The sequence below is a fragment of the Typopeltis vanoorti genome, chromosome 4 (genome assembly GCF_054136105.1).
Source record: "Typopeltis vanoorti isolate ZY-2024b chromosome 4, IOZ_Tvanoo_1.0, whole genome shotgun sequence".
Classification (NCBI taxonomy): Eukaryota; Metazoa; Arthropoda; class Arachnida; order Uropygi; family Thelyphonidae; genus Typopeltis; species Typopeltis vanoorti.
In genome coordinates this window covers 102,413,191-102,557,369 of record NC_143552.1, presented here as the reverse complement: position 1 = coordinate 102,557,369, position 144,179 = coordinate 102,413,191, and the positions used below count along the sequence as shown (strand labels likewise).

At 34.1% G+C, this 144,179-nt stretch overlaps 2 protein-coding genes across 2 annotated transcripts in view; both read right to left on the bottom strand.

The window, feature by feature from the left end:
• LOC150107559 (QRFP-like peptide receptor) overlaps window positions 1-8,013 on the bottom strand; it is a 22,411-nt gene extending 14,398 nt beyond the window's left edge. The window contains exon 1 of the mRNA XM_090392128.1: window positions 7,683-8,013. Within this exon, the coding sequence (XP_090248254.1) occupies window positions 7,683-8,013 (331 nt within the window). The remainder of the gene's footprint in view (window positions 1-7,682) is intronic.
• A 49,333-nt stretch (window positions 8,014-57,346) lies between these two features.
• Window positions 57,347-93,107, bottom strand: LOC150107558 (growth hormone secretagogue receptor type 1-like). Its single transcript, XM_090391384.1, has 2 exons — window positions 92,290-93,107; window positions 57,347-59,294 (listed from the first exon to the last, which is right to left on the bottom strand). The coding sequence occupies exons 1-2, from the start codon at window positions 92,612-92,614 to the stop codon at window positions 58,378-58,380; spliced, it is 1,242 nt and encodes a 413-aa protein (XP_090247510.1). The 5' UTR covers window positions 92,615-93,107; the 3' UTR covers window positions 57,347-58,377.
• Window positions 93,108-144,179: the final 51,072 nt, after the last annotated feature.

Here is a 144,179-nt window from a genome sequence, read left to right as displayed (position 1 = left end):
TTTACCATAGTGGAGGTATTTAATGTGCTGTTTGTGTTCGTCTTTTCTGATTGGGACAGTGCGTCCTATTTCCCCTATGTAAGATAGGTTGCAGTAGTACATTGGATTTTGTAAACCCCCGTGTGGGCCAGGTATGGAAGAGGATCTTTGGGAGAGCTAAGTAAATTTTTTAATTTTGTAGGGAGTTTGAAAGCAGTCTCAATGTTGTATTTATGTAGTGTTCTGTCTATTTTTTCTGAAATGCCCCTAATTACAAGAATGTATGGCATTCTTGTAATCCTTTTTGCTTTTAGTGATATTTTTATGGAGGATCTTGTGAATCTTTTTTTATTGTAGAAAATTGTTTGAAATTGTAGAAAATGTTTGATTACGAGAACTCGTAATCAAACATTTTTTACAAATGTTTGATTACGAGTTCTCGTAATGATTTCGAATTATTGGTTCAGAGATTGTTCATTAGAGAAAATTGTTAGGGCTTTGTGTTTGAGGGTGCTGATGACGCCTAGTTTTTGTGTTGGATGGTATTATGAATTTTTATGTATATATTGGCCCTTGTATGTAGGTTTGCGGTAGACTGTGAAGGAGAGACAGCCTGAGGGAAGAAGTGTGACGCGTGTGTCTACAAAAGGAGAAGAGCTGTTGTTTTCGATTTCTATGGTGAGTTGAATACGTTTATGTTGTTGGTTCAGGTGGCTTAGGAATGTATTTAATGTTTCGCGGCCGTGGGGCCAAATGGCGAAAATATTATCAACATATCTGAGCCAGACTTTGGGCTTTAGGCTGGCCGAATCTAGAGCTCGTTGCTCGAAGTTTTCCATATAAAAGTTAGCTATTGGGGTGAGGGAGGGAAGTGGTGAACCCATGGCCATACCTTCTTTTTGTAGGTAAAAATTATTAAATATATTAAATAAAATAATTAAGGCTGTCGATCCCTTTACCATCGAAATCGGCTACAATAAAAAAAAACGGTTCACAAGATCCTCCATAAAATACCACTAATAAAAAAATATTACAAGAATGCCATAGCCATATCCTATATTAAAGGCATTTAGAAAAAAAATAGACAGAACACTACTTAATATAACATTATGACTACCTTCAAACCCCCGACAAAATTAAGAAAGTTACTTAGCTCTTCCAAAGATCCTCTTCCATACCTGGCCCACACAGGGGTTTACAAAATCCAATGTACTACCGCAACCTATCTTACATAGGGGAAATAGGACGCACTGTCCCAATCAGAAAAGACGAACACAAACAGCACATTAAATACTTCCACTATAGTAAAACAGGCTTATCAGACGACGCACTCTAAACATGCCATAGAATCGACTGGAAAGGCACCAAGTTCCTACACCGCAGCAAAACCTGGTTAGAAAAAATTCAAAGAAGCTTGTGAAATGCTAAAACACTATCCAAACCTGAACAAAAATGACGGATTAATCATTCCAAGAATGTGGAGGAACCCATCTGCAACCCTTATAACAACCAGAACAAGCCCCAGAAGGAAATTTCAATACGAGAGAACTTTAGAAATGTTTAATGTAGTTCCGTTCTTAATTTATTTATTTAATTAATTTATTTTTTATTTTATTTGATTTATTTAGAAATCCCCCCCACAAGAGATCACGCTAGATTAAAAGATTAACAAGCACCTAGATTCATTTTTCCTCTGTATAGTGCAGTGTCATGTAGCCTGTATCTTATACATGTGAATCTTTCCTGATGATGACTTCAATACAGAGCTCGAAACGTCCAATGTTACTTTCCTAATGTTAAGTAAAGTAATTACCCTAACACGTGTGTTGTGTCTACATAAATTCTTCACTATGAATGCTGACCACCGTATAACCTTAAAAGAAAGAATAAATCTTCACCGGATCGCGACGGATATTGAAACAAAACCACTAAAACACCGCCGTCTATTATCTTCCTCCTCAGATAAACTCGCAAAAGCTTCGAGGAAAAAAGCAGAAATGCCAAACAAATTATTATTACTGTTACTATATTGTATATAAAATTATTCCATAACCAATATCGTTAAAATGAAAGAGATCATTCTTAACATATTAAATGACCCATTATAAGTATGCATCTGAAAAAATGTAAAATATATTATTGTTATTAATATATATATATATATATTAATAACAATAATATATCACAACATATAATCCTACAATAATAACAACAATAATCCTACAGGTAGTACGGTAACTTTAACATATATATATATATATATATGTAGAAAGTATTTTACCTTGGGTATGATAAATGTTCAAGTTACCAAGCTATTTTAAACCTGGTTTTACTCCATTTCCCAAGTAAGCAAACAGACAAACAAGTCAAGTTTGCGCCTGCATGTGTTGCAAGTCTAGCTGATCCTACAGGTAGTACGGTAACTACAGGTAGTACGGTAACATGTATATATATGTATATATATATATATATATATATATATATACATGTAATACAGCCGTATGATATAGTAATCACTGTACTCATGACAAGTGACAAAGTTCAATTAGATTGGTTGACACAATAAGCAATCCCAGCCGCTAGTTGCAGGGTGGGCTCAAAATGTTAGCTCATCCAGTCTCGCCTTCTTAGCGGTTTAAAAATACCAAAACGCTAAGAATTTGACCCGCTGCGCCCTCTTTACATCTTTTCGAAGGGTTCAAAGGTGTATGCATTTTGAAAGCACACCCGAGCTATTAACGCGAATGTGACGCAATGTTTAGCGTCGAAAAGTGTCCTTTTCATGAAGCGCTAATGCTTTATTATCCTCCTGAAGAGGACAACGAAGCATTAGTATAGTATATTGTGTTCAATTTTAGGAATCGCGCGAAGTCTGCAAACAATTAGGGGAGTCTTTAACGGGAATAAATGCAAAAATATTATATTGGTGATACTGATATTTCGTGGATGAGCACCGCACACTTAGCACACTCGGAATATTCCCCTCTGATATATATATATATATATATATATATATATATATATATATATATATATATATATATATATATATATTATTTACTTAACCTTCTGGACTGAATAATTGTACTGAACAGATTATTCAGTCCAGAAGAAAATGTGATAGCACCTTCAATTGTATATTTGTAAATATTATGTATATGTAATGAGGACAATAAATTTGCTCTCATTACATATACAAATTATCTGATACCTCCAGGGAGTCAACGACTCATTGAGGGAGGCTATAAATCACCCGAATCAGCTGTCATACCTTTTCTTAAATTCATTCGCACTAGACGCGCTCACTACCCCTAAAGGCAAACTATTCCACTTACTCACTGCTCTGTGAGAGAAAAACCTAGCTCTTACTAAAAACCTTACTAAAAAATCTTACTAAAAACCTTACTTAGCTCTTACTAAAATCTAGTTTTTGACTGCGAACAAACTTAACTTCCATGGATGCCTCCATGTTCTCCTACCTTCCATACAACAAAAAATTTCATCAGTTGAAATGCTTTAACACCAACTCAAAAGTTTACAGACTTCTATCATATCACCCTCTTTCTCCTGTTAATGAGGGTCTGCAATCCACATGCTTGCAATCTGACCTCCATAATCTAAAGCCTATAATCCGGATGTAATCTTTGTAACTATTCTTTGCACCCTTTCCACAGCTTCTTTATCCCCTTGGAACGCGGGAGACCAAATCTGAGCACAGGTGTGGTATTATCAAAGTCTTTTAAAGAGACAAAGTGACTTCCTTATCCTTACATATCAAGGTTCGCTTGAACATCTCAATTATCCTCTGAGTTTGAACTTCAAATGTCTGTCCATTAACACACCAAGATCTCTTGCCTTCTTAGTTTCTTGTAACATAGCCCTGCTAATATAATAAATATGCCACTGTAACTCTAATCACACTAGTGTGCATAATCTTACACTTGCTAACATTAAACTGATAGCCATTTTCGTTTGCTCAAATTTCCAGCCTATTGAAATCATTTTGAAAGTGCTGAATATCAGTAGCATCCCTGATTGCAATGCCTATCTTTGCATCATCGGCAAACAATTGAACATCTGATGTTAGACCCTTCCTGATGTCATTAATATACAGGTTGAACAATAATTCACAGCCAGATTCACACCCAATGTATACCACTTTTTTGATATCTGTCTCTCAACCATCCCTGATCCGAATCAAGAGTTTATATGCCAATCCCATATTCTCCAGTTTATGCAACAGCCTTTTTGTGGTGTCCTATAAAATGCATTAGCAAAATCCAACATTATCTTAGTATATCCATTCCCTTTATCCAACTCAGCCGTAACATTGTTAAAAAATATGAGAAAAGTGCTATAACATGACCTTCCTTTAGTAAACCCATGCTGCTTCTTGCAGAGTATAGCCTGTTTGTCTACCCATTTATGTATGCGAGTTCTTACCAACTTCTCTAAAATCTTCACTACCAGAGATACTGATAGGCCAGTAGTTAGACACGTCATTTTTTGCACCACCCCTGTACAATGGAACTATCATACATTCCTTCAATTCCTGTGGTATCATTCCTGAGCTTAGACTCAAGTTACACAAATATGTGAAAGGCCTAGCCAATACGGGTGACCATACCTTTAGCAAACGTGCTGATATTCCATCTGTCTCTATTGCCAAATTCTGATCCAGGTTATGCAACAGCTCTTCAAACTCATTTTCATGAACCTCTAACTGTTTATCCAATTTATCAGTAGCACTGTGCACCATATTACATACAACTGGTTCATATATCTTAGGAAAGTGAGCACTCATTAACTGAACAATCTCATTAGCTTCCGACAACCGAATATCATCTGCATTCAATAAAGTTATTCTTTGACATCCAATCTTTCTTTTGCTTGCGGCATAACGATAAAATGCTTTTGGATTTCCTTTATCTTGCATGGCCAATTTCGTTTCATTCTCCAAACTAGTTACTTTTCTGGCATGACTTTTTTTTATATTTCGTAACTCTTCTCACTCTTATTCTCACGATATTCTTTCCACATAATCTTCTTGTTGTGGATCTCTTGCTTAATAAGGTTGCACATCCATTTCGCTCCCAACCTATTTATTCTTCAAACACTAGGAATACATTCAGTTACTGCCTCATTTAAGCACTTTTTCGAAGATTCCAATGCATTGCTGGTAATTTTCCTGGTAACTGATTGCTGGTAACTGATTCCATGGGATAAAGATAGTATTCTCCTAAGTTAATCATAATCTCCAGCTTTGTAGTTCAGCATGTAATCTGTTTTAATCGGAGAATCAATACAATTACTATTATTTTATTATTGTATTAATAAAAATTATATTATTTATAAACAAATAATATAAAAGTAACTAATATTTTATTATTATATCTTTAAAAGAGCAATCCAAGCAAAACTTTACAATGCTGTTAGGCAGAGGACTTTCGGGTACGAAAAAAGAAGTCAAAATACATCGAAATAGATTAAAGAATTAAGATAATTACGGCAGTAGACGACTTTCTCAGATAAAAGAAAAACGATAGGATAACTTTCACGTTTATTAATATTTATACATTTACAGGCCTAACTGAGAGTTTGGACAGTACTCCTCTTTTCAGTCTGTGAGTTCGCATCCCACTGGTGTGGCATAGATGATTTATATTTTCAACAACATTATTAGAAGCATGAATATCTTGGAATAAAAAAAAAAACGACCTACCATGTCTAGTCTCCACAACAAGGGTCCTGCGAATATTTCACACACACACACACACACACACACACACACACACACACACACACGAGGAATCTATCATCATCCAGAAAAGTGAGAAAAATTTTCCAACATCAAAAAAAGGTCCAATTTAATCGGAAGCGAACGGTCAAAATAAAAGATATTAATGTTAACTTAATATAAAAGAAATCATACAATAATTTAAACGAACAAGAATGATCAAGGCAACTATGAAATAAATGTTGAAAGTTTATTTTTCACTAGGTTAGACTATAATAAATTTAGTTTAATCTTTTATTCCAGTGAGAGCAAACAAAGTTTGCGCCTGAAAATATCTTGAGCACTGAATATAGTGTTGCACTATCTTACCTGGGTAAGTAGTACAACACCAAAGCGACTCGTAGCAAAGGTGGAGCAAGCTACCCAACACTCCTATCCCAGTATCTCCCATAATGCAAAACACATCTCCTTGTAGATATGTATATATATACTGTTATGCATTAAGGGATTGGCCACTACCCAGACTAGTTTCGACCTTTATTGAGGTCTCTTTAGTGGGAGCCAGGCCAAGAGTTGGAGATACCAGGCAGAAGCAGTAGCAAGGTCATCTTTGCCTATAGGAGTTGCCAAAAGGTTTGCCACCTTTTTTTTTTTTTATTAAATTACTCTGGATTTAGAGAAAGATGTTGAAAGTTTATTTTTCACTAGGTTAGAATATAATAAATTTAGTTTAATCCTTTATCCCAGTGAGAGCAAACAAAGTTTGCGCCTGAAAAGATCTTCAGGACTGAATATAGTGTTGTGTACTATCTTACCTGGGTAAGTAGTACAACACCTTTCAACATCTTCAAACTTTCAACATCTTTCTCTAAATCCAGAGTAATTTAATAAAAAAAAGGTAGCAAACCTTTTGGCAACTCCTATAGGCAAAGATGACCTTGCTACTGCTTCTGCCAGGTATCTCCAACTCTGGGCCTGGCTCCCACTGAAGAGATCTCAATAAAGGTCGAAATTAGTCTGGGTAGTGGCCAATCCCTTAACGCATAACAGTATATATATCCACAGGGAGATGTATTTTGCATTATGGGAGATACTGAGATAGGGATGTTGGTAGCTTGCCCCACCTTTGCTACGAGTCGCCTTAGTGTTGTACTACTTACCCAGGTAAGATAGTAGAACACTATATTCAGTCCTGAAGATCTTTTCAGGCGCAAACTTTGTTTTCTCTCACTGGGATAAAGGATTAAACTAAATTTATTATGAAATAAATGTTTCAATATTTAATGTTCTTTTAAAGTAAATGTCTTATATCAAAACGACTGATGTTAGAACAGAAACAAATAAAAAATACATACATTCTTTTGTTTTTCTATGTTTAAGGTTTTATTTCATAATCCTAAGTAGAAAAAATACAAAATTATTATTATTATTATTATTATTATTATTATTATTATTATTATTATTATTATTATTATTATTATTATTATTATTATTATTATTCTGCATCTTCATGGAGTAGAGGACTCATTGCAGGGGACCACTCCAAACTACGCTTATTTATTTGGCAAATGAATTTTCTGTATGTTAATTATTGCGTTCTCTAAAATATTTAAAAAATTTTATTGCTGAAAGCATTGTAAATAATATACACAAAAAGACAAAAGACTTTTAATGGGCGGTGGATGGCGTTATGAGTAGATGATAAATAGTGGCGTTGTGTGTTAATGGAAGGGATTTAATGAAAATTATGGATTTAATTTAAATTAATGGATTTAATTTAAAGAAAGTAATGCAGACGGTGGGTTATGTAGAGTGGTATGTCCTCTCCTGATGAGTCCTTGGACTCCTTGGAGGTGTCGCATAATAATTTGTAACAACAATTTTGTTTTCAAAATAAAATTATTGTTTTCATAAGCTTTTTTATAACAGGAAAATGATTTATTGTTGTACAGCAAACAATACTTACACATAACTTGTCCCAATGTCCATATTTCTGGATTGGTGTGCAACTCAATAAGAACTGTTGGCATGCATACTAACAAGACCAGCATATCTGCCACACTTAGATTTATGAGGAACACGTTGGTAGAATTCCACAGATCTTTTGTACAACATACTACAATAGGCACTAGACTATTACCCAACGTTCCAAATACCAGAATTATCACGCAGAACACTGTGGTAACTGTCCGAATATAAAGCGGTAATTTATGGGAACATTCCACACCCAGTTCTAGAAAAGAAGAGGACGACAGATTATCTGAAGTGGTATTACAAGACGAGATATGACTTTGCATTGCTGTAGAAGATATGTCATCGATATTCAATAGCAGTGTGAATCAAAGAGTAGCCTTTTCAAAGGTCGTTCTTTACATCTGCTTTTCCAAAGAATAACAAAATTTGTCATTAGAATTTTGAGCATTTTTATTGAAAATTTCATGATTCTCTACCTTTAGTGAAAAATAGAATTCCAATCTTCGTCTGGGTTTTTACCTCTGGAAGCAATGATCGCAGTTAATTTATATGTCTTCTTTTTCTTTGCTGAGATTTGAGTTGTTTATATGGAAAACCACACCTATTCGATACATGTTGAACTATAAAGAAAATATTTAAAGAGAAGCACTTTTGTAATTGGTATTTATATTTTAGATTAACAAATGAATTAAAGTATTATGTACGAGGGATGATTCACAAAAAAGTGAAACCGAATGTAAGCACTGGTGAGTTAAAATGTTAGGGAATGACGAGAAAATTTTGTACTTCGTTAAGTGCAGTGTGGAGACATCTAACTATGCTGCATTTCTGGTGCAGAAACCATTTGCAAGGCTAATTCTTACGAACTGCATTTCGAAAGAAGCGTTGGAAAATCGTTCTACAGAAAGTTTGTTTCTTGGTCTACTCTGGAAGCAGCCAATCTTTGACATTAATATGACAATTTATGTGACAATTTTAAAACTGGAATAACGATAGTATGTCTTCCCTGAACAATGTTGTTATTATGAATGCTTGTTGCAACATTTTTTACGTTTCTGTGACCTTATGCCAAAACAGATGTATACAAAATGCTTGTACTTTAGATCCGTCCCACAACTTTAGATCTGACCCACAACTTTATTTCTGAGAGGCGGAGCCTAGATGTTTCAAAATATCTCTATAATACCGTAGTAACTACAATTTATATAGGTTGACCCATAAGTCATGGAACATACCGTAGAAAGGGCCATCTTTGTGAAGCAACTGCATAAGTTTTTTAACATCATCAGATTTTTTTTTTAATAATTATGAAAACCCACTTCACGTAAAAACCTCTCATTTTCAGCTTCGCAAAGATGGGGCCCTTTCTATGGAATTTCCATGACTTTCCAACTTCCCTGTGACTTATGGGCAACCCTTAATTTTGTTTAAGTACAAAATTATTCTCTCCCGTTTATTGTTGATCATCCTTCGTATTATATTATTCATTCTGAATTTATAAGATTGTATTTTAAAGATAATTCAGAAGATAATTGTTTGTATGATTATATTTTGAAAAATAATTTAGAAATAGTAGTAGTGATTATCCTTTAGAAAATAATTGCTAATAACACCAATTTTAGAAGATAATTTGAAATTCAGTTGTCTACACTATCAACAATAACTTTAAGAGAATCATACAATATGCAAGATTATATTTGAAGATTAGAAACGAGTTGAACATTACAGTTTTAGATATATGTGGTGATCTATCAACATTTCTATCATGCATTCTGGAGTTTTTGTGACGAAGGTATGGAGGTTCTTAAATCTCTTTCCTAAATTCAAAATCTTTTGAAACTGAAGACAGCTGTCATGCGAACTAGTTTCAAGGACATCTTGGTATTTTTCACACTGCAGTGCGAGCGAGCAAACTTTGAAAATTATGAAATGGAATTTTCGAGAATCCTTTTGTTGACAACACTCTTTCACTGCTACTTATTAACCTGCCTTGAAGAACTGCCTTCCTCAGCACACTCGCATGACTGCTTGGATGTATTTAAGAGCTACAGCGTGTTCATGATATACTGCAAGCTGTTTGGTAGATATTTGTATATGAAACCCTGTAAAAATTCATAAACTGAAATTATTTATTTATTTCGTAGAGCCTGAACAACGACGTCTTAAAATTTCGCCTATTTCGCAACGTCATTTATTGTCGATATACATAAATACTGTACTCCCAACTGAAATACGCAAATAGAAGCTATTGTTTCTATGGAAACAGTGGCATCATATTCTAAGTACTGTTGCCATGGTAATAAACACTCTAGTAGTAAGAATAGAAGAGAATCATTGTCACATCAGTGTTAAATCAATAACACTGTCTTATTATATAGAAAGGTTTATTTTTCTTATATATATCTTTTACATCTAAATTACTGATTTGGTGAGTGCAAAAAAAAAATCCCTCTAGCTGGATAAAAGAGAGGATGTCGAAATTACGTTAGAGGTTTTTTAAAAACTCTTAATGGTACTAATAGCATCTACCTTGACTTTTATTCATAAAACTCTGTAGATTTAAAGTTATGGACCGATTTCAAAAGAAGTAACAAAGATATCGTGAGAACCGATGATATTACATTACAAAGATGCAACAGCATTTTTTTTTCCTTCTTTATTTTCTTTTAAGTACGCAGATACAAAGAATATGCGGATAATTAGCAGGGGAAAATGGTGCCGCAGTTTTATCGCAGGTGTCACTAGAATAGTCTGTCTTTTGATTTCACCCCCTCCATATTTGACGTTATATTAATCATCGGTAATAGTGCATTATAAGCTTACGTTTTAATATCGACAATAAGAGTTTCAATACATCAATTCATAATTTTAGTGAATAAAGATTACATTTATAATGTCTAATAATGTTTGCCATTCTCGATAACTGCGCATGCAGTGACGTGTTACACAGAAATATAAATATTGTTTTAACGCCTTACAGTACTAACCATTAATAAATGCATTTTCGTCTTCTTTTCTTGTGGTCAATCTGTAGAAAACCCCTGCCATCTAATGCCAATTCTTGAAACCGTTTTATGATTCATACAGTTCGTGCAATAATCGTAAAGCTACAAATAACACTGAAATGCGTGCAGGTGTGTGTGTGTGTGTGTGTGTGTGTGTGTGTGTGTGTGTGTGTGTGTGTGTGTGTGTGTGCATTCATAAATTCCAAGAGTAGCTTCAAATATTTTCGTTTATTGAGTTTCATACTCCGTCTCGGAGATCCCCTAGATTATTAATATTAATAATAATAATAATATTATTATTATTATAGGTCTGAAGTAGATTGTAAAAAACGTTTTATGTTTATTCTCAAGAGCAGAGTTTTCGAATCAAATTACTGACTTATTCACTATGTACTGTAAGTTTACAACGTTTCATGGGTAGGATTCACATAAAAAAAGCAGTTACCAGACTACATTTTGATGACATTTTTAAGTTGTTCGTGTGAGGTATATAAACTGTTAGAAATCCTATTCACTTAGTAATTTAAACAAATCTCTGTCATTTTCAGCAGGACACAAAACCTGTAAAGTGAAATAATTAAGAAATGCATTTAAATTAAAAAAAAAAAATCTTAAATTCTGCTTTCGTTTCAACTAAGTAGTTCTCAGTTACTGTTCTATGGATGTCGTCGGTGATTTCCACAAGAAGTTTAATTGAGAACTAGATCAAGGTTATAAGGCAGAGCAGCCAGGAACACGTATCCACACTTGAAGTAGAAAAAGTCATCAAAAGCCTGAAATGTGGAAAGGTAGCAGGAGTAGATGAAATTCGACCAGAAATGCTCAGATATGGAGGTATAAAAGTTTTATAGTGGCTGCACTGCATAATTCAGAAGACTTGGTCAGAGGGACGAATTCCCGATGATTGGAGTAGAGCTCTCATAGTACCCATATATAAAAAGAGAAATAAAACTATGTAATAATTACAAAGGTATTTCCCTACTGAGTGTTCCTGGTAAGATTTATGCCAGTGTACTTGAGAAACGGCTAAGAAAAATTGTGCAAGAGAAATCTGGAGAAGAACAAGCTGGGTTCAGGCCAAACAGGGATTGTCAGGATATCAGATTTTCACTTTACGAAAAATAGTCGAGAAATCTTGGGAATATAGAAAGGATTTGTATTTAAGCTTTGTTGATCTGGAAAAAGGCATATGACAAGGTGTCAAGCTCCTCAAAACGCTGCAGGTATATAATGTAAATAGGACATTATTTCAAGCAATACAGAGTCTCTATTTAAGCTATATGCAGTTAGACACCTGAAAGAGGCACAGGAAGATGGTTTGAGATAAAATCAGGTGTGCAACAAGGGTGCACATTATCTCCACGGTTATTCATTATCTATATAGATCACATTATGAAGGAAAGTGATATTAAACCTGATATCAAAATTGGTGATGTTAATCTTAGTTCTTTCCTTTATGCAGATGACGTTATACTTATCAATAAATCCAATAAGTCTGCCAGATTCACTGATTAAATTGAATAACCGTTGTAATAAACTTTGTATGAAAATCAGCAATAAAAAGACAGAGACAATGAAAACAGCAGAAGCATCGAAAATATCAACTGCATTGTGAATAGAAAATCTATAGAAAAAGTAAAGCATTTCAGCTGCCTAGGGACAATTTTAGTGAAGATGGTAAATTAAATATGGAAATAGACAACGGAATTAGTAAAGCTGGTATGGTAGGAAGTCAACTGAATAAATTTATATGAAATGAGAGAGAAATTAGTCAAAACACAAATTAAAGTATACAGTATAGGACGGTGTTCAAACCAGTTTTAACTTACGGATCTGAGAGCTGGGTTAGAAATAAAACTTGATCAAAGACTGGAGACCTCTGTTATGAGAGTTTTGAGAAAGATTAAGGACGTGAACAGATGGCATCAGTGGCAATATCATATTAAAACAGGGATATTAGGAAAGAATTTGACATTGTTAGCATCCAGGAATGTGTTAGCAGAACTAATCTCAGGTGGTATGGTCACTTAAACAGAATGGGAGAGGAAAGATTTGCAAAACAAGTGTTCTCTGCCAGGTTGGCAGGGAAAAGACCCAGAGGAAGACTAAGATGTAAATGGATTGATGCAGTAAAAAGTGCCTTAAAAGATAGAAATATAAACTCTGATAATATTGGAATCTTAACAGATTAATTTAGAGGAAAATTGTTGATTGGAGGTTATTAATGGTGTAAAGTTTTTATGTAATACTATCATAATTATACTGTAACATCCACTGAGAGTACATGTCAGGAATTTGATGATGATAGATCAAGGTTCAGCATTGATGTATATGGCGATTCTTTCAGGCATTAAAAATTACCGCCTGGCTGTGGTTTTATTTTGTAATAAATTAGCCATCAAAAAAAGCGAAAAAAAGCAGAAAGATGACTTTACTTTCTTTACATTAATTCGCAAAAGATTAATAAGTAAAATGTAAAACTCCCACCTACGAAAAATTATGGGATGCAAATCTATACAGTACTTGTAGCACGAGTGCAATAATATATTTTTTTTTGTAATTTTGTTCATTTATTAGAGAATCCCTAAACCGCGCTTAGAGACTAAACAAGGGACTTTTTTTCAAACCGCTTTAGGTCACCTATAAGTAGTGGTAATCTCACACAGGATAATGAAATTCATCTTCCATCCAAAGACATTCACAACTATCGATGCCCACTAGGGGATTCGAATTCGAAGCTTATTGGTTGGAAAGCAAGTACACTAACCTTACTAAGGCAACCAGGACGGCGAATTATCCACCGTTTGTCTGGCTGTCCACACATCTATAAAATATTCATTCAGTTCATTTTCTTAAAAACTATTACATAATCAACAATTTTGATTTTCTGGAAAAAAAATGCTATGAGAAATGAAAGAAGTGTAAGGGTATGTTTCTGTTATTTTTTGAGTTAATATGAATTCATCGGCGCCTTATGTTGCGAACATATGAATAGCCAAATTGTGCAAAATTGCACACGAAATTGTTCAGTATTGCCTGCTACACATGATCGAATTTGCTTTGGTTGACTGATTTTAAAAATCAAATTTTAATGATTTTTGATTCAACTGAAGAGCAAAATATTAATACACTTTCCTAGAAGTTTATAAAATTTACAATGTACTTCCTTCTCACTTAAAATAAATGGAGATTTTTATTCCTGTTAGTAAACAAATATTAGTCAAAATTGAATACTCTTGCATTTTAGCATGAAATCACTGAAAATAAATATTTAGATATTCAGAAAAATTAAACTATCTCCCTCTCTCTGGATATTGTTGACCTGGTTGGCTGAATGGCTAGTCTCTCCACCCAACAATTTGTTAGTTCGAATCCCACCGTGGCAAGGAATATTTGTGAATGCCATTAGGTAGGAGATAAATTTTGTCATCTGGCCTGACACCATTACCCCGATTACCAGAAGCATGAAATAGAGGTGGCTTGAAAAAGGTTCATATTTCGTTGGTAAATATGAAATATACATTTTATGTAGAGAATACACTTAATCACATTCACTTCAAGTTATTTAAATAAGGTCTATGTGTTTAGCACAGACTTGCTTGTCGCAGTTTTTGTTCAGTCTTTTAAGTCAATCGTATAGAAAGTGTTATGAAATTTTAATGATACCAAATGCATAATAAAAGCAGATAATATTTGATTTCTGAATTATTAAACAGTCGATGGTTGAAAGGAGAGGCAGAAGTTATTATTTGAAACTGTGACCATAGCTATCTTTTGTATTTGCTCGTGCTATATAGTACATCAAAGTTCTCAGATTTTCAAAACGTAATTTGAAATGAACATTATAAAAATGTCCAAATAATTATCACAATGAATACAGATATTTATTACAGTATGAAACAAGTTAAACGTTTTTCAATAAATGTCATTCTTAATGCATTTCAAGATCAATAAGTCTGTTATGAGTTTATTTTAAACATCCTGCAATTTATCTCATAATAAACAGAAGAGTGAACTTACGGAAAATGTTTCATATGTATACCGTACCTTATTAGCTGTAATGATTTAATTGAAAGTGACGAATTTAGGTAATATGCATGATTAGAAATTCATATTTTTCTTTATATTGATTTAAATTAGCGTTCAAACTATTTGAAGAACTATAAAAACCTGTTCTCAGATAAATGTTGGAAACTGTGAGCGGAGAAGTCAACACAGTTCTCTCTCTCTCTCCTTATATAAACAAAGAAAACCTACTATCACGAAGCATATCATTGTAAAAGCAACATTAGACAATTTTTTACCTATTAAACATCGGATTTTCTCTTTAGTATTGCCCAATAAATTCAAGAAGTACCTAAATATAGCAGTTTGCTGAAGAAAATTATAACTCTATAATTGGAGAAATGTGGATGAAGAAAAGAAATTGCAACTTATCTATTTAATTAAGAAACAGTAGATGATTTAGTTGTAGTCAGTATATATGATTATTTTATAGAAGATTTATAACTCTTACCTTGATCTTAGAAAAAGGACAACTGTTGCCATAACAACACTTGAAGGACAAATGTTGCGATGAAGGCATTTAAGGCTAAGTGCATTAAAAGGATCGCTTCACTTAAAGAGATAAATAAGTCTATTAATTCACTTCAATTTTATAGTGACTTATCACATGACAAGGATTCCCTTTTAGGTATCACGTGGCACAGATGCTACCCACCCTTAGCTGTCAATCCTTTTCCCTATTAGGTTTGGCATTGATGTAAGTGAAAGGGGGTGATGTCAAATTAGATAGCGCAACCAATGCAGCACTCCAATGACAATGTCAAGTCAAGGTTGAGGAGATGCTACGATCTGCCAAAAATGTCCTGTAGTAAAAATAAAATAAACATTAAATAGACACACCACTAGTATTGAGATAAATATCTTTCATTAAATTCTATACTTCAATAACTAAGGTAATCATGCAATACACTAAAGGGGATCTAAACCCATCTAATCTCCCTCTTCCTATGAGAAGAGAGAGGAGATCCTCCTCTTCTGTTATCCCTAATCCGTTTTCTTCAATTAAAATTATATAATAAACCACGCACGCAATTGTCACTTACTTCTTACCTTTACTAGATGATTATATAGAAACTACCTCAACAAGTAATTCCTTACACACACTAGGTGTCGTGGATTCGCTGCACAGGAAATCTCTGGTTTCACCTGCATCCGCCTTTTATACTACTGATGAAGAGCTGCCTCGGGAGAGAAAGGGTTGTCATGGTAACCAGCTGAAAGGGTACTGGAGTAAGCTACCAAGCGTATCAGTTTTTTTGGTGAATTTTATGTGCCGGGCGGATATAATTTTAAATGTATCGCTGCAAGGTTGTTTAATATGAAACAGCTGCTAAGTGAGGAGCGAATATCAGACATTCTCGGAGGAATTTTAAAACTAAAAGTTCTGAGATGTTATTTTCTACCTGTAGAGAGTTTCGATAAACATTAACTCGAAGACATATCAGCTTCTTTTTCAAAATGTTTTCTTCGATCTTTGAAGAAATACTTTTAGAATGACGCGTTTAAAAGGAACTTTTATTTATTTATTTGTTTAGTATATTTAAAATGATAGTTTAATCTCATAGCGACGTATTTTATATAACTAAAACGAATCTATACTCTGTGATGATTTTAAAACGAAATAAAAGCATTTTATTCTTAAATAATAATACAACATACGAGTACTAATTACATATTTCTTATATAATAAATACGTCTTATATAATATCAGTTTTCAGGAATAAATGAAATTTTTAAAAATGAATTGTATTTACTTTAATTCACATTATTTCTGTTTAATTTTAATTTATTATTATCGAATAATTAAACCTATTGTTAATATTTAATTTTACTAACAGTTTTAATACCGCTTTTTAAATAATAAAAATTTCCTGTGTAAATTTATAACTTTTCCAAAAAAAAAACAAAAAAAAAACCGGTTTCTTTTTCCCAGAATTTTTTCAGTCGTTATTTTCCCGAAAACAAAAAAATAATAAAGAAACATTAGTAGAATCGTAGCTGGTTAGATCAGTGGCGAGGGTGATAAAGCTACGATACATAGACTATTAAGCGTCTGATAGCTGTGTGTTGGGTTTCTAGGATTGCTTTGACTGCTTGCAAAAGCAAAAATCATTATACATGGTAATACCTCAAGTTAAATCAGTAATGCCTTCCCCCAGTTAAGTTGAAAAACCTTGAAATTCACTTAACTTTGAAATATTATAGTTATACGATCTTCAATGGGAATTCGTCAGGATAACTGTTTCCAAAATAACCCCGTTTCATTATGTTAAACTTGTTTGGGTTCATAAATTTGCTGATCAATTACGGTCCTGAATATGCTCGGTAAATTTGCAGAGGTTTCTATGACGTCAGCAATTTTCCATCAATTTTAAATTACTGATGTTCCCGTCTGAATTCTGGTGTTGTCCAGCACTATACGGATTCATACGGAATCGACAATCGAATAGGGGAATCGAAAACTTGAAAACGATATGATTTAAAAATAGTAACTTCGAATGTAAGACCATTAAATCAAAAAGATGAACTAATTAACTAATTAAAGAAATATTACAAATAGAATCAATGTGTGAGACTGAGAAAAAAAGAACGAATAAAACTCAGAACTATGTAATAACATACACTGGAGTAGCAAGGGAGGAAGGGCAGACGCGAGAATAGCAACAACATTACATAAGCAATAATGATCCATCCCATCCAGTCAATACACTTTCATCTAAGGAGGGTGAGTTCCTTAATTTAGGATTTAATGCAGATGGTTTGCCGTTCCTCTATTGCACCCCTTAAGGGATCGTCTGTAGATCTGTATCTTTCATGGGCCAGTTTGTCTATTTTGAGGTAAGAAAAAACACGATTTGATTGAAAACACCTGATAAACGTTTCTTACTTCATAGACATGCTTTAAACCAGGTCTTCCATCCAAAAGGCGCGTTCATATCATCCGAGCTACTGAGGCTCCTGAGCAATGTTAGTTAAATATAAAAGAATGTAACCATGTTTAGAAAGAGTCATTCATATGCGATTAAGAATAAAAGAGCACATAATGCATTTCATATGTGCTTATAGTCCTGAAGAAGAAGAAAATCACGAAACCAAAATAATTACATCTTAAGAGAAAACTCTAGTTAAAAGAAAACCAACAGAAATTATCATTACGGCCTGAGATTTAAATGCACTAATCGAATACCAGATAATGTATGGAATATGCCAAAGAATTAACGAAGTAGTGCAAAATAAAAATGGAATTAAATTATTGCACTTCTGTAGTGACAATGAATTGAGAATAAATAACATATTCCATCAACATAAAGAAAATAATAAAATAACATGAGAAATACTTTAGGAAGCTTATCCACAATAGACTATATAATAACAAGTAGGAACATAAGACCTGAAGAAATTATTGATATCCGAGTTCTAACAACAACAACTACCATGCATTACTTATTGGACAATTAAGGTTCCAGGGAAAAAAAATCAAAAAAAGTAAAATACAAATTAATAAGATTAAAGACAAAAAGTTCAAGATGGAACTGTTACATAAAGAAAATATTAGAACGTAATGCCAATGGAGAATGACAGAGTGGTTTAAATGAAAACACAGAAAACAATTAAACTGAAAAATCTTTAAGAATAATATTAAACAAGCAGCAAATGAAACCTTGAGGGAGAGAAAGATAACAGTTGATAATAAAAGAAAGAAGAGAGGTGGACTGCTTTGTACTCAAAGGAAATTAAACTATTGACACAAAAGAAAACATTTATCTATAACATAAATATCATGTGGAAAAGTATAACTCGTACATATGCTTAAGAAATTAAGCTAATAACAAGTTTGGGATGGGGGATTCAAAACAGCCTGAATACGACTTTTATTTCACACAGAAGCAAATATGGAGACTAATTAGAATCTAAAAAACTGAATTCTATGAGTACATAAATTTATTTATTTATTCGTATGATGATACAACGGCCGTGAGGCGCCTTTTACTAGGAAGTACGGCACCATCTCAATCCTCCTAATTTTATTCGGGCTCGGACCGACACAGATGACGAATCAGGTCTATGGCTGAGTTTTAAGTATTCCTGACTGTAATCCATGTGTGTGTGTGTGTGTGTGTGTTCAAGGGGCCAGTTTGCCTGTTCTGGGGGACGAAACACCGGAGATTCCGGGTGAAAAAAAAACCCTACCTCCGTATGAGAGCGAGTAATTTATCTTTTTTTGTCGACAAGAGACCAGAGAAGGTTCCTCACGTCACTGACGGGAATCGAACCCAGGTCTTTCCAACCAAAGGGATTCGTCTATACCGACTGAGCTACGGAGGCTCAGTATGTAAATACAACCTTAATTGAACAAAAATGAAGAACACTTTCCTAAATTGTATGATGGAGAATTAAAAATAACTTTACCTGAAAAATGAAAAGATGATGAAAAATTAAAAGTTACACAACAACAAATAAAAAAGCATTTTCAGAAAAATCATAAATAGAAAAAAAGTTGGAATGGAAAAAACAGAGAACGAGTTCTTAAAATATGGAGGAAGAGAAATAACATTTTAGTCAACTAAACTATTGAAAAAAGTAAAAGGAGATAAAAGGATCCAAATAATTACAGAGGGATTTACCAACCATCTTGAAAATCGGAACAAAAATTGTTCAAAAAATTTTATTACATGACACTTCCAAAAAATCCAAAGACTCAACGTGAGGGGACATTCCGTTACACAGAACTTACTCTTACTACTTAATTCTTCTACTAAACACAACTACCATCAACAGCCCATCATTCCCCAAAACAGTACCTGTTTGTCAGTAAATTGCGTGTGTTCTGATTTCCTTTACGCGGGATGAAACACCCGCGTTTCCCGAAGGAAAAAACTCTGCTATCTCCCACATAAAGATTCCTCTCGTCATGATGAGAATCGAACTCAGATCTTTTCCAATGGAAGGGTGCAACTTACTATCGTTCTTTCAATTGTACTGCTGAGCCATACAGGTGAATTTCTAATTATAAATGAATTTCTCATATTAGATGATAAACAACAAGTTTTTAGATCTATAAGATCCTGAACAGATGCAATATTTGCAGTGAAGAACTAATAGAAATCAGTAGAATATAACACATCAGTTTTATGTATTCTATACATCTACATGCTGCATCTTGTCGCTAAGAATAATTAGAGCCGCGTTCAGGGATTAGGCCACGGGTCCTTTTCGAGAAGTATATTACAGTGAATGAGGAATACTGAAGGTATAGGATTAACCCTAGAAGTGAACTGTACATAGGCACATGTAATGTACGGGGTCTACTAATGGGTACTTTTGATATTGTCTGTTAAGAGATGGAGAGGCATAAAATTGACATCCTCGGAATAACAAAGACCATATGGGATAGAGAAGGTCACTTCAAATGACAAAATGACAAATTAATTGTTTATTCAGAAGGTAACTCAAAGCATCATTGGGTATCTCTGGTACTGAAGACAGTTCAGGCAAGAGCTCGTCTTGGTTATAATCCTATTAATAGCAAGATACTTTGTACTGGACTTAAGGCACATCTTACCAAGAGAGTGAAGAATTCTATGAAATCTATAGACTGTTTTGGACCAAGGAGAAAAGTACTTTGCATTTTAGGGGACATTAGTGCAAAAGTGGTAAATGTATGAGAGTTAGGCCTGAATGTGGTATTTTTGGTATGAGTGAACGTAACACTTGGGGATTAGATATTTCCAAGACCTGCTTGGAAATATCTAATCAAGACAACACCTCCTTTAAATCCTTCGAGATTTTTAATGTAAATCTTTATTAATTTACATTAAAAATTCAAAAAATTTTATTAAAAATTTAATTCCTAATTTACGAAGAGAAATGATGTACTTCTTAGTGATTTCACGGTCCAACAGAAAGATCTTTAGAATGTATCTGATGACTAGTTTAATAACTCTCACGTCCACGAAGTTGAGTTGGCTTGAGTTACAAATAAGGCACTTAAGACTATGTGGGCCATTATATTATATCTGTTAATTAACTACATGTTGTTTGGTCTGTTTGCTTGAACTAAAAACCTTCTTGTCTACTTATGAGACCTTCTAACTCAATTACACTTGAAAAGTCTCTATAAAAATTCCTTGCTCCCTGGAGAGTATTCGAACCCAGCCTTTCCAAAAACATCAGAATTACAAGTTCAGAATTGCATAGAAAATAATGTTTTTAACGAAATATTTCTGTTTTCTGGGCATGGATTGACATAATTTGACAGCAAGACTTCTAAATTAAGAGAGGATCTTCTTTCCATCTAATACAAAAAGGTATTTGAAACATCAAATTTTCAACACTGATGTACAAAAAGCAACAAAAAGTAAATATTTATAATTAAAGCTGAGTATTCGTTCTACACCCAGGATGTTTTAGATTTATCAATGTAGATGTACCTTGAAATAATGGCAATGTCAGCACATTTTCTTGCTTCATAAAGGAAAAAAAAACTCCATGAAATCCAGAAGCCATCCCAAGAAAAGAGAGAGAGAGAGAGAGAGAGATAAAACATGTAACGTTTTCAAGCCACTTCAGGCCTCCAATAAGCGGGGAAGTGGATTCTCCTCCTCTTGCGATGAAATTTATCTCCCACATAAAGACATTATCAAAACATCTGTGTCTTCTGCAAGATTCCAGTACCTCAGGTTGTTGGTTAGAGAACGAATATGCAATCCACTTGGTCACTAGACCAGCAAAATTGCATTGAAATGAATTGAATTGAGTTTCATATTATTATATTTGAATACTTTTTCTTTATTATTTTTTTATGAGATCTATTTATTTCGAATGAATTTATAATAGAGTCATAAATGATTTCTCTCTCTTTACATGTGTGTGTGTGCGCTCGCACTTGTTTAAACATAGACATTTGTAGATCTCTAGACCATAATTTCTAGATATTTCTATCATATTTACTAAACATTCTCATAAAAATACAAAGGAAACAAACGAAATCCACAAATATTAAAGTACTAAGCATATTGTTAGCCATTAAATTTTATCGATGTTCGATACTAACATAAGAGAAATAGGACATTGTTATTCACTACAGATGCTCTTTTCTTGTCTCAAGAGATACGCAATGCCCCAAACTCTTCCCAGTAAATACAGCTTTTATATATTCCGTCTTTTGCAATTCTCATACGACATGTGATTCGCTATTGCTATCTTAAAATTGAGAAGAGAAATATATTCAGCTTCAAGAATCCTCTATCTGTCCGTTATACTTCTTTATCGGTTTCTCTTTCTGCATTTCTGAGTCTGATCCGTCTTTTATTCAGAAGATAAATTCTACAGTAGAACTAGGGGCTATGGAATTTAGCCATAGACCTACTTGAATTCCGTCCATGAATCAATTTGTTTCTTTAGCTGACAAGTGGGTTCCTTCTGCGATTTGCTCAGCTCAAAAGATTCTACACGCCATTTAAGTAGAAAGATTTAAATTCGCCTTACAGTGTCACTTCTAAACATTTTCCTTCCTCACAGATAAAGAGCGAATAGCACTTACTTTAATATACTACAAACGCAGCAGTATCTCCAACACTTTTATTTCAGAGTACTTAAGATCATCTAAATGTACACAGAACATTAGGATGATAACGTTTTAGTCCGAGAATTGAACAATTTTAGTTAATCAACAAGCATATGGTTGTAATTTACTAGAAAGCTTTTAAGTTTAAAAATTCTGTTAAAGGAATTATAAGTTAAAAAGTGGTTTTCACTATAAAAATCTTGAATGGCCTTCATCATTTAGTTCACTAGATGGGAACGGCTTCCAGAGGACAATTTAGCTTATTGCCTATCCGTTATTGCATTTTTTCTACTAAATTGTGCATCTGTGTTCATAATTTTTATTATAACCTTTACTGGAGAATTGAAGTTAATGCAAATTGTAATCAGTGAAAAGAGTTCTGTTGTTCTGTTAACAGACATTCATTTTTGATTGAAATTTGGGAATTTGTGCAATGAAAGAGTTTATAATGCCGTCACGAAACATCATCGAGTTAGCGACGATATGCAAATCTGAGGTTGAGTGTAAAGTTGACATCAGCACAGTAGTGTCGTTAGAATATGCTAATTATTTATTGAAAGATTTTGATAAACTCATACATTATCTAACTAAACGTCTTCTGTGCAACGTTAAGTTTTCCAAGTATTTGAAGAATTAGAGTAAACACATCAATTTATTTCGCATTAATTAATTACAGTCCTGTATTAAATGAATGAATACTAGTCTGTAAAGCGAATAATTGGAACGTAACCTATTCTAATCTTAACTTAATTAAGCTTTGGAATAAGCAGTTATTGATAATAATGGTTAATTCCTTAATAATTACCTATAGAAGATTATAGATTATAGACTTCTGTTTACAGAAACTGTCACCATCTTCAGATAATTAGAGGATTGCATATGGATTGTAGAAGATACAACCACCTAAGACTATTTGAATGATATTAAACCCACATGAATTTAATTTCAGACTCCCAAATATATCTTCATTACGGAATGAGAAGATTAAGTTGATCCACAATATCGACAGATTGAAGTAAGAATCAAGAATGATAAAGATCAAAGCGCAATCAGCATCACTGATCGTTAACTTTTCTCGGAAACATTTCTCTTTGCTTAATAAAACTGCTTTTTTTTTAAACAAAAAACTGGTTTTGTTATTCAATGTTTCTTTCTTGGACACGTTTGTATATTATTGTTACTTATTACTATTTAACCTTTGATTATTTTGCTTGTACAAAAAAAAGCTAATTTGATTTGACCTGCGATTCTATTCTTTTTTATACAGAAAATGGCAAATTCCATTAGTTTTAATCCATTTTTCTGCAAAGAAATACTAGATTCATTGATTTTCCATCATTTATTAAACAAAGAGGCTAGTAAACTTTCAATTCTCTCTCTCTCTCTCTCTCTCTCTCTCTCTCTCTCTCTCTCTCTGTGTGTGTGTGTGTGTGTGTGTGTGTGTGTGTGTGTGTGTGTGTGTGTGTGTGTGTGTGTGTGTGTGTGTTAATCAGCAAAGATCAAATACTAATTACCTTTGATGCCAATCAACAAATATCAGATGTCAGTTACTTCATTGATCTTCAGACCCTCTTAAAGTTCAAGGAGAGCGAAGGATGCTCAAATATGATTTTAACAGTCAATTTGCGTTATTTCTTCTTTATTGCAAAATCGTTGAGCATACCAGCCTCTCATGAACAACCAAAAACGTTTTGTGCCACATATGAATGACGAGATTAAAATTAATTTAAGATGTCATTCATTGTTTTCATTGTGAAGAGAGTTGAATGCAAATATTTAATTCCCTCGAGTGTTATTGCTGTCTGCTTATTAAATCTCATAGCTTGGCTGCATCATTTCTAACGGACAAGCAGCTTTTCTATTTTCTCAGTGTGGCATTTCTTTAGTGTGTGACAACAGCATGGAAAAATAAATGGAGGTCAAAACAGGCACTTATAGCTCGCGTTACTGAAGATTTTACTTCAATTATTATGTCGTAATTGCACCGAACAAAATGTAATGCGATCTGAAGAGTCCGACGAATTCTGTGATATATTGTGAGGGGAAAAATATCTAGTTAGAGGTCGCCACCTATTCATCTTTGTCGATGGCGTTGCCTTAGCAACACCATTTACGATTATCTTTTGTTACAATTCGTGGTTAAAAACATAGTTTGAAAAATTTCATTGCACATCTACTTAGAGGTCAGTATTTATTATTATTATTATTATTATTATTATTATTATTATTATTATTATTATTATTATTATTATTATTATTATTTGAGTGGCAACATCGCACAGCATTGTTTGTTGATAAGGTAAATATCGGTAGTGGGAAAGATAATTTGATGCCGTTATGACATGATACTATGACGTGATACATTATGGTACTATAATGACACCGAACATCAGCTTCTTAAGTCAGTTTTCAATACTTAATTAAAGGCAGTTTTCGAGTCTTGAAGGATCATTTTTTTCTTTGTCACTTTATTTTCGAATTCCAGACATCTAAACCAAATGTTTCTCTTAAAACCTTCACAGCGTTTTATCTACAAATTATTTTTTTTCAAGGAAAGTTTCAAATTAAAAAAAATATTAAATACAATTTTAAGAATGTTTTGAAAATGACAAAAAAGTCATAATGAAAGCGTATTTTTCTGTCAAGGGGGGGGATGAAAAACCCAAGTTTCTGGGATACAAAAACCGTTCAATCCCCTTCTGAGACAGGTTAACGCACCTTCAATTGAAAACCCCTGACAATGGTTCTTTGCATCCTATACGTGACTCCACCCCAGATCTCTCTAACTAAAGGGCATTATCGAAACCAGCGGAACTACAGAGGCTCACCTTGGTGATAGTTTGCTTCTTATAAATGTATAGATTTAAGCAGTCTTCTTTTGAACTTTTGAACCAAAAAAGATTTAAATTTAAAAGAACAAGTAGACTATGAGAGTTAAATTTTCTTTGTGTTTGGTGACTATTCATACTTTACCATTAAAGAATAACGGATACTTTAATTTAAAGAACAAAGAAAGATCTTCTAATTAACGAAAAAGTGAGGCTAAATTTAAAAATAATATCAATAAATGATATTTTAAATTTCAATTCAGAAGTGGATATTTTATCACTGACGAAAGCATTGTGGAAGTCCTTTTGAACTCAGCAAATAAGTAATTTCTTTAAATCAAAGTGATGTTATTAAAGTTTTTCCAATTCATTGATGAGATTGAAAAAGAAAGTGACCATGGGAAAAAGAATAGCATGCCACGACCAATCTCCAGTATACCACTTCTTATTTTTGAAGAATTTTTTCCTTACACTTTGAAGGACATTTCAATAAAAATCTTAGTTAATTACTTGACCTTCGGAAATGAATTCATAATGCCTATATCTTAAATGAAAAGAAAATTAAAAGCAGAATGTGCTGTTACGAAAGTATAATTAACTTTTGAACTTTGAAAACCAATGATATTTGAATTCTGCTCATTATTTTCTCTGTCTCGAGTTTGGCCATCTCGAAATTTGCTATGAAGGTTTCTTGAATGTTTAAACATTTCGTAGGTTCTTTGAATTAGAACTTAATGCGCATGAGTTGTTCTTTTAAACTCAGCCATTTTTGATGACGCAGAAATCCCTAAAAGAAAAAAAAATACACAAACAAATTTCAAAAGTATTATATTTTGTTGTGCAAGCTATACTTTGAAGGAAAAAGGAGACAAAACAATTAATATCTACGTCTAACGGAAGTACTTTACAGTTCATCAGAATTTTATTTTTCTTTATGCGTTTTACATTTCCATTACAATAGTATATTCGATAATATAAAATATTTAGAAATCTAATGGCTTTTTGAATTATACTGCAGTGTACTGCTTTACAGATTAATTTTATTTTTATTTAATGAGTTCAGATTAGTCCGTTCAAAGAAACTTTTAATTACTTAAACCAACATTTTAATAATAGAATAGTTGAAAACACACTTTATGTAAAAACGTATAAAAACTAAAGAATTCTCATCAATTATACTTATTTTTTAATTAATTTGAAAGATAATTAAAAGTATATTTATGCAAATTTTGAAACCCATCTAGAGATTAATTTATCAACTAATTACTTTAATACTTTTGTTGTCTTAAAAGAAATTATTTTTTTTAGATAACGTATTCCACAGAAATCAATAAACGCTACCCATTTAAAATAATAAGCAAACTTTCGAGAGTTTAACTCCACACATATTATGAGCTTTCAGTAATATTATTCAGCATATTTCATTGAAAAAATGTAACTAACCTGAATAATAAAGATTCATCCATTAACTTAGATCCACTTTGCATAATTACTTCCCAGAAAAAAGTGGTTTGGTGGTTGAAGTAAATTAAAAAAAAAATCGTTGCTATCCAACAATCAACAACTATTTTTTTTTAATTTTTTACTGTTATACCTGTTTTGTAAGACTAATTACGATACAGAAAATGGAAAAAAATTGCAACAATCATATTTGATAATGACAAATGATTATTTATCAAATGATACGTTTGCTGAAATCTTACATGTTTTGGTGATAGTAAACACTAAATTGGGATTGCAATTCAGCAGCTATTTCACAGGTGAAAATGTAAAGAAAGATTTTCTGATCCACATTTTTTATAGACGAATACTATTAGAGAACTCAATAATATTTCTCTTTTTTTTTTCTCTCTCTCTCTCTCTCTCTTTTCACTTCTTTGCGACCGAATTTCGCAATAGTTTGAAACCAAGTTATTAATAAATTCAAAAGTTATTTCCAAAAATCACCAACAATAGAAAGTAACGAGGTAACCATGGTAACCGATGTAAAGTCACGATTGCTTAATTCAATAGCGAAGCTGCAGAAGATGGTTAGGCAATGTTGTCATGGCAAAAATGATTCCTCATTGTATGTCTGCAGTCTTATCTCCTTCAGCTGCAAGGTTTTTTTTTATATTTTCTTTTCCATATAAGTACCGTCATTTTGAATATTAAATTCTTTCAGTGATTTGAATGGCTTGCGGCTGCTTATGACAAAACAAGTAAAGAAGTTTTCATGCAACTAACTATATATCGATTTTTTTTATTTATTTTTCAATTTTCTTTAAAAAAACACAGTTAGATTGACGTTATCGGTAATGTCACGTCACTCTATTGTCTAACACCTTCATGACACACACACACACACACGGATATTGATTTAGTACGCATGTATTTTGAGATTTCTCAACTTTTAATGATGGTGGCATTTCATTTTCACAGACTAATCACAGTTACTCCTTGAACAAAGGTGATGACAATTTCTTTTCCATTTCTAATTGAAATTACTTGGACTTCGAAATACCTAGAGACGATATTGCTTCTTACTTTTGGAATGACAAGCAGAAGACCAGTTAATCTCATAAGGGACTCAGGGAATGGGTTTGCAAATTAAAAAATTAATCACCATTATTTCAGTTTGAATTGCTTTATCATTTGCTCAGTACCACTAAGTGGAATAGTTCTTTTATCGGCAATGCCATAGGATCAACATACTTTATAGATTTTATTTTCTTGTATTGGTTATCGAGAGACTTTAGTAATTTGAGTTTTAAACGGAGGTCATTAACAAAAACAAAAAAGTTAAAGCATAGTATAAGTGACTGCGCCAAGTTCATTCAGGGAAACCTTAAAAAATAAACTGCAGAGTTCTACAGTTTAGATAAATGTAAACATACCACATGATTACTTTAATATTATTAATAAGGAGAATTACGATTTCTATTGGAATCCATCTATTTTTTCATAATTTTAATAACGTATAGCATAACTTCTAAAAAAAAACTTAATATTACCAACAAAGTATGATAAATCCATCACATTTCATCATTGCATCATTGATTCAAAAATAATGACATTATTTTATTTAATTTAAAATCATTTTTCAGTCATCTCGTTTAGATTCTTCTTGTTTTTCGTTTCTTATTATTATTAATTTGTAGTTATAAAATCACTGCCATTGAAACTATAAAACATAGTTTTGCCTGCAAGAACAAATCTCTGAAACAGCAAATTTTAACCACTACAGTACATGCTATTCATTACTAACGCCATGAACAGAATATGTTGTTCTCAATGATAACAAGAAAGAGTTCTTTTTTTTTAATTCTCCAATTTAATCAGTAGCGGACCAGAAATGGATTGTATTAGACCCATAGATATCAAACACACAATTAATCCAGCTCCGATTATTTTAAAACTCTTAAATATTGGTTTCCATAAATTACGAAACAAACAGAAAAATCTCGACAACTCGGAAGAAAAAAAAAACATGAAAGGTATATTATGTAAAACGTGGCGCTGTCAGTGGCAAATGAGCCACAGTGTTAAAAGCGGGCGTTTTGGGTTTTGAAGTGCTTTTCTATTTCGTGTCTGGAATGAGGACAAGACATTCTGTGACAGCAAAAATTCTAGGATATGGCTGCAAGACATCATTTAATCGATGAATTCAGGTATCGAACGAATCGTAAGCCTACAGGCTAGTCAAAGTCAGACGAAGGTAGCCAGATGGTTGCATGTGAGTCGTTCCGTGATTTACAGATTTTTTTGGAACGAATTCCAACAGTCATAAACATCATCTTGGCGATACAGTGAAAGCAGGCTACAGGCTACAACGCAGTAGGGAATCAGTATCTCCTATTATTTGATTCGGGACAGTATTGCTCCCGAATCAGCTGAGACCTGACCTCGCGTCGGCTACAGGAACATTGGTATCTGATTCCACTCTGCTCCGAAGGCTCCAAGAAAGTAGTCTGTATGCCCCTATTCTCATGCCACAGGAGAGAACGTCTGAAAATGGACCAGGCTCCTCGTCAACTGGGACCAAGAACCAATGGAGTTACGGACGATACCCGATTTGCTAGGCATCCTCTGGTCTGAAGAGAAACAGAGTCACATTATCATCCCTCTATTAACCGCGAAAGAGACAATTATTGTGAAGGTAGTGTGATGGTTTGGGGAAGCTTCTTTTTAGGTGAATGATAATAATGTTTGCCCTCATCAAGCAAAGATCGTGGACCAATATCTTAAAAAAGAGACTATCGTACGTACAAACTGGCCATCCAGGTCTCCTGAGTTTAATCCTATTGAGCACGTCTGGGAGGCTCTAGGTAGATGTGTTGCTGCTCTCAATCCCTTCCCCAAAATCTCGAAAGAAGTAAAGTTTTGCAGAAGCAATAGTGTTTTTAGCAACTGAGCCTCTAGAGATAATTATGAACAATATGAAACATCGAGAGTATATTTATTTGGCCACTAACTTAATTAATCTTTATCTTTTGTATGCTCTGAAGAATCCAAACAGTCCAGTTGGTGAAACTTGTTGGCATAATTTATCATTAAATTTATTGGTCAAAAAACCCCCCAGTGTAATTTTATATTAATATGAAACATCGTTGTGAGCGCTGTATTGCTGTGAGAGACGACCACATTCCTTATAGACGCTTTGATACTATCACTTTGACCATTGTCTTCATGTACCCACAGTTACTGAATTAAGCTATTTATTTTCAATTTTTGTGGGTATTTCACCGAATTGCATCAGAGTTTTTGAGTTATCGTAATTTTTCTAATGTTTCTTTATTTATGGAAACATTAATAAAGATTGATTGATAATAAACATTGATAAAATCAATACATATATTCGTATATACCTCAGTTTTGTGGATGACAATGCCACACCTCATTGGGCCAGTTTGCCTCAAGAACTCCTGAATCACTTACTTCTAAGCATGGTACGACGTTGTGAGAGCTTCATCGCAGTTCGGGGTGGACATATTCCATACTGAAATGTCTCTCCGCATAGTTTTCTGAGCACTATACATTAATTTGCTAACTACATCCTTAGGAAATGTGTAACTTTTGCAAAAAACTTATTGCAAATTTTCGTTTGCTTCAAGATAGCATTACAAGATGAACCTATAACCAAAGAATATAAATAAAAAATAAATTTGTAATATATGTACATTTATATTAAATATAATTCCTACATTTCTATAGAAAGTTCAGATATTTTAAACTATATTTTACATTTTGCATTTAAATTTAAATTTAATTAAGATATATTTATTTATTTATTTATTTATTGTAAACATGACAATCTTATGTACAGAATAAACCGGTTTTTGGTTCTCTGGAGTCAGGCAGAGAGGTTACATGCTCGTACTCTTGTTCAGGTATGTTACATCGAAATATCAGTTATAGGGTGAATTACTTTTTTTTTTAATTAAAGCCATTAACAGTTATTTGACATGATTACTGTATAAGAACATAAAATCTGACATGCATGTGGAAGAACATAACCGTTACTATAAGACAATATTATCTATTTACATGAAAGTGACAGCAGATTAATATTCGCACTGTTAAGCACAAAAAACATTTATTCCCCCGCTGGAAAGTGGACTATGATGCAATCGCCCTGCTCAACCAGGAGTTGATTCCGTGGATTCCAGTCTTGGTGGAAAAGATCTCGGGTGTTGTTTGGCCTGTGGTGATGATGCTCGTGTAGGATCCGAATTCTCATCTTTTTGTTTGAAGGCTGCAAGGAGTTGGTCAGCTGCCTCTCTCTGTGAAGTTGCTGAGCTGTCTGGTCTTGTATGTCTGAGGTAGAAGCTGTATATTACCGCTTTCGAAGTGATGAAGAGGTAGTTGCGAATGAATAATTATTTGACTCTGCATGGACGAGATTGAAATACTCCTCTTCTGTATGAAGACTACCATAGGTGAGAGCTGCTTTTTCCCGAGATAAACTGATTAATTGGGCATTGACTGGGCATTCCAAGTAGATATGCCGGACTGTTCCTGATCGGTAGCAGAACAGGCAGTTATCTGAGACATCTGAGTTAAATTTTCGTAATATAGTTGGAGTGAGTAATACATTGTGCCACATTCTCCACTGAATATCTGCATCGGGTTTGATGGGTCTTGTGCGATATGGTAGGTCCCATTGAAATGGTGGTTTGTGGGATGATGCAGGATTTTCCAATAAAGTGCTTTGGTTCGACTGTTGTGTTAGAGTGCTGTAGATTTTGTAAATGTTGCTGGGTGTAAGTTTCTTCCATGAATTATTAGTTTTTATCAGAAAGATGGGCACCGGATCTTCTCAGTTAGGAGGGCTAAGTCCCTCTTCCGTTATGCTATCAGGCATACTGGCTTGAAAAGCGACCTTTACAGTGTGTATCTGCTCATCCTGATTATCGTATTCTAGGTTTTCGAGCGATTTTGGGAAGCGCCAGGTGAGGCTCAGAGAAAGAATGTCACGTAAGATCCTCACGCCTCTCCAGCTCCATGGAGGAAAGAAAATTTCTTTCTGAATGATCGGGTTTCTTACCATCATTTTGTGCAAGATGGGTTCCATGAGGATTTCAGGAAGGGATGCTGTCTTCACTCTGTGCTGGAGGTTTAGCTTCTTCCATCTTCGAAGGGCATCTTTGTAGAAGTTTGTTAAATGCACTGGCACGTGAGCTGTTGTCATTCTTAAGGATGGGGCGAGAGAGAGAGAGAGAGAGAGAGAGAGAGAGAGAGAGACCTCTAGTTGCAGAGGTGAAAATATATTTAGTGGTGCATTTGTGTGATAATTTCCTGTTGTAGAACATTAAGGAGAAATTGAGTGCGGAACGTTGTTATCCTGTTGTCAATGGAGGTCAAGGTCTGTCCTCCATCTTTGAGAGAAGTGCATAGCTTGGAGTAGGAAAGCCAGTTTTTTTTGTTCCATATGAATCGATAGATGGTTGACTTTATTTGTTTGATGAATTTCGCTGGTGGCGTGAGAATCTTTAGTGTATGCCAAAGGACACTGGTGGCTATTTGGTTGACGATTATTGTTCTCCCTGTTGTGGAGGCAGAGGCTCGTATTGCTGCCCACTTTCCTAGTACCTGCTTGAACCATTTATTTAGTGTTTCCCAGTTCTTATCCACATAAGAGGGCGTGTTTCCTAGCTAAATCCCCAGGTATTTAATAAATTTAGTTTAATCCTTTATCGAAGTGTGAGCAAACAAAGTTTGCGCCTGAAAGTATTTTCAGGACTGGGGTAAGGTGGTACAACACCGGGAAACTCGTTGCAAAGGTGGAGCAAGCTAACATCACTCCTATCTCAGTATCTCTCATAATGCAAAACACATCTCCTTGTGGATATGTATAATGTCATGCATTAAGGGAAGGGCCACTACCCAGACAAGTTTCGACCTTTATTGAGGTCTCTTCAGTGGGGGCCAGGCCCAAGCGGAGATATCAAGCAGAAGCATTAGCAAGGTCATCTCTACCTATAGGAGTTGCAAAACGTGTGCCACCTTTTTATTAAATTACTCTGGATTTAGAGAAAGATGTTGAAAGTTTATTTTTCTCTTTGTTAGACTATAATAAATTTAGTTTAATCCTTTATTCAAGTGTGAGCAAACAAAGTTTGCGCCTGAAAATATCTTCAGGACTGGGGTAAGGTAGTACAAGGTGTTGTACCACCTTACTCAAGTCCTGAAGATACTTTCAGGCGCAAACTTTGTTTGCTCACACTTGAATAAAGGATTAAACTAAATTTATTATAGTCTAACCAGGAGAAAAATAAACTTTCAACCCCAGGTATTTGTTTCCCTCTGCGGACCAGTGACCAGACATGGGGGATCGGTTCGGTTTTTCCATTTGCCACACCACAGTCCTATGGTTTTATGTGCGTTTAGTTTGGCTCCTGAATCTGCTTGGTATTGTTTCATATGAATTGTTGGTGTGCTGTTTGTATGTTATGGAAATCCTCTTCTTTGCGGGCTATAATTGTAACATCATCAGCATATGCTGTCAGGGTTATGGTTTGGTAGGAAAGTTTAGGACGGGATTCCCTAAGCATGATTAATCTACACAAAAAGGGCTCAATGGCAATTGTGTAAAGAGGACCGGAAAGTGGACAGCTTTGTTTAATATCTCTGCTGTATTTACCAGTTATGGTAAATCTGTTGTTTATTTTCATGCAAAAGTGTGCTTTGGCATGCAACATCTTAATAGGATGAATGATGCCTGAGCCAAAGCCAAAGGCTTTCAAGCAGCTGAATAGGTAAAGGTGTTCAGTGCGGTCGAAAGCTTTTTCTGGGTCTAGTGTTACAAGACCCATTGTTTCACTGTTGTTGTTGGCTATGCTTATGAGATCCCTTATGAGATGTACGTTTTCGTGGATAGATCGTCCAGGGATGGAATAGCTCTGATGCGTATTTATGATTTCGTTCAGAGCGGGTTTAAGTTTGTTGGCAATGGCTTTTGATATAATTTTACAGTCAGTGTTTATGATGGTGATGGGTCTCCAGTTTCCTAATTTCGTCGCGTCTCCTTTCTTTGGAATGAGTTTAATAACAGACCCTGTCATATTGAGTGGGAAGCCATTGGTATTCGCGTCGACATATATACTCTGTATAGGATAGGTCCAAGCTGTTTCCAGAAGGACTGGTAATATTCAGTGGTGAGCCCGTCTATGCCAGGAGATTTAGGTAAGGAGGTGCAGGCAGTTGTCAAATCGTGTAGCGTGATGGGGAGTCGCTGGTGAGAGTGTTTTCACATCGGAGAGAATTATATTCGTGGCATCCATAGATGTTCAGTTTGCTTGGTATAAATTTTTGTAGTACTGCAAGGTATATAATAGGATTTCGTCATGAATTTCCGTGATGTTTCCACTATCTGTTGTTATAGCAGATATAGTGGTGAACTCTTGTTGGCATTTTTCTAGTGAGAAGAAATACTTTATGGGTGCATCTGCGAAGTTATTGTGTTTGTTTGTGTCGTGCTCTTATCAGTGCTCCTCTTGCAGAGTGTTTTAGGTGTGAGCGTATGGTGACTTCTAAGGACTGGTATTCCTCAGATTCCGGATGACGTAATTGCTGTTGTTGTTGTTGTTGCAGATTTTTAAGGACTGAATGCTTATACAAATTCCTCTGGTGACTATAATTTTGGATAAATACCTTAACTTTGGATTTAAAGAGTGACCACCACTCGGAAATTGATTGGGAATATATACTCTGTATACTCCAAAAACTATATCGAATCTCTCTGATGAGAGATTCGATAGTTTTTGGAGGTTCTGACATATTCTGTATCCTGCAGTAGGCTTTTATTAAATATTCAGCATGCTCCTCCTTTGTGTCCGGTGTGTCCAGGAATGAAAATGCGCAGAAGGATGGAATCATGGTCTGATGCATGAGATGGATGGTATGTGACTCTCCTAACGTAAGGTATTGTGTGCATAGATGTGTAGTATCTATCGAGCCGTGCCTGGTATAGGACACTGGTAGGATCACCTTTGACCCTCCAGGAGAACACTTTCTCATGTGGGTGCAAGGTATCAGTCAGCTCGTAGTTATTTATTACATCCTGGAGAAGCTGAGGTAGTGAGTGTCGATGTTCTTGGCATTGTTGTCTGTCCATTGCAGGATCCAGAGTGCAGTTGAAGTCCCCTGCCAATATGAGGTGGTCATTGACCTTGTTGAGGTACTTTCGGACGAACGCTAGTACCTGCACTGCAAGCTGTTCGCTTTGTGGCATGTATATATTAATAATATGTATTTTCTTTCCTGTCTGGGTTGTAATGAGTGCATATATTGCACACCCAGGAAAGATATCGATTATTCCTAATTTTAGGGCGCTGTTATGGTGAATTCCAATGTTGACTCCTGATCCATGAAGTTATATGGCAGGACAGTGATGCATTGTATATGGCGAGTTCCTCCAGTGTTGATCTGAAGCTTTGTAATGGAAGTTAGTTTCCTGCAGCATAACAATTTCTGGCCAGTGGGCAAGGATATACTGCAGGACCAGCCTGTTTCGCAGTGGTATGGCATATCCCTCTAGCGTTTAGTGAGAGAAGGTTTACTGAGGTGCTCATTATTTTATGGTTTAGTTTTCTTTTTTTTTTTTTTTGGTGCGGTAATCCTCATTTCATTTACGGATAGTTACGCTGTCGCTGGGATTCAAGCCCGTTGATCAGGTAGTATATTCTTTTCCTGAGATTGGTGGTTTTTCTTCCTCTTTTTCCTGCCAGAACGGTTCTTAATTCTTCCAGCTGGTGATAAGACCACTGATGTCGGCGGTGAAGTCATATGCTGTCAGCAGTTTTTGTGAAGAGCCTCGAACTTTTATAAGAAAGCACTGAAGCTGCTCATTTGTAAGTGGGCCTTCAGTGTGAGGAAGAATTAAGATAGTTACATATATAGATATCTCTTTAGATACACCATGTAACTTATTTTATAACATTAAATGACAAGTCTAAAGAGATGCATATACGCTCGATTTTCGTTCTTATCTATGCTTTGAATATTTTTATTAATATCATTGCAATTTAGATTTATATTCGTATAATACAGTATCATTTTGACGTAATATAATATAATGTAATATAGTAATACTAAGCGATTGAAAAATCTGTATCTATATTTGGAAAAGAACAATCTGATAATTAGATCTTTTCTATTAACAAGGCAAGGATAGCTCAAGGTGTCTCAAGCTTCATGCACTTGATTTCCTTCCAGTAATCACTTTTAACTTATAGAAACAGATAATACTATTTTCGCTTTTCTGACTTTTCGTTAACATCGAATTGTAGAAGTTTGTCAGCTTAATATCTTATACGAAGCCCTGTCACGGCTAGCTAACTTAGTTTTGGAACGTGGCGAAGGATTTGTAGCTTTCGTTGTCCCATGCGCGTGTGTTTATGTGTAAAAAAGTATTTTTTTACTGTGGAACGTGGTCACATAGGTTTGAAAAACAGTGTTCTACGTTACCTATTTATTATTATTATTATTACAAAAACCTCCATGGAGTCAAAGACTCATTTATAAAGTTTAGACATTATCTTTATGTCTTATCATTTTAACAGTGAATGAATTAATCAAAATCGATTGGTTCACTAAATAAACCGACAGTTTCACTAAGAATTATAAGTGAAAACAGAAATCGATATTTGTTTTATAGAGTAATAACCCGCCTTTTCTACGACATATCGAAATGTGCCTATAAAACAGAGTAAACTGTACATAAAATGTCAAATAGACCATAAATCTACCTACAGAAATATACAACTAGCTAGTTAGTTTTACCAACAAAGAAAAGTTTTGGAAGGGCTATTATTGAATAATATTATGTTTTAGATTATTACATAATTGTATTACTTTCTCATATGGAACTGATTGTTTATTTTCTTATATTAAGATAATATCTTACTTTATAGCTACTTAATTGCTTTTAAATTATAAAGAATACCCCCCCCCCCAATCTCTCTCTCTCTCTCTCTCTCTCTCTCTCTCTCTCTCTCTCTCTCTCTCTCTCTCTCTTCTTCGCTGTGTCTCTGCCAACTAAACAAAATATAGTCATTTTGGCATTTTCAACATGCTAAACGATTTTTTACTTTATTTCTTAGCATGTGGCCGTTTGCATCTCGAAGAGTGGTGGAGTATGAAAATTCGTAGAATGGTAAATTATATCTGTTCAGTTTTCTATCCTTTGCCATTTTTTCTTTCACTGCATTTTTTTAATGTTTATGAAACCATTGAACCGGCCTTGACGGTATATCCACATCAAGAATTAGATGGATGCGAAGCGTCCATTGGCAATAATATAATATTTGAATACTATCGAGGTAACATGGATACGAAGCACTCATTTTTGATATCTTTTATAGGGACAGTCAACTGGGCGACGGAATAAAAGATCAAATTTGCAATTCTATTGTGTTGATCTATTACCAGGTAAAAGTGAGTTAAAAGAACGGTATAAACATAAAATTGGAAAAATCTCGCTTATAATTAAGTTTATTTTTATTGTGTAGAATTAAGAATTATATACAAGTTATATTGAAATTTTCCATAGAATTACAAATTATATAGAAGTTTTATTGAAATTTCCCATACAAAAAATGAGTCAGCTAGTTAAATATTTATATTATATATTTTCGTTTATATCATATATCAAAATTTGTAGGATCATTTAAGAAAGAGATGGTTAAAAAGAGTGGTCCGAAAATTATTTAAAAATGAAAAGGTATAATTGCACAATATTAAAATAAAGAAAAAAAATACAGTTTTTAATTAATTTATTAATATTATTTTATAAAGAAGTATTTCTGAGCTTCAGTGTGGAAGGTCTCTGCTTTGGCAATTTATCATTTGTGCGTTTTGTGTGCGGTTATTTAGTTCAATATGCATTCGCAAGATATTTTGACTTCTATTAAACAGTAAGACTAGTTGTTTGTTTATTACATCGATTCTAATATTTGTGTCAACGTTACAGTTACAACGTGCAAAGAACAACTTTAAGTAAATAAAAGGTATGTATTCAAAATTTATTATTATTATTATCAGGTCTTTTTTTCAGCCTAAACTTTTCCGGGACCGTTCCGGCTGAAAAAAGCCCTTATTATTATTATTATTATTATTATTATTATTATTATTATTATTATTATTATTATTATTATTATTATATGGGTATTTCCATGGAGTCAGAAGACGCATCGCGGAGACCCAAACTGTCAAAACAATATCTATCATACTTCTTCTTGAACTCATTTACAGACGAAGCACTCACAACTGAGTCAAGCAATGCATTCCATTCATTCGCCACTGTCTAAGCGAAAAATCTAGTCCTTACATTCTTGCTAAACCACACTCTTACTTAATTTCCAGGGATGACCTCTTGTTCTTCCATCACTATCACACGGCCGAAATATTTCCCTTTGCCCATTTTGCCAGCTTATTTAAATCATCTTGCAAACTCTCAACATCGGCTTGATTTCTTATTGCGTTTCCCAACTTTGCATCTTCAGCAAACAACTGAACATCTCCCTTCAAGTCATTTCCTATATCATTTATGTACAAATTAAACAATAACGGCCCAAGCACAGAGCCCTGAGGCACACCACTGGTCACCTGCTTCATTCTGGACTCTGCTCCTCGATACACTTATTCTGGTATCTCTCCATAAGCCATTCTCTTATCCATAACACCAGTTTAGTATCCATCCCCATTTTTTCTAATTTGCGCAACAGTATTCCATGGGGTATCCTGTGAAAAGCCTTTGCAAAATCCAGAAGTATCACTGTGTAGCTTTTCCCCTTGTCCAACTCACTCTATTATAAAAAGTTAATAAATTGCTAAGGCAGGACCGACCTTTAAAAAAAAGAACCATGCTGGCCCTTATAGAGTATCATACTCAGATCCACCCAATCATGAATTCTGACCTTAACCAGCTTTTCCAGTACTTTTACCACCACTCCCAAGATGGTAATTGGCCTGTAATTTACAACCGCAGTCTTGGAGCCTCCTTTATGCAAAGGAACTATTTTGCCTTCTTTCCACTCCCAGTTCAAACTCAAGTAAAATAACCAGGTAAGAGGGGTTGAAAATTCTCTTGCACATTCGCGTAACACCCGAGCTGATATTCCATCTAAACCAAGAGCAGTGTTTGCGTTTAAATTCTGAAATATTCTAAGAACCTCTGTTTTATTAACTTGAATTCTCGCATCAGTTATTGCTACAGGTAAAGAGATGTCCTCACTTGGGTGATAGACTTTTGAAAAGTGCTCACTAAGTAACTCTACTAAATTCATTTAAATAAATTTCAACTTTTGATTATCTCTCAAATGAAACAAATTGCTAAGTACAATTATTATGATGAATCTTTTATTTGTGTCCCAACAAGTGAAAAATAGTACTGAAAAATTTCTTAATTATATCAATAGCGAAAACGTTTTCAAATTTTATTTTATATTTATATTTCTTGTTTCTATTCTTCAGAAATGGATAATTCAAGAATATTAAGTCAAAGAGACAAGGAAAAATATGCTTGGAATGGGTATCTTTATGTTAAAGACAAGATTGATAAGGAAGGTTCAATTCAATTTTGGAGATGGGAAAATAAAAACAAAGGATGCAAAGGTAGAATCTGGACAAGTGTCAGTGATGGATCACTAATTTCTGAAAAACAGGAACACCCATGTAGCAGTTCTGGAAATGAGGCCAGAGTAATAACGCAAGAAGTTAGTACAACAGCCAAAAAACTAGCGGATACGATAATGAGCAACCCATCACAAATCAGAACACAAGTTCTACAAATGTTTCTTCTGCGGTAGAATGCTTCCAAATCATAGAAGTCTGTGCAGAAATATTCAAAGAAGAAGATTAAAAAATTTAAAAGCCCCAATTAATCCTGATTCTTCTAGGAAACAATAATTATTACTGAAGAATACTTAAATTATGAATTCAGTCCATCACAATGTGAACGTTTTTTATTGGCTGATTCTTGATCAGAACAGGTCAACCCAATGAGAATATTAATGGTCGTGAAAGCCATGCAGTGTGGAGCCAAAGCATGAATGAATTATTTATGGATGGCTAGATTTATGGATTTTGGCTAGAAAAGATGGAGGACCTGTTTTCCCTGTTTTATATTGTTTACTACCTAATAAGACTCTTGAAACATACACAAAATTATTTTATATGATAAATGAAATATGGCCATTACTAGATCCCGAAAATATAAATGTTGATTTTGAAATTTGCCATTCATCAAGCGTTACGTATAGTATTTCCACAAGCTAACATAAATGGTTGCTTTTTTCATCTCGTACAAAATCTTCGTAAGCATTTAGCTTCATGCAGTCTTTTAACCAGATATAATTCTGATGCGCAATTCGCTTTAAATTCAAAAATGATCACTTCACTTGCTTTCGTTCCAGAACAAGATATAATTTACACTATTTCTGAACTTGAGAATCATTTATCCAATGAATTTGAACCAATTTTAGAATGGTTTACGAACACATACATAGGTCGTCTAAGGAATAATAGAACCAGGGCCCCACCGATTTTTCCCTCAAACGTTTGGTCTGTATACCAAAGAACAATAAATGGAAGAGATAGGACAGATAATTTTGCCGAAGCCTGTCATCGAAAACTGCAATTGAGCTTTGGCAGCAGTGCAAGTCATCCAAATTTATGGATTTTTATAAATCAACTACAAAAAATTCAATAAATGGACTACAAAAAACATATGATGTTGATGATGAAAGAGCAGTAGCAGGTTTTCAACATCAGCACAAACGTAGACGTTACGATGAAGCTGACCAAAGAATTTTGAAAAAAAATATTAATTACGATAGGGAAAATATAATAGAATACTTATGTGGTATTGCATATAATTATAATATGAATTAATAAATTTTAAAAAATTGTTTTGAATTTCATATACTTTTTAGTTTTAATGTATATATGTAACATGTGTAAATATGTTTGTTAATTACAAAATAATATTAATAAATGAATTAAAAAACTGCATTTTTTTCTTTATTTTAATATTGTGCAATTATACCTTTTCATTTTTAAATCATTTTCGGACCACTCTTTTTTAACCATCTATTTCTTAAACGATCCTACAAATTTTGATATATGATATAAACGAAAATATATAATATAAATATTTATTAACTAGCTGACTCATTTTTTGTATGGGAAATTTCAATATAACTTCTATACAATTTGTAATTCTATGGAAAATTTCAATATAAATTGTATATAATTCGTAATTCCACACAATAAAAATAAACTTAACTATTATCGAGATTTTTCCAATTTTATGTTTATACCCTTCTTTTAATTCATTTCTCAAAAAATATTATTTAAATTTACATGGTAATTGATCAACAGAATAGAACTGCATATTTGATCTTTTATTCCGTCGCCCAGTTGACCGTCGCCCATTTGGTCATCGCCCAGTTGTCATGTACCCCTTTTATACCTGAGACCGTTTAGATGGTTAAATGAAGGAGTGTTATGAAAGAGAAATGGAAAAGATAAATAGTGTTGGAAAGCAGCACAATGGAAAATAAAAACACAGGATAAGATCTGCAAGTTTACTGCTAGTTTGACAAACAGTTGGATTGATTTTAATGTTGTTAGCTAGTTGTATCAAGTTGTAAAACTAATTTTTACTTTTTTTAAGGATTTGTTTATAATGCCCATAAATATTTAAAAAAAATTATAATGTGTAGATCCAACATGTCAGCGATAAAGTGCTTAAACACGGTTTAGAAACGTGGTTAGCGTGTCCAGCCAAGAGGCAGTGGGTTCGAATCTCGCCATAAGCATGGATGTTTGTGATTGTCCTAAAAACTTTGTCTGGAAAGGAAATCTGCGATCCTACCACTTATTCTAGCAGAAGACATCATTGCTAAAACCATGTTAGGTACGGCAGTGACCATATGGCGTCTACGGACCATGTATGGTCCGGCACATTATGTTCTAAAAAAAATTTTTTTTTTTTTTTTAGAACATAAAACTGAGATAAGCGAGTTTGTGACCTTCCAATTCTTCAGCACGTATATATTGTTTTTAAGGGTCTCGGCTCATTAGGAGGGGGGGGGAGAACAGACCTCCATTAGGGAAATATAGAAAAACTCGTCCAAATGCTGTAGTTCCTCCTTTCCAAACCAGTTGCTATGTTGCTTGTTCTCCACAACAGAAATGCCCAAAATAGTGAAAAGAGAATATTAAAAACAATAATTCTTTTCGCACATTATGATCGTGTTGTCTTCTAACCAGTGAAATAATAACTTATATTGAATGTTGTAAAGTCATAAAGTTATCCATTGTTATTCTGGTTGTTAATTGGTCTATTGCTTCGCTTTTTGTTTAGAGCCGTTCTTCGAATTATTGATAATGCTACTCTTAACTACAAGTATTTTCTTTCTTTTATTTAATGAAAATGTTCATTTAAATTTCTAGGATGTATATTAATTTACATTATGTAAGCATGCTACGAAGAAGAAGAAGAAGAAGAAGAAGAAATGTACAAATTTTAAACTAGTTCTTCTTCCTAACTTAACTCAAATAAACATCTCGAACTTCTATAAATATTAGGAACATTTCAAATAGATTTAAAGGAAGATGTGCAAAATAATGCAATTCAAATGCAACTGAGTTCGGCCTTTGAATTAAATGATGAGAAAACTTTTGATTTACTTTTAGGCGATTTGTAAAACGGAGACTGAAATGGAAACACATTTATATTATCATATGATGGTTAACCACAGTACATATCAATTATTTCAATGTCGACAAAGCATTTGTGTCGATGTGTACAGTTTGAGACGCGATCACGTGATATCATTGGAAATAAACACGCTTCTACTCATTCAGCGAATGAAATACAAAATAGTTTTTGTGTTTTATTCGCATTTGCGCCTAGCTTTGCGGCCTGTTATATAGAAAATGTTGTTATTATTCTGATAAATCCGTAGAACAAAACAAAACACCAATTTTCAGTTCATTATTACTTTATTTTATCTAATAACAATATTTACCACGCTATTATTCGAACGGTATGATCAGATTTCTTTGTTCACTAGCCTTACTATTGCAGCAGTTCTCTCGTATCGAGTTCTCTCTTTCTCTTGCGATCTATTGACTTTCTGTCAGTGGCTCTCAATGGAATTCCTCTCTCTCTCTCTCTCTCTCTCTCTCTCTCTCTCTAAGAGACATGAGAAAGAGGGAGAGAGAGTCTTATTAAAGATAAGTCTCTTCGCATGCTGGATAATATCTTAAAATTCCGTTTTACATGGAAAGGATATTAGAAAATATTATCACAGACTAGTGGAAGCGAATAAAAGTAACATTACAAAGTATAAAAATAGCAGCACTGTTGGATTTGTGAGAAGTTATGAAAAGAAATGAGTATAATGAAAATACTTATATCTCGAATCTTGAAGTGCCATTTGGTAATTATAAAAATTTCCACTAGGTGACGCCACGTGTGAGGAAAGCCGTAACTGGTGTGTTAATACCACGATCAATATTCACTACCTTCCCAGAAATAACGGTAAAAATTGGATTCTATTATACTAATAAAAGATTTTGAAGTGTTTTTATTTTATTTTATTTATTTAAAGAGATTTGTTTATTTAGTTATTTAGTCAAACAAATTAAAAGATAATTTGTATGTTTGACTTTTCAATACTGAGCATTGATCAGTTATCCCGTGAATACAAGAACATGCAATCTGTTCGTATGACTCAGAAAAAGAGAAAAAAAAAAGAAAGCAATTATTGAAACATATGTAAGAATTTTTTTCATGGGTATAAAAAACAAGCAAAAAGACAAGTTAACTGACGTCAATACATTCCTCATATGCCATGAACCAGTAACAGATTCCATTATAAAGAAAGAATGTGAAACAAGCAAACATCCACTGAAAGAATTTTGAGTAGTTCTAATCTGTCTTGATAAAATTTATATTTGTTTAGATTAAAGGGCATGTAAAGCTAAAAAGCTAAAAATTTCTATTAGCGGAGCACAAAATTCATGGAAAAAGTAGTCGCAATATGAATATAAGAACTTAAAATTTTTTATTAATGTTAAGAATTTGTATAATCTAGCAAATGCATAAGAAGACACCCTAAGTCGTCCTTTTTCAGAAACCGTAGATTTTTATGACGTTTTTATTATAAATATTCAGTTTCGAGTATTATCCCGACATTTTACTGTTTATCCAACTAAAACGTAGCAATGTTTATCTGAAAATTCAACAGCGTGTAGGCAACCATTCAGTGTGCTTCGTCTGATTTATCCTATAAATTTTTCATACTTATTCTTCATTATACGCATGAAATATTTCCTGTTTGATTATTACTCGAAATAATATCTTCTAAGTCATTTATAAATTCGCTATCTTTCAATTGTAGTTTTAAATATCTTAAAATTGAAAGTCCTTAAAAGAAACTGCTTCAATAATAATAATAATAACACTCATAATTTTTCAACCACCTCTTTCATTGTGAAGTCAAAGAATCGCAAACGCTCTTCTCGGTAACATTTGAGATAATTTTTTATTGTTATCATTGTAATTGAACCTGAAGACTTTACTGAGGATGCCAAGTGTTGCTTAAAATGTAAAAACCGCAGTGAATTTTTTTTTTTTCAATATTTCGCTTGCTACTAATTACAGTATTTTCATACCGTGAAATCTTCCAGCCTACTCCCACACTGATAACTGAAGTACCAGAGACAATATTGCTCTGCAGTGAGTAAATAAATGCTAATTATGAAAGCAATTTGGAGCTTAGGAAAATTGTAGGCGGTTCATTAAGTTATGACTTAGTACTTAAAATGGGAAAAAATAAACATCAAGCAATCCAAAGCATGGTTTAAAAATAGAAACAATACCTCCTTTGCATAAGAAAAATCAATTAAAATGTACATGTGAAAAATATACAGAGGCCAACTGTTTGAAGCCTTTATACTGATGAAGCTTAATTGTTATTACTAAAGTGCTACTTCAAAAGAAATATTTAAATAACCTTAAGAAAAGTCGTTGATAATTAATCTTTGTGATCGTAGAGTTCTGTACAATCGATGGCAAGACATCAAGAGTGAAAACCTCTTGGTTGTTTCTGTTGAATTTGTTCAAATTTTCTAAATTTAGTACTGTGCGCTTTTCAAATTCATGAAACATTGTGATCTACAGCTCCCTCTACCGGAAATCTCATTTTTTTCAATAATGCTTTCGATGATTTTTAATTATTGTAACAGCAACAATGCACTCACTAAGGCTACAACAATAAAATATTGATGGTAAGGTGGTTGCAGTGAATTTAATGGATTAGTTTATTTATAATAATAATAATAATAAAACAACGAAAATAATTTCATTGTTTAAAACTTTAATATAGCGAAACAAGTCGCAACTATCTAGGGATTCAATACATCAAATATTTCTTTTTTATGTGTTTTCTGATCGATATCAATAAATTAGCCTCTCCAGGTAGTCAAATAACGAGGATTAAAAAAAAAGGGCATTAGCTAGTGCTGGCATTTTTCTAAGTAAATTTAATAAGAAATATCCAAGAGGAAGATTCTTCTATAATGTAACTTCGTATTCAGCTAATAAATAGTGAAGATGTTTACAAATTTATCCAAGCATCTTTTAAGTGGCCGCTGATGACAATTCCATTTTTGTTAAAAGCATAAAGAATTTTGAATATTTCACCGCAAAAGTTATTTATTCTCTTATGCAGGGAAATATGTGTATTTCAATATTCACTAATCACCTTATGACCTTTATACTAGGAGATAGATTAAACATTGGAATAGAATATAGAATGGAATAGGATTAAAACATTGGAAAAAATAAATTCCATTTATAAATATAAATGGCATTTATTTAAAATAACGCAAAGACGTAGCAAACGAAAGAGGTTCCTTTTAGGTGTGTTTTTGCAAAAGGCACAAAAATTTATTAAATTGGATTTGTCCGTCTCTCAGTGAGCCTGCATGTTAATTCTCAGATAGATGGATTTTAGATGGACATATTTTATTGACACTTCGTATTTGGAAGATTTTACTAATTGTTAACTTACATGAATTTTGATTTAAATCGGATTTTAGTACGTTTAGTGGAAAATTAAAATTTTCACTATTCCATTTCCAATTATATTTGAATTTTATAAGCACTAATGAACTTTTTTTGGATTATTGGAACGTTGATCTCTTACCGAGAGTATTTTAATAACAAAATGAGATTATTACACTATTTTTATTTAATACAAACTTAAAAATACAGTAAATAAACTATCCGAAGCACACAATTCCTAAAATATTTCTAAGGTCGATTATCGAGATAATGCTTGGTGTCATTATACAGAATCTGATTAAGACATTCATCTTTAATGATTATCATTTCTATTAGTTATTTCATCACTCGTTATTTGTACATATGGAATCTGAACACAGACTAGAACTGTTGTGTACTCACAGCAATTAAAATTATCTACCACCTAAAAACGTTCACAAATAGCCCTGCTGGCAACAGGTGATAGGTTTCGAACTGAAACCTATCACCTGTTGGTTCTAAACAGAGAACATTATATACTTCATATAGTTTGAGTAGTTTTCTCAATAAAATCCCTCAAATCCCTTCAATTATTTACTAGAGTGGTTAACGTAGTCTAGATGAAGTTCATTACTAGGTTAACGAGATTCCAACATATTAATGAACACGTGATAATCTAATTGAGCTCGCAAACTAATGTCACATAGAATGGAACTAAAATCAATTAATGAAAATTGATTAAAAAATGAATGCTAGACTAACCGGATATCGTGTAAATAGAATAGCTGAATTACATTAAACCAAAATAAGTGTAATTTCTTAGAAACTGATCATGTGATCCGTCTAAATTGCAGTCATTAAGCATGTTTTGCTTTCATTTTCCATCAAGATGAAAGTGAAATCTCCAAAATGAGCACAAGGCAGAATATTACCAAAGAGGTGCACTTCTTACTTTTTGTACCTCCTATTCGAAATATATATATATATATATATATATATATATTGCTATTTTATTTTTGCTAATATTTTGTTATTTTTTTAGTCCATATTTTCCCGTGTTTATCAGTATATACAGATAGGGCAATGTATACGACACTTGTAATATATACACGCATTCTTTTCTGCTTTACACTCCCTTTCACTTATCCAGCTATTTACTGCATACAAATCCTAAACCGCCCAATCTTAGCGCAGTTACAGATCATGGAAATACTATGGAAGAGTATTTCCATGATCACTGCACCACTAAACCGACGACCTTCATTTCCCCAGTTTTTGTTGCATCTATTAAACAAGTGCAGCAAACACACCGAATTTGCTTCTCCTCGTCCTCTTTTATCCCATGTACCTTCGCCATCTGGAACAGCGTTCCTCATGAAGTATTCTAAAACAACTAAGCACATAGTATTAGTGTTCTTATAAGTTATTTTACCTTTCGTCTATAAGATTAATATTAAAAAGGGGGGGAAAAACCCCGCGGTGATAGTATATCATTCGTTTATTTTAATCATTTTTCTCTGTAATTTTTCTCTCTCCTCCAATAATCTCCTCCACATCAAAACAAAAATGCTGTGATTTTATAGAGTTGATTTTCTTTCGGATACTCTGGTTTTAAATTCATAATACAGATTTTTCAATAACATATTTTGTTGTTCATTAAAACTGAGTATCTCATGGTGTTGTGAATCCCAGAAAGATGTCAGCTAGACTTTTAATACGTGAAGGCGCAAACTCGACTTGTTTGTCTGTTTGCTTACTTGGGAAATGGAGTAAAACCAGGTTTAATTTAAAATAGCTTGGTATTTTTAACATATATATATATATATATATATATATATATATATATATATATATATATATATATATATATATATATATATATATATATATATATATATTATAAAAATAGTTAAAGAATGTAAAGGAAATTCGGATTTAATATAAACTCCTTTCATTTCGCCCGTTGTCATGAACATCATTCAGGGAAAATGCAAAATACTGGTTACAACATTCGAACTAGAAATCACAAAAATAAGTCATAAAGGGGGAGTACACTTCCTAATTTTCGGTCACAGTTGAGTGAACAGAAGAAAGCACAATTAAAGTTCAGGAAACAAAGCATAGTTCTGTAATACAAGGTTAGCTAATTTTTTTTAAATATATTTATTCTCCTTCCGATAAATTACATGTACACAAAAGTATATAAATAAAATTAACGCTGTAATACAAACGTTTTTACAATAGGCATAACTGATATATGTAAAATAATAATAATATTTTTAATAACAATATCAATAATAATCGTATTGATCTTCCAAAATAGGTTCACTTCTTTTAACACCATGATACAAAAGTTTCATTGTTGAACACTTTTTTTGTTATAGTAAGTAAAATTAATACATGTAATTAGTAGATAATAATATTTTTACATTGACAAGGTATCTTATAGAGTATTTGAATATGTGCAATGAAACGTATATTTTCTGTAGAGTACAAACATTCAGCACAAAATGCAGAAGACATTAATTTTTCATAATATATAAATATGCATTTTTTAACTAGCTAAAGATTTATACATTTTATACACTATTACAATACAGTAATACAGTACACTATACAGTTCAATAATATTTATAATAATAATGGAATACTTTTATATAAATATTAATATTTTTTGGATATTGTCATTTTATTTATATTTCAATAGTGTTTTTTTATATATTATGTATTTAGTACAGGTATTTTACAACATATAATTTAGTATACAGTTTTTAGTATTCAGCGTATCTACATATATACTATTAAAACATTTTTGTTACATCTTTTATCAGAACAAAAATTCAGTTTACAAATTGCTGAGTATGTCCGTTTATGATAAACTTGTTTGTTTGTTCAGAGCTTATTTCAGGATGATAATAGATGGCGGTGGTGTTTTATTTCAGTAACCATCGCGAACCAGGTATAGATTTGAAACATATTTATGAGGATACACATGCGTACAGGCAGGCGCACCCACGCACATTTTTACTAAATACCGGGTGGCCATAAAATAACTTTTCCTCTTTGGAGGCATCTGTAGCTAAAACCAATAAACGGAACGAGACTAAATTTTACACTGAGACTTTTGAAGGCATGGGGAGAGAGATGATTTCCACGAAAAAAAGATTTAGTAGAAAAAGTCGCCGATAGGAGAAATTTTGGCGCTGGCGGAGCCGAAAGCAGTCAAATATTTGCAGTAACCCAGGTAAAAAGGATTATGCAAATTTTACTGTGTGTACGTGATAGCAGCGCCACCAATTCCACTTAAAAAGGGATTGGGAGCGTTCAGTTATTCGAATGACTGACGAATTGTGCTCAATATGCGTCCTACCTTGCCTTAGCATGCTTTACTTGTTAAGTTGTTTTACTTTAAACAGTGCAATGCCGTAGCGGACCTTTAGGAATTTAGAAGGCTTTTGGCTGTGTGTGTGTGTGGGGGGGGGGGTATTTGAAATCTATTGTGTATGTTTGTGGTGTTCCCAACTTGCATATCTTGAAAGAGAACATAAAATTGGCTGTTATGAACATTCAATCCGACTCCTTACACTCAGCTGTAGAGCATATCGCACACCGGATGCAATTTGTTGTACACAAGAAAGATCAGCACATTGAAAATCGTGTATATGGTTCAGGGGACCCTGATTCTGATGAATAAAACATTATTTCCTGTGAGTTCAATCACTAGATTAATTTCTGTGTCTCTCGCAAGTTGTTATTTTAGTTTAATTATTATTATTATTATCATTGTAACGCGCCACATATTCAGCTGGAATGAGTGACGCAGCTGTCGCTTACACCGTCGAAATGTTATTATTCCATTTAATCTGCCTTTAATGTAATTATCCGCTTGTTTTCGGCTCCGCCAGCGTCAAAATTTCGGCGACCTTTGGTACTAAATCTTTTTTTCTCGGAAATCATCTCCTCGTGCCTTCAAAAGTTTCAATATAAAATTTGGTCTCATTCCGTTTATTGGTTTTAGCTGCAGATGCCTCCAAAGAGGGAAAGTTATTTTATGGCCAGCCGTTATATACATTTTTTTTTCCAGTTAAAGTGTAAAAGTGAGTACACGCTCCAATGGTTAAACTATTGGAGCGTGTGAATGCGTGCGCGCGGTTTAACCTTTTCTAAGGGGAAGGGTTGGATTTGGATATGGCATGTTTGAGTCCTTGTATTGGTACTTAAGGTCTGAGAAGAATTCATTATAGTTTTTTTTTTGTGTGTGGGTGGGTGGGTGTGGGTGACTTCCCCTCTAATTTTCAGTCTTACTACAATATTTATATAGTGCCTCTTTCAGCTCTATGTAGGTCCCTAGGTTTCTGTCGTCGAATGGCACTTTTGTTGATCATGTCAGGTATAGAAGCTTCGGATGGCTTTTCCGTAGTGGTTATAATATTTATATGTCATATAGTTTGTTGAATGCGGTTTTGTTATCTGATATGTTGTTCTGGTTACTCTGTAGGTTGGACTGAAGTAATGTTTTAGCATTACTGTGTAGTGACATAAGTGTTTAACCTTAAACATTTTGTGTTCTGTCCTTGCTTACCGTAATCGTGAGGGCTGTTCTCTTTGTTCCCAGAATATCAGTTTTACCATTTTGTTTTGCAACAACTGCAATCTCTTGTAGTCTGCGCAGAATGCGTATGATGCAATTGCATGTCTTAAAATGTTTCCACATAATGCTTTATTATTACATGACACCTACAGGGAGTCCAAGGACTCATCGGGGGAGGACACCTACTCTTCAACTCTCTGTCTAAACCACTCAATCCACCAACTGCATTCATCATCTACACCAACGCCATCTACCGCCGACCACCACCACCACTGGTATTTTCACAGAAAATCACAAACACCCATGCCCAGTGCGGGATTCGAGTCCGCAACCTTTTGGCTGGACAGCGGATACGCTAACCACTCATCCAACCAGGCCGGCAATATAGTTTACTTAATATCGATATACTATAGTTTACTTTTTATTGTCTTGAGTTTGTTGTGTAGGCAGTTTATATGGCTATTCCAACTTTGATCAGCATTGAAGTCCGAGATAACGTGTGTTTTTTACCTGTGTGATGGTTGTGGGTTAAGGAACGGTGCTTTGTGTATAGGAGGATGAATGTCAGATAGTGAGATATTTAGTTTCTATGGGTGGGGTCTGGAGGTTTTCGAATATCATTAGCTTTATTTTTCTAGGATTTATATATATATATATATATATTTTTTTTTTTTTTAGAAGAAGATGGCTAATATCGTATTTGTATATGCTAATCAGAATAGAGCTTTCGTATATCAGTCGGTATTGACGAAGCCGTTTCGTCGGAAAGACCTGGGTTCGATTCCTGCTCAAGACGCGAGGAATCTTTATCTGGTCTCTTTCATCTAAGGGTGGTCTAATACTGAAGTAGTTTTTGTTCATCTTGAAGCTTGGATTTTTCGTCCCCCCCCCCTAAAAATAGGCAAACCGCCCCGTGAATACAGGCATCTAAGCTCATAAAAAAATGCCCCCCCACCTCCGACCGTCATACTCTGCGACAACCCTGTTTGGATATTGCACAGTTGCATAATCATAGCGGACCCTGAGCCAAGCGGATATGATAAACAGAATGGAGAAAGAACGGCTCCTTGTGGTATTCAACATGTTACCTGTAGCTCTTTGTTGTGTGCTGAACTTCTTCGTGTGATGCACTTTCTGTTTTCCATGTATGATTTGAACTACTGTAGTTGACGACCTCCGATTCCGATATGTGTTAGTTTGTTTAACAAAGTTTTGTGCATTAGTGTGTCAGAAGCTTTTGCTAGGTTAATAAAAACAACTAATACTATTCCGTTTTTATCTAACGTCTAACGCAGCAGTGTTTATAAAGTCTGTGAAATCTTTCAGTAGTGTTGCTGTGATCTTATTTTTTTGAAAATATTGTGTTTTTGTAACGATTTGGAATTTTTCTATGTATGTGGAGAGTTTGCAATATACAATACGGTCCATGATTTGGTTTATTACAGGCAATGTGGCAATGGGACTGTAATTACTTATAATGCTTCTTTTTCCATGTTTATGTATGGGAGGGATTGATGCAAGCTTTAATGTTTCAAGTATGTGCCCCATTTAGAAGATTTTATTTATCACTTTTAATATAGATGGACATAAGTTAGTTGAATGTTTTTGATTATTTGGTCTTCTGATTCCGTCAATTCCTGTTCCTTTGTTAGGGTTAATTTGTTGAATTGCAAGTGACAGTTCTTCGTTTGCTATTGTGGGGAACCACATCGACTGGGTTGCTCGTGGTCCCAGTCAAAAAGTGATGATTAAAATTGTTTGTCAAGTGCTTGAGGGATTTGAACTCGCAAGTATAGCTGTGTTTTAATGTTTCTTAGGTATTGATTTTTGTGTTTATTGTCCAGCATTTCATTGATCAAGTGCCAGGATTACTTTATGTCGTTCTGAGCTGTTGTTAATTTGTTTCTGTAATAGATTATTTTTTTCATTTTTAATCTGTGCTGTTAAGTAATTCCGTTTTCTTTGTATTCAACTTGTAAAACTGCATTTTAGTAAAATTGTATATGTAATTAACAATAACAACAATAATAATTATCGTTGTTGTTATACATTCGTTTAATCTTTCCAATGCCATATACAAGAAATTCTTCAATGCTGTTCTTCTTATTATTATTCTCCCATATTTTTTCCTCCATCAAGTGTATCGTAAAGGCACACTTTTTGTGCTCTGCTACTTCAGTGCCTTTCGGCAGCTGCATATGATCACAGAGGCATCAATTATAACCGATAAACGTGGGGGGGGGATGAAACTACAGAAGTAACATAAAATAGTTTAGCTAATACACATGCGAGAATGTTCTGAAACGTAAGTTACGAAAATAATGAACGGATTTACTGTAATAAAATTTAGGAATACTTTATTTCTTGTGGAATTTTCGAACAGAGATAATAAGAAACTATTATTATCACCGACACTAGAATATGTTTTTATAGCGACTCTGTTTCAAATCATTCGTTAGACTGACTTAGATTACATCACATTCAAAAAGATTAATATTTTCTTCATTTAAAACTTCCGACAGTTCTCTATAAAAGCCATTTTTATCTTTATTTTTTAAATTCGACACTTGAAATATTTTCTTCCGATTTACGTGTTTATAAAGTAATAATTTTGTCAGAAGATAGCCACAAGAATTGGACGAAACGTTTTTACTTAGAATTTAATGAAATAAGCCAGTTGCAAGCTAAAAACAAAAAATAATGAATGCGTTGACAGTTATTGATAGCGATTGGCACTACCTCCACACACACACACACACACACACACACACACACACACACAATTTTTCCTCCTTAAAAGTATTTTAAAGATGCATTTGTTAAATAAAGGTTTCACTTTGTCGAATATATTTAGTCGTAAGAAAAAAGAAATGATTGTCATCCGGAGTACTTATAAGAATAAGAAAGTGTTTCATAATCCGAAGATGGCAAAAATGGTACCGCCACAGTATCGATTGCTTCAGGGCACATCAATCAATGTCCAAATAGTTAAACCTGCTACTGACGATTCCTTCGTTTTCTGCTTGTTTCTTAGCAGAAGAGTGTTTCTTTTAATCGCTAAAAGCATCCCCGCCTCGTGGAGAAGTTTCCATTCTTTGAGATATTTCCAAAGTATTAGTTTCTTTTCGGAACATTTATAATCATTGTATCGCTATTAATAATGCTGGAGAAATAGCAGGTTCTTTAGTACATCAATGAAACTACCAATTTATGTTAGTGAATCATTAATTATTTTGAAGTTTGATGATCTACGAAGGCCACATTTTGCTATCGAAAGATTCATTCTCTTAAACTTTTTGATAAAATAAGAATGTATGGTGGTGCCATCTAGTGGTTATTAACGAAAAACCTGCTACATTTCGGAAACCCTGTACCATATTTCCAGGTTTCGAAAAATATATCATGAATTCATAATTAAACACTTAAACTCTTATAAAGTGGGTGTACCGCGTTTTCCCTCAAAATATATACTTCTATTTTGAGGGTTCATAGCCAGAGGGTTCATATATATATATATATATATATATATATATATAAATATATATATATATATGAATTTATATTCATCTTATTATCTCAAGCAGTTCGGGTGTTTTCCATTGGTATTCTGTTTAAAAATATTAACATTTCTTTGATAGATAAAATTGTCTAAATCAAAAGAAAAAAAATCAATAAATGCATAAGTTTCAGAACTTGATATGTTTTAATTATGTAATGCTTTTTGGCATGAAGGGAAGCAACATATACAGGGGCTCGTTGATTAAATATGTTTTACTTTATAAATACTTATATATAAGACTTTTTAGATATCACCAATATTTTTAAATATCACCAAAACTAAATTCATAGAGATAAGCAAGAAACCAATTCTTAATTAATCACTTTCTTTAAATGGGAAACAAACAGAAAGAGTCACAAAGTTTAAACATCTCGGATGCTGGTTAAATGAAGAATGCAATCTAGAAATGGAAATAAAAGTTAGAACTGAAATGACAAGAAAAATTTTTCTCCTGATGAAATCAACACTGTGTAACCGCAATTTAAATTTAAAGCTTAGAGTACGCATGATTACATGCTATGTGTGGTCTGCACTGCTATACGGTGCAGAAACTTGGACCTGGAAGACAACAACAATAAAAACACTTGAATCCTTTGAGATGTGGTTATACAGACGAATGTTAAAAATCCCATGGACAGCAAAAACGTGAAATCACCTGAACTTTTAGATACTATAAAAAGAAGGCAAATTACGAAGTAGGTGACCTTGGTCACCTACTTCGTAATTTAAAATATAAAATTGATTATAAAAGGGAAGATAAATGGAAGAAGAGGACAAGGAAGATGAAGAAAATCTTGGTTGGCAGACATCAGACAGTGGACTGGCATGAACTCTGAGGGACTGTTCAGAGTGGCTGAGGATCGCTCAAAAATTTGCCAAGGTCGTCGCTCGCCGACTTCCGATAAGAGATGGCATTCAAAGACTTTTCAGTGCTCACTTTCCATTTTTTTAATTTTTTTTGTAATTTTGCCATCTTTTTAAAAGAGAAATTTCTTTTAAATTTCTTCTAAAAGTTGGAATAACTTTTAAAAAGTTATAACTTTTAAAAAGTTATCTTTTAAAAAGATAACTTTTCAAAAGATAACTTTTAAAAAGTTATCATATATACGAATGCCCAACTGGTTTCGTTGGGCATTCGTATATATATGATACATACCTGCTTATCACCGTATTTAAATTATTGTTTAAACAATAAGAAATCTTATTTGACTTAAGTGAGCTTACTTCATTATATGTTATGCGTTCTGAATTAAAGGAAATACTTAAATATTTAAAATTAATCCCTTGTATAATTTTTCTATTTATTTTTAATTTGTGCGGCTATGAATCGCGAATGTTTTGGAGTTTTTCTATTGATATTTCCATACTACAGTTTGATAAATCTGTTGGAAATAAAATATTTCTATTTGTAACATATAACGGGGGGAGGAGAATGGATCATTATTGATAAGAATTTGATGCTGTTGGCGATGAAGCGAAGCAACAGAATCGATTTTTGGACACGTAATTTGAATTTATTTATGACGAGCAACTTTGAAGAAGAACGAGGGGACTGCTTTTATCTGCTCTACTTTGGCCTACCATAAAGTAAAGAGTAGCCAAACAGAAGAACGGAATGTGATGCATTTTATGTTCTGTAGTTTCGATGACACTTATCAGCCTTGTCACACTTCTATAAGAACCGCCGGTTCTTATAGAAGTGTGAAAAAGAAAGTAAGGAAGATGCGGATATTAGTCAGGAAAGTAGCAAGCGGTGCAAAACATTTCTTGAGGATTTATGCCTGAAGGGACAGAAAAAAAGGACTGTTTGCCTTCGTTCGTGCAAGTAAACAAGAACCTCATATATCGTTCTATGACATATACGAAGAGATGAAAGAAAAGCTTCTAAAATAGTCGTACGCATTCTTTCAAACTTTTTTTCTAAATGTTGTTATGATTTGATAATATAAAATACGATATGATTTTATATATGCTATTGATTCAGAATAATCAGAGAGATTGTGTGTGTGTGTGTGTGTGTGTGTGTGTGTGTGTGTGTGTGTGTGTGTGTGTGTGTGTGTGTGTGTGTGTGTGTGTGTGTGTGTGTGTGTGTGTGTGTGTGTGTGTGTGTGTGTGTGTGTGTGTGTGTGTGTCCGAAAATAATGCATAGGGTCGTTTATATGATTTAAATAATGAAAACGATTTTTGAGAAGGGATTATTTCATAATACAGTGTCTATCTTGTTCCATGACGTAATCATAAAGCATCTCTGTCTATAAGAATTTTAGAAGAAATTTTGAAATTTTATTGTTACCTTTTACTGAATTCCCCAGTTCACTCAGGATTTTAATTAAACGATATATTGAACAATTGTGAAATTCCTTCATAGGAATACTACGAATTATTGCTAATATTAGAAAAAATAAAATTCTCCGTTGTTCTGAACTGAAGGATATGTACATTCAATGACAGATGATATGCAATTCTAAATGTTTCTTTCAATTACACCGGATTTTCATTGGAGGGGGGGGGGGAATTACTCGCTTTACGATGTTTCTCCGGAGTATTTAGTTTCCTCGTAGAAAAACAGCTCCTCTTCTCTCTCTCTCTCTCTCTCTCTCTCTCACGCCAAAAGTCTCTAAAATAGTTACCTACTTTTAACACTGAATTCTTGATTTTGTATTTACAAGAAAGCATTGACGGAAATGAGTAAAAATATAATTTTCTACTATAAACTACAGCCGTAGTAATATCATATCAAAGAACAAAACAGTCTTACGTGATATGTATTATTCTTAATTCATAAATCTCTCGCTCACCACATCTCCCTATCATCTTCCTATAAATTCAAGATCCGAACCGTATTTTTGTTCAGAAAAGTTATTTCAAAAATGGGATGAATGATCACCATTTAGGTTTTAGGTTTGTTTTCTTTTCCTAAGCCTTCAAAGAAAAAAAACTCTATTTCTCCCTAATTCATATCAATCGGAAGAATTTCACGGCTTTAATCCTTTCTTGTGAAGTTACTGCATCTTCGCCATCCATTACAATATTGACATCTTACATTGTTTATGAATCTTTTGTAGCCACCAGGAGGTTCTAGCTGTCAAATAAATATGTGAAATAGCTTTCATGTTGGTTTATGTTGTCTATACGGAGTTCAGCGCTGAAATATTTTTATTATATCTGCACTCTGTTTCCATCTACAATAAAATTAATTATATATTTCTTTCTTCTAAACTCATAGATCTTTGTAAGTTTACAACAGGCAATTCCAATGAAAATGTATCATTGTGACGTAATAATACTGATGTTTTGTATTAAATGAGAAAGATATGAATTGAATTAGTCAACAATGAAACCTCGTGATATAAACATAGGAATGGTGTTCATATTTAGACTGAAACAATTAATAAACGTAAAAAAAGACTCAAAAGAAAACACTCCAAAACGAGAGTTATGGAACTGTCATTTTTATTAATAAATTTTGTTATACATTGAAGTACTGCGTATTTAGTTTTAACAATCATCGCTTACATAAATACATACGTATATGAACACATGGAATTTTTTACAGTCATTTATCATATATAAAATTATTTGATGACCACTCGAAAACTGATGTTTCTATTTCTAAACATATTATAACTGAATCACTCCACGGCTTTTTCTACGAAGCGTTAACAACATTACATTAATTCTTATTGTTGATTTATATTTATAATCTTTAATTAATTTATTATTTAAATAACTTCTTAAATAGAAGAAGCCATCTTCTTCCTTCTTCCGACAAGGAAAGGACTTCTCATGATAAAAGCTCTATTGTTTTAGAGATCAGGATCAAATAGCTGTTATCATGATTCAACAATAAGCTTTGTTGATGTTGAATGTTAAATCAGCAAATATATGAGCTGAGACACTTAAATGTTCACTAGTCGGAAGATTGTTTTCAGCAAGACAAGAAATAAATACATTAACTGACTAGATTAAATTAATTCTTATAAAGGACTTAAAGAATGGATCGATTATGAACTGTATAGAAAGCGGTAACCTTTTTCAGTAAAAAAAACAATAAATTCAGCGAATTTATTGTACATCTTATGAAACCACTTTTTCATGGAATAGATAACTTTGATCTGTTAACAAAATTGCACATATATTGGAGTAGAATACAAATTCTGCTTTCAGAATAATCTTTATTGTGACACCATAATATTAATGCATTTTTTTTTCATTCTGATTTCAAATGAATTTTTATTACTCCAGTTGGTTCTACAATATTGTTGCGAAAGTTTTATTTTGAAAGACAACAATGAAGCCACGTGATTTTAAAAATGAAAACATTTGTGCGCATTTGGACTGTTAAAATTATAAAAGATAACGTACTTACGAAATTCTTAAAACGATCATATACAGTTATATGTATTTCAACAGCAACTTAACACATTCTCGAATTGAATAATAATAATAATAAAAAGTATCAGACGAATTCAAAATCAGCCAGCTGATTTTGTAAATCATTGTTAGATTGGCAGTAGCATGTAACGAGATCAGTCACAGATAGCTTTCTGCAAAGTCTGCAGTTTCCACTAGTTTCTTACAACCGTCTTGGCAACTGGGACCCGTAGAATCCCTGCGTTGGTGTTCTTGGTCTACAATAATCACCGATGAGATGACTGAATTGGTGTGTCTAAAGGGAGTTTTCACACTACTTTGTAGTGTCCCCACTGTAGAAGCAGCCGTAAGTGAAGTATAGGTTGTACTGGAGGTACCTTGACGTATTAATCGGTGTTGTCTGTTACAACAAATGACACGTGCGAATGCTTCCCTAAATTTAGAAGATATTAGATTGTACAATATTGGATTGATCGCGGAATTAATGTAAAGCATTACCCTGCAGAAGTACAAGATGTTGTAGTAAGTCTCTAGTCCCAGACATCTGACACGTTCCTCGGACACCATGATGAGCCAAACAGTGAAGATGCGAAATGGCATCAGACACAAAAAGAAGCACACCATAATGCATGCCAACATCACCACCACCTGCTTTCTTGACCTCATCCTGCATCTCTCAGTTGCATTGTTCAACAAGCGTCGATCTATCATCAGATGTTTGGCAATTACGCTGTACAATCCTATTAACACCACAAATGGTATCCAGAAAAATCCTACTGTAACCAGAAGGAAATAAATCTTTTTCCATAAAGTGGACGCTTTGGTGAGACAGACCGGAACGGTGCTGCCATCTATGTATTTAACAAAATTATGTTCGACAATTGCAAATACAGGAGTGGTAATCAAGAGAGCAAGCATCCAGACAGCTATAATAATAGCAAGAGCCCGCATCTTCGTACAGGTGTATCCAGCTTTCAGAGGATGACATATGGCATAGTAGCGTTCGAAACTAATTGCTAGGATTGTGAGAATAGATCCATGGGCTACCGTTAATTCTACAAATGGCACGATTTTACCTAGAAAAAAGTAGTGGAAAATAAATTAGTTCAAATAATGTTTATTTATTAGGAAATGTGTAACTAAATTATGTTAATAAATCGCATAATTCATTTCATCTATTTTAATTATCATGAATAAATATTACATAAAATATTTTTATCAAATTTTGCATCAATTTTAATTCTGTTATGTCTTCGGTAATACATCATCGAAATTTATTACATCAATATAATCAATTTGATTTATTTTTAATGATTCACTTGTTAAATGAGAATAACTTCATTAAACAATGAATGTCAAAAATCAAAATAAATATTTCATTGTTATTATTAAATCAAAAATATATAATTTATCAACAATATCTAATGTAGGAATGCTAGATTTTTTTTTACATACTCATGCGAAATACTTTTAATAACACCGATTTAAGACAATTTTTATTGAAATTATTTCTTCTGTTGTTTTTGCATGATGGAATTGCTAGGGCATATCAGAAATTCTAAGTAATTTAGGCCAAAATCATTTCGGCTCCGAAACAGTAACAAAGCAGTTGTATGCTGTTTAGTGACAGTGATGGAGTGGATAGCAATGTGGAATGACGCCGATCTAACTTGAAGTACTTCCGAAAAGTAGACTAACATAGTAGTGGAAAATGTCTATTCTTAAATATTCAGCTACTTGAAGGAAATGCATGAGAAATTTCATAGTTGAAGAAAGGTTTTGTGGTGATTTTTTTAAACAAACGTTTCAAAAGAAAAAAAAACTTGAAAGAAAAATAAACAACAGCAAGCGGAGTGAATCTTTCCGAAATAGCTTAGGAAATGTGCATCATATAATTCTCAAAATGGACCAAAGCGCATTAGGACGAATTCTCAAACAAATAGGCACGACATTACGAGAGAGAGAGAGAGAGAGAGAGAGAGAGAGAGAGAGAGATGTTTTATGATTTCATCTAAGCAAAAATAAAGTCTGAAATATATCTGAGGGCGATTTGGCAGTAACAGTAATGATAGCATAAACTTACATCATTCAATAAAGTAGCATTGCTTGACTGAGTTAAGTGACTCATTATTTTTATGCCGTAGTATACATTTATACGGATAAGCTGTATAAATGTAGTAACCCTTAGATCTAAATTGTACATTGTGTCATAAGTCTGAATAAAAATATTACTCTCTTTACATCGGGCTGAATGTGTCCTTGACGCTTGATATTTGTTAAGCTAATATTACCGAAGTATGGTAAACGTCAATAAAACGATGTTAAATGCACCAAATTAACATTACTAGCACGCTAATTTCAACGCAATGTTGTCATTTCCTGTTTCAATTTCTATTGGCGATCTACCAGTCTAAACAATACAAACGGATCATATTTCGTATGTGAATCTCATACTGAAAGTTTGCAAGATATAGCATATTAGTATTATGACAGGGAGTTAAAAAAAATTCGGAAACATTAACATAGTATGTAATATCTATATAGCACATTAACATAATATGTGATACCGATAAGTTCTATTTATTTAAAATATTTAAATTTAGTTTATCGTGATTTAATTTTAATTACTATAATGCGTATTTTATTTTAGATTTAATAAAATAAAAGATAATAATGATTATAAATATAATAAAAATATTATCTTTATTATATAAAACTATTTCGTTTGGGTTTTGTAATGTAACAAATAGATGTCTTCAAAAGTATTATTTTACATTATTATTATATTTTTCCTAAAATTAATATATCCGATACTTTTAAATATACCTTATCGTAATACTATATGGAATATGTAATCCATATCATCAGTACTGTCATTTGGACAATCGAATGTATAAAATTATAAGAATATATGGAAATATAAAATTATTAAAATATATTTAAAATTAAATTTAATTAGTACGACAAAAATATAAATAATTATAAATGTACACATTTATCTTTAATTATTTCATACATATTAAATTATACATACTGTATAATTATGTAATTTATAATAATTATTATTACAATTATTAGACTCTCATCGCGGGAGACCCAAATCAACCTCATACACACAAATCCTATCATATCTCTCCTTGAACCCATTAACCGTCAGGGAACTCACGACTAATTCTGGCAAACTCATTCCACTAACTCACCGCTTTCCACGCAAAGAAATATGGTTCGCACATCCCTATTAACCACACAACTTCCACGGATGGCCCTTAGTTCTCTGACTATTTGTCACATAGTGAAATATTTCACTTGCATCAAATTTATAAAATCCCTTTAATATCTTAAAAGTTTCTAACATTTCTCCCTCTTTTCCGCCTATCAATTAAACTTTGTAACCCACAGAACTTCAACCCATCCTCGTAGGGAATATGCCACAAACCTGTCACTATCTTGATCATTCATTTCTGAATCTTCTATCACTTCCTGGTCCCCAAGAAACCCGTGACCAAATTTGTGCGCAGTAATCAAGACGTGTCCGAATCATAGTCTTATAAAGAAGATAACAACTTCCTTATCTTTACTTGTTAGCATGTTTTTCAACTTACAACATTTTACCCTTTGAGTTATTTTACCAACTTTTGAAATATACTCTCTGAACTTTAGCTCTTTGTCCACCATTATCCCCAAGTTTTGAATTTTGTTTAGTAGCTTATCGAAAACGTAGCATATAAGATGCTCTGCTACACAATGTCTATATTTACATTTACCTCTCAATTACTCATTCTATTAAAGAAACATAAAGGACTGATAAAAAACAAAACATAAAAATACTGATAAAGAGATAGAGAACAGAAATTATCAATTTGTAAGATTTTTTTAAAAAAATAATAAAACGTCTTGGTATGCTTTTGGTAAGATTTTTTTTAATTTTTTTTAACTGTGGCAATTATAGAGCTAGATGTTAAAAAAATCAATGGCAGAGAAGAGAACCCTCAATGACAGATTCAAAAATATTTAGTGTAAAATCATAGTGAATTCGAAAAAACTCTTTGTCAACTCATTTGACCTAAATGTTGTTAAGTTTAAAGCATATCGAACTTAGACACAATAAGTTATTTGAGGAAAAAATCATTCGACAAGTCTTGTTTAATATAATTAAATTAACAATTAAGTTATAATTATTAAAAATAAAAATAGTGGGATTTCTCGATTAATATTTAAATTATTTATGGGTTTACTTTAAAACAATTAGTTGCACCTGTTTGTATCGAATATATTTGATATATTTATTTTGTATTCATGGAGGGTGATTCCAATATATAATAGAATATTTTAGTCATAATTTGTATAAAGCTAGTTTCGGGCGTTTATATTTGCTTATATGTTTATGGTTTGTTATTTTATATTCATTTACTGAATAGTTGTTTTGAAAATTTTAATGTATGTACTCGTATATGTTGTCTGACATCTCTCTCTTTATATATGTTGTGGTGCTATATTTATCTGCTTTTATCACTAGTGTACACATCATTATCTCTTCGTTTCTTTCTTTTTCCTTCCTTTCCGTACATCATTGGAATCCTTACGCTACATATTATTGAAATTGTGTAACCCAGAATGCACTGCGTTCTCTGATGTTGACACCGTAAGTTTCCAAACTCGCTTCCATATAAAAGTATGTGTTCCACTTTTGTCATTCCACATCATCTGATAGACGCTTTATCTGTTCTTGGAGCAGTGTTTTATTACACATAAAAGCGGAGGGGAATAACTTTATTCTCCATAAATAACAGAGATTATGTGTAATTAAGGTTGGAGAAGCGCCATTGGAATGCTTGCGTTGGCAGGAAAGACATTTATTGGGGAAGTAATAGAAATAAAAGTTACATGGCCTTTTGACAACGCGCGGAGAGAGAGAGAGAGAGAGAGAGAGAGAGAGAAAGAGAGAAAGAGAGAGAGAGAGATTCTTTGTTCCTTGTATATCACACGTGCTTTTCCTCCTCACAATCTAGGAGATATAAACAAACCATCAGTTTGGAAATAACACGCAACAACAGCTCTAACAATGCGATACGTCATCCTCGTGCTTGCAATAGATGTCAAAAATGGAGATTGTGTTCCTATGGATTTTGAATTATGCAAGCAGGAACGTATGCGTATAAAAATACAAAGCCAGAAAAATTTATTATTTTTCTGTTAGAAGATAAGCAGTTTGATTTTTTAAAGCAAGATACGAACGATTTTTTAAAATATTTTAATAAATATCAGTAATTATATTGAATTATATCTTAAACGTTCTTTTCAATAACATATTGCGCAGTTGGATGAAATAATTTATTGAAAAATATTAAACTGTAATAATTCGGATAGCAGCAAAGAAAATATTCAGATATATATGTTGTCAATATCGTCTTTCATGGTATAATTTCATAGTGTTAAAATTTTCAACTTCATATTTAGTAATGTTTTAATTACATTTAATTCGAAATAAATTGCATTTAGAATTTGAGTAAAATATGCAAGTTCTGAAAACATTTCCAGTTTTGCGAAGAACAACAATTCAAAACGAATTCCCTGATTACAAGGTTTAAACAAATGATCCGAACTGTTTCGCGTATATATAAAACACAGTACACAGAAACGAAGGTCTCTTTCGAAGTAGAATTTCAAACCGCTTTAGTTGACGGTTACCATACATCAGTAGGTTGTTTTATTTTATTACCTTTTTTTTTCTTGGAGAACGGCTGAAGTTGTTGTTGCCCTTTGAGTTGAAGGTAACAGTTTGCTACTTTTGGCTCGTTGTTTTTTAGTCTCTTACCAAATTTTGGACAAGCATGTTTAGAATGTAGCATTCTAAATTTTAAACCTGCTGATTTCAAGTAATGATCTGCAGAAGCTTCCGCTTTCTCACAATCTTCCTGACTGTTTAATGCAGTAAAGCAGTTAACTGCTTTTACGATGTGTTGATTTTCTAGGGTGGCTCAGAAATAATTGTCAAACACAATCACCTGTCTCTAGATTGATGACTGACGGATTGATGTTTTTAAAATATCTCCGGCATCTTAAAAAGTTATCCATAAAATCATCCACGAAAAGAAATAGCAAGAATAGCAGACATAAAAAACCTTCAATCAAGAATAACTTTCTTTTATTTCTATTAGTCTATTCGTACAATCAACAGCCAAATTCTGTCATTGGTCGAGAAAAAAAAATAAAACAAACAATGCATACATTTATTGACCTCTAGTAGGGCCCTTTGAACTCAACTTAAAAAGTTGAGCTTCAATCAACGTCAATTCATTTGTTAATAAAGAGCAATTGTTGCAAATAAAGTACAAGGTAGGTAGCTTCGTTTTGAACAGTGCTATATCCCATTTGCAGCCAGATGAAAACTTCAAATCTTGTGTTTCTTCTATAAAGCAAAGAATTGTTTTAATTTATTTATTGCATTATTTTTTTATGTGATCTCCATCCATAAATGGTTATAAACGTGTAGTACCTTAGTATCGTTGCTGGACCAAGGATTTTTAATTAATTTTTTTTTTCTAGAGACCAAACATGGAATTTGTACTTTCTTTGCATGCCTTGCAACGCACACCGGTGGCATTGAAGACGTAGTAGAGAATGATTTCTCCAATCCCCAGATTTGAAATCAGACAGCACGGGATATGGTTGGGTGTTACACCTCTTCTAGTCCTACATGTGGGACAATAGCATGTAGCACTGTTTTCAGTGCGAAAAATAAAACAGGTCTTCAGTAAGAGGGATGACAGTCTCATAAAATCTACTACAAACAGACAATTACAGACATTTATGTCCCATCCCGGGATTCGAACTCTCAATCTGTTTGTTGGAAATGAGATATAAGCCAGTGGTCATCCATCTAGATTTTTTTTATCGCTTGTTGTCTTTATTACTTATCATTTATTGTGAGATAGATCTTATTCTTATTTGGAGGTTTGCTACATTTATGATAATCTTTCAGCATATCAGTCGGCCAGGTATACATATTAAGCAGTTGGTGTCGCATGCCCATTTCGGTGACGCGTGCTGTCGTGTGGATTATGCAACCGCGCTACAAAATTCACGTCAATTTGACCGTATGATTGCATTTTGATTGATGTATGAAAGTTTTGAGAGTGTATAGCGCATCAGCGCTCATCTTAATTGGTCCAATGCAATTAATTTTAGGATAACGTTGAATAATTTAATTTATCAATTAATTGTAACCAAATCTGCGTAGAGTGGGGGACAACGTGTTTGTTTTAAGATATACTTGGTTGGTATATTTGAATCACTCAAAGGTGTGAATATAATACTAAATTTGTAAGAGGAGGACGAGGCTTCCCATTGTAAATACTTGCAAAAATGTTATAACTTATATATTACAAATTAGAAAATTATATATTAAAAACTTGCCTATAACGGTGATCAAACACAAAAACCAAAAACAGCAATTCGTGACAAATGAAAACGCTCAATTGGATTGACTGATACAATAGCCAATCACATCCACTGATTTCTGGGTGCTTTTGTCTCAGCGCATACCCTTCCCCGCCTTCTGGATGGTTTAAAACCACAAAAACGCGAAGAATTTGACCCGCTGTGCCATCTGTAAGCCTTTTCAAAGGGATCAAACATGTTCGCATTTGTTACTGCACATCCGGGCTATTAACCCGAATTGGATGCAATGTTTACTCGTCGAAAAGTGTCCTCTTCATGAAGTATTAGTATGTTGTGTTTAATTTTAGGAATCACGCGAAGTTAGGAAACAATTAGGGGAGTCTTTAACAAGAATAAATGCAAAAATATAATATCGATGATATTACTATTCCGTGGGTGTGTATTGCATACCTACATCACAAATATACGCCGCTGATATTATAATATGATATGTTTTCAATGGGACATATCATATTATAATTTTCGAGCCTATAACCTGTTATTTATCAAGCAGCGCGTTTATCATTACTGGTAATATCTGATATATCTGGTAGTGAAATGTAGTAGCACTAATAATTAGAGAAGGAATTAATTGGAAATAGACAAAGCGTCCTACTTAATGACGTTTTTTCGTAAAATTCGCTATGAAATCGAAAAGGGCAGTTTACGCCATTTGGTGCGATAATATCTGAGTTCCATTCTGGTTAAGTGTCATGTGGAATATTTATGAAATGCAGAATGGCTTTACAAATGAAGGTAAATTGTTCGTTAGCATACTCTCATACATAACAACTTGTAGTGGACCTTAAAACATGTAGTGTGCAGACTTCAATATTGAGGTGTACAACGTTGCCCACTAAGAATGGGCTGACCAGTGGATTGGTTGTGTACAGGCTAATGGATTGGATCTAGAAGGTTTGCTGAAAGGTAGACCTTAGGGGCTAACGACTCTTAATCTGGATTTAGGGATTAATAAAGACAGAACTTGAAATCAGAAGGAGACTGACTGTTGAACGCTGAACTAAAGGAAATCTAAGGGTTATCCTTATATGAATATTACATCTCGTCACAACAGCCAACCAAATGTCATGTTTGCTTAAGTACGATTGATATAATTTAATATTTTTATATTAGCTGCGTTAAAAATAAACGTATAGCAACATTGATACTGGGTGTATTAAGGATTACAGGCGAAGGAATCTGAGGCAAAGATTGCCTCAGAGAACAGAGGAAGATGAAAGGAAAGAGAACGAAGAGAAGCAAGTTTTCTGAGTTTATACGTGGACTGTAAAAAAGGTTGCTTTAGAGTTGTTGCTTCTTTTAACAGGCTTTGTGGAAAGCGAAGAAATTATGGATATAGATATCAGTACAAAAGACTTAAAAACGAAATAGATCCTCTGTGAGTTAGGAACTTAATTGAACCAGGGAGACAGGAGACACTGGTCACTGATTAGCTGAACTGTCCTCTTCTGGACAACGTCAAGCTTTTACGGTGGTATTTGTTCCGCCATCTCAAAACAAGATTTTTTGAGATTAGTTGGATTTGCGATTTGTACGGAGTAACTGTATAATTAAAATAGCATCCTGAGCCGTAAAGGATGCCAAGATGATTTGGATGAATAGAAAGCTCTTATCTTGATTTGTTAATGAATGTTAACCACCTCAGCGGCCATTATGGATCAAATACGGATATGCATACGCTTCGTATCCATCACATATTTCAATGTAATAACAATGGTATTAAAATTTTAATATGCACTTCGCATCCATGATAAACTTGCCGTCTATAGACGTCTTGGCCGGTAGCGTGGTTAATCCAAGAAAGAAAGTCTACCACTTGAACTGTGCGAATGGGATACTTTCAGCAGCCGGTGGAATATGATGAAGACTGAATAAGATGGAGGTTGTTTAGCGAAAATGAAGGATTTATAGTTTTCCGAGATCAAGATATTAACCCATAAACTATCTATCTTCGTACACTTCAAGTAACATAACATATATTGAGAGTTGTCCACTTTGTCATAACCAGCACCGTTTATCAACGATTACCTACAGTCATGCGATGACAGACTCAATGATCAGATACGACAAATACAATCCACACGACGTTGTTGAAGAGAACACTATCGATTAGTTCCTTTGTCCTAATATTTTCCAATAATATCATAAAGCAACGTCTGTTATAAATTAACATCCAGCACTGTTGCTTATTTGTAGACCTATTTGGACGTTTTTCTAACAGATAACGTGTTTAAGTTAAAATTAAACCAGTCCGCATAATAAAATACCTCATATCCGTGGTTATTTCGGAGAAATCATCATAATCTAAATTTGCTAATTTTATATTAGTAGTCATTCATGTTTTAAACATTTTTCTGAGCTAGACAACCAGAAGTTGAATAAATAGATTTCTAGTCCCAATGTTAAGAATAAACAAATAAAAAAAAGCGATTTCCTCCTTCTTCATACACATACTCAGAGCCGATTGAAAATACTAGTTAACAGAGATAAGTTGACACCCCGTGAATAATTTAAATTTATATAATGTGAATTACATAAATTTAAATTTGTATAATGTGAATTACATAAATTTAAATTTCATGTTACTATTGAACATAGTTACTTCGGATGTTGCTATGGCAACAATCGTTCCATTAGACACACGTTTTCTGGACCCACAGACCAAAAAATAACTAAACATATTATTATATGATATCATAAAATATAATTTTTCATGGGTGAATTCTGACACTTTGTTGATTTCTCTCGCTTGCGTCAATACTACTGGGCTTCCTTTTCTTTTTCTTGTAGAGCGACGGTGTCAGATGTTTGTTTTACTGATTCTGAAATCAGTGAAGCAAAACAGAAGACACGCTTTCGAAGTTTGTCTTCTGGTCTGCACGTTGTGATTACCGATAATAGTTCTAGACCTGCCAAATTTTAACTGATTAACTATCATACTTCAGCGGTTTACACGATCGTTTCTTCCCCGTTTCATTATTTGAAGAATATATATATTTTTTTTCGTTTAGACATTCTTCGGATGTCTAATGTTCTTGATTTTTCGTAGAATTGTAAATGTAATTTTAAGAAAAATTCTAAACATAGCGTGTAAAAGGTTGATAATTACAGAGAGAATCATAAAAAATATAATGGAGGAGAGAATGACGGAAAATGTAGCAAAAATCATTTTTTACTCTTATTGTAGAAAATACATGCAGCGACCCAAACATCGGGCTAAGAACAACGGTGAATTTGTCTAACTTTATGAAAGAATTATATAACTCTTATAACTGGAGGATCTCTTCTTCTTCTTCTTCTTCTTCAACCTTTCGTTCTCTCCACTGCTGGACGAAACTCTCCCCCATGGTTTTTTCCAGGCCACTCGATTTTTTGCCTCTCCCATTCATCTCACTCCTGCAACTTGTTCCAGTTCATTCCTCCATCTTCTTCTCGGTCTTATGCTTCTTCTTCTTTCTCCATCCATTGGTTTTCACTCTGTTGTTTTTCTAGTCCATCTCCCGTCACTACATTTGGCAATATGGTCAGCCTAACTCCACTTAGCCTGTTTAATGTATTTTAAAATATCCGTGACACCTGTTTGAGATCTTATCCAGGTATTTGTCTTTCTATCTCTTAATTATTTTTAGCGTACTTCTCTCCATTCGATGTTGTGCTGTTCTTAGCTTTTTGTTTAGATCATCTGTTCAAGTCCATGTTTCTCCTCCATATGTTAGCAGAGGAAGTATGCATTGGTTGCATTTGTAACCAACCAAGTGGAGGATAGTTAATTACAGATTATATGTAATGATTATCTCATCTGGCAATGTTAAATATGTCGGTGCTGTTATGTGTTTGCCTAAATATGTAAACATGTATGGAAATGACTAATAAATAATAATAAAATTAAAATTAAAAATATGTTGTGAGAGAATGAAAACAAGAGAATATACTCAGGAAGTCACTGTCTCACATTACTATTCAAGTCGCTATCAAAGTATAAGTGGCACTTATACAATGACGTCTGTATTATGCGTATTAGTATGATTGCAGTGGTAATTCAAAGATATCCGCATAATAATAATAATAATAATAATAATAATAATAATAATAATAATAATAATAATAATAATAACAACAACAACAATAATAACAACAATTCGTTATCTCTCTTAATCTTTTTTTTTCTTTTTCATGATGCTTGGCATATTATATTACTCAGAGATTTGTTAATCATAATATATATAAAAAATATATATGTTATTTGTTTACTTTATATACATATATATGTCTCCCAGTCAAGAAAGGTTTTAAACTAAGTACATCAGCGCCAGCTAAGAAATTTCTATTTATTTATTTATTTTTGCATTATCCGGAACCTTTGCCCTAGAGATCAAACAGAACTTTCAGGAGCCACTTCAGGCCACCAACAGGAGCCTCGGTGGTCTCACACCAGACGATAAAATTCATCTTCTACTTAAAAACAATTATAAACATCGGTCTTCATGGCGGGATTCTCAGCCTGTTAGTTGGACAACGGATACATAAACGATTTCGCCAAATAGATCGACTTGTTGTGACCCGTCTGTGATCAGCTAGTTTTATATCTGTTTATTTACATTTTCTTTCTCAAATTTCATCTGGATCAATGCTTTTTTGCATATAGTATATGCTCATACATGGGTCTTCTTAATTTTGCCTCCGATAAGTAATCAGTATTTATAATGTAACATTTCAAGATAACGAGCAACTGATGAATAATCTTAGGACGACTTTCTCTCTCGATAATCTGAATTCCAGCTCAGAATAAAGATCTCACATGGTCAAAACTAATCTATCTGAACTTTTGTATAATGAGTCTGGGAAAGATGCTAAAAACTGCCGATAGATGTCGCTTTTATTACTGTAACAGGTTATGTTATGCTATATGTGAAATTCCGTAGTATTGTAAGAAATGTTGCAGTTTGAAAACTGCAAATACGGTGTGTATATTGGAAACTAGAAAAATCTATCCCTGTCAATTATTTTTTAACAAATGGTTTTTCAAGGTTAACAACGGACTTCAGTTCTCTATTTTTGAAACATATCTTCAAAGTTAGTGCTTCTATTCTGCAAATTTGCTAATTTTATGAAGGAACAAAATTTCATGAAAATTTTGCATTAGAATACTAGAATAAGATGTAAAAAATCACTGAATCTGCAATTACGTAAAAATGATTTTGATTTTTTTTCCTTGCAATTTTAAGCAAGGATTAAATCTGAAATCTACACTACTAACTTAAAATTTTTGTTCAGCGTTATTTAATCAAATTATATACGTAATGCCGAATGCACAGAACAGAGAATTGTAAATTATTTTTCAGTGGAAAACAAGTAATATATTTATGCATTATTTTTTTAATCGGGTGTCTCTTTTCGGGAGTCAAGGAAACATTGACGTATGAGTTGTTTAAGCATCCAATGGCTGTACAATAGCTTTCTATGTGCACAGCGTATAAACAAAACATATTTTTGGAATTAACATTAAATGTCATTTAAAATATCACGTGTCAGTTGATACTACAGGATATCAACTTATGGATATCGTGACTCCTAAAGGAGACGATGCAGAATAAAACCACCTAATTTGTTAAGACAGACGACAAGCAAGGGTCATCCCGAGTATGACAGGTATACTTTCATCGTGGGATTACCTGAGATAAACAAACTACGTGTATATATTCGAACATCTCTTCTTTTCTTGCATACTGAAGTGAGCACAAACAAATTTCTATTACGTTTCACATAACCATAACACATGGTACGAAAGAAGTAAAGGAAATTCAGATTCAACAACAACAACACTGAAAATGAAATGAGAGGTGTTCTTTACATGATAAACGAGTTCCAGCGGGTGGTTATCATAGATTATCATATTACTCATCCGTCAGGTCATGCAGTTATAGCACACTTTGAGAATCAGGAATTATCTGTGGCTGATGCAAATTAAGAGGTTTAAATCTGCTGGTGAAAACAAACTCGAAACTCAGGAAACAGAGAGAGACCACATAACTTTACTAAAAGGGAGGGAAAATTTTCAGTTTTCAAAATGGTTGTGCTTTGACCCCACCCCCCAAAAAAACAGCTAAGCTTACCACGAAACATGTAACACATTTGAGTAATGTAATGCATACCCGTAATTGAACAGGGAAGCCATGTTTTTCCTTTAAGAGAAAATAGTGTTGTCTTTCGGAAAACTTAGGCTAGCTAACAATTTGGTTGAAAAGCTCCAATAAAGGTTCCCACCATCATAATCTGGATAACTGCACCCATGTATCTTCCGCATCTACCGCGATACGAAGAGACTTCTTTTCCATTTCAGACTTGAAAACAGAACATTAGCAGGACAAAAGAAGTTCCTTTCTTTTGTTTTTATGTAATACTGACTTTTCAGGAACTACGTTCATAAGCCAAAGCATTACGATCACCTACATTGTAGCGTGTTGGGCCAACTTTGGCCGAGATAACTTCTAGCACCCATCTTAGCATTAATTCTATTAGATTATCGAATGTTTCGTGAGGTATTCTGGATCATTTAGACAGAATAGCGTTCAGAGGTCAGCGATCAAGCGAGACGATTGCATTCCACATGATACTACAAACGTTCGATGGGATTCAAGTGAGTAGAATTAGCCGCCAGGAGTGGATCACACGGAAGCCTTAGATATGTTCTTTGAACCACACGCTTGCACAATGAGAACCGTGCAAGCTTGGTGTATGGAAGAATCCAGATCCGTTAGGTCACATTGTCACTAAGTAGGAAAATATCTGGTCTGAAACAATACTAGATCAAAGTGTGTTCAATAGGAAAAGGAAGGCTCACTGACGTCCAGAAAATCTCCAGACCACGATACCGTCGTCGCACGCCTGTTTGTCATCAACTGTGCAGTCCGACAATCGAAAACAGGCCGGATAGTCATAATGTTTTGGTTCAGGAGTGTATACTTAATCTTATTTGTTTGTTATTACTATTGGTTTGGATGTCTTTTAATATTTTCCTCTGATAAAAGATAATTTTTTTTTTTAAAATTCCGATTCCAACTCTGTAAGATACTGTTACTCTAACGCGTATAATAATGCGTTTTCTGACTGTGTTACATTTTGTTTTTATATTTTTGATTTATTAACCGATTTAAATTGTAAATGTAAAATATAGAGCTGATTTCAGTGTAAACAAAACAGCGGAACAAGCTACTCATCCTGTCATAAATCACAGAGGTGTAGCAAGCAGATAAAAGCTTACGAGGTCACCAAGGGAAATTAGTTCTTTTTCCCCTTCCACTAAGCGGGAAATATTTTACTCCTTTCTGAAGTCTTAACTTTTGTAGTTCAATTCTAGAGAGAGAGAGAGAGAGAGAGAGAGAGAGAGAGAGAGAGAGAGAGAGAAGATAAACGTTCTTTGACCTGTAGTGATAGTCCATAAAGTGTTTCTTACCGTCTAGATTCTGTAGCTCGCACCAAGCCCTAGGCTGAGATAGGGAAGTAATCGATTTGTTTGGATCTAACAATTTATCAAAACCAAGCAGAGATGCGTGAAAGGCGTTTAAAGTCTTGCTACTTTTAAGTTCCAAGGGAAAAGTTCTGTACCAACGGGTAAAAAGCAATTTATTACATTGAAGTTTACAGATTATGTGTGAATACTTTGAAACTACTTGAAGAAAATCGAAATCGTGCGCTGTTGAATAAGTATTAATAAATTCCACCCATTATATGATAGCTAGCTAATGATTTTCAGAATTACGGAGTACTTCAAAAAGAAAACGAAGAGATAACTATCTTGTTTCGATAAATATTCTACTTTATCAAGAGTTTTTTTTATATATAAAGTCATTTGCTCGCTTTGAAGACGTCCTCATTTTATGTGCCTATTCTTTAGTTACAGTCATAACTAAAGAATGTTTAGTTACGACTATAACTGAACATGCTTTAGTTTATGGCATCTTAACAAATATTCGATTAAAAGAGAACTCACTGTAAAATCTCGATGTTAAAGTATTCGTCATCATTATACACTTACACTGATCAATAAATAAAACTGATTTAATTCGTTTATTATATTACGTTCACTTAATTCGCGACTTGCAGTCAAGTCTATCACCAGTTACAACCAAGCCAGCATACTGAAGCTGGACCTCTTCCAGAATGAAAGCATATTTTTTACGTACAGAAAAGATTATCACAGTCTGTTATGATGAGGTGATATGGACATCCTATTGCAGATTTTTATGCTAAAATGTTTCACTTTATAAATAAATGAAATAAAATAATTGTAATGTGACTGTGTAAATCTGTATTTAGGTTCAATGCATGACTTTGTATGTTCTGACTATGGCGAAACAACTAAGACTCTAATATGGTGTCTGTAAACTGGATGTGTTTTCTGGCTGGTTTACACATTATAAAGATTTGAACTTAGTTTAGGCCGTATTGACTTACGGGATATAGAACAAAGACCTACTTATCAAAGTGTTTTGAAAGTCATACACATATCCATTCTAATAGAATAACATACTAAAAGCAATAAAATAGTACTGAATAAAAATAGTTATAGATGTCTCTGTATCAACAGGATTTTATTATACATTACGACGCCTTAATAGGGCAGTCACGAAAATGCGGGACAAATTATCCTGCGATTGGAAAAGCAGGGTTCGAATCCTGTGTAATGCGAGGAAACTTTATAGGACTTTTTAATTGAAGATGAGTTAGGGCTGAAAGAAAAAACAAACCGAACAACGTACGATAAAAACATAATGCAAGGGTCTTTGTAGCCTTTGTCTTGTCAGTCTTAATTCCAGCTAAACCCAACGACTTATCAATTGTCTTAGAAAGAGACTGAACTGAAATTCCTTGTATGTGGCATCAAGAACTTCATTGTTCTAGTCCATTTTCAGGCAAGCGGTCTCAAAAAAAAAAAAAAAAAAAAAAAAAAAAAAAAAAAAAAAAACGATTATTATTATTGAGAACTTCGTTATCTCTGATTTGTACATATTTACACGGCAGAATAAATGATAGTCAGGAGGAATAAAATTACGCCATTCAACTTCTGTTTTATTCAACACCGAATACTGAGACTGATTTATTTGCATATTTAAATTTTTTTTCTTTCATCCTATTTCTATTTCCATGTATATATATAATATTTAACATTAAAAAAAAAAACTGCTTGCCAATTGACTGCTTGAAGATATCTTAAATTTTCCACATACAAAATATGTCCTCCTTTAGTATGCAGGGATTTAAAAAAAAAATTGGCAGCCGCTCTTGATGTATATTCATACAGCCATTCTACGTGGTTTTTTGGCAACATTTTCACCATAAACTTAATGATAATATCACTATTTATGTGCCTGCCTTTAATGTAGTTTTTTTTCTTCCCCATTCATTTATATCCTGCGCTCAGCAAAGCACACACGCACATACACAAAATCAAGAGAATCACAGAAAATGAGAGAAAAATAGTAAATATTTGATTTTATTTTTCCATTTTATGATCTTTCTTCTAGCGGTTGTTTTCTAGTAAATCAGGTTTATCGACTTACTTGAAAGAATGAAAGAGTAGCAACCAGAACAGTAACTGAGTATACCGAAAGACCAAAATACTTCGCAAAGGAGGGCATTGATTGACACGATTTCTCTTTGGCAACTTCTTACACTTACGGCATGTCTAATGCTTTTCTAATTTCATTTCTTCTGTCTTGTCAAGTGTACTGGTAAAGCACGGAATAACCGTGTATGTTTGTATTAAGAGACGAAACATAAGCAAAGACAACCTACATAGAAGGGGATCTGTCAACCCCCTCTTTCTATGCCAGAGGAAAGCACAACTTGTTACAAGAAAAAAAAAAAAAAAAACTACCATGCAGAATCGCGAACATCCATATTACGGTGAAACAAATATAGAAATGTGGAACGTTATATATTTCGTTGTATCGCCGAAAATTGCCAGTAACTAGAAAGAATGTTCATAATAAAGACGACTGGAATAGCTTAGAAAATGCCCTCGAACTAAAGAAATTACAAAGCAATGCCAGTGGTATCAGTCTTACTTAGCGTTAAAACTTGGGTCATGTGATCGAGCTATTTCGGGATACGGCTGGTCATTAAAGTCTATCCTTTAAGCAATGCATCTGTGCACCAAGTTGGACCACATGAATCCATGCCAAAAAAAAAAAAAAAAAAATCGGTTGCGCAACTAATATCTTACATCTGTCTTTGAACTTTTATCTTGCCCATTCATCTCTCTCTATCTTAGTCTTCATCTCCGCACACATATGTCAAATACTATCTCATTTGGCTTTTGGGCGTGAAGTGCTACCGAGATGGTGATAAAAAAAAAACTCTAATCTTGTCAGTGGATTTCAGAACACTCGCGTTGTGTAAATACGCAGGGAACTTAAAAGAGAATTAATTTAAATCTTGTACCCTTTGTACATTAAATTGCAGTTTCTAACATATAATTCAGGACAAAATATGGCAAAATATGCTATTTTCTGGATGTAATTAATATTTCAATTTATAATAAATATGTCGTCGCCATAGCAACCCTATTCATTTCATGTCATATATAAGATAAATATTTCTTTGTATAGTTGGATCTACCACAACAAAGGTTTGCGTTTTTAATTTGTATTATACGGCGTAAGTTATTGGGGAATTTAATATACTGAATCAGTTTACAAGTAATCATGTTGAAGCCTTAGTTTTATGAAGGTTTCATCATGGTTTACCAGCCCTTCGTTGGTAAGTTAACAAAATACTAATTAAAAAATAGCAGTCTCGATATGCACAGTATAGATATTTAAGAGTTTTCACGTGGCTTAGTTGTGATAAAACATAAATTAAAAAAAAAAAACTTTGTAGCGCCGGAGGCTTTTAATGACATCCAAGGTCAAAACTCAATAAGAGGGTGTTATTTTTTGACCTTGGATGCCATTAAAAACCAGCCTAATGACTGTATGAATGTCTAAAATCAACCTAATGACTGGTAAACAATATGTCATTCTTCCACCAGTACAAATATCTCCTACAGTAAAGTAATTTGTCTTTAACAATGCCTTCGTCAGTGATGTAAAAGGGAAAAAAATAATAATGTTATTAAAGGAGTCCCTAATATTCTTTGCATTTTTTTTTCTCCCGAGAAAAACGGTCATTAAGTGTCGCTTTATATGTACTTGTAATTGTATAACTTTATTGGGAATTCTGTGACGTCATCACCAGTGCCTTCATATGATGACGTGACAACAATATTGCAAACAGTACGTGTAGGGGCAATGCACTTTGAAATGAAATGGCAAAATGAGTCGAACCTTCTGTGGAAATTATCTTCATTAACGTAATTGCATTGGAGACTGTTTCTACATTCGCTCAGTCAACAAACCATATACAGTTTGTCTTCCTTTATGACAGTAAGTAGAACTGCAGTCAACCAGTTTTCTATTCCATCCGATTACCCTTCTAAAGAACCGTCAAGAATTCCAGACAAGTGATTATTCTGAACCTCTTTCATAGCATCTTCCGAAAGCTTGCGGTAATTACCTTAAGAACGTATCCTATAGAAAGACATTTTTGTGTTGATGTATAAGAGTTGTGATTTTGTACCGTTGCCAGGTGATGAGCATGTGTTTCTTGTTTGCTCTCTTTGACGGATGACTCATAAATTGAGACAATGTCTGGCACTTGACTTGCCAGTGTCATAGAAAGGCTTAGCAACTTCCTGACGCGAAAATGGAATACAAAAACAAATAATCCAAAAGTGTGATATTTCGAAAGAAACGTGGCTTCAAGCAAAGAAAAGATTTAACGGAAAAGGTGTTAGATTGGAATAAAATCGGTCAATGATGCATTGTGTCGACTTTGTCGCTGTAGTTTTCTCTGAAGCTGAGAAATGTCAGTTGAGCTTCCAAAAAATACAAGAGGAAGTTTTGTTGGCTGACGGGTAAGCTAGGTAACATGTGTTGCACGCCACTCAAGAGGTGCTTATACGTTCTTCATTTACTGTTCATTCCAACAATATCTAAGTTAATGTTGGGATCAGGTGCAAGTTCTTAGTAACTTTGGCACATCCGTAACGGAAAAAATAAGCAGAAACTGAAAAAGAGAAATCATCTGAGAAGAATTTCATCTTGAAATAATAAACACACACATTGCTGTGGCAACGGATGCGTTGCCGCAAACAACGTTGCGAAGATATAAGTAACTTGGTAAACATCCCTAGATTTCCTGGTTCATTTTTTATTATACATGAAATTATTTTAACTGTAATAAAATCTCTTAATTTGAAAAGAGGGAGAAAAATAAAAATAAAATAAAATCACGCATGCGTGCTTGTTCTTTCTATGACGTCACAAAATCCACTTGTCATCGTTGTTGTATATGGACCGCATACGCTCTTTCCATTTATATTCGCAAATAGGAGGCAATAATTCACATCGTGAGTGTCTGAAGTGTGGATTTATCGCACTTTAGTGGCACTGGTGATGACTCTCAAAATACACAAAAGTGATCCATGAATAGTCAACTTGACGGTTCGCATGCTGTTGGTGAAAGGAATCAGTTGAATATTTGCCCTTTCGGTAATCAGCGCGAACATATTTTAAACACGATTTGTGAGTGCACTCTTTGTATATTGTGAATGTTTGAAGAATGGTTTGTCTGTCTCGCTACTACCGAGAGAAAATCTGCAAGAACGATAGTAAGTTCTGAGATATTGCACTGCAGCTTGGTTTTCCTGTCACAGTATTTCAACTCAACCTCAATAATATTTAAGCAGTTATATACGCTGAGAATGCATCATAATAAAGCTTAAATTTTTTTTTTCCTAATGTCAAATAAATCATTTGGACTTCAATACGCTGAAGAGATTAGAATTTTGTATTGGGCTTCAAACAATAGTAACCATAGTTACAAACTAACGCATGCAGAAACCATTTCTTATATAGAATAGCGTGAAATTTGTTACGTATATTAATTAATTATTTTTCCATACAATTCACCCATTTTAACGATTATAAATTAAAAGAAAAAGATATTTAAAACTGATTTATAATAATTTTAAATTCGATGTAAATGTTATTTTTAATTATTATTTCAGTTATTTCAACTTTCATTCAAACTAAATATAAATAAAATAATAAAATGAAATAACTGGAAGCCTCTGTCGGATTTAAATAGAAAATCAAAGTATTATTTAAAACTTCAAACACTGCTATAATCACTGAATTATTACAATTTAATGATATAATACGTTTGGTTTTTTAATACTGTGTGTGTCTCTAAATGTTATATATTTTTAGGCTGGTTTTCCTCTCAGAGCCAAGAATATTATAAAAAGTAACTCAGGAGATACACGACTAGTGTAGGAATGTTTGATTATTACACAGAATGCTCAACGTTAAATTACAATGAATATTGTAATTTAAGGTCGTGATATATATTTATATATCTCATCTCATGTTCCTTTTACCCTCTTTTACCTTGCGGTATCGAGGGTATACCCGGGAATCGAACCTACGACACTCCTTCCCCGGGCATATGGTGGGAAAGCGCTCAGCCTCTTTGGCTAACCGCGCTGATATGTAAATATATATAACAAGAATTTATAAAAACTGAAACATCAAAAAATATTATCCGAATCCAAGCAACGCTTTTAAATGTCGTTCAGTAATGTAACCTGTCGCAATACTTTAGCACTCTTTTTTACCCTTACAGTCATTGAAACCATCAAGAAAGATGATTCTATTTTGAGTTCTTTCTTTGCGAGAAAAAAAAAAAGAAAAAGAAAAAAATCAATTTATTTGGTTCCGCAGAGAGGGAGAAAAAGAGAGAGTGAGAGATAGAAAGAAAGAAAGTAGATTACAGTAATGGAGTGAAACGCAGAGGTTGATGTTTCCATTAAATTTTACACAGACGCAGCAAAATCTCTGTGAACGGTGCAGCTTTTCCATGATATTGTGCAGTTACGTAATAACTTATGTGTCAAGTAGCAATGGACAGCTCTTTTCACGCAAAATATTTTTATTATTATATAAGAATATTTCTATATTTTATTCAAATTATTTGTATTATATAATAATGATTATGAAATATTAGTATTAATATTAGAAATTGCAACAATTTGAGCAGTATTATATTTTCTTGCATCGTATAGAACCTCAATTTTTATTTATTTATTGTGGAAGAGAATAATAATAATAATTATTATTATTGTTAATTATCATCATTATAAACTGATAACAAACAAATGTAAAAAAAAAAAAACACGAACAAATTAGACATAATCTGAATTAATATCGTTTAAAATTCTTTCCTAGCTTTTTGTGAATGCAGTAATAATTACGATATATATATCTATAATATATATATATATATATATAATACTAACAACATGAGGAATACTTTGGGTATTGCTCGTATTCTTATTATAGATATATTATCATAATATATCTATTCAAATCATAGTCATATGCAAAATCTGCTGAATTGTATGAGAGAATCTAAAAATCCAAATGACTAACTTCCGGAGCTTCTGATTTTGGGTTGTAAGTCACAATCTCCATAGTATTACGTTCTAGCTGGTTAATGAAAACAAGTTTTTTTTTCGTATTAATTCCATTTTTATTTGCAAAACGATTTGTAATGGTAACAATAATAGTATTTTTTTTCCCTGAATCGATGTTGTGTTTAATAAAGTTTTCTATTCAGGATCACGATTGAATATGTCAGTTGGTTTCAGTGGAGCAATTCTAATGGCAAACTTTAGAAGAAGAAAAAAACAATATCGTACTGTATATCTAGAGGACATATTGCCAAAAAAACCTATTCGACCAACGACTGAATTACGAGGAGAGGCTGGATCGTCCACAATATAATCACAAGAAAGAACATACGAGGATATAAGAATATGAAAACGTAAGTTACCTTCATAAGTTATCTTCATAAAAACGTAAGTTACCTTCATATATATATATATATATATATATATATATATATATATATATATAATGAATTCTTTTTAAATGATGACGGCTACTAAAATATTATTATTATTACGCGACACCTCCTCGGAGTCCAAAGAATCACCAAGGGAGGGCACCTCCTCTACAGTTCTTCCTATCCACTGCTCAATCAACCAACTTCAGCAAACAGCATCACCTATACCAACACTATCTACTGCCCACCACTACACTAGTATTTTCCCAGACAATCACAAAAATCCATGTTCACGGCGGGATTCGCACCCGCAGCCTTTTGGCTGGAGAGCGAATACTCCGCCGGCATCATTCAGGTTAATTAAATGCAATTATATGGAATAAGAGAGAATGAATCAAATGAATAAAATGAATCAAAAGAACTCCTTATTATTAATAACAATAAAATTATAATTTATGCTGGCACTGCTTCGATATTTTTGTTGTGTTATATTGCATTCTGGATGTAAGCACATTTCCATTTGCATTTTCTTCATCTTCAATTTCTATCTTTAATTCGCATTTGCGTATTGAATTACAGAAGATTTTCAGAACTTTTTTTTTCAACAGGGTTCAGTTCTTTTATGGTTTGTTCAAGATTCTGTGAAAGAAACAAAAATAACTCAGAGTTCATGAAGCACATTATTATTTTTTTTTTGTTTTTAACAAAACTTTGCGATTTCGTAGTACAGTTTTCCAAAGAAAATTAGACTAAAATTCCTAGAACTGAATTCTAGAATTCCTAGAAATTCTTAAATTCCTAGCAATTAAAAATTGCTGCTGAAGAATGCAACCAAAAAATTCTTGTGAAGGTACTATGTATAACTATGTATAACTCTAAATATAACTTTAAGAAAGTTATAACACACACACACACACACACACACACACACACACACACACACACACACACACACACACACACACACACACACACACACACACACACACACACACACACACACACACACACACACACACACACACACACACACACACACACACACACAGAGAGAGAGAGAGAGAACATCGCGTCTTGTGTAATATAATAATCATGTTCAAAGAAAACATTTTCCTGGCTAAATAAATTAAAATAAAATTAGATAGTTCTTAATTAAAAACTTCTTCATATGAAACCTAAGAAATAGTTTTAATAAAGAAAGAAAGGAAAAATTAAGAAACGAAAGAAACTTCTCAAAAGAGAAGTTTCTTAATTTTCTCCCGATTGGCGGAGTGGTACGTACGTACTCTCTAGTCAGTTGGCTGCAAGTTCGAATCCCACAGTGGATAAGAATGTTTATGTTTGTCTTTAGGTGGTTTGTCTAAAGTTTGCACCTGATGTACTTTCAGGCCCAAGTCCTGAAAGTACATCAGGTGCAAACGTTTTTTGCTAACACTTAAATAAAGGATAAAACACAATATATAATTAGTTTCATTAAATAAAATTTAGATTGGCAAAGGTATTTATGATATACATTAAATACATTTCACTTCCATTTTTTATTTCGGAACATGTGGTGTTAACAAGATAGAATGATTTCCTAGTATTATGTGAACAGAAAAGAGAACTGGAATATAATTTAGTGATCGTGATTTATTTTTTTCCATGGGAAAAGTCCTAAACATATAGCATATTAGCAATGTGGAAGAGATAATTGAAAAATAATAATTCAAACTAAATAATTTGAAAATTCTGTCATGTTGTACCATCATTTTATATTGTGGTTTAACCCAATAAAAATACGATTTGGTCGGCTAAATCCCAAATTGCCAGCCCATCCTCGTTCGTTCAGTATCCAAGTAGATACCCAACTGGGTGCACCACGAGAAGGTGAGGATTGGACATTAGGTCAGAAGCCCTGGTCGGTTCTCCACATTCCTTTAAAGGCTATGTGGAGGTCTCCACTCAGGTATACAGCTTTGACCCTTAAGCATCTCCCCCCCCCCCCCCCCCCTTTGCTAATACACTCGCTGAGATTAGCTCTACTAACACACCCAGGAATGTGCCAGCAGAGCTATTCTCAGGTGATGTGGTCACATAAACAGAAAAGAAACAGGAGAGGAAAGATTAGCAAAGCAAGTGTTCTCTGCCAGGTTGGCAGGAAAAATGATCCAGAGGAAGACCAAGATATAGGTGGATTGATACGGTAAAAAAGTGCAGAAAATAGAAATATAAGATCTAATAATGTTGGACTCTTGACAAGTAACAGACTGATTTGGAGGAAAATTGTGGATAGGAAGTTGGTAATGATGTAAATTTTTAATGTAATACTATCATATCTTGTACACCCCTTGAGGGTACATGTCAGGAATTTGATGACAATGATGATGACGATAATTTGAAAATAATAATGCTCTACAGATTAAATAAGATTCAGGCTTATAATAAGAGCAAGGTAGTGCTCCCTCTCCGCCATCACTACAAATTATTCGCAGACATCCATACCAGAGTGAGTTTCCAGATACCTGCTGACTGGTGTAGTCCGTTCAGCCAGTCAATCTAGTAAGTGTTATTGGCTTCTGCTTGTTCAGCTGTTAATTCAAGCTTCCAGCTGTGCATCCAACGAAGCAGATTCCAGCAGTACCTTATACCATATAACTGCCTATATGAACACTAATTGTTTCCAAGAAGGAGAAAAAAAATAAAACTTTGTCCTCTTTATATGAGAACAGTTACGCTTTTTTATTTCATTTCAGTGTTCTTCACGACATAGACAAGATTCGAATCCAAGTCTTTTTCACTTAAAAGGCATTGCACTGTTTTTTTTTTAACGAGACTGCACTATGCAGAGACTTCCTTATTTGTAAAGGTTCAGAAGGAAGAGTGTGTGTGTGTGTGTGTGTGTGTGTGTGTGTGTGTGTGTGTGTGTGTGTGTGTGTGTGTGTGTGTGTGTGGAGTGGAATAAACAATACTGAATTACAGTGAATGGACTATTCAACTATTCAGCTTTCAATTAATAACAAAAATAGTAATTCAACAAAAAAAAGCGAGATCTCATTTAACAAATAAAAAAGAAGTAAAATTGCTAAATCTATGGCAGATTTAAACTAAAATGTATTCCTCATGCAGTATACACAGACTCATTACTCGTTAGGGTTGCAACGTAATCAAAATCTACGTTTGGTCTGTTAATTAACTAAGATTACGCATCATTTAATCAGGTTAAAAATCTTTCGATTCACTTCTGAAATTTAGTTCATTTTAGTAGCAAAAAAGAATAACACGATATAAGCGTGCAATGTGAAATTGATCGGATGCTTTATTTATCTATCAGTTATTTCAATTAATTCCATATGCTCATATGACTGGGTGAATGAGCGTGTGAAGCGTAGATTTTCACGTTTGTTACTTTACTCGGCCTATTAGTTGAGTAAATAAGGGCTTATAATTAATTTCTAAGCAATAAAAGTACCATATTAGCTATTTCGCATGTTTTTAACTTTAGCTCTTTATGGTAAAGTATGTAATTAAATAAAGGAGAGATATTCCGAAGCTGCAATCAGTGCGTTAAAATGCAAACATTTTCAAATTTAAAAGTTTTTACTATTGTATCAATGTATGAAGTAACTTAGCAAAACGGCAATAGAAAAATATTTAATATTTCTGTATTACAGCAATACACTCCAAACTAAAATAAAACAATGAAACAAGTTGGAATTAATTGCAAACCTATAACCTTTTAATGCATCAAAAGTACTGGGAAAATACAAAGAGGAGTGCTTTTCTCCAAAAAAAAAAAAAAAAAGACTGTACTGGTAAATTCAGAAGCTATTACAACCACTTGTTTGTATTGAACGGTGGAAGTACGTATTATGTACTTCCACATTTATGTAATACTTTTTCAGTTCCACTATCCCTTCGATTTTTGAAGTTTTTTCTTGTTAGCATCGGCAAATATCTTAAGTTATCTGTAGTCGTTTCACAACGGAAGTATCCACAACTAAGTGGGAGCTGAAAGTTTATGACTGAAGAGCTTCTGTTGCCTTTGTCCTCGGAGATATTATATTTTTTCTTTACAATCTTTTGTAGTAAATTTATGGTTTCCATTGCCGAGGGTTTTATATTTTATTTATTTAATTTGCTTCTTGAGCTTACACAGCAGATACAATCATGGAGGGGACCGTCTATTTTTATCTTAACATCACAACAAAAATGAAGGCATAATCTAAGAACTCATATCTTATCTGCCACCAGTTTCACGTCTTCCTTGACTTACTAGGAGTTTATAATAAGCGAGAATCATTATTATAGATTATTTCTTGTACTGACAGAAGCAAGAGATTTTAAAAACCTTTTTAGCTTGAACAACTCTTGATGCTCAAGAATATCTTATTTTACATCGAACCTTAAATAGACACTAGAATATGGTGACATACAATCAAGGAAAAACTTATATCCGTTGTTTAAACGCATAGCTTTCTTCAGTATTCTATGATTAAGCCTTTATAATTATAAAACGTTTTAATTACCTACTATGAATTGAAAGAGTTTTGTCGGTAATTAATAATAAAAACACAAACTAACAGTGTCTGCATCAAAATTAGATGACTAATTAACTTAAAGATTTGAGGCATAAAAAATCAACCAATGGTCACAGGAAGACTGTAGATCAACAAGAGAATTAAAATTTAAACCATATTTGGCTAACTTAATTTAACCGTAAATATGAACTCAAACAAAAAAATGTGCATAAAATCAGGGGCGAATGCTGATCTTGAAATTAACGCTTGCTGTTGTTATCATTCAGGGACTAAGAGGTGCAATTGAAGTCTGATTAGCGGAATAATGAATTACTGACCGTTTAAAACTATATATTTAGAAATTTATGTACTTTTAATCATACAAATACAACATTTATTTTACAAATGATATTCTATCTTTTTCAATTTAGCTACTTGAAGACAAATTCTACCCTACAGTTCTTCTTTTTGAACTGGTCAATAACATCGTCATAAAAAGTTGGTTGTAACTTAATTTTCCCAAGCAACAAGCACACTTGTAAAGGCTGGCTGAAGCTCACTGGCTAGAGCTACTTTGACTGCGTATGGCCTGTGTTTAAGCAACAGAGTGAGACGACGTGAAATGGCTATGCGCGCGCATGAAATCACAGTGCTGCAGCGAGGACCTGGAAGCTCCTACAACCGAGCAAGCCAAAGGTAGCTTTGACTAGACGAGCAAGCATCGGCCTTCCATACACAACGGAAAGCTGAATTATTGCCGCGCAAGCTTAAAACGTCTTCTGTCTACAAAAATAAAATCCTAAATGGAATGCTTATAAATGCATGCATTTATTAACAAATAAATATTACTTCTTTCTCAATTAATGAGCTTGCGCAGCATGCATAGCAAGCATGGAGATTCGCCCCTGCATAAAAAAATATTCAAACGGAAAACACGTATGGAGAGTTTATTGCGATATTAATATTTTTATTGCTGTTGTGTGTGGTTGCCAGACTCCAACCCACTATTAATAGGATCAAAAGCTAGATAAATAGAGAGAGAGAGAGAGAGAGAGAGAGAGAGAGGGGGGTGTAAAAGTATTGAAATTTAATTCAAATTTAATGCAAAGAATATTTGCTCTGTTTAAAAATTCGGATATGTTTTATAATTCACTGTCGGTGTAAAATTACATTTATGATAACATTTAAAACAGCTTTATAACGTAATTGTGCTGTTATTTCCATTATTTTGCTTTCAAATCATTGCTGGAAATTCAATCAAATGTTAAAAAAAAAGAAGATTTCCTCTTGTAATATAAAAATATAATCTCTTAGCTTCACTTGGGTGCGTTGGTAGTCTGTTTTTTCAATATTCTTCTCTTTCGAAACTTAGTTTAATAACATTATCTGCTCTCTTTGTATTACCTGTAGTGCGTTAAGAGTGGCTTATGTAAATATACGGACTGATTATTCCTTAAAGTGAATGGAACATCGTTACATAAAGTAGTTATTTTGTTAGAAATATTTACACTTGACAAACAAAATAATCATTTGGCCTCTATATTCAGAAATTGCACTCAGGGAACGTCAATATCCGTGATATCGATGAAAACAAGTCAAACAGAAATGAGTGTTTACTTTGGCCTTCTTTATTTTAAAAATATCGTCTGTTAATCACGCACGCACACAGACACACAAAATAAAAGGTGAGAGATGGCCCAACAATAATTAATTTTGTTTTTAATTTTTGACGGGTTTACTGTCAGAAGCTTTGGGAGAAGAGAGAGAGAGAGAGAGAGAGAGAGAGAGAAAGAGAGAGAGAGAGAGAGAGAGAGAGAGAGAGAGAGAGAGAGAGAGAGAGTATTTCCTCGAGAAATGTCAACCCAATAGCAAGTCACGTGTTGAGATTGAATAGTAGTTCAAATCTTCCATCGTTAATGGATGTTGCTGATCATAATATTCTTTTATTTATTTCATGTTGATTCAAGAATGACTGGCAACCAGTACGACATTTAGAGTTCCGTGGTACATGAAGAATTAGGTAATTTAAAAACTCTGATCTGGAGACCGAACATGGAATATTCGGTCTCCAGTCAAATTCAAACCATTTCAGGCAACTCATAAGGAGGGAGATTATCTCACACTACTCAAAGGAAGCCAGTAACTATATAAAATGCAGTTTTATGTATGCTGGCTGATAGACAAGGCTCACTATGAGACTTTCCATCCTTTTTTCTTTAATTTTTAAGAATTTTTTTTCTTTCTCAAAATAAGACCATCTGTTTTCAGGATATACGAATTCAAGGAATTCATGAACTGTTACCTAGATAGTCTTATTTCGAGATTTTGGAAACCCTAGTGTGTACCTAGCTAGCTGTTTCAATACACTTTAAATTTAGTAAATGTAACGGATACATTTAAGAAAACAGATGCAGTCTATTGTAGAGCCAAATTTATAATACAATTTTATTGCTGATAACTCGCGTAATCACAATTTTGCTCTTTTCCCCAAAACAAGCTTTTTGTCAGCTTTTTTAGATTTACCAGCGCTCTGACACTTTTCAGCTGGCACACGAGTGCCCGTTTTTATATTTCGCAATATTAAAAGATATGTATTTTTATTTACTATTTTGAATGGTTGCAGTGTATTTTATACGGAAAATGGTTTTATGTCATAAGAATGATAACATCAGTACCAATAACAGTAATACAATAATAATAAATAAAGTTTTGATTTTAGACAATCAGAAGAAGGTGAATTAGGTATAATATAAAATATTTAATCTTCTTTTGAGCGTTTTTATTTTTTATTTTTACCCCAAAACGAGAGAAGTATTAAATTAGGGTTATTTATGTTCCAAGTGGAATTGGTGAGGTAATAACGAGAATCTCTGAAGTTATCCAAAGTTAATCTGAGAAATCTCGTTTCCTTAATGGCCATGTAATACATACTGGATTAATTAGTAGTTATAATCTCCAAAGTAATTTAGTTTATAATTTATGGTGAAATAAACTTTCACATAAAATTTTATAACAGAGTACAAAAATGTACATGCTACACTCTACTGCAAAAAGTGTAGGGACACGAGAATTTCATAACCATTTATATTCACAAACTTCGATACACCGTTATATAATCTGTAGACAAAAAAGACAGTGAAGTTGAGGAGATACTTATATGTTACTGATTTATAAAAGGTTAGATTCCATATAAAAGAAATTCTCCTTCATAATCATTCCGATTCTATTACCGAATCTATTTGGTGTAATATTAAGTTTAATGATTTACAGTTAAGATAAGGATTTATTATAGAATAGTCGATTTTTTCGATGTAATAGATGCCTTTTTCTGTACTAAGATGTTACAATTAAAAAAAAAAAAGAAAAGGAATACATTGGGCCAAAACTCAGTGAAGAATCTTCGATATGGTCTTCAGGTTACGAAACCATTCGCACGGTTCCATAACTAAATACAAAAGCCAATGAACAAGATAAGTGATTTACTTTTCCAAAGAAATATCAAAGGGAAAATTACTTGGATAAAGATATTTCCTGGGCTACATACTGTATTAATGATAAAGAGAAAAGTGTTTAAAGGTAATTAAACAAACTGCCACTAGGAGTGATGCAAAAGAAACAAAGAAAGAATTATGACATGCATATTTAGCACAAATAGGAAAGCACACGGAATGTAGTTAAAAGACACATGAGATGGCTGACGCTTTAATTCAGTTTTTTTTTCCCAGTACTTTGACGTGGAAAATATGTTTGATATAAATGAAACTAATAAAATAATTTATATAACTAGCGAACTTAATGATGTCTTGGTAACGGGGTAAGAACGAGATGGAAAAATTGCAAGTATGAAACTTAATATGGCTGGCTCTAGAAATAGACGGATAAATTACAAAATGTCATATTAAACAAGGAAAACGATGGTCAAACCATTAAAGTTAATAATAATGATCAGATTACATTCAGAGAAAGAAGTGTTTCAGTTGCCCTGAAAAGGAAATTATTATCCGAGTCCATTAAGGAAGGGTGAAAAGTGAAACTACAGCCCTTGATATCTAAGATCTAAAGCTGATGAAATAATGGGAGTCTATTATTAAAAATAACCTACGAAAGCATTTTGGATCTCAATAATAATTATAAGCGAATCATAACGTCTATCGTAAGAAAAAATCCCGTTTATTAATTACTTACTATAACACTGTTACCACGGAGATTGATACAACTTCGACAATACGTATTTGGATTTTAGCAAAGCATTCATTATTAAAGATAAGGCACTGAAAGTATTCAGGAATATCACTGAGGGGTATTTAATCCTCTTCGGTTTTTCGAAGATGGTTTCATCATTGGAGTTTTTCAGCAGGCTTATTATTGTTCTTGATATTTAGCGATGATAATCATTATTGAATTTAAAGTTAGTGTCAAAAGTTACACAAGAAACCAAAGTGGGAGAATAGTTAACAAGGAAGAGCAAGGCTATTGCTTCACGCATACCTAAATAAATATTTCGTTAGACCCAGAAATGGAAATTAAGATTTAATAACCTACGGAATTAAGTCTTTCATTTGAGTAGCAAATGAATAAATATGAAATTTCCTAAACAGCGTACGTTTGGAGTCCTTATCTAAACAAACAAACAAAAGAATATAATAACCGCGGGAGAAAGTGCAGAGAGAGAGAGAGACTAGATTGATAACTGGCACAAGTGGCTATTGTGAAGAAAGGCCTTGATTCTGTTAGGTTACAAATATCAGGGATAAGTCGAATAAAAGAAGTTCATAGCGTTGTTAAGAAATAAATACACTGAATTCTAGGAATAATCTCATGGTAAATGAATTACTTCAATAAAATTACTGATGGTATTATAATAACGGATATCAAAACAAATTGAAGAACACCTAAATAAATATTATATGGAGGGCATTAATTTAACATTACTAATGCTTATTTTTGTACTTTCGTATACGAATGCCACCTAAGAAAAGGCGTATTTAATATGGGGGAGTGGACTAAGTTCAGATAATCCGGTTTCCTTACTCTAGACAATAAACATAGAGGTTTAGTCTCTAGAGCAAGTTTAGCCTCTTTTCGGATCTCCAATACTCAGAATTGTGGTGTTACACTGGTCAGTGTAACTCATCTACCACCTTAAGACATTTACAAACATCCATGCCACAGTGCGATTCAAACCCACAGGACTGCTGGTTGGAGAGTGGAGACATTGATTCGGTTATCTAGACTGCGACAATTAAGTGAAGATCTTTATTTTATCTTTTCGAGGAGCAATTTGTTTTTGTCAATATTTATGCGAAATCATCAAAGATGTTTGCTCTTGAGTATTCTGACGTTGATGTTGTATATATAAGTTTTCTTTTGTAATGGATTTAATATTAGTATCGTTATCCCTCCTTTTGTAATAATCACTTACTGCCGTTTTAGTAGGTGTCAGTCTTTCTATCAATTATAAATGAACACAGGCGCTTTATAGCCTTTCACTACCAAATGGTAATTAATTCATTAGGCAAGTTGGACATATTGGACTCACCTTCAATCCCATTCTGAAAGGTATCCCGTACGGTTCGTAAGAATAACTATACTAGCAGAGAGTCTATCCCCTGCACTCTCATTTTTACAAATTATGTCTTCCTGACACTTATAGCAAGACATTGTGAAAGAGCTGGGATGCATTATTTATCTTAGTAATTTCGATAGAACTGTTACAGAGTACTGTTGGGATTGCCAGTTTACGGCACTGATCAAATTCCTTGCACTACATAAGGCTTTCTAGTTTAACCTAGAAGAAGCATCCCATCATTACACTTAGCAAAGTGAAGAAAATACTCCGGTGAATTGATGTTCTTACAGCAGCCACGCCCTAAAATGGTTATCCAATATGTGAAGTGTGTATCGTCTAGTGATTTGACAATCCATATCATAGCTTTTAAACAATCCTTCTGTCCATTCATGGGCAAATTATATACCACAGAAGTGAAACTCATTCGAGCATTGTTTGGGCATTGCTCGGACTGAGTGGTGGATAAAAACAAGCAAGGAAGTTTTTAGCTGTGCGTGTATTGAACTCATGGTCGAGAAGATACACTTTTAACCTCGTTTTTATTTCGTTATATCAGTTAACCTGGTATCCGTGAGTGTTTCTTGGGTTTCGTCATTCATCGTGATGTTGTTCGCCACAGCTGATCCCAGACAATGGAATTGTGCTTCAGTCACAATTTTAATTACGAACGTTGGCCTATGACAACACCTCGCAGGATATTAGTGAATTTTGAAACACGCTCCTGTCCCGTACCCTCATTTAGAGTGCATCGTTGCCTTTATATATTGATGGGCAAAGCTTATCCATAGTATAGTGTTAGAGTAAAATGGGGGATGATAATTGTATAATTTTTACAGTATAGGATATGTATATGATAATTTATTATTCTCTCCCTCCCAGTTTTTACTGTTCTAGTCCTTCAACAAAGTGTTCGGTAAACGTTCGTAATATTTAACATGTCTGGAAATAATTAGAAACACTCAAAAAAAAAAAGATAAGGTTTTCAATATTCTTCTTCTGATAATGACGTCATTCATTATCAGAACAACTGAACTCTGAACTTTTTTCATGTCCATATATGTTATATTACAGTTTGTTTATTGGCACTGTAATATGGCTGTGATGATTTCGAAGCCATTTCGCTTTTTCTTACCGCCCAAATGGTCGGATTGAGAATTGGCGAATAATCTGAAATAGCAAATTTGATTATTTTGCTATTTCAGAAAATTTGATAAAATTTGCTATTTCAGAAAATTTGATAAAATTTGCTATTTCAAATTTCCCCTTCAAATTGTCATCAAGCAGTTGAATTTTAATTCTTACTTACACTTATAAACTAAATAAACTGTCAACCTCAAAAATAAAAATAAATATATTCTCTCTACTGAAATCAAAATAGATGAAATTCAAATATTAACATTAATATGTCCATCTTTCTGCTAAAGGATTAGAATTAATCAATCCTTCTTAGAAACTTAAACACTGCTACAAGATCTTCCGATTACTTGCAAAATGATGGAATGTTAATGCAAATCGTATCATGTAAAAAGTTCATTACACTGAGATGCTTTTTATTTTACTGGCAGTTTCATAATAATTTAGAAAGATACTCACACATCGCGTATCCCAGCATCCACACTTCTGGTCGCGAGTGGAGTTCAATAAGTACGGTGGGCATGCACACCAGCAACACCAACAGATCGGCCACGCTCAAATTAATAAGGAAGATGTTGGTAGAATTGCGTAGTTCTTTAGTTCGACAAACCACTACGGGCACCAGGAGATTTCCAACAGTTCCCACCACGAGAATTACTGTACAAAACACCGTCGACGTAGTCCGTATGTAAGAAGGAAACAGCGACTCGGCATCCAGACCGGTCAGAAGACGCACGGAATTTTCCGACGACGGGGTGCTATTTGCGCAACCCCCAGACTCCATTTTTCCATTTCAAAGAAGGACAGCACAAGAAGCTGTTCGACACGAGCTAAACTTTAGTTGTTGGCACGAAACTGCGAGAAAAGGAAGGAAGAGGATGGAGGGGGTGTTTCAGGCAACTTCAAAGCTGGCTTCTTCTTCGGACGGGAACGGACTTGACAGCGTTTGGACACACGCCGTTGGCACGTGGGGGCGATTCTTACTGCAGACCGCCTCCTCCCACGCATGGTCCGAAACGCACTCGGGCATGTCGCCGAACGAATCTGTACAAGTGCACTCACTCTCTTGCGCGCGCTCCGTAGAGCATGTGTGTGTGTTTTGAAGACGTGTGAATGAAAGGTTAATTTTCAGCGAAGCGGGTAGTTGGTGTACTCCGATTTGTGACCTATGGAGGGAAGTGGGCGTGTCTAGTTTTTTTGTTCTTTTTTTTCCTATTAAAATTCTGCATTCTCAGCATCCTTTTCACTACTCCGTCGGCGCCGTAAGTTTCCGTAAAACTTGCTACGGTCTTCCAGCAGCTGTGAGGTAACTACCATTTAGAGCGTCGGCGACCAATGTCGACTCGCGGGTTTCTGTCGAAAGCAATGACGTCACAAAACTCTCCCCCCCCCACCCGCACTTTGTGTCTTCACAAGCGAATGTGACCAAAGTAAGACTTTACATTGAAAACGGCCACTTCGGCATAGGGTTAATGACCCCCTGACACTTGACAGGAACGAAATGGAGGACGCAAAGGTGTTACGTAATCAATGACGTCAATCGTATATTAATTATCGGAACATTCATTTATCTTAAATACCCACTGACAGTTCATCAAATATACTCTGCGAGATTCACTGTTTGCAAAGACAAGATAATTTAATCGCTCTGTCTTCTACAGCCAGCCATACGACACGTGATCCTCCACTCGAATTTCTTCGTGTAATACTTCCCTAACTGACTATCAGTTTCCTAAAAGGACGCTCTCCAGTGATAAGGAAGGAAGGAAATGACACCTCGTGTCGTCGGCTCACTTATAAGAGAAGTACGTGTAGCGAATGCCTTTTGTATTAATAATGACAGGACAAAATTAGCAGCGATACACTCTTTAGCTGTTGCGTCAGTGCCAACAATTTCCACCACTTCGGTAGACCGTTGAACCTAATATCGCTAAGCTTGGAGTGGCTAAGTTTTTGCTGCGAAATTGAATCTACGCGTATCGGTTACTTAATCACTCTCGTTCTGAAAATCTAAGAAACTTAAACGACTATAGTTACAGGGAAACGAATGCATCGGCGATCATCTATGTAGATATGAAATACTCTTCGCTGTTGATACACTTGAAAAAGAAATAAACTTGAAATGGAAACTCGAATCATTTTATCAGCTACCATTTTAAATGTACTTTGTATGGCAACTTTCTTTCTTCAAAGCGACGTTGTTCGTTATTAGCTTAAAATTCAATAGAAAAAAAAACATAAGGAATTAAATAATCCCGATTTAAATAATCCAGGGGATTGTTGAGTTGTTTAGATGCTCCTCGTATGAAATTTATTTACAGCTGTATATAAAGCTCAATAGCAATAAATGAAAATGATAATACATGTATATTGTATACATGTATACATGTATATTGTATGTATACATGTATACATACAATAGACAATAACAATAACGCATCCAATTTGTTATACTCGTTTATAACCATATTGCCAAAAACTATCGATTACCTATACAATAATTTGCAGAAGGACGTTTTTGATGACTTTGCAAAGTATCTGGAAAAATCCAGTATTTTCCCCTCTTTGTTGTTCGATGCATGGTTCCATTGTATACATTTATTTGCCATTTATTTATTGTTATTTAACTTTATGTACAGTTGTGGTAAATTTCAACACCGCGCATCTAAACAACTCAACAACCAATCGATAAAAATCCTGCATTTATCTATTGTTATTGGATGCATTACTATAGTGTGTATACATCTCTTGTAATTTTCATTTATTGCTATTGAGCTTTATATACCGTTGTAAATTAATTTCATACAAGGAGCATCTAAACAACTCAATATTCCCCTGGAATATCAAATAAATATTATTGTACGTTCATAAATACAATCGTTTGTAAGAAGCACAATTAAATATTATTTTACAAGTAAATTCTTTGAAAGTTTCAATGAGATAACACACTACCTTTTCCTATTTCATTTAATTTATTTATAAACTGCATTTAATTACATTTATTTATAAATGAATTTTTTTTTTTTTTGGTTACAAAGTTGAAATTTATTTTACAATTTGCATTCGTTTAGAATACGGAGTTCTCAATTTCAATCGTATTTAAAATAAAGAATTTATAATTCCAAATTTTACAATTATAATAAAATCAGCACTGTTAGGTATGTGACGTCACCTGTTGCCGGTTTTGTGGCAGGTGATGAACAGTGAAACCCCCGGAGAAGTACTGTTGGCACACAGAGTAATCTCTGTCATCTCCCGCAATCGAGCACATGCATTCCATTCACCAGCGAATAATCTATCGCTCCTTAAAATATGTCGACAATTCTCGTGCCACGCGGATCGTTTACCTCGGTTCCTTGCGAGACGCCAACGACAGCGATCAGATTGTTAAGGGAGAAGTTTCGAGAGTGGACATCACTTCGTGCGACGTCCGGAGGTGACAAGCTGTCGCGTGCTTCGATACAACGAGAGTGATTAATCTGTCTGCTGGGTGAAAGGACTGACATCCTGCCGGGGTGTATATTGGGTAGGAAAATCTCACAAAAATACACCTTTATTAATTCTCTTGAAATGTGGTCTTAAAAAGACAAAAAAAAATCACCGAAAAAACAAACCAAAACAAATAGTAATTCTTCTCTTCACTCGAGACTATAATTTTTATTAAAGCAAAATAAACTATGCAGCAGTAGCAGTTACCATGGCAACGGTGCATGTTCATTGTTGGAAAATTTTCAAATGCTGAAAAAACACGAAGAGTTGTGCAGTTGAGATATTTTCTTTGCTATTAAGAGAAAGGAATGGCTCTTCCGATGCAACTGGAACTGCTTCGAACGTGTTTGTATCTTCTGAATTTATTCTGCATCTTAGATGCAGAGACTTTACTTAGAGAACTGACGTTGGTATCTTCCAGCCCATCCCATCACCCACCCTTAAAGCAAATATTGTCTTTGTGATAATAACTTCCGTGTTCCGTATACGCTCTTCCGAATTGAAGGGTTATCTTAAATCAACTGGGTGGCTTCGTCTAATGAGATTTTCAGGTGGTACGAAGTTTATCGGCCACTAATATTTAGCGGCTCTAGCGAGACGTAATTGCTCATCGAAAGTTAGACGACAGCCTAGCCCCAGATTCATTACGCTGGGAATATTGCTTAATTAAGCAGACCTTTAACACTTGTACAACTTGCGATACTTTAACAGGCGAATTCCCGGGAAGAAAACATTCCTTTATGCGATTAAGTGTTGCATCCGGAAGAGATCGACACTCATTCTAATAAACTTTACTCTTTAATAATTTTCTTATTAATTTTGTTAAAAGTTAATATAAATAAACCCATTCTCATTTCTCCTCACAACTTTTTTTTAAATCACCTAATCAAACTTTATTATTCATACGCAGTATTTGCATGACATTCATACGTACGTATTTCCATGGAAGTACACCTTTTGGTTCGAATGGCTTCCAGGAAGAGAAGAGCCTTCATCAGGAAGTTTTTAATTAAAAGTGAGTTAGCTGATCTCATACGGAGGTAGGAGATAGTAGGTTGATATATATATACGGATGCAGATCATATTGGTATCTGTTCAGGTCTCATTTTCATTCTAATATCTGCCTTCGAATTCTATCCGGCCTTGACTTCCCAATTGGTTTATACTTTATTAACTGTTTAGGATACTTGTGTTGGCCATTCGATTTAGATGTTCTCTCCAATATTTGTATTTGTTTAGTTTTTCTTGTACTAATTTTATTTCTAGTTATTTTAAAATATCTTCGTTCCATTTTTCTTTTTCTTTTTTTTTGTCTAATCACTTGTTTTTATTCTTTGTTTATCTAGTTTATCAAATTTCGCTGCCATATAAATAATGTAGGTACGGATAAAGTCGTGTATATTTTTAAGTGTCTTTCTTTTTTGTACGAGAAATAAAAATAACAAAAATGCAACTTTTTATTAATTATCGTAATTTCTCATATGCAATGTAAATTGTGAAACACACTGTATTGCAGATTATGTTAAATCGCTAGATTGACTAGGCAAGAATGCTTTTCATATTCCCCTTATCTAGAAGAAAATGTATGGATGGGGTGTTATTGAGCAATAATCTCTGGTCTTGCGGGGTAACAAGAATAGCTGAGCCTCAGTTAAAACTTCATTGGCTACAGCATTGCCATCCATTACTCTCTGGAGACTTTTCAGTCTAAATCGACTCTGTTCTTAAAAGAACTGGGAGATGGACTGAGTACTTGACTCTTTATCCCGTCATCTGAATGAAGAAAATCTGTGTGGATGAGGTGTTATTGAGCTAAAAGCTCTAGTCATGGCTGGGTCTCTAAAAATTCGGACGATCCCTAGGCCACTCAATCGTGGGTGAAAGACCATCCATCTCAGCGTTGGCTCCACTCAGTGGCGGCCGCCAGCGAGCAGAACCGCTCATATTCCTAAGAAAAGCATTCACCCACAAAGCCCCTCAGCGGGTCGTGCCGGAGAACACTTTCCCCGGAGACTCAAATTGTTCCCTTAAGGCAAAAACCTTAAGAGAGCGACTCAATCTCTCGAATCGCTGCGCCCCAGGGGGTAACAGCAACAGCCGAACCTCAGTTAAAGTTCATTGGCTACAGCATTGCCATCCGTTACCCTGATTAGTAAGTAAAGGGTAAAATCTCAAAAAATCGGACGATCTCTAGGCCACTCCATAGTGGGCGAAAGACCGTCCATGTCTCAGCGTTGGTTCCACTCATTGACGGCCGCCCCGTCCAAGCACCCCGACGGGCTCCCCGTTTAAGCAGAACCGCTCAGCGTTGGTTCCACTCAGTGTCGGCCGCCCCATCCTAGCACCCCGATGGGCTCCCCGACTCCTGAGCAGAACCGCTCAAATTCCGAGGAAAATAATTCACCGACAAGAACCCCTCAGCGGGCCCTGCCGGAGAACACCTTCCCCGGAGACTCAAGGTGCTCCCTTAAGGCAAAAACCCTAAGGGAGCAAACTCAAAAACTCACACCCAGGATAACAGCAACAGCCGAACCTCAGTTTACTTCCTCGGTTCAGCATTGCCAATTGTTACCCTGGTAGTCCTATAAAGGACTCTTGTTTATCCTAATGCAGCCAATCGACTCTGTCGTTTTGCACACCAATTTTATTTTAAATTATTTTTAAATATAATGGGTGTTTTTTTAGATATTTTATAGTTAATCATGTAATTCAAAAAAAAAAGTTAAAAACTTCTCATTATGCAATCAATTTTTAAACTTTACATAGAGTTTTATTTTTATTTTTTGCAATTTCAGGGCATGCTTAAAATTGTCGGCATTGGATGCTGGAATGTTCCCGGTGGTACCGCACGTTGAGTTTCACACCTTGGCTGTTTATCACTATTATTAAATCATCCATTTTTAAAGTACAAACAAACAACGTCCATTTGTTTTGCCACTGAAGCATCTATGCAACTATCAGATTTCTTCTTCTCAGCATATTTGTTATCAGTTGCTCAATTGGATTAGCAGAGCGAGCAGATAGTTAGCATATCTCCCGTCATCCCTAAGGCCTGTAGATTTGTGTCAAGCGAAAGTGTTTTCTCATACATCATTCTAAGTATCTGTCCCTTTTCGTCACTAGATTTATGGACCGACTCACCTTCATGCAACAGCATCAAAAATGTTCAAACGAGAAACTTAAAAGATGCCATAAATTACACATCTCACAGCTGGTGGAATGAGTTAACCTTTTTTTTTTTTTTTCCACGTGATCACATGCACCGAAATAACTGAAAGGCATTTGTTTTGCGTTTTGGCGAACATCCTCTTTTCATTTTCTCTTTTTCGCTGTTCTAACAAGTTCTTGGCATTTTTGAGACAGAAAATTCCTCAGGGATTCACGTCAGGGTTATCTTTTCAACTGCATATGCCACATGTTTGTTAGATAAAATAAACTCTAATATTTATTAACTTTTTTTCTAAACTGATTTGAATGCCGCGTCTATTTTGTTTGCATATCAGGAAAGGTAAAACGTACAATATACTGTATTACTATCGTGGGTGGAATGGGTTTTTTTTTTTTTTTTGTTATTCATTTCATTTTTAAGTATTTTAACATAGTCGAACCCTGCTGTAAAGCCCAAACATTACACCTTTTTATTCAAACTATTGTAACTTCCAATAAGAACTGTGACTATCGTATACTAGTAGTTACCTCATACTAATAAATTTCATTGTCTGGTGTGAGACGGATACCCTGCTTACTGGAGGCTTGAAGTGGCTTGAAAAAGTCTCATATCTAGTCTCGAGAGCATACTTTAGGAATCAATTAAAATAAATATAAACAATAAAATATATAAAATTATTAATAATAGAGAAATATACTTCACATCACCCATTGTGCTAATGTGCTGTTGTTTTGTTGGAAGTTAAGTGCAAAATTAGCTCAAAAGATTGCAGTGTGAACTAGAAATGTAGTAAAACTGCACTGTGAATGCCTGTGCTAATATCCGTTTGCACGGGATTTGAACCGACAGCCCGTCGGTTGACAAGCAGGTGGACAATTCGCTCGACCAACCAACCCAGTAACTCTGTAATCTGCATATCTGCTACTTAATAAGTTTAAAGCTAAGAAGAAATATTGAAACCTTGAAATTTTATATTAAAACTTTCATAAATTTGGTACATTCTTTGGTAACACCTTAATCATATTATCATGAATAGGAATATAGTTTTACTACAGTTCACGTTATAGTCTTTTGTGGTAATTTTACACAAACTTTAACTTGCAAAAAAAAAAATACATTAGTGCAACTGGAGAGCTAAGTTTTTTGTCTATTTTTAAAATTTATTTTTACATAAAGCAGGGCGGTGGACACACAAGCGCGCGCACACGCACCTGACGATAAAATTCAATTACTGATCACCGATATGGATGCTATTACTCAATTTAAATATTAGTTTTAGGAAAAAGAAAAAAAAAACAAAAAAGTTTTAGGTAGTTTTACAGTCAAAAAATTAAATCATTTACTAATAATGATGAGTATTAATAATTACGAGTACTAATAATTATGAAATACTAAATCATTTACTGTTTGAGCTTGATGCAACAGTGATTTTAAGTTTTCATGCAATAAATCGGGATAATTTTCCCTTCTCTTGTTCAAATTACATATATTATTATTTCGAATGTCATCTTAGCTAACTTTTTTTTTTGGGGGGGGGGGGGGTATATAAACTAACTCATTAACTTCTATACTAACCTTACTAACTTTAGAGGGCAATAAAGAAGTACATACATATATAAATTAGTTAATTAAAAAGAGATTTCCGACATTGTTTTTAGAAAGTGTTAATAAATACTAGTTAAATATCTTATATATATATAGGAATCCCTCCTGAAACATTTAACTTATGAGTAGAGCGGGTGACTTTTTTAAGGCACTTAAGATCTCTCATAAGCAGGGTAGTAGTGGTGGTTTCATACAGGCGACGAAATTCATTTACCCAACTAAAACATTCACTCCAGTAGTTTGGATTCGAACCCACTGCCTATTAGTTGGAGAAAGAGAGGAAATCCTTATCCACTTGGTAAACTAGGTTCTTTCTTACATACTTTACGTTCAAAGATCATACCGATAAGAGAATTCTGTTCAGGCCAATATTACACTATGGCTCATAACTGTTATTCCCACAAGGTGGCAATAGAATTGAAGATACTCAGAGAAGATTCAGCGAGTGCATGGAGAAAATGTCACCAGAGATGAGAATAAATTAGCTGACAGTAATTTGTTGGATTTATCTAACAGGAAACAGGAATGACATTTAATTGAAGTGTATAAGTTATTTCGAGGATGTATGAGGTAGAGAGGAGGAGATCGTACCTTGAATAAGCCAGGCTTCCTAGAGGACATGTTAAATAGATAGAAAGAGAGCATGAAGAATTATTCGAAGTTTTCATTTTTTTTTTTTTTAGATTTTATTTCAAAGCAATAGTTTTTACTTAAATTTAGTATTTGAGATCAATATACGATAATTTGTCGATCCGACTCAGTTTTGGTTTTCATGAAATATTTTTAGTAAAAAAAGTAAGCAAAACGTTCAGTAACAAGGAAGAATTATATATTATAAATAACAATAATTAAATCTATCCCCAAAATCTAATCTAATGTAATGCCTAAAAAATTGTTTACTTTGTTTTTTAACTCTCTATTATTGAAGAAGTTAATGCTTATATTTAATAATAATAATAAGAAGAAGAAGAGTTTACTCCTAGAGTTATTCAGATAATGAGAGATAGATAAAATATTCATTTACTGGATAAGTATGAACAATGCCGCTTTGAAATTAATTTGACATGCTGGTTCAAATCCCGCCGTGCGCATGGATGTTTGTGAAAATACTAGGGGTGGAGGTGGGAGGGGCAGTAGAAGGCGTTGTTGTAGATGATGAGGTTCACTTCAGTTGGTGTATTGAGTGGTGGAGACGGAGAGTTGTAGAGTAAGTGCCCTCCCCCCTCAATGAGTCTTTGGACTCCTTGGAGGTTTCACGTAATAATAAAAAAAAATACTATGTAAATCCTCTAACACTTTTGTTTCGTAAAGGAGGTAATCTCTTAGCTCTGACTTTCTAAAAATCGGTAGGTGCCGACCTCCTCATCCTATCATGGCCGAAGTTGAGTGCATTCCTACGGTGTGCTGGATAAATGGTCTTTCTAATCCTGAAAAAGTGTATTTCTTCTGGGGAAAAAACCCTAGCTGATTAATCATAACGTAACTGGAGAATTGACTGACTAAAGCTCTACAGAAAGTTTTCGCCAGTAACTCGCTAATCTGCAATCGAACTCATTGTTATGCAGATCTAGCATCATGGAGGTTGCCACGAGAATAATAAGACAAAGAGAATAAAGTTAAATGGGGAAATGATTACGAAAATTATTTCAATTATTATATTAATAATAATATAACTAATAAATTCAACTTATAATGTTATATTATAATGTTAAGTCACCAATTTCATGGAGCTGATGTGTATTGGTGCACATTTTATTTGCTATGTTCCGTTTTAAAGAATTTTATGTATTTATTTGATAATGCAAAATCATAAAACTAAATCAAGAATCAATAGCAGAACAGACAATTCTATTTCTTCATAACTTTATTAAGAACTTAGAACTGAGCGAAGACAAAGACAAAAAGTCTTATTATTCAATTGCATTAACGAGGACAATAGCTCAGTTTTAAAACGCAACTATGAAGGTTAGTTGGCCCAAGACGATTACTGATTATACACGACAACCAGTGAAGAGACGGCTGACAAATGTCACCATCTTGTGGTCCCTAATCCTAACATTATATTATTGTAATGTGGGTTCTAGGATCGATTTTCTTGAGTTTACGGGACAAAACAAAAACCAGTTTCCAGGCGAAAAAAAGACCCCTGCCCATGACAGAGACAGACTAATTCGGGATCCAATCAAAACATTCCCTTAGTCGGTGACTAGAATTCAACTTAGGTCTCCTTTTTTTGGTCGGACTAGCACTTATGGACACGGACACACACACACACACACACACACACACACACACACACACACACACACACACACACACACACACACACACACACACACACACACACACACACACACACACAGAGAGAGAGAGAGAGAGAGAGAGAGAGACGTCGATATTTTTTTAAAGTCTGCTATCTTTTCGTGTATGTCTAACGATAATTTTGCTCAATTTTCAAAAATTCATATTTTTCTGTAAGAAAGACTAATTTTTTCTACCATTTAGGATAAAAGTGTATATATATAAAATGACATTATACAAATAAAACTATGTATGCTTGTGATCAAGTACCGTATATTTCTGATTTCAGTAACTCTACACATCATCCGTTCTGTTTTTTTTTTATTTCAGAATCAGCTCAGAAACTATTTTACAACTGGAGCCAAATGGAATTATGCCTTCCCCCTCAAAAAATAAAGAATATTTCGCATATTCAAATAACATTAATTTTTAACGTGCTTGATATACAGCACATAAAATTAAAATAAATTATATATTTCAATAAAATGTTAAAAATGAAAAACAAAATTGTTATGAAATTGCCGACCTGAAACTCAAACTTTTCAATTTTATTATTCTATGATAAAGTGTTTTTAGTCAATACTAAAAGTAGCCTTTAGTGTTTAATAAAGTCGAATAGTCTTTAGCTAATACTAAAGAAAACCCGAGGATGCAGTTTAGAGAGAAATTAAAGGAAAGTGGATCTCGCTGTGACAGTTACCAGGTTTTCACGTTTTTGTATCATTTAGGAAGACGTGGTTTCGTATGTTTAAAATTAATATATTCTAATACCAATTTTAATATAATTTAACGATTTATGAACTGCTATAGAACAGGTGCATCTGCATACCGCAGCCTTATAGCATAAAATAAAATGTTTGGTAGAAAACTGCACAATGAACAGTGAAACAGAAATTAGAAATGTATAATATTTTATTCTCAATGTTATTTAAAAACAAAATAACGTATTAAGTTATTTTGTATTTTTCTAATGATAATTATATTCTAATGATTATATTCTAATGATAATTAAAATTAGCATTAGAATACTAACAGATGGATTCGCTGCGAAAAGGAGTAAAAAATATTAAATCAGGTTTATCACTTTTTTATTGGCATGCATAACAAAACATATTTCAGTGTTTTGAGAACGAGTTTTTAGAACTGGGAATAAATTATAACGAGAAAAGGAAAGCTTCATAAAATACATCAACGTTCGCTCTTTACTGTTTTGGAACTTCTGAAAAAAAGAAAAAAAAAGAAATAGAATTTCTCCCTAAAGATTTGAAATAGCCCTAAATGGTGGATTTTTCTTTCTCTACCTAGCCCTCGTCAGTTTCTATTAGGACTATAATTTTATTCAAGTAAAAAAAAAAAAAAATAGGTTTTCACATTACGTGCAAGAAGCTAAGAACCTTTATAAGCAATTTTCTGCAGAGTTAGCTAACTTCATACATTTCTTGTTTTTTTTCCTCTAGAAAATTCCTTTTTTTTGTTCTGCTATATAATCCAAACTCCGCTGAAAAATCCTCAATTTACAGACACATACACCCGTCTGATAGCTTTAATTGTTTCGCCAACAAATTTCATCCTCCCCAACTCTTATCCGAACAAACGTTTCAAACTTGAAAGAGGAAGGGTAAAGGTTTGGAGATCACTTCTAATTTATGAGATCACTTCTTCGTAAGTTTACGTTTTTATCTTCAATTAACTTGTCAGTCAAAAACGATTTACTCTGCAATTTCTTTGCTCTTATCATCTTTCTATCTGTTGTCTTCCTTTCTTGTGTTTAGAGCATATAATTTTCGTATGATTTCTATTATTTCTTAATCTTATAAATTATAATTGAAACAACTCTGTTGAAATAATATTTGTCATGCAAGCATTACCTTAGGTATATGGAAACCACGATGAATATAAACTTGAAGAGTTCTTCTTCTTTCTAGACACACCAAAAATGCAAACAGTTTTCAGCAACTCAACAACGCAACCTTTCTCCGCTTCACAAGAACTCACACTGAAGATACCAAGCAAATGTACTGGGCAGCCTGTGAGAAGCTACTCTTAGTAGCTTATTTTTAAACTTAGATGCAGCAAAGCACCCCTATCACTGCTAGTTTTAGCCTCCCCTAAGTCGTTTATCTCTCTTTTCTTCCATCGCAGCTATATTAACTGGAAAGTCATTATGGAGTGGTAACTTACAGCGATAATTATTCTCAGGAGACTATGAAAGAGAGAGAGAGAGAGAGAGAGAGAGAGAGAGAGAGAGAGAGAGAGAGAGAGAGAGAGAGCAGCTGAAGAATAGCTGGGTAATAAGGAATATTTATGCTCAGGACAAAAACTGGTTTCTTCCTTATCATTCATAATATAATTTATATAGTTAATAAAATGTGCTATCTATTCCCTGAGGCAACATTTCTGCTACCATAATATGATAGTTCTTGAAAGTAAAGTCCATCTGATGTTGGATCGTAGTTGTAAGACTTCTGTGTCTTTTTCAAGAAATTCGGAGTCAGTCGATTCCTGGAACAGTCAGGTAAGATTACTTTCCTCATGGAAACTCGGGTTTTAAAGCTCGAATTCGACGTTTTAGTCTCAGGAGTGAGCAAACAGAGGTGTTTGTACAATAGGAGTAATTTAAAAATAAAAATAAATTTAACTGCCTTAGGCGATCCTCTTCGAGAAGGCAATCGACCTCCATTTCAGAAAACAAAAGTGGTTTCTGTAGAACAAGGACTTATTTTTGATGTTTCCTTAACTCTTATTCCATTCCAGAAATTCTTATTTTGTTGGTAATTCAAAATGCTTTACTGAGAAAATGTGTCTTTCCTAGTGCAGGAGAAAATCGATGGAATATGCAAATTTCGATTTGAAAAGACCTAAGTAGGGATATCCTCGAATGAGGAGATTACTCAAAATCTCTTTATCTTTGTCCTGGCCCTCCATGAAACCAAATATTTCTTAAAAGCTTTCTCTAAAATCAGTAATTTAAAGTTCTTAAAAGAACTGGGCGATGGACTGAGTCCTTGACTCTTTATCCCGTCATCTGAATGAAGAAAATCTGTGTGGATGGAGTGTTATTGCGCTAAAAGACTCTGGTCATGGCTGGGTAACGGCAATAACCGAGCCTCAGTTAAAACTTCATTGGCTACAGTATTGCCATTTGTTACCCTGGAAGTCCTAAAAAGGACTTTGGGGTATCCACCCCCAAACCGGTCGCTATCCAAAATCAGTAATTGAATTATCCCACTTATTTATTTATAATATACTTATTTGATTAAAAATTAGGTGTTACATAAACTAGAAGCTTATACAAATTTCATAAAGGCAATCTTTAACTAATAATTCTTTTCTTTAAAACTCTTTATGAGAGTTAAATTTCTGCATATATGCATAATGCATATGCATAATTGTGATATATGCATAATTGTGTAACGTATTTAGTCTTCCCTTACCGCCACACCCTTGGCATTTCGTACAGATATTTTCGTATGCACTAGCTCAATTACAACGCAGCTGACATTAGGGTCAATTTTTCTAGAATAAGTGCTAACATTTAGAAGAACAAAAGTAGAAAAAAAAAAGGAAACGAATCTTGGCTCAGCTGAATACAGCGATACTTTGAACCTTCCGCTCTGACTTCTTAAGGTGTTCCCATATTCAATTACGCCCATAAATCTCATACTTGTGACTGTGAGGGAAAAAAGGACAGTCTGTTCATTATTCCTAAGAACAGAAGGATCTTACATGAAAACAGAAAAAAAAATCTTATTTCTAGCTTAAGACAGTATTCTTGGATTGTTTCTGAACACTGATACCGAAGGGGGAAAAATACTTGCAATTTGGCATAGATGATACTGCAGGATAATTATGGGGGTCATTATAATTCATTTTATCACTCTCTAAGCGTCTCTCTTTCTCTCAAGCAGATATTTAAAAACGTATTCTCACTAGCCAGACGAACAGTGCAGCTCTTTTAAGCATAGAAACAAAGCCTTTCTTCACCCATATTAAATCATAAATTAGAATTCCCATTCACATAATGACAGCGTTGCTTGAGACACACAGAACTTCAACTGCAATCAATATTTTAATGTCTCCATAATAATATGTTTTTAATTAAAAATCAGCACTTGCGAGCAAGAACTGCCGAGAGAAAGTTGTGTTAGATAATATTTGGTTCGACAGTGGAGATAACGTTTTTTTTTTTTTTTTTTTTAATTTTGAATGATCCCCGCATCATACATTCTTATTAATTTGCAGCTTCCCATTATTGGGAAAAGCCTGCCACTTTTGACTTCATTGTCAGAATTATGCAAAAGCAGCTAAAATCACGAGACTGGTGATTTTGTGTAGTCCGTTGGTTGAACGTATTTGCGACTATTTTTTATTGCTTTTCCGAAAGAAATACTACAGTTTGAGAGAGAGAAAAAACACGCCACGTATACGTTCTCCTTCGATTGAAAATTCCTTATAAAGGATCCTCCTATTCTAGATGATATCCGAGTCGTGGGCTTTTTCAGAAGAACAGCATATGTTACGAGATCTGGGCGACTACAAGAGGGATGTATTAGCCTCAAGAAACGGCATTTTATGTTATTATATAGAACTGTCTTCAAAAGAATGTTTTTAGTGACAAATAAGATCTTATTAGAGATTTCTTATACTAATTACATACCGGGGGCAGGATACCAATTCGATAGCATCATAACTTGCAAAGTGATAGGTTCAAATCCCTCTGTGGCAGAGATGATTGTCAAAATCTTCAGACGGAAGATGATTTACGTCTACCAGGTATATTTACGGACACCGTAAGTAGTTTTCAAAGTCCTTATATGCATGATTGGTTATGTACTCCTAATTTCCATCGAAGTTCAATGTATTTTTCTACGAATTTTCAAAATTTATACGTTAAAAGTAATTTTTAAAGTTATGAAGAACGTTTAGAATAAGTATATAAAATAGGCAAAATATATTGCCATAATAGTAAGAGACTATTTTTTTCATTCTCAGCTTAACATTTTCTGTTGATTGAAAAAAAAAAATGATAAGGATCTAACCTGTCCGATCAGTAGTGAAGTCACCCTAAAGTTGGTCCTGAACAAAATAGCATAACAGCCTTAAAAGCGTATTTTCCAATTAATTACTTAATTTTGTCTGGTGACGTAAAGTTGTTATCTGGTCCAATTTACTGTAGTCAACTTAAAGCGGTTCCATATATAAATAGGTGGGTCATACTTCTAAATGAGGCTGTGCTTATCTTGGAAAGTCATGCAGGTACCCGCTACCAGCATGCGAATGCTTTGAATTTTATAACAGAGATAGGAAACAGTAGCACACATTGTTGAAATGCATCGATTTCTGCATATTATTTAAGACAAATGAGATTTCTCTCAAGCCAGTGTGACATCACTGAATTTTCGAAGTGTCTTCTTAGTTCTGACGAAGACAAACGATTTCTGTTACCAACGGAACTATTAATTTAACATGGAGCGTCTGCAATGGGCAGACAAACAAAGGGTAATTTAGTTTCTCACAGGAAGCCATTGTTAGATGATTACGACATCTCGCGCGCCTCGAGACATCATGTTAACGGTCTGATGATGTTAGGAGTGCAATTAATGATACTTTTAATCTACTTTATCACCAATATACGTATCTTAACTACCGTTATTATCACGATTCACGTACTCTGTTTCGCTTTCGGCCGATGGTAAGCGAGTTCACGCTTTAAATGGAAAACTTTTTTTTTTTTCATTTGTATGACATTTGAAAGTTGTCATTATAAATGATTCATGTTTCGACACCATCAGATATAATCACTAATTAGAAGAGTAAGAGACACCATATACTAAATCGATCTAAAGTCAAGACTCACGCCTTTTCATTAATGACTTTGGTTGGTTAACAGTACGAAAAGATGGCTAAGGTCATAAAGCGAGAGAATATTTTGTCTGAAGTTTTTTATTTTATCTATTTTCTATTATTAATCTAATCTATTATATTATATTACTTTGCGCAACTGTAAATTTAAGTACAAATCATAAACAACAAACCTCAAAACTGAAACTGATTTCCAATAAAGATGAATGGATATTGGTTTAAATTTGGAGAAATAAATGAATTTCAATAAAAATCTTTACTACTGATTTTAAAATTTATTGAGATATCAAAAACGTTACATTTGATTAATCTGTTCACTAGGAAATGAAAAAAGTACATAAACATTAAATGGCAGACTGGTTTAAATTAAGAAAATAAAAATCATTTTCAGTCATTATGTAAGGGTTATCTTCAGATGATGCGCTTTCCATTTAAGCAAAGAAATTAAGAAAAGAACACCAAAATTTCTTTACTATTAACCAAATTAATACATTATGTTTCCGATCCCGCCTTATTTTTGTGATTTCATCAAGTCGTTATCAATCTGTGCATTCTGAACACTAATTTAATTGATTACAAGATAATCTCAGGATATTATTTCATATCACATTTATTTCTGAAATAAATTAATGGATCGGATAATGTAAACTATTCACAATTTCCGGAGAATAAACATTTTATTGCGAACAGAGTTTTCTCTTATTTAATTCAACGATATTCGGTTTAATGTGCACTTTTTCTCCTACCGCCGAAAAACCAATATTCTGCCGATATATTCTGGAAATTCATGCAATTTACAAACGAGACTTTTTGAAATTTAATGAAATTTGGGTATTTAAGATCTTTATTAAATTTTGAGGAATCTAAACTAAGTTTTGACTCCATAAAATTTTTAAAAAAATTAGGCAAGACCAAATGGAGCTGCATCGTACAAAACGATTAGGAAACACACCTTCTTATGATTTTTTTGTAGTAATTTTCGTTGTTATTTATTTACATTCGCGTTTTACTCCTAAAAATAGTCACTGAAATGAACTTCAGCAAACAACTTAAAAAATGCTATTACTAAAAATTGGGGTAGAAATTCTAATCATTATATACAACTACGATTATTGCATCTCAGCAATGTAGCAAGAAGTTGTGGAGGACCAAAAACAAAGCAAGTCAACTTAGCGTGCTTATTAGGGTATTTTTGAGTTTTACTAATAGATAAGATTCTTAGACTTTTTGGGAGCATTGTCAGGCTCCAGCTTTATTGATATCACCTTTGAAATTAAAAATAATTTGAATGCTGATTTTCCTGCTAGATTTGAAGGATATTTCTTGATTTAAATGCGGTATTTGAAAAATGGGAATGCGAAAATTACGAACACGTAACTATCTATTGGAAATTTATATCGATAGAAAGAATTACCATTTCGTATTTTTCTTTCAGAAATGTTACTTGATTTATTTTGTGTTACCTTTGTCTTATCTTTTGTATTTTACCTTCGTATTATCTTGCTTTACCTTAATTTAGCAGTTAGGTAACTTTGTATTCGTATTTCCTAACCAATGTGAAAACACTTAATAATATTTGTATATTTGAACTGCGTAATTTGAGAGCCACAGAACTATTTTAAAAAAAGTAGGATAGGCATCTTTATTTCCTACGAAGACAAGGTGAACAGGAACTACGAACCATTTAAGCAGAATTGATTAAAATTTCCACTTTTCCTTGTACACACACATTTTCGAATAATTTCAAAATCACATTTTTGTTTTTAGAAGTAAAAACGCAAAACCTACGAATGTCATAATCCAACTTATTGTTATGTACCAAAACTATAGAATATTTTACACAACATGGTATCCAAATTTGTTTTTCTCTTGAAATCTTACCAACAATTTACTATAATAATAAAAAAAAGGTGTATTGAATTTTGGTAAGATTTTTAGTTTACAATTTCCATACTTTTGCAGTTTATGATTAATTTTGTAAATAGTTTTATGATAAAATTAAAATTATATGAAATGATGGGATTATCCTATAGAATTACCTAATAAGTTCAGCTAAATTTGAAAATTTTCATTCAAACTCTTTATGCCTGCTATCAGAGGTGTATAATTCAAATCAAGAGAATACGACTAACCGCAATATCCACATAAAATTGCGGTTCATTTCTTTGACACATCGAATTTGGTATGCGGAAAATTTAAGTTGTGTCCATCATGCAGTCATATACTTGGAGATGAAGCTTCTGGAAACAGGACAGGTATGAAAGATTTAAGGTATGAATCCTTAAATGTGTAAGATTTAGACTGAAGAAATAGGAAAATAAAGAAAATATTACAAGAAAACTTCAAGTGGAATATTTCATATATGACATTTCTTAAAATATCTGTACGTTTGTGTACTATAAATTATAATTTGCAGTATTATGAATGGTAGAAGGGTTTCTGTTGCATAGGTCTTTCATATATGATGATATGAATGTTTTGTTAAACAACATTTCGAGCCGTAGTGCTTGGCCATAATTCCAAAACAACCTACCAACATCATCCTTTTGCAGAAAGAAAGAAACTAAAATGATCTTAAGACAAATGCATTGCATATCTGCAATTCTCTCCTATTTCATTTATATCATAAATGAAATAGGAGAGAATTATCCATATGAATAAAAAATTAATTATGCATAATATGACATATCTCATGGTCTCCGTATTGTGAAAGCAGGTTTTAATGATGAGTTAACCACTTTGCTAACCTTTACATTGTATGTGATGTGAACTTATAAAAACGTTCATTATGACAAATACGCCACCAGGGAAATTTGATTTGCATTGCAGAGGAGAATCTAATATTTAATCATTATAAATAATATTTTAAATTCATATAATTTCATACTTAAAATGCACGATTTTCTACTTTAAAATTTATAAAATTTAGCTTTCATGCAGTGTTACTTAATTTCTTTGTTACTGTACAAATACAATTCATAGTTGCTTGGAAAGAAAAAAAAAATTTTGCATTGTCTGTGTTTGTACCGTGATAAAAACATAAATGTTTTTGGGCTGAAATTTGTTTTTCTGAACATAATTTATGTATTTCTTTCGAAGAAAGTCATCAAATGCCTCGCAAGCAAGACGCAAGACGTTGCTGACTATAAGGGCGAAGCAAAATGCTTTTTTATTCCCTGCTATCTGATAAGGATTACTGTGTGAGGAAAAGTTTATGAGCTAAGAGCTCTGCCTGAGTGGGTGCGATTCAGAGATCTTCATTTGGAAGTAGGATGGCCTTCGGTCTCCTATATTTTGAGAAGTCTGTTTCATCATAATTTGCTGCTTGTTGCACTAATTCATTTGGATGTGAAGAGGACACTGAGAAGAACTTCACTGCTGAAGACTGCAGGAAAGAATAGATGTAGGGGATATTTGTATCCCGGTGAAGTTGGACATTTCTGACGTACCATGGTGCGTTTAATATCATGCGGAGACATTTGTTTTGCACTTTCTGTAGTTTGAGGATATTTGTACTTGAGGTGTGACTCCAGGCTGGGGATGCGTAAGTGATAATGGGTCGAATCAACAGTTGATAAAGGAGCAGTTTTATTTTGGTATCCAGCTTGCTATTCCTATTGATAAGAGGGTAAAGCTGTGCAATGACTCTTGATGCTTTTGAACATGAGGCTTTTATATGTGAACTGAAAGTTAGTTTTCTGTCCAGCAGTACACCCAGATATTTGGCTTCTGCTTTCCAGGGAATCTTGGTATTAAATAGGAAGATATCATCTTTGGGGAGTATTGAGTTTTTAGTGAAGAGCATGGCAATACTCTTCTGAGGGTTTACTTGCAGTCTCCATTCCGAGAACCACTGCTCTAATCTCTGCAGATTTTCTTGCAGTTTCTTGGTGACAAGGTGAGGTTTAATAGATCTGGCTAGTATAGCTGTGTCGTCTGCGTATAGGGCAATGATGGATGACATTGGATTGTGCGGAATGTCCGCCATGTAAATCGTGAAAAGTATCGGTGCCAGAAGGGACCCTTGAGGAAAATGCCGCAAGTATTTAGCATAAATTAAGAGTTTGTTAATATAAAACACGAAAAGGTGTATTCTTAAAATGCTAATTAATCTGCCATTTTTTTAAATATGATTACTAACTTTTGATAATAACATACAAAAATGTTGTGCATAAATTTGATAATAATATTATAGAATTATTATAATAAAAATACTATCACAAAATTCTTTACGAATTGTTTAAATGATTTATATATCAACAGTGCGAAAAGTTGTAGTATCTGTTCAGGAAAATCAGATTTGATTTTGTGTCACTTTCAAACTTTTCATTATTATAGGATGAAATAGAACGCTGTGGTTATCCATTGAAATAATATGAATGAAATTCCATTTAACTAAAAAATGAACAGAATAAGAAAATTATATATACATATATTGTTTTGTATCGAGGTCATTTGCGTATTTTACTCATTTCATTTACTTAAAGTACATATTCTATTCATTCTATAAAATGGATATATGCATATATACGAAAAATATTATATTAACAAATGAACGATTAGTTTGAGTATTAATAATATATAAAAAAAATTAAACTTCACGAAATGACTTAATTAGAAATACACACACACACACACACACACACACACATACATACATATTGTAATCAATAGGGTTCTGCTTGGAGCTATTGCTAATTTTATCAAGAACTACTCTAAGATTAATAATAGCTCATATTTCTTCGCACACTGAAATAAGTGGTTTCTTTTTATGCCGTAGTTTCACACACACATGCAAGACACCCACCTAGTCTTAGAAATATCTTATGAGATGACCTTCGTAAGAACTATGCACACACTTTCGACCGTCGTGTTCACAAAATACCTTAAACAGCATGTAACGCGTGAAGACCTATAATATATAATTCTAGAATTCTATTCACGTACGTCTAAAACTCACCCTTGCTGTTTAACAAAACTGTTCGCTTGCATACTTGCGCTATAACTGACAAGTTACGGCGTCTCACAAAAACCGTGCGTTAACCCAAGAGGTTAAAGGTGGATAATAAGGCACAGCTTCTTCGTAGACGTAGATTTCACGGACACCGAAAGAATAAACTGACTTTTAGAATTCGAGGTGGGTAAATCGTAGATTTTAATCATTTTCTTAACGTTATTTAAGATCCTATTCAGGTTAAACCATTTAAGTGTTATTTACAATTAAATAAATTAATGTTGTTGACACTTATTTCTGAAGAATTCATTACCCACCCAAAGCGAGAATAATCTCAATAAAAAAACGTTTTTTTTATTACTCGAAACATCCTTATCCTTATGTGTGAATTTTATTGCAAGAAATTAATCATAACACACCCATTACATTCGACGAACTTAAAGTAACTTTTTCATTAAAAATAAAAGGAAAAAATTCCAAAAATTTTATTACAATTTATCATTTTTATTTATTTTTTTAATTTTAATTTTTTTAATTGGTTTTCTTCTTATTTATTTTTTATTTATTCTTAAATAACGTTTTTGAATTAACATTCATTAATTATCTGGGATGTTTATTTTTATTTATTTATTTATTTTGGTTACTTAAATTTTTTTAAAAATTTTTATACATTTATTTTCTTTATTTCTATATTTGAATTAGAATACAAAACATAGTTACAAATGAAAAATAATTTTCATTTGTAACTATGAATTGGGCTAAAGAATCTTTTGGTTATTTTCCTTTCTCTTTTCTCTGATTTGAAAGGTCAGTAAAACAAAAGATTTTTAATAACAATTCACCCTGACTTCGGAATACTCAACTAATGGAACTCAAACAGAAATTCGAAGATTTTTATTTAAATATGCATAATTAGTCGGTTAATAATCTTTCTTTTTATTGTCCTAGCTAAGAAGTAAAATGAAATATACAGAAACTTTTGAAGATAATTTTTTTTTCACTTTGAGTTTGCTTAGCTCTGTAAACTTCTATCAGTTTTAAAAAATGGAAATCCTCTTAGATGGAGTGGAAAAGAATCACAGCAGAGGAAACGTTTCTGAATTAAAGGTTTGCGGATCATTTAGCCGATGGTATCCTCCGACTTGCATAATTCAGACTCTTAATAGCATTTCTTAATGCTCGGTTAACTTAAGCAGGGCAAGCTGTGACAAACAAAATCCACTAGTAAAGTGCTAATTCTCTCCCAGCCCCTGCTCTTCCCTTTTTGGAGCTCACGTGTGTGCAAAGCAGGCTTACGTCTTTTGCTGTGGTAATTGTGGGAATTTTTAATATCCGAATATGGTAATATGGTACTCATTCATCATTTGTGTACTCAGCTGCAGCTGTTATTTGTTTCGGTTCTGCATTTTGAACTCTCTCTGACACTTTCAGATAGTCATTATCATTGTAACAAAATAGTAATCCAATCAATAAGTTCTTTCTTCTCTCTCTCTCTCTCTCTCTCTCTCTCTGTATATGTGTGTGTGTGTGTGTGTGTGTGTGTGTGTGTGTGTGTGTGTGTGTGTGTGTGTGTGTGTGTGTGTGTGTGTGTGTGTGTGTGTGCGTGCATGTGCACTCATGAACCAAAACATTATACCATAACCACCTACCTAGTGTAGGCCTTTCTCGGCCGCTTGCACCCGTTTTGGCATTGACTCTAGTAGACAATACACAATAACGTACCAGAGGTCAACAACCGAGCGAGGCACTGGCGTCGCTGGGGGAGTTACGCAGCCAGAGAAGCACATAAGATACTTAGATATGCACTTCAAACCATGTTTGCACAAATGCGAGCATTTTGAGACAGGGTTTTATCTTGCTGGAAGAGTCCAGATCCATCGGGCTTCATTCTCAGCATGAAGGACAATATCTGGTCAAAAGTAATCCTGGGTAAGAAGTGGTGGTAATGGTGTGTTAAATGGGGACCCAGTGATGCCCATGAGAATAATCCCAATAATAGGATCCCTCCACCACACTGGCGTTTTGCTAGCCAACAGTGTAATCTGTTTTGATCGTAAACAGGCTAGGGAGGTCATAATGTTTTGGCTCGTGAGTGTATATTTTGAGAAAATAAAGATTGCACAATACGAATGTTGAGGTTTTTAATAACCAAACAATATATATTTTATTTCTCGAAAAAATAAACTGTGGCATCTTATACTGATATTTATGTCATTAACATGATCATAAATTTAGAATAATGTGATAAATATATTTAAAACAACAAAACGTCACAAATATATCAAAAATACAACAAAACTTAACAAACCTTTGTATTATTTTGACACAAAATAACATAAAAATTTCACACGGTTTAAAGCATTTCGATATCCATTTCCACAATATCTGAGGCATCAGTACAAACATTAAAGATGTGCACTCCCACCACCAGGCATCAAAAATCCGATCTGCAACCTTTTATCGAACCACAGGTGGCATCTTCTACGCGTACGGTTCTCCTTAGCTGTTCTAACTACATCATGCAATGATGTATTTCATAAGATGAGCGGATCATGTGCTTTTTTTCAAACTGGATATTTCTTGCCAAAGTTTATTAAATCTTTAATTCTCGCTATACGATATACACTTGCTCAAGATTTCCTTACCTCACTTTAGAGTTTTAATTTTTTTTTTTTTGTCTTTAACCTTTTGATTATTCAGGTAACCACGCTGCCCACTTTGATTAGTTATTCTCTGAAAGTTGATTTAATGCAGTCTCATTATATAAACTGTTAGAATATTTCTCAAGGCGATCTTAACGTTCATGACTCAAATTGGCTTCTTTAAATTTTTTAAAGAAGCCAGTTTCTTTAAATTTACAGATAAAGCTGAAAGGGAAGACAAATTATTTGTTTCCATTCAAGATCTGATGCGAATTGTTAACATGCCAACCAGAATACTTGGTAATACTCATTATTCTTCCAACAGTCTTGATCTTTTCTTGACCATCTCGTCGTTTAATATACTACTGATGTTTTCACTCCTTTTGGCAACTCTGGCCTTTTTTTTTTAATAGATCCCATACACGTGGGGGGAAGGTAGAAGAACCTATTGCACATCACTGCCACGTGTATGGTACAGATGAGAGATGGGAAAGAAGAAATCTGTTGATATTTTTCTTGAAAAGTTGAAGTTGTAATATTGCGAAATGCTTGACAAGAAAGGATGTTGCTGATAGCAGAGGTAAGTTGAATAAAAAGAGGAAGATGAAAATCGGGAATGTTTTGGCAGTTAGACTGAAAACGGATGTTGCATTGCAGGTGTTGTTCGTGTTTAAGAGGCACAACCGAAAGTGAAAGCATGATAAATGCCAGTTCAGTGGAACGTTGTTTGTGGAAGTACCTATAGAAAAGACAGAGAGCTGAAACAGTTCATCTGTGACAGAGTGGTTGTAGTGAGTCAGTGAGGGAGGAATCATTAATCAGGGATCACTCTTCTCTGGACAATATCAAAATTTTAGGGAGCTTTTTAAGTAAACTATCTAAAACATGTGAACAGATAAATATTTTAAGGATAGGATAGACAGTTGTCGGTTTGATTGAAGAAAAACTGACTTATTGAGAATTAAAGAATGCTTAGAGTTTTTTAGGAGCAGAGGAAACAGTTGACGCGATGGGTTTATGGTAGGTGAGGCTGGAGGTAAATAATAGTCCGAAGAGAGTTATCTGATTCTGTTTGGTGATTTATGGATTACTGAGGTTAAAAGAAGATCCTTTTCTGAGAAAAATAATGAATGGTAGCATTGAAGGTGACAGAAATATCTTCGTCCCATTTGGAAGCTTGGGATGATGAGCACTGCATGAATTGGCAAAGGAGTAGGACAAATGAAAGGTACTATCGTGAGCAAAGCTGTATTGGTATCTGAGAATAATTCATTTATGTATGGGAGAAGGAGAGTATACGATATAGCAGAGCCCTTGGGAACTTCTGCGGCGATGGAGAAGTTCGATGTGAACGTGACATTCATTATGATACGCAGCGAACAACCAAACTGAAAGCTGACCGCCCAATTACGTAGGAAGGTAGAAGGGAAAAAATAATGTACTGAGCAGGTCTCGACGCCAGACACTTAAATGCTCTACAAATATGAAGAAGGACAGAACGTTTATCCAAACTTTCCATTGCACGTGTCCAGTGATGGATGATGCAAGCTAAGAGGACAGCTTTTGATCTATATAAACGTCACTTACGGAGCGCATATGCAAAATCACGTGCTTCATCACGTGTTCTACGCAATATGTAAGAATGCTGCCGGTCAGTAATCGCCAACATTGTTGAACATGATGGGAAAAACAAAGGATCTTTCGGAGTTCGATAAAGGGTTTTTGTGAGTGTCCGTCAGCTGCAGCTACGACTTTGAAAACAGCAGAGCTGACTGATTTCTCAAACGGTGAGATATCCTGGGTGTTTAATCAGTGAAAAAATAATCCGCATTGCTTGTCTAAGAGGCATAATTGTGGTTCTAAGATAGTATCAGGAACGAGATCGCCGTCATCTGAGAAGGCTTGTACAGATGAACAAGTCAAGTGCATCAACTGATCGAAGGATTTAATGAAGGGCGTTCCCGAACTATGCGCAAGGAATTGAAGAGGATCGGTATTGGCAATTGCATGCATATACGGAAATCACTGATGAATAAAAGTTTCTAATTTAGTGGCCGCTATACGTACGTTCAAAGAATCTATAATAGTGGTCGTTGATTAATTGAAGGGGTTCTGGGTAGTGGAAATGTAAACTGTTGAACACCTTCTCCATCGCGTTCGAAAGAAGCGACGCGAGAGTGATCTGCTGGTTGAGAGTAGATTTTCATCTCTCTTTTCAGAAAATAGGCCGAATATATGCTTCCAGGTATTAGAGTAAATGCCATTTGAGTATTAACGACTGCAGAGACGAAGAACAAGTGTTAGTCCATAAACGCAAGGCGCGAGTAGTAGAACTGGAGAATTCCATCGCGATCCGAAGCATTTTTAGTTAAAATTAAACATGCGAAGAAATTTTGTTCTTGTTTAATCCATTATGCGTTTTAGTTGTCTAAGTTATTTACTATTCTTCTGATGTGTTTTTTTGCCGAAAAATACAGGCGGCATAAGGTGCTCAGTTCCTGGGGTGGTTGGAGAAGATTTTCCTTGCTCATCTAGGCAGGAGTTGGAAAAAAAACAGTGATGCCAAGAGGTTTGCTTTGTCTTTGGATACCTTAACAACGGTGCCATGTGGGAGGCTGGTGAACAAAAGTTTCCTCCGATGGTCTCGGTTACAGAAGACACTGGGCAGATGGCGAGTTTCCTGCTATTTGTCCTTACCAAGTCAAAATTGTATTTCCTGATAATTATTTTTGGGTGTGTTGTATGCCTCATAGGCTGAGTTCTTGTTTTATAGCCGGGGTTCTCGTTTCAAGCGATCTTACTTATGCTGAATTTTTAAAGTATTTTGAATGGATTGAGGAACGAAGGCTTTCCTGCCAGTGAGAATAATTTCTGTTCTTTGTCAAGAGCAAGTATTTGAATCAGAAGTTAGGAAGCAATAATCTGCTCATGGAAAGGAACAGTAGAAATTCTGGAGGTTGTCCAAGTTGGTACCTTTGTACCAACTGGGACAAATTAATTTTTTGAGAAAGAAACACTTACAAGGATATTGCCAGAATTACTGAGTGGAGATGTAACATCTACCGTGTGATGTTGAAAGAGGACCGATTAAGATAATGGCATTGAGTTTGGAAGTGTACAATTTGAATTAACTTATTGCGTATAGAAAATACGTGAGCATCTTCTCCATATAGGCCAGTGATGTCGGAAAAGTTGGAAATCACCTAGAAATATGACTTTAATATTCGAAGCTGGGTTGTAAAAAGTTAAGTTTTCAGGATAAGAAGGTGAAGAGATCAGAGTGGTTTTTAGAATTTGAAGAGCGATAAACATAGATAAATGGTACTGAATGAGGAAAATAAACCTTAATACAAAAGAGATCGAATACAAAAGCAGAGAATTCTAAATTTAACATTCTCTAGAAGCAGCATCTGATCTCACAAAAGCACAGGTGCAACTTTTATAGCAAACGGAATAATAAAGGGTATCATTTGGTAAGTGAAGTTGGATTGTGGTGTTGTTGTTGTTGGGAAAATTAAGGTTTCTGTCGAAAATAGGAGGCCTGGTCTAAATATTTGTGAATCGCGAAGTGTATCATTTATTGTCTTTAATGCCACTTATGCTTGTAAAGTGAATGTGAAAGTGATTTTTGGTATCAGTTTTGGTATGTTTTTAAATTTCGTTTGCCACTTTTGTTCAAGTTAGTTTTAGGAAAGTTTATTGTAATCGCAGTGACTCCATCTCTGTTTGTTGTATGTTTAATTTTTGATTAAGAAATAGTAGAAACAAGGTAAGGAAATGCAACGAAGGCGATTGATTCTTGGACAAGGCGGCAATACAGAGAACGATAAAGTGACCTTGTCATAAAGTGTCCTAACAGTGTCTCCCGCATATCGCTACTGGGACTTCCCCACGCATGACTAAGGCAGAGTACGTGGGCAGAGTAATATGTGCCAGCTGACTGAAACGTATTCTGATTTGTGGCTATCCTGCGGCAATATTTTATTGCTGTGCTCTGGAAATGGAGGGAGCTTTTGGGCAAGTATGTTTTTTATATCTTTGAAGGATATGATTCACACTACAGGAAGAAGAGGAGGAGGAGGAGGAGGAGAAAAACCAGAAACCCATGTGAGCATCAAGTATGGAATTCGGTACTTGAGTTCTCCAGTAGGCAGGATAGTGATATTTAACTGGGCGTTGAAAATCATCAATCATTCGGTAATTCTATGACCATAACCTTAATCCAGTTTCATTTTCAACTGGACGATCGTGTCTCATTCAATCGCAACCTCGTATCCTCCACGTATTTTCCATGGCATTATTACTGTTTCCGCAATCCTGATCCAAACAATTGCTCAAACAAAATAACTTAAATAATCTTTATTGCAATGAATTCATTCTTCACTGCAAACTGCCGTCCTCTATCCAAGTCTATGGTTGGAAAGGCGTGGAGTTGAATTCTATCTAGGATGCAAACGTTATCAGGACCGTTCAGCTGAAGGTGAATTATCGGTGTGGTGCGGAGAGGTCGGGCGTTTCATCAGTTAAGAAAACCGGGGAAAGCGCGACGACTGATCATGATATTTCTACTCGCAAACAATTCATTATGTGCTCTACTATATTAATTTAGCAGAGCACATAAGGAAGTGTTAAGTCATATGGCATGTTTGTTATGTCACATGACTTCCGGAAGTTGGGATGCTAAAAAGCGATACTACACTCAACCATGCCGCGCAATGGATATTATTATTTATGCTACTATTTGAAGTGCTGAAACAGATGCCACTCGTAATCTAGACAAGGGAATATGAGTGTAAATTGATTTTTTTAAGTGTGATTTTCAAAGTTGTCATAATTTAAAGTTTTTGCTAACCTTATATTTTTGAAAATCATGCCATGTGATTTTCTGCTGTATTCTATACTAAATCTTGTTTGACTCCAATTAAATGCATCTTTATTTCATGTACAATATTGCTGAAATCAGTTATGGCGCCATCTCATGTCTGATGTGTTAATATAGTGGTTGAGATTTTGAATTGTAGAAATAGAGATTTTTGAACATTATTCCGAAAATATGGTCGTTGTATTGTATGCCAAATTATTGCAAAATTAGTTGATAAAATTTTAATATATAAAATAATGAAATAAAATATAGAAACATAATAATAAAACAGCTAAATTAAGTGAATAAAAGAGAAACAGTTAAATTTTAATGAAAATTATTTATTACGACAAGTTTGAATCCTTAACTAATTTTGAGTGTTGAATAAATACGATGATATGAAATACGACTGTGAGCGATAAATTTGTCATCTTAGATAATGCTCATAAAGATGGAATTGCCACTATCTTGTTTGTGATCAAGTCCCTGATCAATGTTATCTCCATTATTATAATTGTAAACTACATCTACTTAAAGTAATCAATTTTCAATGTCATTAGTACAGCAAATAAATACGTGTATTTCATCAAACACAGAAAGAAATGTTTGATGAGAATACTATCGGCAATATTATATCGAACAGCCAAGGAAAGAAAGTAATAGAAATAATTCCCTCTTCTGTGTTATATTTTATAACAGAAAAGAGAGATATAAAATTAAATTATTAAATATGACTTTGGAATCAGCAGGATTCCTAATATATATATATATAAGAAAGCAAAACAATGTTTTGCGTGTTCTGCATTACTTCAACCTTGGTATCTCTCCTGGATCTGGCTCCCACTGAGGATACCTCAATAAAGGTCGAAACCGGTCTGGTTAGTGGCCCTTACTATTATGCATAGTATTTTACACTTCCGAAAGGATACGTGCTTTGCATTATGGGAGGATACATACTGAGGCAAGTGGTGTACTCGTACAAGTAGTCAGACGTGAATATATTTCACGCGCAAAACACTGTTTTGCTTCCTTAGGTAAACGATAATTTCTTGGCATTCTTGATGTATAGTAGAACCAAGGTATAAAACTTTCAACATATATAATATATATAAACCCAACCTTTTCCAGTAATATAATATCATGACCTGCATGTTTGATGCCCGATCCCTTTTCAACGCGGCACTGAAAGTGGGTTATTATTTTTATTAAAAATGATTCGACATTTCAAATTAAGATTTATTATTCTAAGTTTATCGGTTCTGTCATAGCAAAATGCAAAAATTTATTTGAAAAAAATGCGGATTTCTTTATTGGTGGCAAATGGGACACACACACACACACACACACACACACACACACACACACACACACACACACACACACATAGCAAGAAGGAATATATAACAAATCGGGAACACACACACACACACACACACACATAGCAAGAAGGAATATATAACAAATCGGGAACACACACACACACACACACACACACACACACACACATAGCAAGAAGGAATATATAACAAATCGGGAACACACACACACACACACACACACACACACACACACACACACACACACACACACACACACACACACACACACACACACACACACACACACACACACACACACACACACACACACACAGCAGGAAGGAACATATATGACTTTTAATACAACAATATCAGTCGTACTAAGCGATATTCACTAAACGAAATTGTTCAAAGTATTTTCTCTTACATTAAGCACCGCCTAGATGCGTTAAAGTTGAAAACACAGAAGGGAGTATTAGATGAAAATGTCATCAGCAATATTACATCGAACAGTCATAACTTCTCATGTGTTTTCTTCGAAAAGAAAATAAAACGCCAGATAAGATTTTGAAAATCGGGGGACAGTCTATCGCAACCCTTTCCAGTTGCTGATAGCTGAGCTCAGTGGTACTGATGATTGAAAGCTTTAGCTGCGAGAGTATAAAGGCAGCTGCTTCTCTGTCTTGTTTCTAAGGCAATTATTTCTGAATTACGTATTTTAAACTTGGTGTACGGGAGAAGAAAATCTCGCTTTCCTGCTCCAAAGATCCACTAATTCGGGCACAGGCTAAAAAAAGCATCGACTAAAACAATATATAGCAGTCTTCTGGCGTCTAGTCGAAATGGGAGCTTTAAGACAGGGCCCAACTAATACTGTCATTTAGAAAAGTCACTATTAAAAGAGTTTTTGTTGCTAATTTGTTGCTACTGACAAACTGGACTTTATATATTTTACCGTGGTAATTTTATTAATTAAGAGCAGTAGGCAGGAATCAATTAGTGCTACCTATTGAAGAACCCTATTATAAGTGATCTTCATAGTCTAACAATGAAAGTCATCCATCTTTTTCACGCTAGACAGAACTAAAACTTTTCTTTGTCAAACTTCCTTTTCCCACATTTTCGTTTTATCCCTTTATCGTAGGTGTGTTTTGCAAGGATATTTCGGACGTAATTTACGGATCCACATCCTCCATTCGAGACGACGTAACTTTTATAATCCTCATCTCCAATTTCTAATCCTAATATATTCTCTGATCCACTTTTCCTAATAGGGAAAGAAGAAAGATTGTTCTCCTTGATGACTGTAATGTCCACCACCCACCAAACTGGAAGGGATGCTGAATTATTTAATGTGAACAAAACCCTAACTGAAATCGTTGAATCATCCACTTGAAATCTCAATATATTTGGCTTTTTCCCTACCAATAGCTTTTCTTGGCTGTAATGTTGGTGTTATCGTTTCTTTGAGTGGCACCCAATAAATTGTTGGAGATTACCTCTTCTATGAGACATTCAACCAAATTTCATTTTCAGCTTAGTGTTATTTGAGTCCTGCTATGCCAGTCTGGAATAAGCTGCGCAATTGATATTAATCTTCTCCTTTGTTGGTCTACTGCGTTGTTTTAATGATTCCAATAACTCTCTTCACTCTGATGGAACCTGCAAATTATTTATTATTAATATTAATATTAATAATATTAATTGACTAATCGATGACCTTTACTATTGATTCCGCTATCTACAGCACAGACCATTTGTTTGATAACTAAATTTTGCAGTCTAGTTTTAAACTCAATTAATCACTTTTTTTTCCTGTTTTCTTTCAACCTCCGCGCTACTTTGGGATAATGTACCTCTAATATTTCTTAAGTTTACAACCAATGGTAAATCAATTGAGCATCAGCTGCTAACTTCCTTATGGTAGGGTACTAATATTCTTTTCATTTTGAAACTTCTTGTATGGAATTAGTGAAAAAAAAAAGAAACGTTTTTTTTTTAGAATAGAAACAGTTCTTGATGTAACTCTAAGAAAAGGGTAAGAATATTATGTTAAATAGAACTCTTTTTTCTTCTTTAGGATTAAACATCTCACAAAATGGTATTTCTTTTAGAGTTGAAAGAATGAAACGTTTCCTTCTGCTTGACTAAATTCTTAACAGTAGCTGTCGTATTTCCAATGCGACCAGTCGGATTACAAGATTAGTGATCAATAATTCATCTTTCTAAACTGTCAGTGATGAAACAGTGAGCTGTCCCGACGCCGAGGTTTTATTATGGGAAGCGTTGTCCTTTACTCGAAACAGGTCTACTAGAAAAAGTAATATTATTCCATGTTTATGTCTAGAAAAAAAAGTTCAAAGATTAACAGAATGATGCAATGCTATTTGTTTGGAAAGCAGCCAAGTCTTGTGGGGGCATTGATACAAAAACCAGTAGAATTGATGAAAAACAAAATTGAAGTTAAAGATAAGAAATATAATTTGAAGTCTGTGATTTTTGTTTTCATTAATTATTCATACTTTTTGGGAAAATACGCTTCAATTTTAAGATGTTTCAATTATTAATGATAAAAGCTTTAAAGTATATTAAATTAATTTAATGGATTTAATGATTTAATGGATTTAATGAATGGCAATGGATGGCAATGCTGTAGCTAATTAACTGAGGCTCGGCTATTGCTGTTACCCTCCTGCCATGATCAGAGCTTTAATAGCTCAATAACACCTTATCCCTATACTGTCCTCTACAGATAACGGGGAAGATGAAAAGCATTCTTGCTTCGCCCCTTTAAGCCAGTCCTTATAAGGATTAGTGTAGTGTCGACCGTGAGATGCGGTGATTAATGATTAATACCCTTGGAGGGTAATGGATAATGGATGACAATGATGTAGCCAATGAAGTTTAACTGAGGCTCGGCTGTTGCTGTTATCCCCGAGGGCGCAGAGATTGAGCGTTTGAGTTTCGCTCTCTTAAGGTTTTTGCCTTAAGGGAACAATTTGAGTCTCCGGGGTAAGTGTTCTCGCCCATCTGCATGGAAGCTTTCCATAGTTCTATTATTCAAGATGATTACAGACGCACTAGGAGTTGGACTCAGTACCAGGGGTTCCCAGATAGTGAGAGCATCGGCAAAGGATGAGAGATGGGAAATTCTACTTCATGGCTCTGTCGACGGCGCTTCTCTTTGTGAATATTACAAGGTTCCTCCTCAATATCAGTGGATTAAGGATGGAATCAGATTACTACCAGGATATGAGTATGTAGACCTTATTAGGACTAGAATTAATGCCCTGCCTACGAGGGCCCGTACAGCTCGCTAGGGTGCAGGTGACATTAGTTGTAGGGCTGCCTGCCGCTACATTGACACTCTATTTCACATCTCTCAGTGTTGTTTTAGGACATATGGAATCCATGTACGGAAGCATGATGCCGTGGTCTCCATATTAAACAACCGTTTAAATAATAAAGGTTGGGAGACCACGGTAGAACCTCACTTCCGTACAGAGGTAGGTATAAGGAAAACCAGATTTTATAATAAAGACAGAAAAAGACATATGGGTTATTGATGCCCAGGTAGTGGGCACTGAGTACCCAATCACCTCTGGTCATCTTAAAAAGGTGCAATACTACAAGCAGAACTAAGACCTTGTAAGACTAATACAAGAGGAGTTTGAGGAAACTCTTCACTTTAGCAGTGCTACTATTTCTTTTTGCTGAGTTTGGTGCTCTGCTAGTTATAAAGACCTCTCTTTATTAGGACTGTACATGGAGACTTTAAAATTCTGTCTCTGTGTGCTCTGCAGGGCACATTAATAGCTTGATCCTAACGGTCATACTGCCATCAGCGCATGACCGTTAAGATACCTGGTGCCGGAATCGGGTGACCTCTTGTAAAGACCTACTAAGATTTGTAAGTGTAATACTGCACTCTCAGTATGAAGTTTAATAAATTCTTTCTTTGAAATACGTCCTGTACCCGTTAGTAGTCTTATGCCTTAAGTAAGAGATTTCTGATGTCAGGGAACACTTAACGGAGAAATGTAGGAAGGCAAGTCACAGTCTGCTTTACTGTCTCTCCCCTCGCTTTGCTAGTAGACCTTGGATTTTCAGGATTTTTTTCTTTGGAATATATAGAAAATAGTGATATCATACACTTTTTTTTGTTTCAAATTGGGGAACCATAAAAGACATTAAAAACGTTACTGACGAGGGCAGTCCAGAGTGGAAATCCTGTGAGATAAAGAACCATGTTCCCAATTTTGTTCTCATCGGCTCTAAGCGCAAAAGTGTAGAAACTGTATCGAATTCGAACACGTCCAACAGCATGCAATAACCCTTGCAGAAGTGCCAGAAACATGATCATAAAGTATCTGCGTACTTGTACAGGACTGCCGCAGAAAGAGTGGGTGTTGCCACTGATTATCTCTCAACATTCTCATCCAATAATACGGATACGTGTACAAACCCAAACAAGGCTCAAAACTTTCCTTAAAACTCAATACCACTAACATCATCTGGAATGGAGCAGGAGAAACCGGCCGAAATGCCTCACTTATACAACAACAACAATAACAAAATGCAAACTTTCAAGACAAACGCCTGTTATGGAAAGAGCCACTATAATCACAGGTTCACGAAGGAGAAATCCCGGTAGATATGGAAGAGGCTAAAACGTCAAGACGTTAGCTAGCAAAACTTACATTTATGCTAAGGACGAACTGACCGCCCCTCCAGCTCCAGAAATACATGGTTAACCATGACCTCCCCTTATTAAAACGGAGTACATACCTTCTTCCACATTCCTCCCCGCTCTTATTCGGCAGCCGATCTTATAATATTCTCCCCTGCCAATGTTCCGCAGCTCAAATGAGATGTTGATGAAAACGTATATGGAAGCGATCATTTTCCACTTATCAGTACTATGTTTTTACAGGAATTATGTCCTCCGGCCCGATGATGCCCATGTGGAAAATAGACCAGGCTGACTCGAATACATTTTCCCATTTGCGAAATTTAATACTTAGACGTCAGCTAAACACCGATTGAGGAAGCAGTGAAACGTGTCACAGATTGTATTGTCCATGCAGCAACCGCAGCAATTCCAAACACATCATTCCTATTTCCACTCATCCTTCAAAACCTTTATGGAATCAAGAGTGACGAGAAGGCTAAAGAGATTAAGATGCCAACTAGCAAAACATACATGTATGCTAAGGACGAACCCGCTCGCTCATTTAAACATGCTCGTAAAGGACGTGATGTGAGATATCAGAATCATAAACAATCATTGATCCAATTTACATCATCAATTAATTTCATTATCGATTATATGCTATACAGTGCAAACACTGTATAGCATATAATCCGAAGATGAAAGGTAAATGCAGAACACATTAGTTGTCTACTTTAATAATAAATGTATTATTGATGATCCCAAAGCTATTTTAGATACTTTGGGTAAAACCTTTTCCAGAATCTAAGCACCAGTCTCATATCCTAATGAATTTTTAATATTGAAAGATCAGCAAGAGAAACAGTGATTAAGCTTCTGTACCAAGGCCATAGAGCCTTGGTACAGAAGCCATATAATCAGCTATTTGTTGACGCACAAGGCCATATAATCAGCTATTTGTTGACGATGAACTCAAAAGAGCCCTTTTGCTATCTCAGCATTAGTGCAGTCAGTCCTGATGACATCCATTATGAGATGATTAAACACATCCCATCATCTTCAATGGATATCCTTCTCTTACTCTTCTCTTCGATTGTCATTGCCATCCCAAATGATCCAACCAAAGAAAACAATTATCCTCTCATTGCTTTGACTAGCTGTCTAAGGTTTTGTTAAAAAATGGTAAACGCAAGCCTTTTCTGGTACTTAGAAAGCAACAAACTTTTTTCCAACAAAGTGTGGCTTTCATATACAACTGTCCACCTTGGACAATTTGGTCCGTTCAGAAACATGTGTAAGAGACACTTTCCTGAAACGAGAACATCTGTTCCAAGTTCGGTTGGGTAATACGTTATCTCGAGAATATCATCAAGAAGAGAGGGATTCCTCAAGGCTCTGTCTTAAGTGTGACTCTCTTCACTATTAAAGTGAAATCACTTACTGAACAGCCTCCCCCAACAGTAGGCAATTGTCTTTATGTCGATAATTTGACAATATACTGTACTGATAATATATTTGACAATATACTCACGTCTGCAATATCCGAGTCATGGAAGACAACTTCAACATGCAACGATTGTATATCTTCATGAGCTTTTTGTCATGGGTTCAGGTTATCTGCTGAAAAAACCATCTCTGTATTCCGAAAAAAATATTCTTTCTACCTCAATTCTGATTTAAGAATGAGACAAGGTAGTATCCTCGTAGTTCCACAGGCCAAGTTTTTGGAGTTCACTTTCTTTACACGCGTGCCCACGCACGCACACACATATTCGTTGTCTTCGGGATAAGTGCAAAAAAAAGCATTGAACATCCTCCGCAAAAATTCTCTACGGAATCTGGTGTAGATCGATGTTCCTTGCTCCGCATTTATCATGCACTTGTATGTTCAAACCTTGATTATGGGTCCCAGATTTAGGAGAGCAAGCTCCGGTGGTTGGACCCTGTCCAACATCATCAAGGTATCCGATTAGCTACTGGTGCTTTTCGCACATTATCCGTTCAAAGCCTTTCTGTTGTATCAAAACGAACCCCATCTATCACTTAGACCACATATGGGCAACCCCCGTCCCTCGGGTCCTCTACTTCTTTTGATCGGGCCCTAATCTATTTCAGCGAAGTTTTTCTGATTCGATTGGTGGGAGAAAACATGCTGTGTTCTACTAACTCACATTAAGCTGACGTCATATGACTTGCGCAAAACACACTATGTTTTCTCCAACCAAGGTCTCTTTCTCACTTTGACTAGCGGCGTGTGTGAACGTGTCAGTTCGGTACTTGCGTTGGTGTTGTGCTTTGTTCAGTGCCTGCATTGATGTTATGTTCTGTTCGATGCCTGCGTTGATGTTGTCTTCTGTTCAGTGCCTGCGGTGTAGAAGATAGTTTTGTTTGACAGTTCTGAATATCGCTTATAAATTTGGGACAATGTCAGGGGTTATTGCAAAAAAAAAAAGAAAAGAAAAGTAGATGCAGAGAACCGTCAATTTCAAGACAACTGGACGAAGGATTATTATTTTATTCTGAATAAAGGTTTGTCTGTATGTTTGCTGTGCAACGAATCCTTATCCGTTAACAGAGAATACAACTTGAAGAGACACTTTACTTCGAGACATGCAGATCACCCAAAAATTGATGGACAACTACGAAAAGGTGAAATACAGAAGTTGAAGAACTTGTATTCCCAGCAGCAAATGTTCAACAAGCAAAGAACGCAGCACCACAGCATTATCAAAGCCAGCTTTGTGGTAAGCGAAAAAATCGCTAAGCATTCTAAGTCATTTGGTGAAGGAGAATTTATCAAAGAATGTTTGCTGAATGTTGCAAGTATAATATGTCCTGAAAAGAAAAAAGACTTCGAGAATATTCTTTTGTCGAGACGTACTGTTGTCCGACGGATAGAAATTATGGCTGATGATATCAAAAAAAGTTTAAAAGAGAAGATTGCTAGATTGGAAGCATTTTCAATTGCTTGGATGACAGCACCGATGCCTCCGATACAGCACAACTAGCAATATTTATTCGAGGAGTTGATGCGGATTTCATCATCACAGAAGAATTATTGGCGCTTCGGCCGTTAAAAGGAACAACTAGTGAAGATATATTTGAAACAGTCAACACAGTCTTCGAGAGATTTGGGCTTAAATGGAGTTCACTATCTGGCATATGCACTGATGGAGCACCTGCAATGGTTGGTGCACAGAAGGGATTTATTGGAATACTTCATGAAAGAGCATAAAACTACATATCCATCCGGAAAATTTAACAAATTTTCACTGCATTATCCACCAACAAAATCTGTGTGCAAAATCGATTAAATTCTCAAATGTTATGGAAGTTGTAGTAGCCAGTATTAATTTTATTAACTCACGTGCACTTAATCACCGCCAATTTAAGGAGTATTTGGCAGATTTATTTTCAGATTATGAAAATGTGTCTTATAATTGTAAAGTGAGGTGGTTGAGTTAAAGTAAAATGTTAAAACTATTTTATGATCTGAGATAAGACATTGCAGATTTTATGAACATAAAAGGAAACACAATTAACCAAGTAAAAGATGATGAGTGGGTGTGTGATTTAGCATTCCTTGTAGATGTCACCGGATACCTAAACGAACTGAATCTTACATTGCAAAAACAAGGACAATTGGTTCATTGAACTGCATGGACATGTCGAAGCTTTTTTATAATAAACTAAGATTGTTGGAAAGTCAGATAAGAGCTAAAAATTGTTGTCATTTTCCTACTCTAGCAACTCATAAAAATATCCCTTATAATTGTTATGAAGATGAACTGAAGACACTAATAGAGCAATTTGATACGAGGTTTGCCGACTTCAAAGACTCCACATTTGCTAAATTTGCTAATCCGATGGATGCTGATGTAAAAATGTGCCAGAAAACTTACAGATGGAACTTATTGAGCTTCAGGCGGATTTAGTGCTAAAATCACTATTTAACAACATTGCTTTGACGGATTTTTGTAAATTTTATTTGGTGTAAGAAAAATATACAAATTTACGTGCCTTTTCAAGAAAAATCATTTGTCTTTTCGGCAGCACATATATGTGTGAACAGTTTTTTTCGAGAATGAAATACAATAAATCAAAAATTTGGACAAGAAAAACAGACAAACCTCAAATTCTATGCGATATCCTTAAGTAATATTAACGTCAATATTGATAGTCTCGTAGTTGAAATACAAGGCCAATCTTCACATTAAATTGTTATGTCGTTCATTATATTATAAAATTTATGTAGAGCTTTATACCAAAGCATTATATTATAAATAAATGAAATATGAAGTAGCAACTTGTTTTAATTCATTTAATATTAATTTATTTTATTTAATAATTTGGTCCTGCCCTTGACCCGGAGACAGAATGATAATTTGGCCCCCGAACTAGAAAAGGTTGCCCGTGCCTGACTTAGACGAAACCATGAGCAGCTCAAACTGATTTTTTCTCCGTCTACACTGATGATTCAAGATAAGGGATTTGTGTTGGTTTTGCTGCTGTGTTACCTAACATTACAATCTCTAACCAGATCCTACCTGATTGTAGTAACCATACAGCAGAATTGCATGTGATTTAACTAGCACTTTACATATTAAAGAGAACTCCTACTAGAAGTGTACAATTCACACAGATTCTTTGAGGTCTTTACAGGCTATCCCCTGTCTGGTGTAAAATTCTCATCCGGTAGTGTGTTAACCAGGTCACAATGGTCCTGTGACGAACGTAACTCTAAATGTCATTTATTAGAAAATTCATAAAATAAAGAATGTTACACTATTCATAATGGAGCCATTATATTTATATGTGTTGGTCTACCATCCGATTTGGAAACTCAGGACACCATTTGTGAAAGGAACTTCCTAATGACAGGGACGTTTTGACAGACATTTCAATGTCTAAAGAGATGTTTCTTTTATTTGGTACAATATCCAGCTCGTAATTGCGACCATGTGTGCTGTTTAATACCAGTTCCCTATTTCATTGCTCTGAATTAGAATGTTATTCTAATTCAGATTGAAATTAGATGGCTTATAATTCACTACATCTCCATGGTGGAGAAGAATGCATTTTATTTTAGAGGTCTGTGAAACTTTGAATCATGTTGATGAATCACAATGTCTTAGACTCTTTGACTAATCATGGTTTATGACTAATCAAGGTAAATTAGTCTAAAATGTTAAGCCAATGAAACTAGTGGCTTCCCAAAACCCAAATTAATAGAGTGATAGGGCGATTAATACTTTCTGCATGTCTGTGAATTGTGTACATTCTTTGGCCAATGTGACAGGAGAGAAAAACAAGTTGCGGAAGGCAAACCTTCTCCTCTTTTATGAGCCCACTTAAGTCAACTTTAGTTGAAAAACCCTTATGAATGTTCTTGATCTTGAACACGATCCGTATCACTGAAAAGCATCCTCGGCTATGGAATCCCATTGATTTATTTCTGTCCTGCATTCACAAGTTCTCAGCAAAAATTAGCGAATTGCCTATCAAAACAATGCAGGGTTTGCCAGTTTACAGGAACAACTCACGTTTTCTTCGAGAAAAATTAAGATTCTCAAATGAAACTCTCTGTATTCATTTGACAGGGTGAGTTTTAGGCACAAGTTCGTCAACTTTCGAATTTTTAGATAGAAGATAGCTAACAATCATTCAATTATTCAGATTCATCCAGTACAATATGCATGTCCCCCTAGGCAGTCTTCCTGGTTGATGGAGTGGCTAACATATCTGTTCTCCAACCAGCAGGTCGCAGATTCCAGTCTCATCGTGGGCATGGATGTTTGTGATTGTCTTTAGGTAAGAGATGAATTTCATCGCTCGGTCTGAGACCACCGCTCCGTTTATTGGATGTCTGAAGTGGCTTGGAAAAGTTTCAGGTGTGATCAGGTTTAGTACTATGTAGAAAAATTAATTAAAAAATAGAAAAATCCTTAGCATATCCACGATACTAATGCCTACGTGTTTTCAAATTTTGTGGGTGAGAAGCATATAAAAATCACTTTTATCTTACGTGTTTTATTGAGATGGCTTATAAAATCATCAGATGATTTCACTCTCAATATTTTCCTCTAAATCGCTTCTGTTGACATGCAACTATTAAAGTGACATTTACAAAATCTGCACTGGGATTGTAATAGAAATACTTCGCGAATACACTCACCATATTAACATATAATCAGATGAGATATGACAATAAGTAAACAAATAATAAATGCAACGGACTCACTGTAAAATGTTTAATACCAAATACCAAATCGTAATACCATTAATATTAAATCGTACATTCTGTGTAGCTCAGTGGAAGTGACATTTGCAACTACGGCGCTAGGTTCCGTGTAAAAAGACCTAGGTCAAATTCTAGTTGCGCACTTTTTTTCCGAAGCTTTTCTTCAACCATTACCCCAGGTTGTCGATCTCCGGTACGGACCAGCAATTTTTCTTTGCCTAAACGGGTTTTCCGTCCTGTAAACTCAAGAAAATCGAGAAAATCGGACAAAAAATATAGTGTCAGCATTATGGACCACGAGATGGCGACACTTGTAAGCCGCTAGTATATTCAATCAATTTGGGTTAGCAATCTCTGTTGCTGATCCAAAACTATTACAGCTAAATCGGCCTTTCCTATCCTATTGGGGAATAAAAGGCGTTAGAGGATTATTATTTTTTTTATTATAAATAAGTCTTGAATTGCTTTTTTTCTGTCTACATTAGTCCTATTTACATTTCCGTTTCTTTTACCGTGAACGAGATGTTCTCTAAACCTATCTAAGCAAAACAGACAAATATAAATTCGAATAATTGCTGACATTTCTGAAAGATAATCATCTATTCGTGCACTTTTTTTTAATTTAAAACACAGTAACTAAATCTCTTCGGGCGTCCGTGAACTTTTCAAGTGAAGCTTCGAGAACAATGGAAGAATTTTAAGTCAAAGGATAAACAAATTATTCCAAGCTGAAGGGTATCTTTCAAATTTAAATTTTAAATTTTAATCATTCCAAGCTAAAATATATTTTTTATGTGTAGCATTTCCGTTAATTGATCTTTAAAGCAAGTAAATAGGCTTTTCTTGATCATGTAACACAAACAATTGAATACTAATTAGAATTAATAGATTACTCCTCTTATGGTGGTATAATAGATTACATGCATATCGGCCACTGAATTACAAATCTTTATGAAGATCACCCACTGGAAACATAATTTATGCAGCGTATATGCAAAATACTTGGACTAGGCTCTATTATAAGAATGCTACCGGTATATCAATAATATTGATCATAATGGGAAAAACAAAGGATCTTTCGGAGATCGAAAAAGGGCTTATTATGGGTGCCATTCTGGCTAGAGCCACGATTTTGAAAATAGCAGAGCTGATTGGTTTGTAAGTAACAGATTTCCAATATGTTAGATGTAAAAGAGTACTTTCCTTTGGGAGAGAAAGCCATTAAAGGCTTTTATTTTCTCAATTAAATTACTTAAGATGTAAATGGTATGTGTATTACAGTTACTAGGAACATGTAAAGTGTCACTTGAATTTTTATATTGTGACGAATTACATTGTTGTATCTCCCTCTTTTCATAGAAGTGCGTAGAATTGTTTAACGAACAAACTCTTCTATTCTTTGTCATCAGAATCTCTGGAGCAGTCATATATTGTGTTGCCTTTCATTTGGAAAGAACCTCGTTTAGGACGTGAGAAATGTTTTAAAAGGTTCAACAGAAGGTGAGTTAATTAGTTATATGGAGGTTACAAGATTACAAGCAAATAGGCTTTTCTTGATCATGTAACACAAACAATTCAATACTAATTAGAATTAATAGATTACTCCTCTTATGGTGGTATAATAGATTACATGCATATCGGCCACTGAATTACAAATCTTTATGAAGACCACACAACTCAGGTTTTCATCATTCTCTCTCTCTCGCGAGCGAGTAATGGAAATCCGAGTACTCTTTACATTTGACTTTTTGTAGTTTAATTTCTCTCTCTCTCTCTCTCTCTCTCTCTCTCTCTCTCTCTCTCTCTCTCTCTCACACACACACACACACACACACACACACACACACACACACAGAGTACATTTCTCATCTTCCATATATATATATACACTCGTAGCATACGGTGAATATGGCAGGTGTGTGCTTTAATTTTTTTCTGCCAAAATCTGCCTTTTAGGATCACTTAAAATGCAAATAAGCAAGAAATTAATAAATAATAATAAGCAAATAAGAACTTCCCAGAAATTCATACTTGTTCATTTTCTTGCATTTATAACTAATATTCATGACGTTATGATTATTAGTCACCATAACATAATTCTCAAATGAAAAGTAATGTCCATTGCTGGTGTTTTTAGCTAATCCAACTGAAAGAACCATCTAGAGTTTAGTGTTTCAAATATACAAAACAGCCTCCTTGTTATTGCAAACCCTTTTTTCCAATAACGTATAAAATGGACATTGCTAACATATAACTACAATTTTAGACAAGTAATAATGACTAGTCATAATAAACAAATGAATAAACAAAAACTTACACATTAATTTATAATTAAATATAATTTATCCCAAAATGACGTATTGACAAATCCTTTAAATATTATAGACATTTTAAAAAAAGTTTTCTAAAAGAAAATAGAAATTGTTCACGATAGCTATTATTATGTGTGTGTAATGTATGTATGTATGTATATAATTTAAAGTCATTTCAGAGATAATCCAATAAAATAATAACAGGTAATTTTATTTTTAAGTATGTTTATTATGGCTTAAATTTGTAAGGTTGATCTTTTGAAATACTTATTAAGAACAGACGATTACATGTCTATCTCACTGCATTAACATTATCCTCACAGTCACTGTTTGCGTTTAGGAGACTAAGATGGATTATGCTTCCATGTTTCTACGTCACCAATTAGATTCTTCTTGGGGAATATCAAGTGGCATATTATGTATATGCTTAAAATGTTATGGAAATGCTATATTGCAGAGTATTCAAAACTTATTAAATTGAATCTTCTTCAGTTAGCTGAACCTCTAAGGTTTTTTGCTGCATGTCCCAACGTCTTTTATTCCTTTCTGTCTTGTGCTTTTTCCTTCCATTTAGAATGAAATGGAATTCCCAACTCAGTTAGCCTTTTTGGATATTATTCTCCCTACGCTTCCGTGGTCTTCCGTAGTTTCGATGGAAAGCGTCGCTTTCCATCAGACTTCATCTTGAATGCCCCAAGCCATCTCAATCTGCTTGCTCGCATCAACTAGAATTGGGGATCTACAGAGTTCAAACAGTTCTTGATCATGTCTTCTTCTCCATTCACCTGACCTGTTACCTCGTTCAAGTCCATAGACTTTTCGAAGGATTTTATTTTCGAAGATCTGCAACGCTTTTGAATCTTGGTCTGTTATGTGCTCCATATTAAGCAACTGTCTAATGATTATTTTGTATACTTGTGTTTTCGCTCTGTTTGATAGAATTTTGGAAGATAATAAATGATGTAGTGAATGATAAGATCTATTTGAGGTATGTATTCTATTTATTTCTGAAATAATTTTATTATCTCTATTAATATTCAGATTTATCCTGATTGATTTGTAGTCTAGTTTTTCCGTAGGGGTTTTGAGTTTTTTAAATGTTGTTCTAATGTCTTCAACATTTTCTTCAACAAGGCATGTTCATCTGCATATTCTGATATTACTCTTCTGATTATGTGTCCTATAACTGCGTGCGTTTTTTTGAGTTTTAGAGACGATGATCTCTCTCTCTCTCTCTCTCTCTCTCTCTCTCTCTCTCTCTCTCTGTAATGAGTTCGGCTAATTGGCACGGAACTGAGAAGTTCTAACACCGTCATTAAATAAATACTATCAGGGAGTGCACATGATATTTGGATAGTACTAGATGAAATGGAAAGTTTACATCGCTACTAACTTCATATCGAAAAATTTCCAAATTAAGCTGTCATCTGTCAGGATTGCGATATTGTCAGATCTAATGTTTTATTCATCTATGATATTTCTTACTATATCAATTCACATGGATCCTGATCTTTTTTTCTCTGTGTTTTTCCCCTTATATCTTAATAGCAAACATCTGTTTTGCTAACTTTTCCTTTCAGATTCTATTAAAGTGACGAAACCGCTGATATTAGCTCTGTTTACACATTTCTGAATCCTAAATACGTCAAGTTCCTTTCTAGTATGATACTACAATATTCCCACCCACCCCTAATCTTTTTGGAACTGTCGTATCTATGATCTTCAGTATTCGAGTGCTTTATTTTTAATTTGGCTTTCAAATCCGTAAGTTAAAATTAATTTAAACGAAGTCTTTTGTAGATCTAGTAGATCTAATTGTCTTTTGACTCATTTCTGTCTTATTCCATATAAATGTATTCAGTTGTGTTGTCAATTCGGTATTAATTGGTAGTTTTCATTAGACATTGGACTGAACAAGTTAAATGTTTTATTTGTTGCTTTCAGTGTTCCTGCATATCTTCCATATTTTCAGTCTTCGTTATTATTATTAAATAATCTTCAAATAAATTTTACATGACATTTATGACAGCAGTTATTCAATTATTTAGAAAGTCCTTAATGTACGAGTACTACACTTATTCAAGATTAATAAAATCTTGAATAAGTTATTTAATGCATAAAGTAAATAACTGATTTGAATATCTTCAAATGTGATACTGGATTAATTCCACTTTCCTTCATAATATGTTCTATACAGATGATGAATAACAGTGTGGAGAAGCTGTATCTTTGTCTCACACTTCATTTAACATGAAACCGTCTTGTTGTTGTGGTGGTGGTGGTGGTTTTACCGTTTCAGTCGTTTCCGACACTAGGTGACTTTTGTGTGCATTGCCCACAAAGCGAATAAGTTCCTGCTAGAGATTTAGTTCACCATTGCCCTTCCCCTCAATTTTATCCGGGATCGGGACCAGCACATGGCTGGGACGTATTCATAACTGTGATCCATGTGTGTTCACGGGACAGGTTTGCCTGTTCTGAGGGACAAAAAATTCCCCCGTACCTCCGTATGAGACTGGCTAACTCACCTTTTGTCGTAAAAGACCAGATAAAAGTTCCTCGGGTCACTGACGGGAATCGAATCAAGGTCTTCGTCTATACTGACTGAGCTACGCAGAATCCGTGAATTATAACTATGTACTGACCTATTTAGTGCTCCATTTATCTCATATAATTGCAGAGTTTTAAAAAGCTTTTGATGGTGTCTTATGCTATGCGTTTTCGAGATTTAAAAAAAAAACTAAAATACAGATTGCAGGTATGTTCTCATGACTTCACAGCTATTTTGCTAAAAGAAAAAAATCTGATCTTAATCATCTATTTAACCTGAACGAGGCTTGTTTTTCAAATTTCTTCTTTTTCACAAATTTTCTTAGCCTCTTCTCAAGTATACTCCCATTAATCATACCTAGAAGACTCTGTGAAGAAATATCTCTGTTTCTCACATTCGTGTTTATTTTCCTTTTTATACATGAACATATTCAGAGTTCTACTAAGATAATCTGTAATCTGGGAGTTTCCCCATGAATTCGAGATTATGCAGAGTAGAAACTTTAAACTTTTAGTACCTCACTATACTATATTTCTGATCGAATATCATCGACACCAACTGAAATTATACAGTTGATGTATAATTTCAGTTGTATAATAAATACAACTTTAAATAATTTTATTGTATAATAAAATTAAAAAGGAGACATATAACAAGGTTCCAAAACATTCAAAAAGCCAGCGAATGCATTACGGTTTTCATGTCTGTAGTATTGATAAGCATTCCTCAATTCATTCTCTGGCTTGTTGAATGTTTTGGAACCTTGTTATATGTTTTCTTTTTAATTTCGTAACCTTTCAAAGTAATTACTCGAGACATCTAGCATATCATAACTAAATCTTTTACAATAATCTCCAGAACATTTGTCATATATCTGATGTTATCCCCTATATGACATTTATCTCCTATGACTATTGCTTTGTTTCTTTTATAAATTGCCTCGCTTTCTGATACAGTATTTCTCTCTCTGTTCTCATCATCATCATCATCATCATCATCATCATCATCATCATCATCATCATCAAATTCCTGACATGTACCCTCAAGGGGTGTACAGGATATTATGATAGCACTACATAAAAATTACATCATTACTAACTTCCTATCTACAATTTTCCTCCAAATCAATCTGTTACCTGTCAAAACTCCCAACATTATCAGATCTTATATTTCTGTCTTCTAAGGCACTTTTTACCGTATCAATCCACCTATATCTTAGTCTTCTTCTGGGTCTTTTTCCTGCCAACATGGCAAAGAACATTTGTTTTTACTAATCTTTCCTCTCTCTCTCTCTCTCTCATTATGTTTAAGTGACCATATCACCTGAGATTAGCTCTGCTAACGCATTCCTGGATGCTGAGAATGTCAAGTGTTTTCCTAATATCCTCGTTTCTAATAAGATATTGCCATTGATGCCATCTGGTCACGCCCTAATCCTTCTCAGGACTCTCATATCTGTGGTCTATAAGTCTTTGGTCAAGTGTTTTATTTCTAACTCTCTATTTTCTAAGGGTATACATTGAGTTATAAATGTGCTCGCGACACTCTACTTCTTGCTGTTCAAGAAGTTTATTCTCCAGTTTAGTGTTTAATATTATTGTTACTGCTTTCAATGATCATTCAGGCCTAATTATATCATATCGCATTTGTTATCAGAAGAATCTTTGTTGTTTTTGTCTTTTTGTTTTCTTCTGTAACACCAATTATGTCAACCTTTTACTTTTGTAAATTATTCTGCTTGTTCTACTTCCTTTCTATTGATGCATTTTGAATTGATTGTGATAACATAAAATTTTGTTGATCTTGATTTGAAGTTGGTCCTCGTCGCTAAATTTTTGCTGTTCACCTTGATTTCCTGGCGAAAACAGCATGTGCCTTTTTAACCAGTGAGGCTGCAGACGACATGACTTTTCATCTTTGCTAGAATATTACTGTCTTTCGGATTTAGCCAATCAAGTATCAAATTTTATAGGCCTAAAAACTTAAATTGCTAGCCCACCCTTCCTTATTCATTAAATTTCCTCTTAAGATACCTACTAACGGAGTGCACCACAAGACGGTAACGACTGGATACGATTTGAAGTCTCTTGGGTTCTCCACATTTTTTAAAAGGTTATTCTCCAGGCTATATAGCTTTGACCTTTAAGCGGCTTCTAAGAAATCGTAATCTGAAAAAGTAAACAGCGCTTTCTTTCCAATAGAAGCATATGTCAAATTTCGTTTGCGACTGCACTTCGAAGGTACTACAATAGTGCCTGCAAGATGGGATTTTGCTATTTTAATACTGTTTTACATTATACCTAAGCGTAGTTGTCGTCTGATCCTATTTATCCGTGTAGAATCTGAGATTTTCTTCAAAATTCTTTACATATTCCAACAACAAGAAACAATAATTTTATTGTACTCAAAAGGGCCTCGGTAGCTCAGTCGGAATAGGTGAAGCCCGTTGGTCGGAAAGACCTGGGTTCGATTCCTATCCATGACGTGAGGACCTTTGTCTTTCGACTAGAGGGAGTTAGCCGCTGTTATACGGAGGTACAACCGGAAACTTGGAAGTTTTGTTCCTCAGAACAGGCAAACCAATCCCGTGAACACAGACAGATGTACAGCCATGAATACTTCAGTAACGTAGAAGAGATGGAGTCCTCACCATATTATCCTTACGCCCGTAGTGAATCATGAGTCACATCATGGTAATCAACACTCCTAGACATAAACGACACATGACGATGATAGCTCAAAATATTTTCTGCATTTACTTATTTTCGTGTGCTTTAATTTTTTAACCACACCACTCATTATTACGTTAAAAGAGCATTAGATCAGAACTTTTATGTAAATAAGAGATAATACAGTAATTATTAAATTTTACATTTAGTGTATTACTTTATTTCTTTTTTGTTGCCTGTATACTAAAATAATTTCCTTTCGTTTGGAAGGCTTATTCCTTTCTTTTTATATTCTATTTCCGTTGTTTTCCCTAAAAATTAATTTGAAAAAAAAAAATTGAAATGAGCGGCGAATAGTTTTTTTTTTCCGATGCAAATAGTATTCTGCTAATTGTTGAATTCTTTCTGCTTATTGAAGTTAAGTAATGGGATACCCTTTTAAACTAATAAATGATTAATTTTCAATAAAGTTGTCTGTATTAATTTAGCTATATACAAAGAGATTTTCTTCAATGATTTTCAAAAATGTTTTATCTTCGCCTGAAGGTCTGACAGTGACACTAATTTTAATTCCTCTATTGTTGCTCACTGCAGCTCTCTTAACTAGCATACAGACCCATATAGTATATCAATCCACAGTTATTTGGTAATAGACCATGCTTTGTATCTTTATTACAGATACACCAAGGCCTGCCACGTCAGCGTACCATATCACACTGCAGGTTATAGTGCGACATGAGTTAAGGAAAGTTATGGGGAAAAAAGTGAAATGAAAATAAAATGAAAAAGCAGAGTGTCGATCAGCTAAGGAGAACGCTTCGTGAATGAATTGAATGGTATCCGGAGAGTTCATCGAAAAGCAGTTTACCGAAAGACAATTCATCGAAGGCAATTCATCGAACAACAATTAATCGAAAAAGCAATTCACCGAATAAACAATTAATCTAAAATCAGTTTATCGAACAACAATTAATCGAAAAAGCAATTCATCGAAAGACAATTCCCCGAAAAAGCAATTCACAGATTAGCAGTTAATCGAAAAGACAATTCATCGAAACGAAATTGATCGAAAAACAACAATTCATCGAAAAATCACAATTCATCGAAAATACAGTTCACCGAAAAATGAATTATAAGGCGTGTGGGGGCGAAGATATGTGTGCAATTTTTTTTTTTGGTTTGTTTTGGATTATTTTGAGAGGTATATATCTTTTTATTATCCTACTACTTATAACTACTATTTATCCTACTTCGTTCGAAAAGCAATTTTTTGCAGTGAATGATATCCACTGAGGCGAGTATAGTTGAAATGTTAAAAGAACATTTCATAAAGGGATTTCATCCTCGTGAAATTTTTAGCTCATATTCTAACCATTGATGAAACATGACTTCGTCGCTATGACCAAGAGAACAAACAACAGTCAATGGAGTGGAGACACAAAGGTTCTCCATGGCCAAAGAACTTTCGAACCAAACAGTCAGCAGGGAAAGTTCTTGCCATTGTCTTTTAGGATATGGATGGTGTAATCCCTACCTTACCTCAGGAAAGGTGAAACTGTTACAGCAGCTCTGAAGGAATTGAAGGAGGTACTGAAGGAAAATCGGTTCGAGAAACTAAGCAGGAGCGTGTTGCTTTTGCAGGACAATGCACCTGCTTATGAAATCCAACAGACAATACACGACTTGGGATTTCAATATCTACCTCAAACACCATATTCACCAGGACTGGCCCCAGGGCCGGCCCTAGAAATTTTGTCGCCACGTGCAGTAGCATATTTTCCCACCACTTCCCCTTAAAAAAACTCTTTTACTTAATTATTTATACACAAATATAAATATACGCAAAAGAAGAAATCCATCGGAATCAAATCGGGACTGCGCGGTGGCCACAATGTGGAGTTGCTCCATCATTTCGGAAAATGAGGCCCTACACATTCTCAGTCTGGGGAAACACAAATTTCTCTAGCATATTTAGGTATGCCACTCTCGTAATCGTCTCCTCATGGAAAAAATGGCTCAACAATGCGATCATGCATGATCGCATTGTTAAGCCATATTTTCGAACCAACTCGAAAATTCCAAAACAGAAAAATCAACTTTAAGAAACATCTCATCTCTGGAAAATGGAAGACTACAAAAAAACTTGGCGTGAATGTATAAAAAAAAGTCCTCCATCCTAAATTCATTTTCTACAAAACTGCAGAAACCGTGAAGAGAAAACTTCTACAGCTCATTTAATGAAACTGCTGAAAAGGACTTCAGCATCCTACGTTTATCAAGGATGTCAAGCGCCTTTATCAGGGCGTTTAACCTGAAGGTGAGTTAGCCTGTCTCATACGAGGATGGAAGGTTTTTCCTCTCTGAAACTTGGTTTTTTTTCTTGCCGAAAAACAAGCGAACCGAATTGGAAAAACACGCAGGGATTTAAGGCCAGTTGCTTCTTCCTTAATTCAAAACAACTCAACCCAATTCCAATTTCCTTTAGCACTGTGTTTTCTAACTGTGATCTGCCGACCACTGGCATCCTTCAAATGTCGAATAAGACTTCCAATTGCTGCTCATCTAAATATAACACCAGATGAGTATGCTTCTAAAAGGTTTACAGGTTTGTTTTTTAACACGTTCATTGCCAATCACGCGATATCGCGCGATGTGAGTTCTCACCGAACGGCCGATCACGTGTTATCGCGTGGACGTCGCTAACTAAATAAAAAAATAAAAAAAATTTGGCCACCACACGAAATTCCAATTTTCAGCTTGGCAATGAAAGTGTTAAGACTCTTTATTCATCATTCCTTATTTTATTATTTTCCTTTCCTAGAGAATATTTTAACCTTTTATTTATTTTTTAACAAACTGCACCGATCAACTCCTCAAAACCCAGAAATATACCCACACATATACTCATTAGTATTTTTAGCCTATTCCTTCCCTTATTAACTGCAATTACTTGCTTTCGAGGTTATTCGGGAGATAAGTGCATGTGGCACTCCTGTCGTTGAGGAATAACAGAAACAGGAATAAATAAGTGAAACGTGATTGAAAAATCTTCAGGAATGAATTTTTTTCAAGTTTTCCAATATTTTTACTCTGAATTCCTGTATATTTTATTATTATATTGTGAAAAATATTTACATCAAAGAATCAATTTATTATTATTAGTAGTAGTAGTAGTTGTAATATTAATGATTAATACTATTTTCCCTCATCCTCCTCAATATAATGATTGTTGGTATAGCAATGCTGCTTTACTAAGGAATAATTACAGAACAATATCGATTCTTATTATTTTTCTTGTCCGATTTGCCTATTTCCAGGAGGAAAAGCCTAGTCATCTCAGTATTAGGCCTACTAACTTACGTTCAGTAAATTTATTTATTTATTACATTTATTAATGAAAACATTTTATTTGGATTCCGTATTTGAAACTTTTACAAAAAAATGTCGAACCCTTCCAGTTTTCAGTTCAGCTATATTCGGGGCTACAAAGAATAGTGTCGAAATTACAGTATGTATACAATAACTCGCAGACTTAGCAGAATTTGCAGAAATTTTCAGAACAAGAAGCTGAATGCACGGTTCAGTTTTAGTTCGTAATGGATCACTTGTATCATGACATTTCCGTAAAGAAGTTCCTAAATGATATTAACAATTTCGCTCTGGCTGGATGAAATTAATGAAATTTTTAATTTCAATCGACTA

Excerpts from the sequence above, each read along its gene's own strand:
- LOC150107558 (XM_090391384.1), bottom strand. The coding sequence starts at position 92,614 with ATGGAGTCTGGGGGTTGCGCAAATAGCACCCCGTCGTCGGAAAATTCC. Across the intron at positions 59,295-92,289 it reads GATGCTGGGATACGCGATGT|GTAAAATCGTGCCATTTGTA; the intron begins GTGAGTATCTTT and ends ACTTTTTTCTAG.